We start from the raw sequence: 144,179 nt of genomic DNA, 5'->3' as shown, positions 1-144,179 counted from the left end.
AAAATGCATATATTTGTCTATATCAATAATAAATATATTTGCTTCTCACCTCCAGTAGTTCAGAAATTGAGTTAATACTTCACTGTGTTCTCAGTTTTCAAGGTGCTTGAGGAGACAACTAAGTGGCAGACTTTTTACATTCATACATGCAAGACCAACAGCAGGAGAGACACCATGCCTTTGCCGTGCTGTTTGCCAAAGCAGCTGACACCATAGGTGGGGGGACAAGTTGGGAAGAGAGGAATTTAACACTAATAGTGCATTTTATGGATGGCTTATCTGGTTGACCTTTGGAAGGCAGAGTGATGTATTAAAATGCAACTTGTCAGGAGTGCAGCCAGCAGGTTAGGATCTAAATCCATCCCGACGTCAGGGAGTGAGGCTAAAACAATGCCTGCATGCCAGTCCTGCTTAGTCCTTTCTGCAGGACTTCTCCAGTGTGTGAGCCCCAGAGTGGTGATTTCATGCCCCCACAAAAGGGAACCTCCTCAAGGGATGTGCACAGACATTATGAGACATGAATATCATTGCACATAGCAATAAATATTTTGTGTGACAAATGCTGGCGCAACCATATATGCCTCCCATTTCCCAATTCTGGCAGCTCAGAAAGTCTCAGGCCCTGTGAACCACTTTTGCTGGCTGACAAACACAGGGGACAGACCTTACAAAATGAACAAGTTTAGTGCTAGTTCTTTGCACACGCTGAATTTCCCTCCATGCCATTAAAAGTAGAAATAGTGACTTTTGGCCACTAATAACCATTTTAGTTACCACTCCTTAACTGTTTTCAAACAAATCCTTACTGCTTGTAAATGAATATCAAATTTTTTCAAATATTTTTCCATCTCTATATTTTTTTCAAAACTGTTTGCTTGCTCTGGAAGGATGACATTTCTTTTTAGTACTTTGAAGTTCATTTCTTTCTTTCTCTCTTTCTCTCTCTCTCTCTCTCTTTCTCTCTTTCTTTCTTTCTTTCTTTCTTTCTTTCTTTTTCTTTCTTTCTTTCTTTCTTTCTTTCTTTCTTTCTTTCTTTCTTTCTTTCTTTCTTTCTTTCTTTCTTTCTCTTTCTTTCTTTCTTTCTTTCTTTCTTTCTTTCTTTCTTTCTTTCTTTCTTTCTTTCTTTCTTTCTTTCTTTCTTTCTTTCTTTCTTTCTTTCTTTCCTTCTTTCCTTCTTTCCTTCTTTCCTTCCTTCTTTCCTTCTTTCCTTCTTTCTCCCCTTCTTTCTTTCCTTCTTTCTTTCTCTTTGCATCTTTTCAGTTTTAACAATTTCACTTCTTACCAAAGTCCAAGGCCTGTAGGGAAATGCTTTCCCTTCAGCTGGGCCTCTTCCTATCTTATCAAATAATATTAATTTGCACTCCATTTATACCACATAGAGCCTTAGAAACTCTCATAGCTTTTAACCTGTCATGCAGATTAAGACCTCATTAAATTTCTTACTACCTTCAGCATGATCATGTTACCTAATGCTAAAGATTTTGGGGCAACATAATGAGTACTGATACAGAATAAAAGCAGAGGGATCTTTCATCATGCAGCTTCATTTGCTAGAAAGAGAATTTACTGTCTGGTAAATTCAGTTCAGTTTAGTCTGTGTTCCTGCATGTGTTCTGTCTGGGCAAAACATGCCTTGAATTTCCCCTCACAAACATGGCATGACCTGTGCTTCTGACTTTGAGCGGCTGTGTCCATGTTGATAGGTAAAACATGGGTATTTCAGAATTAATAAGGTGTATGTGTGCATGTACGTATGCAGACATGCATACCCATGCACATATTTACTTGATAAATAGGTACCAGACAAATGAGCATACATGGAGACAGGAATAACATTCACCAACATTTTTTTCTGTCTCTTCTCACACATTTGCAAAAAAAAAATAGTTTAGAGAGAAATAACTGGAATCAAAAAGAGGAATAGGCTCTTCTCCTGCATGTTTGCAGCACAGTAGCAGTCATGGGTGACTATTTCCCGACTGGCCATTTTTTGGTGTGAGCACTGCATACACAGTGTAAAAGACAAGCCCTGTCACAAGAACTCTACAGTTGAAGCAGGTTAAACAACATAAAATGCTGTTATTCTAGTTGCATTAGTGAGAATAAGAAATACCAAATGTCTTGTTCTCAGTCTCATAGAAAAAGTGACAAACTCCTGCCACAGCTAATACATCTGCTACTAGTTCTGTCCTTGAAGTCGTCTGTCCTGGCAATGTTTGTAGTCCCCTTTCAGAGACAGATGCAGTCCCTTTTACAGATAGAGAAAATCCTGAGAAAAAGAGAAAAAAGGAGGCCTCAAACTTACACAACACATGTCCCTCATAAACATGAGCATCTCACAACGGTTCTGTGTTTGTTATAATAACAAGCCCCTTAACTGAGATGTAAGGCGTGGCTGACATAAAGGGCAGCAGAGGCAGAGACCAAGGGCAGGAGCAGCCCATGGCAGTTGAGGAAATGCAGAAGTTGAATGCAGGTTTTCCCCAGGTTTGACCTGGAGCTCAGGCATTTGGTTCAGCCTTTCTCACTGGGTGCTTATCAAATTATCTAGGAATCCTTATCAGGGCTTTACGAGACCTCCCTATAGGACAGCATTAACTAACAATCACTTTGATGAATTTTTCCATGTATTTCCTTTTATCTTTAAAATTACTTTTTCTGTTCCAAAGGGTTTGGCCACATAATGGCGTAACACAATTTTCCTCTTGGACCTACACTTTGTTGGGTTGAGGGACTTGTTTAGGGAGGCGAGCAATGCCAGCTTTCTCCCAGCACATGGAACAGCCCCCTTGCTGGTGGAGGTGTTGGGGATTGCCCCTCTTGACGTGCCCCCTCCTAGCCCCATTTCCTTCCCTGCTGCCTGCCTGCCCAACAGCAGCAGCCCTTGGACTGGGCTGGCCAAGGCTCTCCCTCTGCCAAGCCCCGATAGCCACTCAAGGACTTCCCTGTGTCATGTCTGCCGTAAACTCCACCATGCTTTTCCTGTGTCTGCACAACATCTCAGCTCATTAGGGAGACAGAGATAGCAGAGGACCCGATAGGGAACGTTTTGGATCCCCCCAGCCCGGTAGATCCTCCTTCCCGTACCATGCATGGGACCCTTAACTTTAACCCAGCCGTGCCTTTTGTCTGAAAGGGAGAGACTATTTATGAGGAGTCATACAAAATAAACACAGAGAGTTCACCATAAAATATGACAACCACTTTAAATAATGTTGACTTAATTAAACTTTAAACTTTATTTATATATTTTATGGCCGTAGTGTGAGCTCTTCTCGGATGTTTACTTCAGTGAAAAATCCATCATGTGAGGGCCTTGAAAGGAATTAATCCCCTTACCCCTGGCACAGAACTCAGCTCCAACAATTCAGATCTAAATATTTAGTGATGGATGATACATGTTTATAGAACAGAGGGCAGCATGACATTTAAATGGGATCTGGGGTTGCTATAGTGAGCGGACATTGTTGAAAAGAAACTGGAAGCTGAAGCCATGCCAGTTATCGGAAGCCAATAAGTCAGCCCCTTGTTGCCTGATTTTTCCCTCCCGTCTATTCTTTCTGGGCTTTCGAAGGCTTCTTCACAGAAAGTTACAAGCAATTTTCAGAAGGAAAAGTTCTGCTGACTCTTGTACATTTGGTAGTGCATCCCATGGTTAAACTAATAGCCTCGTTGGGTGTCAGCCAAAGGTTACAGGCCTCTCAAAATATTCTTGGAAAAAAAAAAGAGTTTATCACTGAACTGAAGTTTCTCATTAGTAACCCTGTGTTGTCTAATCTGTGAAATTACATGATTAACTCTTTTGCAGAGACAGCTTCAGCCAGAGTTTGCAATCCCACAGGAAGTTATTAAAAGTATCACCGAGATAATTTCCCTGCTTTGTACTTGGCCCTTAGGGTAAAGGAAATACATCATTAGATGAGTACTTTATAATAAAGCTATAGATCACTAAAAATTATTAAATGGCTGTCAAGAATGATTATTATTTTAAAAGTTGAGCACTGTGCAATTTGAAAAAAACAAATAAAAAACCTTGAAAGAAATTACTTCCTTTGTTTTTGTACAGAAATTAGAAACATGCCTTTCCCCCCTCCTTCTCTTTGAAGTGATTATTGGAATATAATCTTACTCTGTACACAGCCATCTTACCTTCAACACTACTTTCTGAAACTAAAATTATGGAAAGCCATTTTTTGAGAGAATATTGCTCAGTGATGCAGAGGACAGAAAGGTCTTTTTGCATAAACTGAGAACACCTCAGTCCATGAGCCCTGAACCCCTGATGCCTCCAGTTACTCAAGTGGAGGTGGTGGTTCTCACCCAGGAGAAATCCTTGCTTTTTGGTGAAAGTTGAACTCAGGGCTATCTGGGACACAGAAAACCCCCCCCCATCATGTTTTATAGCTGAAGTCACTTGCAGATGTTTTACATGATGTGCAAACACTTGGTTTTGGCTTTCTAATGAGTTCCTCCCAGATCGATGGGTGGTTTAGTTTGCATCTTTTGGGAGGAGAGGTAAGAGGTCATATCTTGATTATCTTCCCCAGCTACCCAGCTAGTCACCAAGACCTTTTTTTTTTCTTAACCATTAGTGAAAGAGTGAAGAGGTGACAAGCAGGAGATGCTGACAATCTGACAATGCCCATGCAGTCAGTCAGGCTGTGAGCCCCAGCTGGTGGCACAGGTGCCCTGCAGGGATGGCCATGCAGCACCTGGCTGGACTGCACAGAAGACAAATAGTCTTGAGAGGTTTGACAGAGGTAAAGTGTGTGGAAGCAAGAGCCAACAAGCACTCTGCTGGAGCTCAAATCATATCAGCCAAACAATTCTACGGGGTTCAGCTGTAAGCCAGTTGAAAACTAAGGTGGAATTAGGCTTGGATGCCATTTGGGCATCCAAGAAAGGACAACTGAGACCAGACACCTCCGAGAAAGCTTATTTGCACTTGTGTGAAAAAGCCAGATCTTTAAAAAAAGTTATGTTTAGGATTTAATATGCAACCCTAAAGGCCCTGACCTGAAGTGCACAGCAGGACCAAGCTCACAGGGCAGGTTTTGTAATTGCATCACATTATGGTGCCTCACTGTGACCAATGCAAGCACTAGTTTCAACCTAGGGGTTAGAAACAGTGCTTTGAATCAGAAGAGATGAAAACTAATTTCAACTGCATAAGTGCAGATGGAGAAAATTGCTGCTTCTAGGTTGCGTTTTTTATTTTCCCTAATAACTTTTTCCTGACCTTAAAGAAGCCATGATCTCCTAGGAGAGAAGTTGGTTGACTTGCATATATTATAAACAAAATACATGTTTATACATTTTCAGTATAAGTGCAGCTTCAGAAGAAGGAAGAACTTAGAGACCATCTTCATTCTGTATCACTTGAAGTGGTTACAGCTTGTACCCTCTTTAGGAGTTTAGAATACAATTCATACCAATGCGCTCATTCTCTTTTGTTGGTAATGTGGCCAGAGAATGGCTTGGATTAATCCCTAATGTTTTTAATGGTCAGCCTAAGATCTACATGTCTAACTCTTTTCAAAAACCTTGAATCGGTGCAGGAAGTTTTTCTAAATTGTTGCCTACACGTGAAAATACTCTTCTTATTCTAATTCTAGCTTCTAAAAATAAGATGACTGGAAGCAATTCAGAAATGCAGGGTAGGATAACCCAGTCTCTGCAACCTTTCACGACCTTCAAGTGACAGAGAAATACTTTTTACTGCATTTTGTAGTAAAGAAAAAGAAGGCTGATGCAATTTCCCTTAATGTTTCTTAACCAATTAATAAGAGACAACCTATTTTTTCCTCAAGAACTTTTGACACAAAAGGTTCTGGTATATATTCAAACTCAAACAAATGCAATCTGAATCCTTTGAGGTCTTTTTATTACCAGTGTAAGGCTGGGTTTTTACATGAAATGAGAAAATTCTTGAAGAATTGTAGGGAAGAAAGTTACTGTAGATATGAAAACCAAACCTACAGCCAAACAGGAGCAACTTAAGCTGTCTATGCAAGCATCCATATTTCCATGAGAGAATTTTCTGGGATCCAGAAATTGGACCTCAGTTTGAAAATATTGATGTACATTCTTGGTGAATACTTTCAGAATGGAAAAACATCACAAAACAAAAGTGACAAATATTAATCAAAAACCTCTCACTCCAGTCTCTTGCTTTGAACTGGAATGTTATGTAGATGTCAGAATTTGTAGAAAATAACCAAGCACACACTCCAGAGCTGATCAGAAAAGCAATATAAACAAAATTGTGACTTGGGAAATTAATGAAGGGTGTAATTTTCTTCATAGATACACATTCTCAGGAGATGTGTTCTGGCTGTTATTAATGGTAATGATGGATATGCAATTAAAGAGATTCACAACAGCATATGACAGTAAATGCAATTTGTCATCAATAAAATTCCCATTCTTGCAGAGACAAGTTTGCCATCTTCACATGGCATGGCAAGATCTAATTTTACCATTCATTTCTGATAGGCATGGGGTATCTCTACAGGAGATACACGAATTTTCCTTTGGTTTTACTGTGAAATATGCCTTTATGGCTCTGGGACCAGTTTTTGTTTGGATTTCATTTGAAAACCAGTTTTTCACAGATAAGAACTGAGCATTATGTTCCTTTCTGCAGTACTGACTTATTTTTCCTTCCTGCACTACTGATTTTTCTTATTTCTGTCATCCAAAAAAGAGATAACTCTTTACACACAGAAAATATGACTCCAATATCTAATTAAATTTTTATTTTAAATCAGTACTGTTCCTTTTTCAGAAGTCTTGTACAACTACCCTTTCACTAATTAATGGGTATGGCCCTATTAATTTTAAATTGCCTTTCTGGGTCCCCATTCTAATGATTTTGAGCTGTTTGGTCTGGCTACTCTTGTCCTAAACACAATTTTATGAGAGGATGAAAGCTCATGCTCCATATGTATCCACGGCATTTGAAGAAAATGTTTCTTCTGCTGAACAAGGAGGAGGACAGTTCTCCTCAGGCAGGGGTGGATGTTTCCAAATGCATCTCTTTTACCTGTCACCAAGTGGGTGCTCTGCATTGCTGAAGGCAGCAGGAATGCAGCAGTTCCCAGCTCAGGGTCACACCTCCCGTCTTCTAATCATACCAATTCAAGTAAAGAGGAAAATATTCTAATCATACCACAGGCTCATTCCCTAAAGTGTTAGCACCCTTTTTGCCACAGAAACATGAGAGAATGGCTTTCTTCTCTGCTAGCAGGGACTTGGCACCTTTGAATGTCATAATTTGAGTGAGGCTTTGAAGATTAAGAACAGTGGGAGAGGAAGACTTTAAAAAATAACAGCTAGAACAGATGTCCAAAAAAAAAAAAACCCAATTCCCAAACTTTCAGTGAGTATTTTCTTTACACTTTTTGACTTTGCAGGCTACCCATTTTCCAGAGCAGAGGTATCAGTTCATTTATGCCCTTTTTTGCCAGAGCAGAAAAGAGAATCACGCAAAGCATGATCACTGCCCGTATTCATATTTGCAATTACTCTTACACTTCAGATGTGGGGAAAATCCATTATTCATAATACTGTGTTTTAGTTGGTAGAGCACCAGGTTCACAGATGATTAGTGATAGTTGACGAAATGAACTTTTTCTGAAGTTCAGGGGTCTTGCGTTATATAAAATCAAATTTCTGAAATCAGTGCCTTTGATGTCTTCCCAGTACAAACATTTTACTCACAATTAAGTACTTGGGACAAAAGTCTGGGAGAAGGGGGAGACAGAAAGGGGAGGGTAGATGTGGTTAAAGGCAATCCTCAGCAGGACAACTTAAAAATATGACTATGATTTCTCAATAACTACTACTGACTTTCCGGTTTTCGTGAATTTGCCAAATGTGGTTCTTTGGGTCAGATCTTACTTATCTTGTTCACAGAAGTTTTCCTATCAGCTACCCCGCAGAATAAAGAAACCCAAATTTTGCTTGCTCTTTTTCTTTTGCTAATTCTCTTAGGATCAGTTCAAATAAACTGGGGGTCTATGTTGCTGGATCAGTCAACAGACTATGAAACTATACTAGTGCTCACATTAGCTAAATTTTTTAGGGGAAATACATGTGTTAATTTCCTTGGTTCTCAGAACAAAACAAAGCAAAACCAAACAAAATAAAACAACATCATCAACAACAACCAAACAAAAACAACAAGAAAAGAAGAAAAAGCTTTGCCTGCATTTAGAGTGGAAGGTCTGCTACCCACAGCTGAGGCTTATCCACATGCTGCATCTAGACCAGCCCTAAACAGATGCTGCCACTTTTGCTGCTACAATTTTGTTTGGAGTTTAATAGCTATTTTTCTCTCTTAGTTTAGTCTTTGGTCAAATTTTTCATTTTTAGTGCAAAATCCAAAGGTGGTCTATGTGAAGGCTAGCTCTGCATGTTGACAGTCCCAGAGCTGTAATAAATTGAGCTTTTGCACATCCCAGCAAAGATACAGCCTCACAATGTACCAAATATCTATCACTTGCATTTATACCTAAACCTATGTGCATACTGCATGTCTACCTGTATCCGTATTTTCAAAGCTCCTTTTGTACCTCTGTACTCTCTCTTTTGCACATAACACCAGTCTCAGATAGTACAGGCTGTCCTGCTGAATCTGTTTGGGCAAAAAAAAGAATTTGTAAGGACATAATGTATAGCCTTCATTGCAAAGTAAACTAGGAGCGAGCATGATGGATGAGTTAAGAGTGCAAGACTGCAGAAAGATGTGAGTCTGATCGGGGGGGAGCTGGGCTGAGATTCCTGGTACACGGGTGTTATTTCTAGTGCTTCTGGTAGGAAGACTGAAGATGTTGGCTAAGTGGCTTCCCACACTGTTTTAAATCTTGCTTTGCCTGGAGTTTGAACAATCTCTCACTCTGTAAGCCTGAGGTAATGTCATGAACACCCAATTTTCAGTGTATGTCTTAGGTGACATGATGCTTTTTTTTTTACCTACATACATTTTTTTTCCTTTATCACCATTCTCTTTCTAATGCACTGCATAGTATTTTAAGCCCCTGCTGATTCAAAACCTTTTAAATTTTTTTCTAAATTTTGCTCTTGCCTGTGTGTTATAAAATTTCATTAGGAGGGACTTTTGCTCCTTACATAGATACAATGCTGAACTGGTCAAGACATCAATTTATATTCAAGGATATTCATCACTACCTGAAATTAGATCAGACCAAGGACTTTGACCTTTACTTGAACATTCTGTCTTGCCCTTGCCTCCCTTGCCTCCTGAGAAGGTCTGCTGTAGACAAGTGCACATCTGGAAGAAGGCCTCTTTTTCTTGGGTGGTAGGAAGTTTCCTCCTAACATCACACAAAAGGCCACATGGATATTGTCAAAATCCCACAAAACTTGCCCTGCAGAAGAGATGAGTTCAGCTCCCAATCTTTTGCCTGGGGACCTGTTACTGAGCTTGGGGCAAAACAGTTTTCAGTCTGTAAACAAGAAGTTTGACCTGCTCATCTTAGCCAGCTTGTGTAAACAGATCAGTTCAGCAGAGAAGTGATGCAGGCTCCAGGAGGAAACAGGGCACTCTCTGCACGTCTGGGGCAGATTGCGCCTTGCTGCTCCCCACTGAGCAAGTGACAGAGCCCTTAAGATGTCTCATCCTCAAGGTGAGCCTCTGCATGGTGGGAGGGGGGAAAAGGGAATTCCCTGAAGGTATCTCTGGATTCCTAGGCACTGACTGCCAAAAGGCAGGGCGGGGTAATAGCCTCAGGGTACTTGGCTTTCAGCATTCTCAGAGGGAAATGGTCACAGAAGATGGAAGAGGGGGAGTACCTGTTGCCAAATGGCTGTGATTACAGCGGTGGCAAACTTCCAGGGAAAGGCAGCCTCAGGTCTGTCAGGATCCTTTGTAAATTGCTGTTAAGAAGTATTTTTCAGCAATCTCATTTTTATTAGCCGTTTGTGCCCATTATAGTTTTCTAGTTGCTAGTTTGTTATGGCTGTAACATAAATAAAGTTCTAAAAATGTCTCAATTGAGGAATTGCAGAGCTGGGCATGCCATTTAGACACAGATAAAAGCAGATGTAAAGGGTTTTCTTTGGTCTATTTTATATTTAATAGAACTGTCATATAAACCTAGACTACCATTTAAAATGCAGTTTCTAGGCTATAAAATAAACACCATTTCTAATATTGCTGTTGGCTTTCACCTATGTGATGCAGTTCATTAAAAGCTCTATAAGGCATTTACGTGGGGTTACCATACGATTTACAGTCTAGGAGGCACTCCAGGCAACAGATATGTTTCTCTCCCAGCTTAGGAAACAGTTCTTTAGAAATATTAATGATACCTGCAGGATCACCCAGCCATGTGTGATTTGCATGAGCTGCAGTGCAGGGCTGGTGGAGACTGACAGAGCTTCTGTGGCAGCAGCTCTGCTCGGTGCAATTGCTTCCTTCAGGAAGAGTCAGCCTGAGAAACACTTTCACATTCATCTCTCTTTACTGTAGTTTCTAGGACAAGTGTTACCACAAAAATAAATGTACCTGGCTCAGGCTTCTATGCCTGGACTGCCTGTGCTGGGCTAGGGGATTAACTTGTTTGCTCGCCAGAGCTGGGATTAATGATCCCTGGAGGTGTCAACTTCTCTTCTTTGGCCATAGGAAAGGGCATCTGGGTGAGATGGTTAAAATAAGGTGAAGCACCTGAACATGAATTCTGCATTACTGATCTAATATGAAGTTCCAAGTTCATGGACATTGCCTGACATGGCTTCCAGTTTCATCCTGGGATTGAATCCATTTTTCGTAGACAATTACTTCTCCAAATGCCCAATGCTTTCCAGGAGGCACTCAGGCTTGGTAGGGAAGGGGTCCTTTGTGCTGATCAAGTGTGAACCATTTTCTAACAAGATTCTACTGCCTTGAAAAATCAGACTAAGTGTACTGAATATAGAGGTGGATTTTAGCAGCCAAAATTTTCTCAGAAATTCATTCTCACTAGCTATGTCTGGTTGAAGGTAGGACTTGATGATCTTGGGAGTCTCCTCCAACATAAGTGATTCTATGTTTCTGTGATTCTATGACCCCTTCACAGAAGAAATGGTCTGGTACAGAGCAGCTGGTCCCTGCACCTTACCCAGTAACATCAGGATCTTGCCCAGCAGTGCTGCTCCATGACTGGTATGGCCTGAGCAGCAGGCAGGATCCAGATTTGCAGGGTGGCACTCAGTCCCCTGGGCCCTCACTGTCACAGGAAGACTGGACATGGATCTTGGAAGGGTAGCCAGAGATTCAATGCACAGAAAATTGTCTAGGAATGTGGAAGGGAGTCAGGGGTTGGCACAGTGCACAAGGACTATTTAGGAAAAGAAACTGGGAAAATATAGGAATGTCTGAGGGTTCTTGATTGGGCAGATGTACAGGATAAAACTGAATGGTGGATGCAAGCTGTGCAAGAGAAAGAAAAGCACCTGGAGGAAGGAGAGCAGCAGAGAAGAGGTGAAGACTTCAGCAGGTGGAGTAGAATCTAAGCTTGCTGTCATAATGCCTTAGATCCCACCAGCAAAGCACTTGTCTTATCTTCTGCTAATTGTAGCCCACAAGGAAAATATAAAGCAATAAGTTCTGTCTATCTAACTGCTAACACAAATAAGTAAGTATACTCCATGAAAGAAGTCTTCAAAAATCAGATACACATCACACTACATTATGGCATTTCAGAGGTCTTGAAATCTGACGTAGGAACACTTCTGCAACTGAAGTCCCCACGTCCTTCATAAAAGGACTTTTAAAACTGTGCCTGTATCAAGCAGTCATAACGTAAAAAATGCTAGCGATACAATGGTCCAGGAAACTCCAAGTAGGGTACCCTGTGCTTGTAACAGGTTGCTAAATACATGATAGTGTCTTAGCAAGTCTTTCTGAGTAAATGAGACTGCTGGGCAAGTGCATGGGTGGGCACAGGTCCATACATGTGTACATGTGCATCTCTCTATCTTTATGCAAGTCACCAACCCCATCACCTGGCAAGCAGTCCCTTGGTTTATTTGAGCTGTATTTGACTGAGGGACTGCACCCCTGAGATACCAGCTTTACACAGTTGCTGGAAGTGTATGGCTTCTGCCCTAGCCTCTGGCACAGAGATGTTTGAGGAGACACTGCAGATCTAGCTACAGGTGCACTGAAAAATTTCAGTCAGAGGGGACTCTGCTGTGACAGAAAAGAGAAAAGAAAAAAATTGTAAGAAAAATTTGGACTCACTAATTTCACATTAGGCTCTGAAGGTGCATGGAAAGTTATGTTTCCACCCCTGGGGCCTCAGTTCCCTATCTGTCCATTAGATCCTGTCACTGAATATGAGTGTTGCAAGAGTAATTTAGTATTTGTGGGACAATACGCAATCAAGTCAATAAACTTTCAAGTTAGTTCACAAAGGAATTCATAGAGGGAAAATCATTATTATCTTTCCATAAGATTATTCATATGTGAAGATAAATAGTTTAAAAGCCTGTTCACTTAACCTTAGACACTTCACAGAAATCCATGTTGTTTTCAGCTCTCTTTAAAGTAGGTGACGATCTCAAGTGGCCAGACACCCTCTGGAGATGTGTTTCTCCTCTAATTACAGAGAGAGTCTATGGTGACCAGACGCCTCTCTGGAGTGCCTGAAGTGGGTGGGATCAGCTCAGAATGCAGCAGCAGCTCTCCAGGCTCTTCTTCAAACATCCCACAGATGGGAAAATCTGGGCAGTGGTGCTTGATGCCAAGTGAGAGGGAAACAAAATGCTTTCCAGAAATGATATCCATCTTGCCATAATTTTTAATCTTTTCATTTGGGAAGGACCTTCCAAAGTCTCCTCGTTCCAAGTGATTTTTGTATTATACAGAAGTTTCTGAAAGCCTTCAGGTCAATTGCCCCAGGTATTATACAAACCGAGCTGTGACTTATATTCCATCACCTGTATATAATTCTATATTTATTTGGATTAAGTATCTTCATCAAAAATAGCCATGCAGCTATTTTTGGTCACATACAAGCACCATGAAGGTTCAGAAAACTTACCTGTAAAGATCAAAGAATCAGATTAATTTTATTTACAACTGTGTATGCCAGGACCTAAAGCATGTGCCATGGATTTGGCATATCCATAAGTCACATTGAAATTAATGCACCATTAAGAGCCTCACTTGAGATATAACATAGGTCTGCCTGGCAAACAGGAGAAATGGTGCAGAGACCAGGAGTGCTCACAAAACTGGAGAGAGTTCTAATGACTTCCTTATGACCCATCTCCAAACTGTGCTGAGTGGAGCTCTGGCATAGGGGAGAGTCTGGCCCATAGTGTGTAAATAAATAACAATGAGCAAGTCAAAGCAAAGACAGAGATTAATTAAGTGATTCACACAGTGTGGCTGCAATTCTACATTGTCTCCAGGCTATGGAAGGGAACCCATTAGACTTTGGTTTAGGTTCTCAAAATCATTTTTAGTGCCAAAAAGGGTGAGTTTGTGTTTTGTTTTTTGGTTTTTTTTTGTAAATGAAAGCCCATATTCTGGAACTGTCTTCTGAAAATAAATAGAGCTAGGAGGTATAGCACTTTCAACAAAAGCATTAATAAGTGACTGTCACTACATGTACAAATGTAGTTTTGGACTGAAAGCAAAGTATAAATAATTTTAAATTAACACGTCAATCCTTAATTTGATTCATAAAATTTTAAAAACAGTCTGTACATTGAATTTTTTCTAAAACTTGCACAGAAGTCTACTTTCCAAATAGATCAGGAATATAAGTGCCAGCAGGACTAAAGGAAAATTTATAAAAGGGTAGGTTTTTAAGCAAATGCAAATCAAAATTGGCAGTTTGTTCTCATGGATTGTATGAATTGCATGTCATATTCAAAAACTGAGTTCTTAGACTACTGAAGTGGGAGCATTAAAATATTGCTTGCCAGCAATGAACAAACAATGAATTATGTCCAGACATCTTCTGTAATCGCACCAGCGTGTCCAAGGAGGGGTGACAATCAAGGAATGCACTTCAAAATCTTAGGAGGATGCTGTAAAAGACATCTGTGGACAGACACCCGACTGCTCAAGAGCAGATGCTTGGTGTCCCCCAGTGTGGAAAGAGGGAATATGTGTAAGAGTCAAGAAAGATGGGTGGTAGATTCCTCTGCATAGGGAAAAAGTTATTTTAAGTCTGTGTTAGCTCAGTAAAAATCTACTGAAAGAATCTCATGTCTTTTGGTTCTGGCTGAAAGAACTTAAGTGGAATACAATCATGGAATCATAGAACAGTTTGGCTTGGAAGGGACCTTAAAGATCATCTAATTCCAATCCCTCTGCCATGATCTAGAAGGGATTCCACCTGCTAGATCAGGTTGCTCAGGGCCTCATCCAACCCAGTCTTGACGGAATGAGGCACCCACAACTTCTCTGGACAACCTGCTCCAGCATCCTACCACCTTCATCTCCGAGAATTTCTTCTGAGGTTAAGGAAAGCTCCCTGTGCAATTTTTCATCCACTAGAACTCCAAATTCCTTCTCTACAGGGCTTCTCTCAGTGGTTTCTTTTCCCATTCTGTGCTCGCATCTGGGATAGCCCTGACTTAAGTGCTGCACCTTGCACTTGGATTTGCTGAACTACATGAGACACTCATGGGCCCACTTCTCAAGCTTGTCCAGGTCCCTCTGGATGCCATCCCATTCTTCTGCTATGTCAGCTGCACTGCTCAGCTTTGTGTCATCTGCAAACTTGCTGAGAGTGCACTCAGTCTCACCGTCTGTGTCATAGATATTAAACATATTAAAAAGCATCAGTTCCAATGCAGATCTCTGAGCAGCACTGCTTCTCACCAGCCGCCATCTGGAAATAGAGCCATTGACCACAACTAACTGGCTGCATCCATCTAGACAATTTCTTAGATGCTGAATCCTTCAGATCCTTGAGTTCATCCTTCAGACCCATGTCTCTCCAATTTGGATATAGTTGTTGACTGTTATTGTGTCAAAAGGCCTTATGGAAGACCAGGTAAATAACATCACTTGGTCTTCCCTTACCAAGTGACTCCCTTGCAGTCACTCCATGGGCATTGTTTACCACCAGTTAAGCCACGATGCTCTATAGATTATCTAGAAATTTCACCTATAGCTCTGGGGCTTTGTCAAGCTCTGGGTACTGGAATGTGCCACTGTAGGGGCAGGGATCTGCACTCCATCCCCTCACTGAGGAGTTCACTCAGGTGACCCTCTGGGTTGGCACCCCACATCTTCTTTGTGTAGGTGGCATGCAGATGGAAGACAGGACTGAAACTAACTGTCAGGTGCATGAACTCATTCCTTGGGATTAGAAATGACTCAATAACACACAAACAGCTGCATAGAACCACAGAAAGCAAAAATGTGCATCATCCACTAGACCAGATCCCAAATAACTGAGACCCCTAAAATGCCAGGAAGGTACTGGGTTTTGCTGCCTGGTAGCTGGACAAGGAATTAACTCAATAAGAAAAAGCTTTGAAGGTCAGCTGAGATACAGAACCAGCTTCTAAATATTCTCAGACTACAGTAAGGGCTGTCTCCTTCTAGAGGGAACACATGCAAACTGTTCTGTCCAGGGAATTCTGCAGACAGTCTGGACAAAAAGAAGAAAACACAGGCACCAGCTGGCATTAGGGCTCTGATGGCTGGACTGATAAAGTCAGGGTAAAATGGAATTGTCTTCTGGCTTAGCATGCTTACAAGCTCACCAGCACGTTTTTTTGTGTCTTTACAATCTCCATTCCCAGGCTGGATGGAAGGCAGAGACTATATTTTCACCTCATTGTTTTGGGGTTTTGTTGAGGAAGACTAAGGGAAATTAGGAAAAAAACCTAAAAAGAACCCTCCCTGTGAACTGAGGAATGGAGATGACTGAAAGGCTGGGCTGGGAGAAAATGTCTTCTTACCAGAAATAATGAAAAAAATTAAGCACTAATCTGACTTGTCTGTATGGATGGATTTCCAGCATAAGGGAGCAGTGAAATAGCACATTTCCCCAAGGAGAGCTCCTGAGCAGGGAAGCATAATTCTTGCCTGAGAGTTAAGTCTCGGCATGGCTCTTTGCTGTGAAATTACTGCACTTCTGAAAATACACATGCAGACACACACAGGCATACTGACACTGGAAGAAAAGCTGTGCTGGCATTTATAAGATTGTAAGGTCAAAGTTAATTTTGTCAGATTTACTAATTGTTTTCAAACTGTGTCTTTTGTTTAAGGTTATTTAAAAGTAAACTTTGACATACTGTGATTTGATTTTAAATACCTTTTGGTATCAGTCATTCTGAATTATAAATAGCTTCATCCTTCTTTCTTCTTATCACACTTTGACATATGCAAGATAATAAGAGGGATTTTAGAAATATTGATGCAAACCAGCCACCTCTGAATCATGTCAAGTCAATAGTCCCTAAGCATTAATGTTCAGATCATAGAGGGAATGTGTAGAAAGGGGTTGGAGAAGGGAGAGAAACTTCTATGGATTTTGAGCCCAAAATGATTAATTATTCACTCCATTTAAAATTGTTAAAGACATTTTTTTGTAATCATGCATCCATTTCCCATCTGCATAGAGAGTATGGCAGCATGACCACAAGTGAGCACAGTTAAATGAAGATAGACATGCCTTAGTGCGTGCTGTAAGTGGATTGCTGTCATCACTAAGACTAAACTAGGGGGACTAGGGGGAAGATGAGATTTCATATTAGCATTTTTCTACACTTGTTGTCCCTTAGGTATTTCTGAGTTTTGCTTTGTTCCTTGAGGTAATAATGTTGTCATTCTCTAAATAAAGATTTGCTAGGTTTGCTTTTCTGTGAGAAATCTTCCAAGAGCCGGATGAGGGCTATCCTGTCCTTAGAAATAATATGCCAGATTAACAGAAAAACAGCAGCACAAGAGGCAAGGGAAATCCAGACTCCCATTTGGAGTTTTCCATTGTGTTTTCTCTGAAATATCTTGGTCCCAATCCTTCAATCACTATCATGCAACCAAATTTTTTTATACATGACCATGGCCATTCATTTCAGTGGGAATACTCCCATCAGTAAAATAATTAATATAACTTAAGTCTTGGAAGGACTGAATCCTGTGTAAAATGGAGGTATTTCCCACAAATTCTGTCTTCTGAATGCTTCCAAGTCATGATCAGTCATTCTATTGCCATGTCAAGATTTTCCTTGGTGAACCAATGGAACTAGGAGACCACAAGTTTGTTCTTGTCTATTGAAAAATTATGTGATGTTTCTGAAGAAATGTAGTCTTCAAGACTTGTAAAATAACTCTCCTGTCACAGTTCAGCACTCTATTTCAGTTGGAGCCCATAATTATGGGCATCATGCTTCAAAAAGACTGCAAATCAAATAAAGAGAGAATCCAGAGATGAGCAAATCAAATAATCAGGAACCTAAAAGACATTACTGTGGATGCAAAGGGTGTGGCATTAAAGGAATTTGCTTAATCTAGAGAAAACAGAGGGAAACATGACAAAAGTCCATAAGCATGCAAGGGAATGTCATCAAGAGGAATGACTTAACCTGATTTCCATGCAGACATAGCAAAAACAGGTGAGGCTCACTTGCAGAATGGAAGATTGATACCCCCTCAGTATTTTTGTAATTTTCTCATTTTAGAAAGAGGATAGTGGTCAGCTTTTTTTGCCTGGAGAAGAAAGATGGAGATAGAGGAATCTTCTTCACAGAAGACCTTCAAACAAACATTGCCAGCTATGAATAGTCAATCCCAAGTACTGCAAGGGGATGGTTAGAAGACCTCAGAAGGTCCCATCCATCCCTATCTTCTGTTAAAATGATCAAAAAAATTCACAGCTACATACTAAAGGCAGGAGTCATATTACTGGGAGTAGAGAAAAGGAAGAAAGCATCAAAATATTGCTGTCAGACCTCAAATGGAGCTTGTAAAATGTCAGTAATATTCTGTTTTGATCAGGGAAAGACAAAGACATGACTTGAAAAGAATAAGCACAAAACTCTAATTTGACCTTCTGGGAAAATATTTTCTTCTTATTCCAGCACTCCTTGATCATTTTTCCTCCTGGCCTTTGGATTCTTATCTCAAGGTGGAAAACGCAAATGACACCCCCAGGATGACATAAAGGCAGCTTCATACTTCAAAGACTTTTGCCAAAGCTTTTACAAGCTATTATTTGTAACATTGATGATTATAATGATAAAACTTTTAGTCTTTGCTATGTCCAAAACACAAGTAGAAGACCTGAGAACAAGTAATACCCACTGTACTCACTAAGATACAATAATTCAGCAGGAATAAAACCTTGCAAATTTCTTTCCAAAAATGAGTGGAAATGGGATCTAATGACATTCAAGTAACCTTCTCAGGTTGTTAAGGTTGAGCAGAAGATACTTTTGATGAAAACTGCAAGTTGAGCGTACATTTAAAAATACAGGAATAAAAATCTATTTTTTCATTGTTATTGCATGAATCGGCATCTGCATAATGCTTAGGGAAGAAGAAGGCTGCAAAAAACTAGGGAGAGAAACTAATGCAAAAAGACTATAAAGAAATGGAGCTGCCTTGCTCCTAAAAAAAAAAAAAGGGGAAAAAAAAAGTTCAGCATGGATCCATATGGTGTGAGATTTCTCTTCTGTGACATTTTTATTAAGGTTATGTATATGACCGTTCATCTTCATTCTGCTGGTGCTAATTGCTGTCTATTGGGCCCTTCGCTACTGTGTACAGAGAACACATGCTTCCCCTCGACACTGCCATCCCTGCGAGCACACTGCTGCTCTGCTGTCCTCAGACAGGAACCTGCTGCTGCTGCCTGACCACAACAGCTGGGAATATTCTGCTTTTAAAAGCTTATCTTGTTGATACTTGAGTTGAGCTATTACACAGTGGAACAAGCAAACAGAATGAATGGACCCTCTGCGGGCAACTTATGGTAACAAAAAAAGCTTCCATGTGCTTTTGAATGTGTCTCTTGTCTCAGAATTGACAGTGATGTTTAGCATACATGTTTCCTGCAACAAAATCATGATGGTACAGAGCCAGGACAGGCTAAAAAGAAACATCCACAGAAGACTTGTTCAGCAGTTAAGCTTCTTTGCAACTCCAAGCAACATCTAGAGATCAATCCTGCAAAGGTTTACCCATGCAGACGGTCCCACTGAAATGCAAGGGACTGTTTTGTTCTCTAGAATGGCTAATTTGATTAAGAGTTACTTTGAGCACAAAATCAGTGGGTAAAGCACATTTCCTCAGTCTTCTATTGGGCTTTTAAGTAATCAGTCTGAGAATCAGGTTATTTATTTATTAGCATTAGGTCCATACACACACATATATATTGCATGTACAAGCAGATCAGAGCACAGAAACACAAATATTCCCATGTTATGGACAGACCACCCAGGGAAATACAGAAATCTATTAATTTCACTTATCACTTAGACTCCAATTTAACAAAACATCTTATAGTGTCATGAATTTTTCTGTCATGAAGGAAGTGTTGCAATCATCTAATCTGACTTCCTACATAATCTAGACTAATGTATGATTTCCCCAAGCAATTCTGACTTGCACATCCATACATTTTAGTTGAAACTGTAAAAGCAGTGGCAATAAAAATAATTATCAGACTTAGATTCATGAATTAGTGATTCTTAAACTGTTACCTTAACACATTGCCTTTTGTGAATGGTGCTGCACTTAGCCATGCCCTGAAGTGCACACCAGTCTGCCAACAGACTCCACATGACCTCTGGGCAGGAAAATCTCTCTTCTGAAGTCTTAATGGAGGTGTTGTCTGAGCAAGCACAGGCCCTGAGTGACATGTGCATTATTCTGTGCATGGATGAACATCTGAAAGTTTGGCCCTGAGACCACACTGGGCAATCTGTGAGAGTTGAACTTGACACCTAGCAGCCAGAGCAGTGGTAACTTTGGTCTCACAGTGATGGTGATTCTTGCTATCTGACCACTGGTTTAACCCATTAACATCAGTTAAGTGGCCAGTCGTAATTGACACGGGCGATCTGTAGGTGCATGGCCTTTTCCTGCTTTCTTGGTGGCAATTTTGACTAAAGGAAAAGCTATTCTCTTCCCCTTCCCTACCACTTTTGCCTTGTGCAACTTTCTCATTTGTGCTTATGCAAATGTTTATATGAAAAAACTGGATGTAGCTTAGAAGTAAATGCACATATTTCCCTATGCTATTAATAAGGTGAGAGATTTCCTTCTAAAGACATAGACAGATTTTTTTAAAAAGATAATTAAGAGTTAATGCAAATTAATTTCTGTTTTCTGATTTTATCACTCTAATGAAAAATTGAAAATTATATCCATCTAAAAATAATTTGAATGCATGTATCCACTACTTTCTGTTCCTGGTACTATTTCATCACTTTCTAATTATTATATTTAGTTCACATTTGAAATGAAACTCCAAAGAAAGTGCTGAGAAAGAAAATGGAACATCCCAAAGTCCTTCTATTTATTTTCTTAGCTAAAAAAAAAAATCAGTCTAATTCAATGAAAAATTATCAATTTGTTTTTTATACCTCTTCTGAAAATAACACCTTTCAAAAATTTATATTATTATTATAACTGCTATTTTCTAAATCTCATTAACGGTAAGTAGCACCTCAAGAGGCTAGTCAGCAGTAACAAACAAATATATTTTTGATACGTACACACATAAAAATACATACAGATAAATTTTCAAAGGATACCAGTGTTATTAACAACTCCAGAAATTATTACCAAAACAAAATCAAAGAAACAAACCTGAAACCAAATTCTCTCCCTCCCACTAAAAAAACCCCAAACAACTAGAAAAATAACAAACTATCCATTTTAACTGCCTGCCTGTAGTCAATAGCCTGCCTTATCCCTTTCTGCACACAGCTCTGTGGTCCTGGCCAAATTCTTGTGGCACATTTTGATTTTGGGGCTGTGATGTGCCCAGGTGGGTCTAGATGCATCATCCCACACTTTGTTTATAAAACTAGTGATTTTTGTGTGCTATCTAACTTCATGTCTGCCCAAGATTTGGCTGCATTTTAGATGATATGGGAAAGTAGTTTTTGTGTTCACATTTTTATTTAGTTGGACAAAATTATTTGCAGTACATCTAGGAAGATGTCAGGCAAACTTTTAAATTTTGTGGCTACAAATGCACCTAAAAGTTACTCTTGAGTAATATTTTGCTGTCCTTTCTTTCATCTTCTCTTTTTCTTTCTTCTCCCTATCATAATCCTGTCTTTGTTCTTGTTTAAACACTTCTTGTCCCACAAGCTTCAGACATGACAAGTCAATTTACTACCTCTCTTTGTTCCTATGTGCAAGAAAACAAGGATGTTGTCCTTACTTGGGGAAGGGAGGAAGAGACAACACATTCATAAAAGTGCCTTGCCAGCTTTGAAATATCTTGCAGAATTCTGTTAATGTTTCTCTGCCATGCATGAGGCTTGCATCAAGTGCCTTTTTCAACAGCATCACTGTAGACAACCATTTATCAGGTGTATATTGTATGGCAGTGTGGTGTTTGGAAATTCCATTTGCCATATGTTATTCATGATCCTTGCTCACAGCCTTCATTTGTCAGGGGATTTAGAACTCAGCTGTGTTTAGTTTTTGGGGCTTGAGAACAAGTTGACCCACAAGCAGACACCTAATGATATAATTTGTTCAGTGCAAAAGGTTTGACTGCCCTCTATCAACCTTTATGCAGACAACTCCTTTGAATACAGTAATGGATGACAATATCAAAAGCATAAATCTCGGCAAACTTCAAGGTTTCCTGGAAAACATGACTCTTAAACTTTAGGCACATAGACATTTGGCACGATGTCAGAAACTTTCTGGACTATTCATTTATCCAACTCTGGCCAAAAATAACCAAAGACTCTATGTGTCTGTTGATTTGTTTTGAAATCCATTCAAAACGGCAAAGAAGTTAAAAAGTAAGAGACCAGCAATTGAGAAACAAGACTTCTGAAGTATGAAAGATCCTTTTCTCTATCTTACAACATGTGGTGCTAACAAGCCAGGTCATGTCCCTCTTACAAAATGCTTTCTGTGAACTTAGTGTGGTTAAATTAGCGAGTAGAAATGACATAGTTCAGGTTCCTTATGGGTTTAGAAGGTAGTAAATAGAGGCCTTGCCAGAGGACCTGCTTCAGAGGAGTAGAAAATGCTGATGACTGTGGGCTCATGCCTGTGGGCATGAGAGAGCAGCCAGGGTAATGGTCTTCTTCAGCCTGATAGGCTTCCAGAGTCACAGTTTCCCTTTTTGTAAAATCTGTCCTGTTCTTAACTTTATGTCTCCTCTGTGACATTCCCTGGCCTGTTCTTCTTACTCTTCTACATCTGCCCCTTCTACTTTCCCCTGTTCTACCCCTACCAATGGGAGGCAGAAAATCTCATCTTCCTCTTCTCTACTCAGCCCCCCTTTGTCTTCTCCCTTGGCATGCATCCTCCTTTCCTAAGCAGAGTGGGTTGTCAGGGAGCACCACAATGCTACACTTTCTCCTTCTGCTTTGTCTTGTTGCTCATGCCTCTTGCCGCCCTGCCTGGGAGGACCTGCTGCTGTGCCAATGAACGTCCTCAAATCCAGAATGGAAATGTGCCCTTGATAGAACATGATGTCACTGTTGGGACTTCAACACTTCCATTAGGTTTCAGTTTAATCTATAAGGAAATGGGAGAAAATAAGTGTTGTTGTTGTTGGTGGTATTATTATTATTATTATTATTATTATTATTATTATTATTATTATTATTATTATTATTATTATTACTATTATCAACACAGTCTCTTTAAGCAACTTTAGTAGCACCAGAGACATATGAAGTTGGCTGCACTGTTCCTCACCTTTCCTGCCATATATCCAGCATCACTTTTAACAGCTTGAGGTTTTCTTCATTAAATCCTTTTGCACTCTCGCTCATGCCAGAGTGCTTACATATCCCAACAGGAGTGATCAGAAAAGAAGGGCGATTAATATAATTTATGAAAAACCTATTTGCTTTGTTACCGCTTCATGCTATTCCTCTTGTTATTGCGCAGACGAAGAGTTACAGTATTTTGCATTTTGATTTTTATCTATGCAGTGTCTACTGAAGAAAAAAAAACTCTTATTACTGTATTTCTGTTTGGGGCCCTTGGCTGCACTGTATAATACCTGTAATAGTGCCAATAGGAGTAATAATGCAACAAAAAATAGAGAAGTTTTCCAAAAAACACAGCACACAGAAGGCACATGGGCTTGTAAGGAGTGTGTGATAAACGGGTTGGCAAAAGGAATCAGACCGGCTGATACCATCTTCTACAGGTGCAGATCTGAAGGTGCTATGAGGTTTCTCTCTGAAAGCCAAGTTGCCTATGAAAGAGGAAGGAATCAAAACTACACTCTGCTCTTGGAAAGAAAATATTCTGTAGGCTTCAAACATTGGAGTATGGCTTTTAGGTACCTTAAGGGAAATCACACTTTTTTTAGGGTGACGGTTCTATGTACATGAAATGAAGGTGGCCTAGGAAGGACAGCTGGCTGTGAAGAATAGGAAGTGGAAAATATGTAAAGACAGAAGAAGAATGGAAGGAAGATATGGAGAGAAAAGGGAAAGAAGGCAGCAAGTTTTTAAGACAGGGCAGTAAATCCTGGCCAGTATATGGCTTGGAGATTTCTGTTTTTGCCTTTGAAATATACCTTCAGTGCTGCTGAAGATAATCTTCTTTTCTTCAGCTATAGGAGCTCCTTTTCTAACATCCAAATGAAAACCACTTATTACTACTTCCAGTAAAAGATGAATAAAAATGAACAAGAAAGATTACTTCAATATTCATATAATGGCAATACACATGCATGAGAGATGTCTACTCTTACTTTTCTTCTACAAGTGCTTATTGCAGCTATCCAGCTGTGTTAACAATACATGAACACAGCCAGGCTTATGAAGGAGTGTGACATCTTCACTAAAGAAATAGTCTGGGTCTTACGAGGAGGCCAGAAGCAACAGCATCCTGCTGCCAAACAAGAATATCTGTCTTGCTGAGTGGTCCTATCAGGTAATTTGCTTCTTTACCAAAAAGTCAGATTTTGAGGTGGAAAGATAATGAAAAGCATCATTACTGCATTCTGGTGTTTGCAAGTGGGAGATGTAGAGTTCCAGAATTTGGCTGATCTGAAACTGCTGAACATGTGCGTAGTTTGGCTCTGCTCAGAGCACAAGTTATCCCATCTTCTTCTGTGAATTATTTGGCAGGCCTTCTTCCCCCTGTCCCCACAAAACTGATAATTTTCAATAGTAAATCTCAGCTCTGAAAACTCCATCCTAATTATGCATCCAAGCTTGATATAAATCAATTCATTTCTTCCAGTGGACCTCGGCTAGTTTCTGCCAGCTCAGCATCCGGCTTTGAGTATTTCCTCATCCTCATTGTTCCTTCTGGTTTAACCAGTCCTTGCTCCCCTCTCTAATGAGGCATGGTGGTAAATTGTAGCAGACATGCCCTAATTTCCTTATCACAAATGAAACTCCTTTTCCTTCCAGATTCCCTGTACAGTTTGGCAAGACCTCCCTGCCCTTATTCATCTCTGTCTCATCCTGAAAGCACTACTAAGGACAGTATTGCCGGGCAGCTTTTATATTTATGGGGAAAGCCTGTCCCAGAAAACAGATAACTCCGTGGTAGTTGGTTTTGGGTAAAACATTTCTTCCCTTGGCTAATCCATGTCAGGGCAAACAGGAGGTGCACTGAGACGATCCACTGCAGAGCAGTAAGTGCGAGCCCAAACCCCTACAGAAGTCTCTGGTCCCCTCCAGAGAAAAGAGGAAAACTCTCTAAACCCCCCCCCCCCCCCATTTATCCTTGTAAAAGTGAATGGGAAAACTTTAAAGTGAATCAAGATGAGATTTGAAGGCTCTTGCAGTGTCTGGTTCATGAAAGACATTAGACGTCCACATTCATACAAGGCTTCAAACACGAAAGCTGGTAGAGCGACAGCTGGTGGCAAAAGAGATTTTATGGATTTTTTTTATCATGGTCACAGCAGAGCCTAGCACTGACAGTGCTTTCTTTGAGGCTTGACTACTGTCTTCAAAGGAAAATTATGACAGCTGCTACCTGCAACTAATAAGAATTCAAAAGTGAAAAGAGAATCTTCTCCTGAAACAACCTTCGGAGAACCCCAAAGTGAGAAGTGTGAACACAGTGCAAGTGGTGGGATGAGAAGAACGGTCCTACTGAACATTTCTGCTGTGGACTTAGTCTGCCTAATAGACCTAAAAAATACTTGTCTTGGGGCCTACTGGCAATTATAAACAAATATTTACTCAGTCTTGACAAGTTCATTAACTCTTCATGAGCATATCCTTATGCAGAGTACAGCCAAATCTTCAGAAGCTGTTGATTGATTTTTAACATATATTTATATGTCAGGAAAGTGCAAACTTTTAATTTCATTCAGCTTTTACTTAACTGATTTGGCATCTACAGACTATGGTCTGTGAATTGGCACAGGAGCACTGCAATCAATGGACTAAGAAGTTCTCAGTAATGCAGGCTTTAGTTCTTCACCTTTTGGCTGACAGTTACAACTTTCAACTCAAATACTTCAGATTGCAAAGATTGTTCCTTTGGCTAAGCATTGTAAGTTATGGCAAAAATAAAGAAAAAATACAGAAAATGTGCCATTATAATCTATAGAAAATCAAAGGAAAATATTTTAAAGGCGTCATAACCATGCAATTTTATCACATATTTTGGGTGAGAGTGCCTAGGAACAGACTGTTACATTGGTCTCCAATAAAGAAGTCCTGCAAAGAAAAGATCTCATAAACTAGGGCCTATCTTAATGAGTGAAGAAGTGTGCATCAAGAAGCTTTGCTGTGAGAATAACTCAGCACCTCACCCTGTGTAAGGATTCTCTAACAGAAGAATATGTATTTTTCTGTGTAATTACCTACACACAAATTCATTTGGGTGCTATTTTTGGGTGCTGTGGAGGGCTGAGTGTATTATGCAAGTACTCTGTACTGAGTCTGCTGCCTTAACAAGAATCTTTAAGTTCAGTCTTTCTCCAGATTCATGAAAAATCAAATAACTCTTTCCATCAGAGGTTTGGCACAGGAAGGAGGCATGGCAAGGCAAATCCTCAGGGCAGTGGCACACAGTTGTTTACAGCCATTTTCACTAAAGGAACGAACTATGGGCAACTTACATTTCACATCCTTCCAAGGACACTTTGAAGGATATTCCATGGGGTTGACTGATGTTTTCTCTGTGTCTCTTTTAACACAGAGATCTGAGCTAGATTTTTTATTATTATTATTATTATTATTCATCTTGTTTGAATTGGCTAATTGTGTTAGAAACAGCTAGGATCAAACATATATTTTTTTTCTAGAAGATGCTCTATGTCCTGCTGTCTCTGAAGCCAAGCAAGTAATAGGATATGCACAGAGGCAGCCAAAGTTTTTGGAGCAATGCCTTTAGTCACTTTAGAAATGATTTTAAGCTCCCTCATGAAGAAAACTTTCCGTGGGACATACAACAAACAACAGAGCTTTTCTGCCACAGCTCCTGTTTCTCTCTCTATGTCCAGTTGGTGCACCCTGCTCCTCCTTCCCTCACATTTTAGAGGTCAGCAAAAGCACTTTAGAGCCCAACTGAGTATGATGGAGGCAGTATTGCCATGCAATTAATTGGGTACGTGTCACATCTCAGGGTATCAGTGGCAGTTTAGAAGGAATTTTTGGGGCTGGTGACTAAAATTTATTTGCCCTCTTAATAAATCTGAGGCTGCACTATACCTACATGCATAGGCATTATGATCAAAAGCCCTCTGGAAGATTCCTAAGGCATTTACAGCATCTAGCTAAACCCATAATAGGAGTTCTGTGTGGAAATGGGGAGGATGTGTGGGTGATGTGACAAATGGCTCTGATTCTTGAAAAGGACAACTCCTCCACACAGGGAGAGGAAATGTAATCAGAACAAAAGTAAGTCACCATGTACATTTAATTTTTGGGCAAGGTGGATTTTTTTCCTCATGGCATTCCATGAGCCTCTGACTGCCCCTTGTATTTTCCCAATCATCCCACAGAAAGGCAGCCACCCTGCCTGTGAGCACCAAGGGCTCTGCCTCCTCAAGCCAGACTGAAGGGGAGAGAGAGGGGAAGATGACATGCTGATACAGGGGAAGCAAAGGAAAACAGAGGGAGAGAGATGTGAAACCTGATCCATCTAATAACATCAAGACAGATAGTGATTTTCCACTCTATCTAGTAGGTCAAATGATCTTATAATGCAGTGTTAGAAAGAAGATGGAAATATTTTCATTTTCTCTCAGAGTCAATATTTCCCTAGCTGGAAATTAATCACTGTAAAAGAAGTTTAAGGGGAGTCTGTCAAGGTTTATTTAGGCTTCAAAATAACTTTTTAAAACGCTGGCTTTTGTTGTTGTTGCAGGTTTAGAGGTCAGAGTTTCCCTCCACAGCATTCTTCTCTTGACAAATGATCTTTTCAGCAGTCAGCCAGGTATTTTTTTATTTTAAAGTGACTTCTTGTGTGTCCTGCCATAAGGAAAACTGTGCAGATACAGTGAAAAAGGTAGAACAATCACAGTCAGCTCTATCAGTGTCTCATGAATCAAACAAGATGTCTTACCCTTTTTTTTCTGATTTTCTTTTTTTTTTTTTTTTAAATATAATTGCAGTGAAGCCTCACTTACCTGTCATCTGATTCTGAGGCAATTAGATTTTGAATTTAGGTAATGCTTTATGAAGTGACTATTGCTAAGTTATGGAAACTTTCAGTAAAATGCCTGGATTAATGGCAGCTGGCCATTACTTGTGGGTGTTCAAGTTCTCTTTAAACTAGCTGTAAATTGCAAGATGAGCCAGAAAGACTTTATCTGAAGAAAGGGTGAGAATAACTTTTCTGTCTACAAAATAGTACTAATCTGTCTTTTCGCTTGACTCTCTGTCCCTTTGGGAAATTCAAGATGAAAAGATACCAAAACAATGATTCTCTGCCCATCAGTGATGTCTAAACTGGGTTACTCAGGCAAAATTTGGGCTCTGTGATAAGGCTGCTTTCAGAAGCAGCCTGGATCTGAGAATGAAGGGACTGCTTCAAGGAAGCAGCAAACAGCACAGCTTTCCTTTTGTCACTTCATTTGTGAAGCTGAATCAGATTCTGTCCCATACACCAGAAATAACACTCAAAAATCTGAACAATTCACCAGGAGGTCTGTTGAGACCCACAGCGGGAGCAAAGCTGGCTGCACCTCCCTGTGACTTAACCACACTGGAAGGCAGGAGCCTCACTGAGGGCCTGTGACTCCAAAATGTTATTTCTTCTTATCATACATCAGAACACATCTGTAGATGCTTTCTGGCAAAGATGCCAGATGTTTTGATTCCCTTTATCATCATGCATTGATTATTTCTTGTTTGTTCAAGGCTTGTTTATGGTTTTACATTTTGTTTCTTCAGTGACAACTTTAATTATTCAGTGATAGGTACTTGTTATCTTGCTAGACACGTTTAATGCTCTGCTATTATACTCCAGGGGAGCTTTGCAAGTTAGTAATAATAAAAATATTAATGAGCAAATAATGTTTTAACTCTATTTACTCTTGCTGCAATTTTTTCAGCACTCCTTATTTAAGGAATAGCTTCCCTTAAGAATTTACCTAAGAACTCCAGATTTTGGATAGTATAGATTTGGTTCACTGTAAACAGAATGGTCTCTCTTTGTCCTTTATTCACGGGAAGATAGCAGATCTTTCCCTGGGAGGTAACTCAAGCAAATCACTATGACATCCCTTATCTGGAGGCTCAGAACCAAGCTGGGACACAAAGCGCCTCCCAGACTGCCAGGGCCTCTCTTGACCACAGCACAACTTCAGACAGGTTGGTATAAAATCTGTTTGCTGCAACCGGCAGACACTGCTTTACCCTGAGGGATTAAAGTCTAACCTGCCAAAAACCAGCTATGCAAAAGATGATTGTATGTGCTTCTGTGTGTGTGTGTGTCTTGCTTGGTAAATAGTTGACCACCAGTGGATTACTGCCACCAGGAAAGGAGGGCTCTCGGTTTGGTAGGCCTCAGCAGAGCGGTGCTCCTGGCTGCTGAACACGCTCAGTGGGTGGAGCTCTGGGCGAGCTGTTTGCCACAAATCCCTGTTAACTCTGCAAGGAATTGTGCGTGTGCCTCTCTGCAGCTGGGTGTGGGCAGGGAAGGGTGAAACGGGGAGCAGGGGAAGGGTTGAAATGGAGGACCAGACTGAGTTCTCTGGAAACTAGGGATCACAAGCCATGAATCATCCAGTAAATACAGAGCCAAACGTTTGGATGAACAGAGCCCTTAACAATTAATTAATTGTTGACTTTAACTGCCTGTTCTGCAGATGTGCTATCATTTTTACAGAGCAGTCCCTCACCAATCTCTTTAAGCTGTTTACAAAGTAATTGGTAGATGCAAAAAAGAAAAAAATAGTTCTTGTATGAAAGTTGCTTTCACAAATGCACGGATGCGTAGGCGTGCACACAATGAAAATAGGAGAAAGGTTGCAGTCTGCATGATGTTTGATTTTATGAGAGTTTATGAATGTCCCTTGGAAAAGACTTTATGTCTTATGCTCCCATGCTTCCTGGATTTTGATGTTTCCCATAAAAAAGCAGAATATCCCTTCATTTACAAAATGAGTTGGATTTAACTCCGTAATTTGTAAATATTTATACATATTTCCAAAGAATACATGGGCTGAACTGCATTTTTTCCTGATTACTTATATGCCTCAATATATCATCTTAGCTCCCACATCTTGTACTTGCAAAAATGAACTTTCAGATGAAAAGTCTGTACAAGATTACAACAAATTGGCAGACTGTCGCAAGAGGAGTAATCTAAGTGGCGTGAAATTCAGACCTGAGCAAATGCAATAAATATGATCTGATCTTCCCTTAGACTTTTTCAGGTTTGTTGGTGCAGAAGAAGTTTCTGATATTAGACCCAAGCCCTACAATCATTTGCTCACGTGCTAAACATTTTACACTATTTTCAGAGACTAAGTTGTCCCACTGCTCTCAGCAGAATTAATTTTATGCAAAGTTCTTCAAGGTTAAAGCTCAGTGGTTTGAAGCTTTTGCGCAAGATGGACTACAGAACATTTTTAGAATATATTTCTTTTGCTGCTACAGCACTGAGCCATAACTGGTTTTTTTAAACTTGTAACACGCTTATGCAAATGAAAAATGTTACAAAGAATAGCAAGAGAAAGTTGAACCACCCAAAGCTCTTTGAAGGGAAGCTGAAGCAGGTGTTCAGAATCAAAGATGTCACGTATGCTCAATCCAGGATTTGCACATAAACTCTTACTCGAGAGGATGTCGGCTTACACCACTGGATAGCCTCACTGTAAGATCTTAACGCACTTAATTCCTTTTTCACTGAGACACTCTGCAAATCCTTCTGAATGGGATAGGACATGGTAATTAAAGCATGTACTGAAGAGCAAAATCCTTTCACTTTGTCTTTTTACTATGACCCTTCTTTTACTCCAGGTTTTTCTGTTTCTTTGAATTCCTGTGTTTTCCCCTCACTCCTAACCATAAAAAGGGTATCAATGTACATGTGCATTTCTGCCAGATTACCAAGACATGTGTAGAAATTTCAGTGCTGATTATTCATCTTGAGAGGCATTCATCAGCCTGACTTAGCAGAGGCATGACTTAAAGAGAGTGCTCTCAACATTTGGAAAGTCAGATCCTATTTGCTGGTCAGTTTGGAGGCATTTAAAAATAGATTAGAAACCTATACTTCTAATCCCTTCAGAGGGCACCCATCACTATCTCCTTCTTTGTCCCCCTGGGCACACGTGTCCCGAGCAGGAGACATCTCATGACTCACCACACTTGCTGCTGGAGCTCTGGACTGCAGAAAAGTTCACTGATGTTTATAGGATGTTTGTGGTGACCCCCGGGATACACTCTCGTAATGAATTTCAGACTGTCTACCCAAGTTTTTCTACTATCTATCCAATCTCCCTGAATTCTTAACCTCACACTTCCTCCTACTGCACGTCCTTCTGGGAGACACTGGATACTTGGGATGAAACATTTTAAAGCCAGTGCCTGCAACCTTGTCAGTACATCCAACACAAGACCCGACTTTGTTGTTTATTTTAGTGCAAATCTCCTCCCCCTTCACTTGCTCACAGGAAAGGGTTTTTCTTACAGAACACAGCCCTTCGCTTGAGAGAAAACCTTCTTCCTTTCTTTTTGTGGGTCTTCTATTTTTCTCACCAACAGAGAGAAAATACTCTGTAAGAACAGATTCAGATCCTGTTTTACTGGAACACAAGTTAAAATACACTTTTTTTTCTACTGCTTTATGCAACCCCAGGGTTAATTATTAGAACTCAGAAAAAAAATAACTCCTTACTTCTTCAGAAAGCCAGCCCTGAGTAAGCTGACCTAATAGAAACTGGAAGCCCTAACTAACCCCTTGGCTGATTCATGATTTATCTATGCCAGGGTGAAGTGTTCCACATATTAGCTGGAGGAAATGCACTTCTAGTTTGTAATCTTGATAAATAGTTACTGAACTTATTTATTTTTTAATGCTCATTTTAACCATCCATCATTATTTTGAAGATCTTTTACAAATACTGTCTTGAAACTTCCGACAAGTGACTGTTTGTAAAAGGAAAGCTGCACAAACGAGCCAAGTAAGAAGGAACTCCCTCAAATGAAAGAGGGGTGCCAACTCACCAGACAAATGAACATTAGCACTGGATGAAACAAACTGCACATAAAATATATAAACACTGCAGGTGGTTTGCTCTGACCATACTTAATGTTCCGTGCTTCTTTTATGAATGTCTTATGAAGGGCTAATGGACTACTGGAACAGCAAATCAGTTTTTTTTAATTCCCCCTCAAACTCCCAACCTAGGGGACAGGATTGGAGTGTAGGAAAAGGGAAGATAGGCGACTGGCTTTATGGAGAATAACTCATGTGGAAATGATTAAATGATTTCTATAGCCAGGACTATTTTTTTTCCTTAATGGCTTGTTAATAAACATTTGTAGAGTATGTTTATCAGCATCACCTGATTTCAGGAGAGTACTTATAAGCATGAGTCATCTGTGTGATTGATTAGCAGGTTTTCTGAACCTTTTAAGATGTGTTGTCCCACAAAACAAAATTATTTTTTATGCAGAGATCACAGATTTGAATTTGCTCTACTAACCTATTGCTTTTACAGCAAATGGTGCAATAGAGATGATGGAAAGTCTGAATGATCCAGCACAATATTCAAAACTCTGTCCAAAAATCACATTTAACCTATTTCTGGATATGAAAGATTGAGTTTCTAAGCAGAAAGCAGTGGAGGGATTCTCAAGCAACTATTTTCAGGGAATACTTTGCTACCTGATATTTAAAAGGTGGTCATAAAAAACTCTAAATCATTCTCTTGTAATTAACTCTGCAATAATAGGGAGAGAAGCTTAGACATTAAGAAGGACTTTTTTTCCTCCTCCAACAAGAATAATGAATTGGTAAAATGACCTCAGGGGCAAAGTTGTTGGGACAAGGCATAAGGTCAATCAAGGAGCAATTAAATGCTGTCCTGTGGGAAAATGGTAAGTGCAGTCCCAAAGAGTGAGCTAGAAAAGGGCTGAGAGTAACAGAGGTAGAGGAGGAGAACATCACCCTGACAGCAACATTATGTAGACTCATATCTTCCAGGAAGAAGCCACGGAACAGGAGGTCTGTTAGGACTGTAATAAATACTGAGTTATCAGAGTAAGAGGGAATTTGGATATAAACTCCAGATGGATTTAAAGTGTAGGCTCATTACTCTCACCTCTCACACACTGTGCAATAAGCCAATGTGTGTGAGTCCAGGACTTCAGTCAGCTGTAACTGCTCATGTTGGCCTGCCACAAGCAGGTAGTTGCCTGCAGATGCTTGGTCTGTCTCAGTCCCTCCAATCTCGGTGACCTTGCCAAAGGCAGCATCCATAAATCCAGAATTTTAAAGTATAAAGCAATGGCAGATGCTGTTTCTGCTGCAAGGAAGAGGCTAAGGCAAGCCAGTCTCATTTACACTGAATTTGCTTGCCCCAAGTTACACCCCTGTGCAGGGTATGGAATACCAGAGCTATACAGACAAAGGGCATGAGGGCTCTGCGTCTGTGTCCCCTCTTTTGTGGCCAGATCTGAGTCAGTAAATCAATGCCAGGCACCCTTCCTGCAGACACAGTCTGGTCTGTTGTCTGTCCCTGGCCATTTGCAGGGCCCTGACACAGATGCTACCACTTTTCTCTCATTTTGGGTATTGCTTGGAAGCCATTATGTTGGAGAGCACTCCCAGCCACCCTGGAGGGGATGGTGGTGGTGATGGATGAAGTTCAACTCCTTGTAGGGCCCATTCCCAAGGACTGGATTTTCACACTTACTATCTACCTGCTCATGCACAGTCAGAAAGTCTCTAGGAGATAAGGCATTATGAATCCAGGTCTGAAAGTGATGTTAACCTCAGGACGAATGGAGACATTATTCCTCTTTGTGATGAAAGACATAGGGCAAGAGAAAAAATTCCACCTGAGCTTGAGGGTTCAGTGTGGTTTCTTTGTTTTGTTGAGGATGCTGAAACATCTGCAAATTTTTCATGCTGATAAATCTGATACAGAACTATCTTTGCAAAAACAAAAACAGCCAGCAACACAGCATTACTTTAAATCTTAGGAATAGCAGGATGGGCAAGAACACCATAATCAGGCACCACTTTCAGGTGGACAGCAAGTCTGGCTTCCTCCAGCCAGTAAAGTGTAGTTAGATCCACAAACAAATGAGCTGCAAAGCTGAGTAGAAGCATGTACACAGAAGCTTTGGCTATTCCCCTTGTGAGCAGCATACAGGGCCTGAGCTAGCCTGGATCAAAATAGCTTAAGAGCATCTCCATTCCACTGTAGTACTGATATGCTTCAACAGCTCTGGGTTTCTTCAAACCAGTTGATACCTGTAAGAATGATTATAGGCACACTTTGGATGAGCAGACTCCTGAGGTAATGTTTATGTATCCACATGTTAGCTTTCTCCCCATTTCTCCCCCCATCCAAACAAAAACTGAATTCACTTAAGAGTTGGACCCAATGATCCTTCTGGGTCCCTTCCAACTCAGACAATTCTGTGATTATGTGACTCTGTAAACTAACAAAGAGACATGTTCCCATCAGGCTTCTACTTTCCCATGGAAAGGGACAACATGATGCAGAGATTCTTTGATTCAACTCCTTGCTGAGTTTTCCCCATGGAAGTTCAAGGGCAGATCAGCATCTCAGAAGGTAGGTAGTTACCCACATGCTGCTAAAACCCTGCCATGTACAAGAAAGCACACAGAAAAAAGAGAGCAAGAGCTTGAACCTCCTACAAGCATAATTCTACTCTTGATATCTTCCATTTTCTTTCTCCATCATTTTTCTGGTGAAAGATACGTCAACCCCAGGCTAGTATAATACTCCATCAAAACTAACCCAGGACACCCTACATACAAAGATGCATCTTCATATTTAAACACTTCAGTACCCATTTGTCAATAAACTTTCACAATTCTATCTCTTACAGTCTTCTGGAATTTAAAAATATTTGAAAAAAAATAAGCACAGGGGGCAGCCAACAAACAAATGCAAACTCCCTTTACTATCTGAGGTTCATAAAAAAGCCTAAACAAGAGTCCTTGCCCCTAAACAAAAATCCAGACTCTCCCTGCCAGCACTCAATGCAGTTTCATCTATTTCCTTTTTCTAATCCTCCTTTATGCCCATTAGCTGGTCCTTTTAGTGTAACATGGTCCAGCTGCATTTGCACCACTGTTATTTAACCCCTCATTGTCTAGTTCTGTACCTCAGTATGTACAGCAAAGAGGAGAAAGGTAAAGATTTATGGATTGCCATGAATAGTCTTAGCCGAATTATAGTCTTTTTTAAACACCCTGAACATATGGGCTCTTTTTTTCTCAATTTTTAGTATTTATAGAAAGAAAAAACAACCAGCATATTTTCGGATAAAAAAACCAACTTCAATCTGAATCAAGAGCATGAGAACTGGGTGCTAAATTAGCCAGTGTTTACTCACAGACTGGTGATGCTCTCAATACCAGGGGGACTTAACCACAGATTTGACTACTTGAGATTATCATTAATTCAATTTCTTAGTCTCCATATGCTGCTTACATGCTTTAAAATTTCTTCCCTTCTTTCTCTTAGCTACAGATTTGCTGAGCAGAAAATAAACAGTCATTAGAACATTGATATCTTTTGAGGATTCACTAGGCAATTTAGGTCCAGTTAGACTCTTTCCTGGGAGGAACCATTTGAATGGTTCTTTGAGGCAACCTGGGATTTAACAACTTTTAATTGCCCATACTAACAGTGAAGCAAACATTTCATGCATGGCTATAAAGCATTGATTTCTTCTCACATCATTCTTGCTTTATTCTAAGGATTTTATTAGTAACTCAGAGACTACAGCGAACACACACTGGTAGTTTATTAACATAGCATTTATCTAATTAGATGAGGTGAGGGGTGAGGATTCCTGGGGTATGCTAGTCATGTAATTTGGAAATCTTTACCATCATGTCATACCATACCTGAAAGAGATTAATTTTTGGGTGCAGTGTTTATGTTATCCCAATTCAGGGAGCAAATTTTCTGCATCTTATTATCTCAGATTGTATGTTGATTTTTGATAGTGCTAGGATTCCATAGCACAGATTAAGAAACCTTGAACAAATCCAGAAATACAGAGCTAGCCCCAGAGAGGGTAGCTTTTGCTCCTCATTTTATAAAGACACACATTTGCCTAATGTGTGTGGGTTATGAGGAGTTATTTTTGCTCACCACAATAGACCTCCTAATTTGCAGGGTAAATCCATGCATGAATATAAGCAGAACTTTAATAAGATAGCCAGAGCTACTGGCTAGACTGAGTTCTAACCAATGATTGCTGTTTGGTGACTTGCACATTTTTAACCATCAGGGTACCTAAAGACCAGTGGTAGTTTCATGAGACTCCAGTGCTGCTCTAAACAATGTAAAATGAACCTTCATGAGCTATTCTGAAAGGTAGTCAATGCCAAATGTTTCTCACATATAGGTCATCACTTGATTTTTTAGGCATGTGGGTGTGATTATATTCTTCCACATTATTTTTCCCTCTCTGAAATGTAAAAAACCTCATATAAACAGGTGAGGTTTGATCATCATAACATGCATAATAGTGAAAACTCCATGCAAAGAATGCTCAAGAAAGAAAGAAAGAAAGAAAGAAATTTCTTAACTATCTAATTTATATTTATCAGCATTTTTATTTGTAAGATAAATGTTAGGTCTGTTATGTTTATCTTGTGTTCTAGATAACTATGGACTTATTCTAAAACTTTTAAATAAACTGAATTCAATCCCAAACAAAAAATCACACTTTGAGTCAGATGTGATGTCAACTTTGAAATAACAGTGTTTCATGATGAGGTATTGTTTATGTTTTGTAGAGTTCATAGGATCTTTGTCAAAGCAAAAACCATGAAAGCTTGTTTCTGAAAGCATTGATGTGTATTGTATTTATTTTAGAGCTATGCTTTTAGTTGCTTTCCACTGCTATTTTCATCAAAAAGAATAGCATATTCTGATTTGAACAGCAAAAATATCACACTGTCTGAAAGGAAGGATCCAGCTTCCAATTTGTAATGAGTGGGACAAAGTCTGTTGCAAATATACTTGTGCAGATTTAATCAGCTCTTTTCTAGTAAGTTATGAAAAAAGCTATTCTCATCAAAGCTGAGATCGAGTGTGATCCACCCACTCACAGCTGTCTTTTAAGCCATGTTTTCTGTTCAGAAGCTACTGTTCCACTGAGGAACCACGACTTGATGTGGACTCCCTTTTGTTTCTTGCCTTTCCTGATTTGTTCTGCATTAGAAAGGAAGTGGAGATAGTGGGAGTCAGTGGAAACCATCCCGAAGCATTCAAGGTCGCGGTACTGCCACTGCCCACATGTTAATAAGAACTCAATATATAAGGCAGGACTGTAACAGAGCTAATGTTTGCCTGAGTTTCTGAAACAACTATCTCTTTAGAAAAAGCTGAGTGTTAATCTATAGAGACAGAAATGGCCAAAGGGTTGTGCAATCTGAATGAGAAGAATTTCCAAAAAGTAAAATTTGAAACGAAAGTTTTCCAGAGGTTTATATATATATATATATATATATATATATATATATATATCCCACAAGATAGGTGTATTTTAAGCTTTGTTTTCCTTCTCTTTAATTTTTTTTCCTTCCAGGAGCAGGAGGCTAACCACCAAGCAGTGGTATTCTTACTTCTCTGTTAAGAAACACCCTGGCGAGGAGCACAGAAACAAGCAGTAGTTCTGAAGATTTAAAAAAAAATAGGTGAAATCACTTTAGATATTTAGAGAAGGTTTTGGTTGACTGGGACTTCACTGGTGTAATTCATCCTCCTCAAGTGGGACAAAAAAACTATTTGTTTGTTATACTCCCTCTAACTACCATTTCCAGGAAAATGAAAATAAAAAGAGGCAACAGCATCCTCAAAGGGAGGACTGTAACAGATTTTTGGCACTAATCTTCTTCCAGATCACATCTATTTTTTAAGCATCTATTTTCAAGGTCCAAGAGTATGGGGACTCCCAGATCCCACATTAGTTCAAAGAGTTAAAATGTTCAGCAAGCTAAACTCCTTGCTTTGGCATGTCTATCAAAGGCTTTGAGCCTTTAATGTAATTGAAAACAATTGTCCCAGTGGGGAGGTCTAACACTCTGACCAGTTGCAGTTAAATACTTGAACTGCCTGAGAAAACTAGAGGGGTTATAAGAATTCAAGGGTAAACTGCATGACACGGCTCTGGTGATAATAATGTTCCAGAATTTATATTTATTAATATTGCCTTCTTTTGGTCAGACTCCCACAGGAAATCCTGAGGACTACATGTCTCTGGCATGTTTTATCTCAGATAGTCCCATCCTTGTGGTATTGCGTGCTGATAGCAAGACAGAAGAGTACCTTTGAAAATCTCTGGTCTTTATAGAAGCTGCGGATGACAACAAACAGGACCTTCAACACTCCGGGAAGACAATCCATCTACTTTCCGTAGTTATCATTAAAATGTCTTTCAGACATAGGTCATAACTGGAAACCTATAAAGGATGCCTGTGTATTAGGCACTTCCCACAAAGCCTGGTCCCTAGCGATTAAAATTTATCACATTGTTCTTCTGGTTACAAATACTGCTGATATGTGTCATTAGTGCAGAGCACTGCTCATAATATTTTGACTTTACTCCAAATATTTTTTTTTAATTCCAAGTTTCCCCACAAAGAACCCACTCCTGAAGTTTTTAAAGACACGCATTACTTTAACATACTTAAGCCTCTTTTAAAGGCTGTTAACTATCTTATTTTCCTGTTAAATGTACACTTACTTACACAAAATTATTTGATGAGAAGCTCCACATCCCCCACTCTGGTAATTGTGATACAGCATAGAGCAGTTATTGTGCATGAAATCATACAGCTTTATCAGTATATAGGACAGTTTATAAATACTTCATCTTCTTAAAAGCCCCTCTCCTGACTAAGGCATTGCTTAGTTGGTGTTCTCTTTGAAATATTTTCTGGTTTGTGCACATAAAATTTTTGTACAATTTTTAAATTTGCATGTTTACTGAAGAAGAAACACAGCATAATTTTTGTCTGAATCTACCCTTCTTGCTAGAGTGAAGTTATTTGATGTAAGCTGTACTAGATCTCTCGCTGTGGGAAAAAAAAAGTCTTTTTTGCCAGTTTTTCTAATAAAAATGCTTATGACGTCACACCACATATTGCTTTTCTGTGAATCACAGGATCATAGAACGGTTTGGTTTGGAAGGGACCTTAAAAATTATGCAGTTCCAACCCTTCTGCCATGGATAAGGACTCCTTCTACCAGCCTGGGTTGCTCAAAGCTCTGTCCAGCCTGGCCTTAAGCATCTCTGGAGATGCACGTGAGTGTCTCTGCCCATGCCCTTAGCTGCTGAACCCCTTAACCAACTGTAACAAACACAGAACAAGCAGCAGCCTCACACACAAATTCATCTTTCATGGAAATAGTTGATTGGGTTGAGAAAATAAATTGTATTATGCAGTTTCTGAGGAGGAGGCTGATGCCTTATCTTTGTGGGACATCAAAGAACCTGCTTCATAGCACAACTCTTCCTGCTGTGAGCCATTCCTGGGACAACTGACACCCTGCTACCTGGAACCTTGTCCCACAAGGCATTCTGTAGGGCAGAGCTAAGTCTGGCACTGAAAAGACAGAGGACAAAATAAGGGCTGACAATGGAAGGTAAATTTTTGTTTTAAGAAGAATCAGTTTGCAGGCATAAAAAAATGCTACATGCATGAATATCTTGTATAGAAAATATAAGAAAAAATATTTTGCATGCTGCCCTCATAATCTTCTGAGAAGCACTACAGTGAATTTATTCCTTAGAAAGCTAACTTCTTTGCTTGTCACTCACCTTCTCATATCTGCAATTTCCTGTCTCATCCATCTTTTATGTTTCTCCTTCCTTTAATCTAAAGAAGTCACCGTTCCCATCAGACAGACATTTTGTTTTCTGCAAGCCAGGGAGTACTGCACTGAAAAAAAAATCCAAACAACTGAAAATGACAGAGATCTCTACCCCATCTCTTTGATTCTTCTCACTAAATGATATATTTGAGAAATATGGGAAAAATGAAAAACAAAAGATAAAAGTTTAAAACTTAAGCTGTGGTTTCAGTTATCTGTGCAGAGAGAAAATTGGTTCTTCTTGCATCTTTGGATTTCACTGCACCTTAAGATAAACATGCAAAAAAAGTTCCTGTACCTATGCTCAGGAAATGAAAACATTTCTTCTGCTTGTACCCAGATGGCACCACAGCAGTTTCTGTAACTGCTGTGGCAACATGAAAAAAAGTTTTGCTGATGTGTGAATAGGCTGAAGCCTGATGCAAGCAGTATTAAAGTCTCCCTGGCAGGCCTGCCAATGCAGTGGGGCTTGGATCAGGCTCCATGGGATACTCAAAAGCACTCCAAAGGAAATTATTTTCCCCTGTTATGCCCTCATTGCAGCCATTCCCACAGAAAGCACAGCTCACTGACCATTTTCACAGAAGCCCTGGAAACAGCATACATAGTATTAGAAAGCCAGATGATAGAAAGTGCTGAATTTTGTCCTTTGATACATTTCCAGTTGAAGTGTGTTGGTTCCCTTCCCCTGAATGTTTTCAGATCAATTTTTTTTAAGATTTGTGGGCCTTTACAGGGACAAGCATCCCCTCTCCCTTAACACCAAAGGTGCTCCAGCACAATGGCTCTGCTGAGCTCTGCTGAAAAACAGTGGATGGTGCCTGAAGGACAAGGGCTGCATCATGGTAGGGCCAGGAGATCCAAATTTCAGCTCCACCCACAAACTCTGAGGACTTGCAGTGAATCAGACTGGAACAGGACTGCTTCACAGGGAGAGGAAAAGAAGGTGGATATAAAGAAGAGAGGGTAACTCAGATCCAGGCTGGGTTGCATGGGGGCCCCCAGCATATGAATGCATGAATTCCACTAGCCTTGTGATGTTTTGAAAAGTAAACTATGGAAGAAAGACCAGAAACTTCAAAGAAATTCCTGATTTGGAAATTGTCTGATGTAAAAGGTGTTAGCGTAGAGGAGGGTAGAGAAATAGCCTGTTCTCAAAGGCACTCTACAAGAGGTCAAATGTTGGTCTGGCTCATATGGCCACTTTTTCCAGTTGTACAGTATATTGTGTAAACTAAATATAATGTAAAGATGCAAAAGCTTCCAGAAATGTCATCTTACAGACATTTGCTTGGATGCAATCCATGATTATGTGAAAACATTTACTTTGAGATCTAAAAGCCATGGGTTACGTGGGTGTTCTGTACATTTTGCATTGGAACTTATACTATAGAGCCAGAAAAGGCTAAGAGACTTAATTTGAAATTAGTTGTGTTAGTATACTGGCCTGTGCTGTACCCAAATGTAAATGTGGCTGAGTATATGTCAGAAAAAAAGGATAGCTCATGGCATATTGGAGAGAACTGCCAGAAAACTTTACAAGTGGGACCTCAGTCAAATCTCTGCTACCAATCTCATGCTTACTATTGCCCCCAAAAAACCAGGTTACTAGAAAATCTCTAGACCAAAATAGAGGTAATTTTTTTCAAAAAGAATGACCCATATTATCTGAATTTTGAACTGAGTTCACCAGTATGCTCTCACATGACAGGGCATGCATGACATTAGGCTCAGGTGTGGTCGTGCCCTTCAAGGGACAGAGGATAAGAAATGGCCTTTTAGAGGCCACAAATGAATATCAGTTATTGTATTGAATCATTATCTTGCAACTCCTGTAACAGGCACAAAAACAATATGCAAACTTCACAGTTTCTCATTGTTAAGCACATGTTTGTGGTGGGCTGGATCAAGCAGCTGTGCTGCAGGAGCAGCAGATTGCAGGCAGTGATGTACATTTGTATCAGGACTCAGTGACTCTTGAGACTATTGAGTTTCTCACTTATGAAAGTACCTCAATATCCCTTTACTGTTTATAATTTGCTTTATACTTATTAAAATTAAAAAGTTAAGGGTCTCTACTCCTCACACAGTCAATACAGAGATACCCTAGAGTTTACTTGTACTAATTCCAGAACTGCACGCTGTACAGCTGCATCTTTTAGGCTCTAAACAGATTGTGCCATTGGAGTTGAACATACTCTTCATGGACCTCACCTGGTGTGGTTACTGCACAGCACCTGAACTGCTGTGGGTAATGTAACAGTTCTTTTGTAGCCAGATGGAGGGTCTACAGCACCTGGTGTAAAAAGGTGCTCTGAAGAGTACTCAGTAGTCTTCAGCAATGGCCAAAAGCTTGACCTTGGCTATTGCAGTGGGTTTGGACCGCAGATGTTCTCAACCCAAGACAGATTATCTGTGCAAATCCTGAGAATTGTCCTCCAATGACTGAGAATAAAACAAGTTTGAAGCCATTTTGCATCCATCTGTCATCTGGAATGAATGCCAGAGGTACTGGGGAAAGAGAGGTTAACTCCTAGCAAAATGTCTGTCAGCATTACACTCCCAGCCTGGAAACTGGCTGGATTGCCATGATGTCACAGCACACAGCTGTGGCATGGGGGAACTTGGACTTAGGGTTCTGGCAGTTTTTTGAAAGACTTAAAAAGCTCTGCAAGGGTTCAAAAAACACAATTCCCAGAAGACAGATTTTAAGAGTGAAATGAGCACAAACATAATAATTTCAATTTGGAAACAATGAAAGAAATGGGAGGATCAAATTAGTTAATGCCCATAAAATATCCAGAAATCTCATTTGGATTAGGTTTTGGAACTCTTACTGCTGTGTCAGTGCAGCTGTGTGTGGGATAACCTGCCATACAGATTGAACCCAGGGGCTGGGTCCTGGCTGTTTGCTATCTGCATGCCATGAAATTTTAACAGGATTCAGACTCAGAAATCTGGACACAAAGCAGACTCAAAAACTGCAGTATCAATATCCTGATAATTAAAACACTTTAAAGGTCACATTTCATCTGCTCATAGGAATAATAATTTAAGAACATCAGGAATAAGTTCTATATCTCTTCTAGTCAAAAGATTCCTTCCATTTCTGTAAGTGGATAGGGATTCACATAAGGAACTTCAATTTAAGAAAGCCACACATGGCTTGCCCAGTATATTTATATTATATTGTGTTATATAATACTTTTTATTACTAATGTTTATGCCAAAACCAGAATCAGACAATTATGAACTGATAATTATGTACTTTGTTTTTTTCAACATCAGAAAACCATATTTTGTAAACCAAAACCTGAGCAGTGTAAGAAATATAAAATCAATGAGCCAATATCTTTCCTTCTATCACAGCCTGAATTTAGCTTAGGGATATGAATTTAGCCAAATAGCTTTTCTTAAGCTGATCAATATCCCTGGTTTCTCTCTCAAGCTGATAAATTTCTCTTTGATAAACCTCAAGCTGATATACCTGGAGTACTGTATACAGTTCTGATGTCCCCAGCATAAGAAGGTCATGGAACTTTTGGAGCAAGTCCAGAGAAGGGACATAAAGTTGGTAAAAGGACTGGAGCACCTCTTCTAGAAAGACAGGCTGAGAAAGTTGGGGCTGTTCAGCCTGAAGGAGAAGAGGCAGCCTGGAAACCTGATAGCAGTCTTGCAGTATCCGAAGGGTCCCACAGGAAGGCCAGAGAGGCACTCTTCATTGGAACTGGAGCGATAGGACAAGGAGTGACAGGTACAAATTGAAAGAGGGAAAGTTTAGGTTAGGTATTAGGAAGAAATTCTTTATTTGAGGGTGGTGAGACACTGGAACAGGCTGTCTGGGGAGGTTGTGGATGCCCCAAGCCTGGCAGGGTTCAAAGCCAGATTGGATAAAGCTTTGAGCAAATTGGTCTAGTGGAAGGTGTCCCTGCCCATGATAGGGGGAGTGGGACTAGATGACCTTTAAGGTCCCTTACAACCCTTAACATTCTATGATTCTATGATTCTATGATTCTATAAAATAAATGAAATAGCACTGAAATAGTTGCCATGTTGCTTGTCAATAATTCCTATTATTTTATTTTTTTTCCCCTTAAAAATTGCTATGACATCACAGAACTCATCAAAGGCTTCTGTACACTTAGTGGCAGTGCCTCCGCTGTATTACAGATATCTGTTTGTGAAGAAGGTGAGAATTAATTCAAGCCCCAAAGTCATTGCTCAAATGCATTAACCACTTAGCTTTGCAACACACTGAGGCAAACATTGTTTACTGCACGTCCATGGAGATGGGTCGTGGATTTCCACTGGAAGCTGCGTGAAAATTGAATCATAACTGTGAAAACTGGCAGCAAAAGCATGCCCTTTCATTTAGAAAATGTTTTTGTGATAAGGAAGGAGGAAAAAACAGGGTCAAGCTGCCTCAAGTGAATGTTTTAAACTTCCATATACTCAGGCAGATAGGGATTTAGTTTCTAACAGAGCAAGCTAAAAACACAGCCTTTATTTTATATTCACTTAAACATTTTGAGCCAACATTAGCTGATGTTACAGCTGAAAATGAAACAGGAAGTCCTGTTCTACTCTTTCATGCCCCAGGAATATCTCCACCTTTTGTTCCAAAGATGCAACAGAAAACTAATAAAAAAAAATTTAATCAAGCAGCAGGGACAGGACAATTCAGGACTGATTGTTTCTGTGATAGTTCTGGCTTGGTGCACATACAGTTAGAAACTCTGTTACACCAACCTGAAATCTCCTGATGTCACAGTGGAGGAGAGGAGAGGAGAGGAGAGGAGAGGAGAGGAGAGGAGAGGAGAGGAGAGGAGAGGAGAGGAGAGGAGAGGAGAGGAGAGGAGAGGAGAGGAGAGGAGAGGAGAGGAGAGGAGAGGAGAGGAGAGGAGAGGAGAGGAGAGGAGAGGAGAGGAGAGGAGAGGAGAGGAGAGGAGAGGAGAGGAGAGGAGAGGAGAGGAGAGGAGAGGAGAGGAGAGGAGAGGAGAGGAGAGGAGAGGAGAGGAGAGGAGAGGAGAGGAGAGGAGAGGAGAGGAGAGGAGAGGAGAGGAGAGGAGAGGAGAGGAGAGGAGAGGAGAGGAGAGGAGAGGAGAGGAGAGGAGAGGAGAGGAGAGGAGAGGAGAGGAGAGGAGAGGAGGTTTTGGGGTGACCTAATTGCAGCCTTTCCGTACCTACAAGAAAGATGAAGAAAGACTTTTTACAAAGACATATGGTGACAGTACAAGAGAGGATGACTTTGAACTGTAAGAGAGTTTAGAGGTTTAGATTAGATATTGGGAAGAAATCCTTTATTGTGAGGCTAGTGAGACACTGGCATAGGTTGACTAGAGAAGCTGTGGGTACTCCATTCAAGGCCAGGTTGGATGGGGCTTTGAACAACCTGGTCTAGTGGAAAGTGTTCCTGTCCATGGCAAGAGGGTTGGATGATCTGTTAGGTCCTTTCCAACCCAAATTAATCTATGACTCTATGTCTGCTTTTCAAAAATTATACTTTCTAAGGAAGAAGTTCTACTTAGAGCAGAAAAGAAATTGACTCTAGAGATTAAGAAATTCATTAATACATTAAAGGCTCACTAGATCTCTGGATGGAAAGTGGGAAACAGAAATAAAATTTTGTCATGTGGACTGACACTGGCAATACTGCTGAAGGACATGAATTTCAGAGGAAAGTCACTGCACCCCTACCTCTAGTCAGCACCACTGGTAGAAACATAGAAAAAAGCAGGGGGAGCTGTCTGTAATTAAAACTTTGATTAGATGAGGGGTTCTTTTAGTACAGCCATGCTTGGTTTTGAAATTGCATCTGGATCTCAGTTCTGTGTAATTTTGTTGCTTCTTAATGGTGCCAAGCATCTGTTTTCACTACCTGTATTGTGAAGTTTGGCATTATTATCAAAATCCCAGTTCTAGAGGTAGCTTGTAATAAGGACAGCTTTCATTAATGCTAACCAAAATGATTCTTACAGTGACAAAGATTAATTTGTAAGCCAAATGTATTTTTGAGGCTCAGAGGCCTCAAAGCATATAAGGCAATGCCATCTAGTTACCACAGCTGATAATTCCCTATGAAGTACAGCAATTCTAACCACCACTAATGATTCCAAGATGGATTTTCTTCCTAACTTAAATGCAAAGCAGGAAAATTACTCTTCCTTTTGCAGTTGATAATTTTAAATCCTATAATTAGCCACTTTTATGTTCATTTTATCGTTATATATAAACAGTATCATTTTGTGCTTTTAATGATCTCTTTGCAGCTCCTACATTTTCATGCATTTTACAATTACAAGCTTTCTTTCTTGGCATTTACATCTGCTTCCAGACATACACTTCTATAACAAATGCTAATAAATTTTCCATCTTGCATTGGCATCATGGAGAGATACTGAACTTCTTTTAAGAGCTCCTGCCCAAGACTTTTGAACCCACTCTCTTCCTTTATTTTAAGAGGGCAGTCCTGCCCTCTGCCTTGACCATCTTCCTAACATTCAGATCCATACCTAATATTCCATGCAAAAACGCTGTATTCCCGTTGATCCCAGGGCAGTCCCACTCATGCACACACTGGCTGATAAATGCAAACGTTCCCCCTTCTGTGGTGGCAGAGTTACTCTATAGAAACAAAACCCTTCTTGGCTTCTTTCTTGGTCAGAGGTCTAAACTACAGCTTATTGCAGGCCACTCAGGTATGAGAGGTCTCTGAATGACCGGTTTATGAACTAGCAACAGCTGGACACAAGGCCAAGACGGGCCCTTGATCATACATGCTGACTAATTGTCTTCTCATTCCTCATTTTGGTTTTAAACTGCCCCAGGGGTCTTTCTCCTGGGCTGTGCACTGGTACATATTGCCATCTCTTCACTCTACCCCCAAACACCTCAGGTTACATCATACTTGCCTTCCATTTCACACTCTAAAGCAGTAGCTATGTGTCCATGACAATATTTTGGACACCCAAATGAAAAAGCATTTAGAAAGGGACATTTGTATTTTAGGGCTTAGGGGATTCACAGAACTGTTGCACTGTGTGCCCATCACCCCACAGCAAGCGAGCCCCCGAGCAGGGCAGACACAAGTCTGTACATAATGCTTGGATTCCTGACCCTCTTTTACTTATCAACAAAGATATGGCCAGCAAACTATACAGTTCAGTGCTGAAGCTCTCACCTTGGATATTTGCAGCATTAAGAACTAAGACGTTTTTCCTGTTCCTTTTTTTGCCCTTTCATTATCTTTTCCAAACAGCAATGTTCCCTATCTATATACTTAGACTTATATACTTCTACTCCAAACCCTTGATTTCCATGACTCTGATGGATCATGTTTTTCTCAGCTCTTTCCTGAGCTTCTGTCTTATCAGACTTCAGCACAGGTCACTAGTCACTAATGAATTTTATGAGTAATCTGGAGAATGTTTCTAATATGTTACAAAGATTCTGATAAGCTCTTTATTCATTATCCATCCTAGAGCGTGACTCTCTGGGGGTGAAACCACTTCTTGGGGTTGTTAGGCTGTTTAATGCTCACATATATATTTCCAAAAGGTCAATAAGATCATGCTGGCTGGCTTGTAAAGAAGTAACATAATTGCACCCACTACCAAAACCTTATGCAAGACTGATTATAGTCAATAGAAAGATGGGAAATGCCAGCCCTTTTTCAGTGAAGATATTCTGACAAAAATCATGAGTGCGTGGAACTTCACATAAAATAGTGACTGCTCTCTGTTCCAAGAGATTTTCATTTTCTTGTGGTAAATGCTTTACAGAATGGACTGAAACAATCAAACAATGCAAATAATAATAGGTAGGTTTTCCCTCTGTATATTTTTTTCAGAACAAACTACACAGAGGAGGACCAGTGTCACATATTTGTGATGCTATTCAAGAAGCTCTCTCTCTGACATTTTTAATATGTTCTGAAGCTTTAAGATGTAAATTGAGGGGAGAATACAGTTAATAACAAAGAGAGTCTAGTCGATCTTGGTTGGGAAAGGAAAAGTTTGTTCTAGTGAGACATCTAGCTGCCCTTGCATGCTAGTATCAGTATAAAGCAGAAAGAAAATGGTTGCATACAAAGCTGAAAGTTTCAGATGCAAATAGGAAAAAATATATTTTTATTCATCAGTGAGAGTAAGCTGACAAATCACATCATTGCTGAGGTCCCTTTAAATCTAATACTTGCCTAAATTCAAACATGAAGGTTCCAGCACAAATAATCAGATTGTTCTTGCCCGAAGAGTTAAGTGCTTTTCTGGAGTAAGATCTGTGTAAGAGAAAAAGGGCCAAGTCTGCCCAGCTGTAATCCCAGTGAGCTCACACCAGGTTTGAATCTACTCCAGGAAAGATAAATGGCTGCATATCCATAATTTACAAGACTATAAATATCAAGAACGCTGCTGAAGTCAGACTGGAGTGTACAGTCCTCCCTCAGGTGACATTGCCCTTGGCTATGAGATGAGTGGCTTTTAGAAAAGGACTACAGTACTGAGCCGCCACAGCTCATTTTAAAAAATTTCTCCTTAAAACCCTCTATGTCCCAGTTCCTGTGCTCTCCCATTGAGGGTTTTTAGCTTGTTTTAGCAGAGCTTTCCTATGACATGATGTGACTGTAACAGCTTCAGCATTTGAAAGACTGAATGCTGGCTGTCATGCTATTCACATGGGTCTTGGGACTTGCCCTTTTACTGAGACTGCTGAGGGCTAAATTTTGCCCTGACCCATTCAGTTTTTGGGCTCACAACAGAAGTGTGGCACCTGGAGGGGAAGACAGACACAGGAGGTGTCTGTTCTGAGTTCATTCATGGACTGTAGTTAATAAATCTTAATTAGTTAATGGCTGTTTTGGTTCCAGTTCTTGGCATGTTCAAACTGTGCCTCCAAAAGGGAACAGAAGAGGTCAAAAACTTGGATATTACTTCTTCATTGTAGCAATGAAGTTTTAAAAAGTCCAGGGCTTTTATTCTGAAATTTATTATGCATTCTTTATTTTGGCAGGTCTGAGATAAACCAGCAAACATACTAATGAAGACAAGAACTGTCCTGAGGAAATACCTCCTATTAGTTAATAAGCAGACACAGTGGCCTGGATTAGGAAGAAACATGACAACATTGTTGAAAATGAAAACATGTATCCTAAGTGAAGCCAATGGGTTCACAGAAGCTAGGGCTGTGTAACCTGCTGCTGCACATCAGGGTTCCAGGAGAGGAAATGAACATTACACATGGTGAGAGCAATGATACACTAGGGTGAGATAAATTTACTGCTTAACTGCATTTCATCTCAGAAATTTTAAAGTAGCATTTCTGCACTGAGACAGATTCCGGAAGAACGGCTGTCCAGTGCAATGTGCCTTCCAAATGGAAAGATGATTGTCAGCTCTCTGGTTCGTTAATTTTTATCTCTGCTGATAAATGAACACTAAGTGGTCAGTTGTTGACAAAAGCCCTCTTTTTAATTGGATATGTGAACTGAACCTTACATAACCTGGCAGCATACTATCATCCCTGGACCTCGTCACTCAGATAAAGCCATCTTGGCTTCTACAGGAACGCGAGTGTTCTGTGTCGACATTTCTGCTGTTTGGAGGAGAAGATCCCAGACATATATGCTCCAATGCAAAAAATAAACCAAAAGATATCTTCCAAAGTTTTGGTTGAGTAGAAATTTGCCCAAAATAGGCAATAACCAAGGGAACCACATTTGAAGCCAACTAGAGAAAGTTGCAAAGCGTGCACATTGTTCATAGGCCTGGAGGCAGATATGACCAAGCACACTGAGAGCTCTTTGCAAGAGATTAAGGAGAGACCAAGGACCCCTTTAGTCAGGAGTTTTGCTGTCCCTCTATCTCTCCATGAGCCTCCTGAGGAAAAGTTCAAGATGTCACTAAAGAGACTGTGCCTACATCTAGCAAAGCTTTCTTAGCTTGTGGTGGGTCCACTAGAAGAAAGAATTTGCCAGCACTGTCTCTTTTTTTGAATAGAATTCCAAGATATATTCTAAGAGAATTTCAATGGCTGTGAAAGCTGGAGTTCATGAACTGCATATTTTTCCTTCTTTTTTGTTTTGTCTTCTGGATTTCTTTTTAGCCGTTGATTTATCTCTAGCTGGGAAATCTCCCAGTCTTTTGAAATACTTACATTTTTGTTTTGGAATTGCTACAGGTCTGTATGAGGGTCAGTCAAATTCCCCATCACAACAGATAATACTGCAGACACTCCTACTTCAGCTTCAGAACAGCTTCAGCTGTTCCCTACAGAGATGACTGTTCCAGCCTAGTCCCAAAACCTGGCCATCACCCCGCTGCTACCAGTGCTCAGTCCTACACAAGGAATGGCAAACAGTCCAGGGCCCTCTCCTCACCCAGAACTACTTTGGACAGCCAAAACAAAATGGGTAGCTTCACATCTGTGTGATTGCTTATTTAGCCCATTTCATGGCAAGTGCTCACAACAATGAGGCACCAGAACACCTGAAAGAAGCCTACCTACCAGCAGAAGAATGGTGACCAGCAGCTGGGGAACAGCAAGGGCAGATCCCACCTGTCTTAACTGGAAAGGACCTATGACCACAGCCAAAACATCCCCCTGTTTGAAATAATCCTAAACATTCACTAGAGAGCGAGAGGTCAGCCTGTCCCTCACAATGTGCTGCTGCCTTCTCGTGCCTCATCTCTGGGCCTTCGTGGTCCTTTCTCTTCGGTAAGATACACGTAACAAATTAAGAAGTGCTGAAATAGGACCAGTTTTGTGGTTTGAATTAGTAGTCCATGGAGCTCTGAAAAGACTGCTTCTGCAGAAGGAAGTTACCACAACTGGCTTGTCAAGGGTACTCTCCTGGTGTTTCTTGTGTGATCCCACTGCTTGATGCAGTTCCAGGAGGCAAAATCATCATAACCAAAAGGGAGTTCAAAGAAGGGAGACTGATAATAGCCCTGGTCTTAATTTGATAGCTGCGTTGCTTAATTCCTAATTTATCTTGATGTTAGTTTTAATGACCCAGACCGAGTGATAGTCTGGGGCTTCTTTGCTGGGTGTTGATGGATTTAAGTTGTTGTGGTTTTCTTTTTGCTCTTTTTATCTATTTCCTTATGTTTCAGTTTGTTTAACTAACATAATAAAGTTATTAATAAAGTTAAATAATTTCTGTCATTGAACAAAACAGTTCAGAATCTTTAAAGAACTGAGTAGAGCTCATCCAGCCAACTTAAAAGCCTGTATTTAAATCTTACTTCGTAAACTCATTTAAATCACATGTTCTTACATGTTCTGTCACTTGAAAGTTGTTTCCTTTGAAACTTTCCCCTTTATGCTTTCATACAGGAAATACGATAAACTTGTTTATTTCATTTGTCAGTTTTGCGTTTCTGAATTTCTTCATCAAATCTGTTATCTTCCTTAAGTATCCAGTCCTTGCCCAAGTTATGTGCAGAGAGGGGAATGGTTTTACTGCTGTAATTCCAGTGTTGGAAAGACAAGAAAAGAGAAAGAGGAGGTGCTGACTTCTGAGAACTACAGGAAAAAAAAAGACATTGAATGGGCATTTTACTTTGGAGGCAATCTTGCAGGATTAGAAAGTCCAATATTTTTAGGATCATGGGATAAACTCATGTTGGAAAAGTCCTCCAGAGGTTAAGTGGCTCAACTTTTCCAGTCTAATGATGCATCACAGTCAAATATTTGCTCACCTCTTTACTCTTTTTCCTGGCCTTGTATTCTACCTTCTATTGCTTTTTATTTTGAATTTCCCTTATCAAGTCATTAGCATATGCATAACAGGAGTATGTTTTATTTATTAGTGAATTGGGAAGAGCTAATTAGAAACAAATTATCTGTAGGCTTGAGATCTGCTAAAATCAGCAATAAAGGCAATTTTTAAAATACACTTGTAAAGAGGACCCTGATACATGTGGAAGCCTCTCTCTTTCCTTGTGTAGTGTGGAGTTTTTCGAATTCTTCAGCTTTCATGAAGGGGAAGAGGGTGATAGGCCTCAGACACTAACAAACCCAGGGGAAGGAGAGAAACAACAGCTCTTCACAGCTCCATTTTGAAGGGGAAGGAAGGCTGGGAATCCCCAGGGTCTCTTTAGGCAGGAAGAGTTAGTCTAAGAAGAAAAATATGATAACTGTTGAGAAATAAGCAATATCCAATTTTTTTTTTTATCATTGCATCATTCATTCTCCCACAAGAAATTTCTCCACTTAATGCCCTGAAGAAGAAAGACACTTTTTACTGTGGAAATGTTGGTAGGGTTATCCAAACTTTTTTGTGCTTTGGAAAAGACAAGAAATGCTATGTCTACATGTAAAAATACACCAGCCTTATTTGCCACTCCCTGATTTTCTCCAAGTATAGATGTCTTTTCTTGTCCAAAGTCTATTTTACTGGTATAATTTCTCCTGTTGTAATGCCTCTAGTGAATTTTCAGAGAGGAATATCAAAGTTTTCTCTGTTTTTATGGAAGTAGCAAGGAGTGGTTACAATCGCAGTGTAAAGGAAGTTACTGAGCTTGCTATGGACCACTGCTAGGAAGAAAACTCCTGGCAAGTCTGTGCTCAAGCAGCCTGTGAGCAGATGAAAGGTAACAGAAGTGTTCAACAACATGCACTGACCCTCAGCTAGTTAGTGAAGTGAGGCTGTCAAACAAAACTGGGCAAACTGCACCCCCCATGGTTTTATTTTGTATTGTGTATGCCAGCCTTGGTGTGTCTGTTTATGTGGCTGGTAGCCAAAAATTATTTAAAAGGCCTTTTCAGACTGTAGCAAGGAAAAAATTTCCTTCCCCATTTTGAACCTGGGGGTCTAACAGACTTACCCTTTCTGTCCAGACGGCAGAAATTTGGGATTAGGACTGCCTCTTTCTTTGGTGCTTGCACAGTGTACATCACAAATTCATACTGATTAAGACCTAGAACTTTCCACACAGAATGAGCCCAAATTTAATAATGATTGTAGCAGGATTTTAACAGTCATTAACCATGAATATTTACTTCTATAAGTTTTCTTTCCCATGCAAAATCCACATGCATGTGGATGCATTTTTAAGGAGTTGGGAACTATTCAAAACAAAAGTTATTTTGAGGGTTAGGAAATAGCTTGTCTTACAGCTGCCAAGTGATTTTGGAATAACTCTTTACATGATGGAGTGGAGGGAAAAATGGAGATAAAAACACCAGTCCTTCAGTTCAAGGAGCCTAGATGTTTAAAAAAGGGAAGGGGAATAAGGAAAGGAGGAAAGGGAAAAAAGCTTTTTACCTTCTTCTACTTCTCCCTCTAGCTCTGCCTTAATTTTCTGTCCTGAAAGTGGGAGGAGGAGCTGCATCTACATTCTCCTGTCTGCGCCCCTTGGCAGGCTAGATGAAAAAGGCAGGCAGTCCTTCTCCTGGATTTGTGTCTCTCACTTTAAGCAGGTTTGAAAAAGAGAGGGAAAACATGCATTGATGGGCATGTGGAAATGTCATTAGTCACATTTAGATAAGTTTATAAATGTACAAAGTAGCTCTCAGGGCCAAACACAGGGTTGAGGTGAAACATCTGAGCCTCATCCAAAACTAGGGACCTTCAGCTGGTGTAAATCAGGTACTGTGATACATTCCAGCTGAGGCAGCAGTATGAGGATTCATCTCCACAGCTTGTAAGTTCCTGACTTATATTTAGGATATTTTAAAACATTAATAAATAGTTGCAATATGTAAGCTCTGAAAAACAGTGAAATGCAACTGTCCCTTTGGTTCATTTTGTGCTTGTTCTGTATTTTAAAGCAGGAAAAGAGGATCCTTTCCTTTACCTACAGCATACTTTGTTCCAATTTCTTTAGGATGGGCATAGCCATTATAATAAACACTGTTTCCAGCCTTGCACAACCTATGAAGTTTGCATACAGATACCAACATTTCTATAAGCATGATACTGCTGTACTGTAATATTGTAGACTAAGACGAGGGTAAAACAACAGAAGCAAACCATCACTCTTCCTTTCTTTTCCTTCTTCCTCTTAGAACCAGGCATTTTTGAGAGGAGAGAGGCTAAAACCTGCACTATAGTGGTGCTTACCTGAGGCCAGGACAACACTCTGAAACTTCCACAAAACAATATTTTCATCTTAAAGCACCTAAAAATATCCAAAAAAAGAGTACATTGAAAGTTATAAGTATTATTATATAAAATGGTTAAAATTCAAAGTCATGCCATTAGTAAGTCTTTTGCTTAATAGATAATATTCAAACTGAAAACACACACACACACACACACACACACACACACTCCCCTCAAAATCTTGGTGACTTTTTGTCTTGTCTCCCAAAATTATCCTTTTCGCCAAAACACAAGAGTATTCTCTCTGGAGGTGGAGAGCACACAATATATTTAGGATGGTTAATCTGATCAATCCTGCAGACAGGTAAGTTTTTAAATCTGTATTTAGGCAGTTAGAGAAATTAGTTTTGGAAATACTATCTTCTCCTCCCCCAAAGTTATCAGGAGAACTAAGCTCTGAGATAAAGTTTATCAATGTAAAGTTTACAAAGGAACAAGGGAAGAGGAGGAATGAGAAAGAGTATGGTACTGAAAGAAAAACAAGCACTAAGCCTTTAAAACTTCTTGAGTGTAAGCTGAATGGCCACTACTTCTTGGTATCAGGGCAAATTGCAGTGACATTAACTCTTTTGATTTGCCATTAATAGGAAATTGCTTGCTTGGATGTTGCTGTAGAGTCAAATATCAGGGAGAAGATTCATATTTTGCAAGCACAGAGGAAGAACAGGCACATACACTTTGTCTTCAGAAGAAATCGGAGTCCTGCACCTGGCACTGTCAGGCCAGAAGGAGATGCCACGCTGTGGGAAGCCTGCTGTGTGGCATTTCATTTTATCAAACCACTCCCCACTTGTGAAATCTGACGTGTGGCAGACAGAGCATTGTCAGAAACCATGAGGACAGTCAGTGTGGCCTCTCACTAAGTCCCAGAGTGCTGCTTACACCGGGAAGCACTCCTAGCCCTGGCAGCTGCAACCTATTTTCACAAATATCTGACAAGTTTTTTTGGCTTCCTGCCAGTTTGAGCTGTAACAAACACTTCTCTCCTTCCCCTAGCTCCACAGTCCTTTGTAACTGCTGCTCAAAACTTGGAGCATGTACCAAATGACGCTCCTTTCCTCCCTGCAATGTGCCAGCATCCCACCCCAATTAATTAACTCAACAGTGGCTTTGTCTCTGGAAAGCTGTGACTTGCCACACTTTATCCCCCTCATTCAGCTTAAGGACATCAGCACATTCCTGACTTCATCACTTGTTAACTCCCTTCTGCTAATAGCCAGTGCATCCTCTCTCGATGGCTCCTCTGATTTGATATGACTTGAACTCTCACACAAAAAATGCTGAAGGCTGTTTACGTGCTGTTATGGCATATAAAATTCCCTAAAGCTGTGTTTTAGTGCAGCTTCTGTATCCAAAATTGAGTGGCTTTCGGACCTTCTCAGACTGTGTTGCAACACTGTTCATCTTGCAAGCACCTGGTGAGGTGCAGCAAAGCCTGAGGGACAGCAAGTTTTGTGTTTGATTACCATTGGTTAATCCTTTGGAGAAGTGCCAGAGGACTTCATGAATGTGGCAACAGGGTCATTATATAAAACATCAAGTGAAAAGTTTTCAGCAGCTATTCCAAAAAGTCAAAAACCACATCCAATATACCACCATGATGTGTGTCCAAACAGATTTTTAGCTATGCTACCAAACCCTAGAATTTATGATACTTTAAAAAAACCTACAATTTAATTCTCCATTTATATTCTAGAATGATAAAAATTATTTAAAGAACCAAAGGGCTATCCAGAGATCATCTGCAATACTCCCTAAGTACAGGTTAATTTTCATCTTTTTCATTCTACACTTGCTTGTTCAACAAGGTCCTTAAAAACCATCACTGATGAGGATCCACTGATGGAATTCTCTCCTTTTCTTGAAATAGATTGCAGTGTTTAGCTTTGCATTTGATAGAGAGATTTTAACTTGTTTGCTCCTAGAATTTTGTGTTGAAGTAGACAGCAGCAATAGTTGCTTAGAAAAGTCTGAAGGAAGTTAGGAAACTGTAAAACCACTAAATATTAAAAAGAAAATCAATATAATATTATTCCACAAAATATCAGGCATACTCAACTTGAAAAGTCAGAGGAAGCACATGAATTTTTAGCTGTTCATTTGACTCCAGACTGTTTGGGCTAAAAGTACTTAGATGGTTAAACAATAATAAGAATTCCCATAAGATTTCTTTCAGCAATCTTCACATTCAACTATAATAAAATAAACTTCACCTGAAGTAACCAAGACAAAAGATCCAGAAGTCAGGAATGATTTAAAGTGAAAAAAAAAAGTTCTTTGTCCTTTTCACATTACACAAAATATATTCCAATAATTTCTAGCTGGTTTTTTTCACCTGTTCAGAGGAAAATCTAAATATGTATTCGTCCCTAAACCAATAACCTTGAGTTAGCAGAGGTATCCAGCCTCAGTCACTGAAGGCTGTACTTCAGCATAATGTTTCTTTGCATCATTTTTTCTTCTTAATGAACTAATTATACTCACCCTTGAAAGTCACTACAAAATCATTGAATAGCTGGCATTTTAAAACTGTTGCTAGAGCTTATGTGTAGTAGATTCTTTAGTACATGATTTGTTCCTCTCCAAACAAAATGGCCCACGGTCTCCTGTGCTTCCATCACTCTCTATGTCCAAAGGATTCCTTATTTTGCACAACATCAGCACTATATTTCTTGGCTCTTGGTATTTACTGCAATTTTGCAGGTATCTATCACACCAATGTCACCAGACCAAGTTGTTACTGTTATTAGCCTTCCTTTCTGCTTTGAGCTTTCTAGGCTGGCGTGAGGGGAAGTAAACGGACTCTGAACAGGATCGCTCCAAGCCATTCCCTTTCTTTCCTTTAAGCCTTTGTTTCTGCCAAGGCCTGGACTGCAAAGAGGAAGAAAAACATATGGGAAAGCTAGCAGTCCTGCCTGGTGGTTGCTAAGAAGTGTGCAGAGAGCTGTAAATTAGAGCAGCCTCTGTTACATTTTACAGAAATATTCCTCTGAGCAAGCCAAAAGTGCAGCTCACTTTGGGCTGAGCAGAATGGCATCGCAGACCTTAAACCCAAAGATCCTCAGCAATGATTTTTTCCCTTCATTCTACACGAAAAATGCCAGGACAAAGCTGTGAGGAGCAAATCAATGAATATACACATTTCACCTGGTAATTCCCTCTATTTCTAGCATCTGCTGTGACATTTTCCAGAAAATCTTGCAATCATAATGTCACCAGTTGTGGCAGGACCTGGAACTGCAGGAACAGGTCAGCAGCTGACATGTAATTTGGGAAAGGTGCTGAAATGGAGAAGGTGTGTCCAGACTGAGGTCCACATCTCACCTTCTAAACACTAGTTTTCAGGGGTTGACCATGGTTCAAATTTGCTTTACAAAGCAGGCAGCCAAGGCATTTACATCTCCAGCCATCTCCCTTTGGAACTGCTGTAACGTTGAATTTTGTGTGTAGAAAGAACAATGGCTAAGACCATTTTTTTTTCATAGTATATTGCAGAGAGTATCAGTCAGAAAGTATATTTACTGACAGGCCTTTCACATCTATTGAGTGAAAATGAAGTCCATGCCTGCAGAATATCTTCTCACAATCTACGTAGATTTTGCCCTATGAACAGTCCTTTACATTTGCATTTCTTCCTGCCTCCTTTGAAACCAGCATCAAAACTTCTAACTAAATGAGGGTTGAAATCTGTTTGCAGTTTGTGTGTGTTCTGTCAGAAACAATTTGGCGCAACAGCAAGAAAAGTTTTCAACATACCTGTAACTTAAACATTTGTTAGGAAGCAAACAAAGAGTTTGACTTCTGATAATCAGTATGTTTGCCTCTTCATTGTAAAATATAAGTAACAATAACATAAACCAGCCCTGTTTAAACTCTTGTTTATAGAATTCAAGTAGTATTACATTTTTTTGAATAGCCGGACGAGAATAAGCATTAAAGTGGCTTTCATGCAACTCATAATGCCAAAAAATAAATGCAATTCTGCACATTCTTTCCTGAGAGCATCCACAAATGACGTGCAAGGCATACACATTGGCCAGAGGCCATGAGCAAAAGCATTGTGTTAAAACTTTGTATGACATCAAGCCAAAAAACTACTTAGCATTTGTATCTCAGATCTCAACTGAATTATGAATTAAATAACCAAATCAAAACAAAAAGCATACATCACACTACATCGTGTATCTTGGTTATACACACACATATACACATGCATGAAAGTGGCATGGATCTATTGTGAATGGATACAACCGTGGTGTTCTTGTGTGTGTGTGTGTGTACTCAAATGCAAGTCAGGGACAAAAAAAAATATTTGGAGCTACATTCAGAAAAGAACACACTCCCTATGCCAATAAATAGATTATATCCCAGGTGGGCTCCCTCTGGTGTTGAGAAAATAATTCAACCCTATTTCTTTATGTCCATCAACGAGGGTCTTAAAAAGCGCTAAATGTAATCATGGCTTTATTATGGCAGAGTTCCTTATTCACATAGACCCTTGTGGATGGTATAGAATAGAATAGCTTCTCCACTATCTCTCATCCAGTGTTCATGAATAACATAGGAGGCATATAAACATATGTATCTAGATATCTGCGCACTTTCCTACACTCCAACAGCTTTCCATGCATGTACAGACCACTTCTCACCTGAGAGACACTGCGATGCCGTACTGTGAGACTCTCTGCCTGTAAGCAGTGTAACTCTCCACAGCTAAACAGCAGAATCTGAATGCCCAGAGAACTGCAGGCCCCACAACAGCCAGGATCTGATTCTCCAATGTGTGCAGCGTTTTTGCAATGCCTCTTAAGCTCAAATCATGTCTACTGATAACATCTGTGCACTTTGGAAAGTCCAGCCCAGGAACCATGCGAGGCACCCCGGCTAATGGTAGAATACATAATTATCTATTTAACTGTTAGATTCTTAATTTTGGAAACCCAGGACTCAGCATTGTTAAGGAGCATTGTGGCATAGACAATGGGTAGAATAATTTTAGCCACGAACATTAACTAGGCACCTTAACCCCAATCTTCTTCCACTTTATTTACCATCCATTTACCACCTTTCACTACACCTGAGGAAGATTATTTCCCCCTTGTGCTATAAAACTACCCTTGGGTGAGAGAGTACAAATACTAGCCTTGCCCTTATTTCCCAGATGGTAAATGCTTAACTGTTTGTTTTGTGATGCAATCCTTTCCTTGGAAAAACACCACCTTCCTTTTTGTACTGAGATGGTGGTGGAATCAAGGTGACTCCAGCCTAGCTGGCTGGAAGAGTGTGACATCCCTGCAGCCACACCACACCTCTCCCCTGCTGAAATTCACAGCAGAGCTGGGTCACTTCCTGCAAAATGACACAGAAAGGAGAAGGAGACAATAAACACACATATCCAGCATTTGTTCACAGATGTTCACTGACAGGAGAGAAGTAAGGAGACCAGGCACAGCTCCCAGGCCCAGGGAGAGCATGTCCTCATGATCCCAGACCTCTGCTCCTGCTCCCAGCACGCCCAACTTTCCCCTCGCTCCTCCTCAGCTCCTGCAAGCCCTCACTCTCCATCTCATTCTTGCCATCCAGCCCGTGGCTCATTCATTGCCACCCACTCCCTGGCTGCCGCCTCCTCTGTCCTCACACCCTGTGCGCTGATACACGCTGGCAACACAGAGCTTGGGCCAGATCCCAGGCTCGGTAAAAGCAGGGGGAAAACCCAGCATTCGCTCTAGTGGCCCTCTTGGCCTGAGTCCTGAGCACATAAAAGCAAAACTGGTGTTAATTTCCCTTTCCCTCGGACAGTGCTGTTAGAGTTGGCACGCTCTCCATCCACCGGTGAAATAAGAAGCGGGGGGGTGGCAGCTGGGGGAGCGGGAGCAGAGGAAGAACAGAAGGCATACGTAAAAGGAGGAATGATTGCACACATGTGCTATGAATTCTTCAGCTCAGATTAATGTTTTCCTGTGAATTTAATTGGCTGCCTTCTGGTTTCAGCCAGATGACCAGTTACATTTCAGGACAGCTATAAAGTGGAACCTAAATGAAGTATTTGGACAATGGGTGCCAACGTCTGTGAGCTATTCCAGAAAATTATTAAATAAACAAAAAACACTGGAACTTCTAACTGCAGAGCATAATTATTATTCTTGTTCATTCACATGCAGTATTAATTCCTACTACTGACAAAAAGCCCCACAAACCAACCAACTGCTGCTTCAAAAGGTAAGCTGTTCCTGCATACTCATCACATGTATGGCATTGAGACCTTCTCTTAATGAACAATCTAGCATCATTTATTGGAACAACTAGAGGGTTTCACTGCAAATTAACTAAATTTCAATTTTCTTGTTATCCAAATATGCTCCTTCCCAGTACCAGACTGTTGTCAAATCATATTGAAAGAAAAAAAAGTGATAGCAGTTAGAGTGGGAGGACCACACCTGAGTAGCAAAAGTGACAACAGACTTTTACTGCTGTCCTCTCTTAAATGTGGATTTAGTTCTTTTTACCAGCCTGTCTGCTGATCTGGGCTGGTGAGTTGGATCTGGTGCAGCCAGTTCAGCCTCATGGAAGCGTCAGCATGATCTACCTGTGGGCCAGGTTCCCCCCTTACTGCCCGCTGTGTGGGCTAACCTTAAACAGCTCCCGAGAGTCCTCATCTGCAAAGGAAAACTCCCAGCTGGCATCAACCCACCACAGCCTTATGCTAGTCCAGCTACTCTCCTTCCTCTCTGTGAGTGTGGGCACATGGCACAGGGCATTTCCTCATGCCTTTGCCAGTTCCTCACTGGCTGGTGGCATAATTCCCTGGGGAAAACACCCCTGATGCAATTCGCAGTCTGTCCTGGCCTAATGAGCTTGTAGAACTAACGAGAGAGCAAAGAGGCAGAAAAGGCAGCTGCTCCTGCCTGGGGAAAATGATGCACAGAATTAAAGAGGTCCTAATGCCTACTCTTGCTTTTATTAGGAAACATCCACTCTGCCCTGCACCCCAGGACCACCAGAGTCCAGCGCTCGGGGTGAGGCAACTGATCCCTGACAGCTCTCAGGAAAATGCTGCATGTAACCAGATCAGGAGGCATCGTCTGAAGTAAATGTGGGTCAGTGGATGTTGCCCTAAAAAGGGTGGAGTTACATAATACTGTCAGAAAGAACAATTAAAAAGGCAAATTGTAAGGCCTTGGCTGTGTCTTATCATTCCAGTCTAGCTCTGCCACCTTGGACAGCATTTGTCAGAGCATCCTCAGGGAAGGGAAGGGGTCATCACATAGTAGAAAAAATTGAATAACATGACAGCACCTTTCAGAAACAGATCTCAAGTCCATTTATCAGTTCTAAGTCATAAGTGTGCAGCATCAAAACTATATCTGACTTCACTTTGACCTCTTATGTGTGCTGAATTAGCTTTGCAAATAGACTGCATTGATTTGATTCAGCTGACAACGGTGACAAAAGTGGATCCTCTGCAATTCTGGGTAAGAGGCCATTTCTCTATTGAAAGCATGTAGTGGAATCATCCACAGGTACTGGAGTTACATTTCCACAGGTACTGGAAAATCATATGCCACAAATATAAATATTTAGAATGATAACAAATTTTAATCTGTTTCTCAGAAAACCTCCTGACTCAGTTCAGACTCCATTTCTGCTCAGGAGGCAATAATGACTCAACATATCTCTAAGTGACATATATATATATATATGTATGTGTGTGTGTGTGTGTGTGTGTGTGTGTGTGTGTGTGTGTGTGTATGTGCCTAATTACCATTCCTTTCTCTGAGCTGACTCTGGATGGAAAACTAGGGTTACAGAGACACAGCAAGGAGAAGAGCCAATGTCTGGGAATCGAAGCTCAGCAAATCTAAACTGAAGTAAGATGGAAATTTTTTAACAGATGGGGTAATTGACCATAAGAACAGTTTGTGGAGAGTTGTGATGAATTCTCTCCACCACTTGCAATTCCTAAATCAGGACTGGATGTTTTTCCAGTAGATAGACCAAACAAGAATTAAGTCAAAGAAAGCTAATGGCCTCAGTTGTAGCAGAGGTCAGACAAGAGGATACCAAAGGCCTCTCTCGGCCTTATAGTCTTTGAATCTCCTAAATAAAAAGTTCAGGGTTTGCAGATTGTAGCATAAATCCTATTCTATTTCAGGCTGCTTTCAAACTTGGGCAATGAAAGGAGAAGAAAAACAAACAGATGCTGCAAGACAAAGTCATGTGAGTGATGAACAAAAATCCCTATCCATGCATCAAGCGTGGCAGAGCATCTTCCCAGGGGTCTGTCTTATCAGTGACCTGCTTTACTTTGGCCTATTTGTCAGTGGCAGAAAAAGAAAACAGCCCCAGAACCTGATAACTATATAGGACTGATTGTATCATGTAGTGATAATGAATTTGAATAGCTCTATTAGAAGAGCAGTGTGGCCTGAAATATCCCTCCCCTTTTCATGGATGGGGACTTTTCTGCCTTGCCTCTTATCTAACAACAGGGTGTTTTTCCAGGGCACAAATTCTTTAAAAGCAGAGAAGTGTTAAGAGATTCCTTCCTTGCTTGATAGGAGATACCTCCTCTTGGATGTGACAATTTGATGGCTGAACTACAAACCAGACGTGGGGAATGGTCCGGTTTTAAAAGAAAAAGGAAGAAAATAGATATCTGTTTCGAAAGCAGGCACTGTGACAAATCTGCTTGGGAGCAGAGCCAGCCAAACAGTTGACTCATCACAGCAGAGCAGACTGTGAACTCCAGCACCACTGGGAGGAGGACAGGAAGCAGCAGCAAAGGCAAAGAGGGTGGTGAGAACCTCTTCAAGTGGGTCTGCGACCACAGGATTTGGCCTGTAGAAAAACCATGTCTAAGACTGCAAAATGCACTGCTTTATAAGGGTTCCCTCAGATTTGGGCTCATTTTGGACTTTCATGGACCCCTAAAAGCTGATTACCTGTGGCCCATTTCATGTGTTGGTGTTTTCCTATCATAAATTTCTCAATATGCATTTTCTGAATGAAAGGGAGTTTCTCAAAAATAATAAAAAGTCTGGGGGAAGACATGCAAAATTTCACCCAGCTCCCTGACAACTCCTGTTATTCTGCTCCGTATCACCAGCATGCACTGCAAGGATCTGTAACATTCACAGGGATGTTTGGGAAGGGAATTTCTTGGAAGTCAGATTTCTGAAAGTCTGCTAGGAGGTAAGAAGAAGGCAGAAAGAGATGCAATTTTATGCCACTTGGAACTCCATTTTCAGGATCCTTTTCATTATTTCAATCCCAAAAGAGAGTCTACTCCTCAAGCAATGGCAAAGTTTAATACACTGTTGTCACAAACAGGCTGAGTGTACCTCTGAAAGTTTTGTAAAGATCAAAATTAAATCTATATTTAATTGGATTAAACAGATGATTTTGCCTCAGTAAACCCCATTCAGGATGCAAATTGTATCTTTGTGTCAGATACTGCATAAAATTGATGTAAGAGTCCTCATCTAGATGACCTAAGATAGAACAGATGAGACAGAAATACACTGAATGAAAGAAAATCACTTATTTGAGGTGGATAAGCTAATGTGTAATGCAGCTATGCATGATACACTCGTGTTCATATTGCAAATGTTTGAGCATAGTGTGAACCTATATTCCCTAAATGCCAACATTGTTCCAGAACCACAACACTCACATTCAGAAAACTTTCCAGGAATGGTAGAATGGCCTCATTAAATTTTCATCTCAATGAAGAACTACAGCCCACTATTGGCACCAAACTTTCAGACACCTCTACATGAAGTTTGAGTTCACAGCAAACACTTGAAATATTGCCACAGTCTTTGGTGGGGGTAGACACAAGCAAGTAATCTGGTACCCTGTGCCTAATGGTGCTCCGTCTCTTAGGTGTCAGAATAAGGATTAAAACAGCCTATTGGATAAACAGTCAATTATCCAGTCTTTCCTATGTCCCCAGGGGAGTTTATTTTATGGTGTAAAATATGAGTTTGGACTGCCATTATCATGATCTTCACTTGCATAGTTACAGATATTGCTGATGGTGATAAACTTATCTAGCTCTTTCAGAGTCCAGCCCCAATATATTATCTTGATGACTATTTATGGCAGTGGGAACTCCACAGATTAGCTAAATGTTGGGAAAATTGGGAATTTCTTTTTATAGAGACAAAATTTCCTACTTTTTAATATTACTGAGCAGAAGTTGTAAATACAATATGATATTTATCAGATGAAAAACTGCACTCATTTGCCAAAGTGCAAACTGGGATGAGGTTTGCAGCTCCTCACATGCTGGTGGTCTCCTGTAATGGGTTTGCATATACGACAGCACAGCCCCCCTTCCCTCTCCCCCTCACCACTGCGTTCCTCCCAGCCTCCAACCTTTGGCTTGTCAGCACTAAGGTCTGTCCAATTATTCACCTTTTCAAAAGTGATTTATTTCCAGGATAACCTAATAATGTCAAAACCAGCACTGTTATGCTCTATCACCCACCAGGATGGGCCAGAGAAGGAAGGGGGTAACCGTATTGATCCATTTTGCCTTGCAGCATTTACCTGAGGACAGATGAATTTTACAGCCAATGACTTAGGAATCATTTGGTCAGTTTATTGTAAACAACTCCCTACTCCTCCTTCACACTTCCTAATAACATTACTCTGTAACATTTCCAGCACTCTTCTCTACCTCCTGTTTCAGAGGGAATTGTTTTTTTCATGCAGCTCCATCTTTGCTGATAAGGCATTACACGAGCTGACCAGTGATTTGTGCCACTGAAGAAATTAGGTAGAGTTTGTCAGACTGTTTGTCTTCCAAAGATTTTGTTAACAAAAATGAGAGCACTCTTGACAAATAGATCTTTTTCATCTTACAAGGGACTGGTTGAGTTAAAGGTGTGCAAACTGGCAGTTTTAGATCCCAAATAAGTGTTTCAGGAAAATTGAGACTAGCAGAGTGATTTCCTTGTTCCTGTTTCCTTTCTTGTAAGGAATAACTTCCACCACTGGCATAATCTCCCTTCATTTGTACCATATGTCACCTGGCTGATGTTGGCAGAACACAACTTAAGGTTGGTTTTACTTCTCCCTCCTTTTTTTGGCCACTGCCCACGCAGTTGCTGCAGCACCAGTGATGCAGTTTGTGCTCCCTCTGCTCTGCTCAAACGTGGCACATGGAGGAACAACTTACTCTCTCCCTGTTCATGGCTGTTCATGGCTGTACAAAAACCAGGCAAGACTCTGCACAAAGATGTGTGATGCTTTAAAAAAAAATTGCAACTGCAGCTGAAAGAGGGCAGGGAGAATTTATTAATGTTACATTCTTTTATGTATACGAGCAAGATCTCATGAACTCTTGCTCCATGACTGTGTTCATTCCATTTTTGATGCAGCAGCCAATTCACACAGTGGCAGGAGTGTCTTCAAGGCTGCATAGATAATCGGGTTTGCAGCTCCTGGAGAACGTGGAGAGATCCCTGCACTCTGTTTTAAGTAGGAGTCAGCAGATGACTAAGGATAATCTAATTTATGCAAGGAATATATTTCATTTACATTTTGCTCTCAGAAAAAGCAAAAGCACAGTAAACAACATCTTATCTACACCCATATATTCAGCTCAATTCCATGGAGTTTTGCCACTGACTCAAATTGGAACAAGATCAGTCCTTAATCTTTAAAAAAACACACTTTTACTCTTGTTCTTCTGCACTTTATGCAATATATTATATCAGAATGGAAGAGACTTCTTTTAAGGAATGAACAAGCATTCTGGTATATTCCACACAATTCTGGGCAACAAATTTCTAGTGTAATAAATTGCCCACTCCATGGCAAATTCTTACATGCATCCACTTTGCAAAATTTATTTTATGGATTCTGGTTTTTCATGCATGGGCAAAAGAATGTTTGTTTCCTGACATTCTCTCTATATTATTGTTAATTTAAAAGTTGGAAATTAGAAAAAAAAAGTAATGTATTATGCTTGTTTCCTTCATGAGAAAAAATTAAAAATACAAAGTTTTTTAAACAAAATTCATTTGCAATCCAATTATACGGCCTGAAATGAATCCTTGTTATTGTGTCCTTGTACTTTTGCTTCATTAAAGCTACATAAAAAGTAGGATTATCTATTTTATATAACTAAATAACTTTAAATGTTTTCTTCAATTATAATCCTGGAGGTATTAAATCCATATTATTTATTATAAGACTAAATGAGGAAATAAGCACCTGAAATGTCACTTTAAAAGTGCTTGTTTATGGTCCCTTCTGCAGAACTCCTTCTCAGTATCCCATATGACTATTAACAAAGTTCATTATATTGATACACATAAGAATAAAGCAATTTGATGATTATCATGTAAATCTGTAAAAATCCAGAGAGCACAAATAAAAACCACAAGTAGAATGGGATAGTGTCAAACCAAGAAGTTCCTAACTAAATGTGAAATTCCACTGATCCACTTCTTCTTGCTGGCCTGATTCCTTAAACAGGAGATGGGGAACCATTACAAATGAAACATTCCTGCTTTTTTGTTTGCATACAAATGACACTGGAAAATGGTTTTTGTTTAACTGTTTTACCTGGCACTGGATCCTGATGCACCCACTCAAATCCAAACACTGAAGGATGACTCTAATTAGGCCTCTGTATTATGAACAAGCCTGTCTGAATAGGTGTTACCATTCTGATCATCACGAGCGCTTTGAGTCTGGTTAATTCCTCTCTTTGTCTCTCTTTGCTGAACTGTGAGCAGAGGTATCTGCCCAGCAGACTGTTAACCTGACATAAATTATCAGACAAGGCTACCACAACAGGAGGAGGAAGCTGAGGAAATGTGTGGGTTAGCAATCACCAAGCCTATTAAACTGCTTCGAAACCCCACCCTTTGGATTTGCAATTTCTCATGTTTTGGCTTGACCAAGAGGCAGGTTGGTGAAGCAAGAGGATCTGTGAGAGTGTGAAAGGGATGACCCTGGAAACAAAATATTGGTTTTACATCGCAGGGTATCCATTACAGGAGAATTTCCTCTGGCGCCAGCAGGTATTTGAGCAGGCATCTGGATGGATCCCAAAGGGGGGAAGGAAATGGAGATGGAAGTTTTTAGAGGGGATCAAAATGTTAAGCCTTCAAACTGTTTGAATGACCCACAACAACTAACCTGCAAGGTTCTGACTTTCGGTGATATGAGGGGTTGTGGTTGATTTCTTTTTTCTTTTTTTTTTTTCCCTAATTTCTTCTTCTTGCTGGTGGGGAATTCCAGCCAGGACTGCCGAAGGGAACCAGTAAAAGAATGCAAAGTCCACCCTCAATCAGTGATAAGGAAAATAATCTGATCCATCGCAGCCTCCTTTTCTCTGCACAGGACACACTGATCAAAAAACTGATCCTGAGAGCTCTTTGCTGCACTCCCAGTGCAGCACTCCCAGTAACTTTTCAAAACACTGTTAGCAGTATTGCTAACTGCAATCACAAAATGTTACTAAATGGACTGATAGAATTTTATCCTGCCGGCAAATTTTGTCAAATATTTGTTCTGCTTGGGCTTGAGAAAGAAAATCTTCCTTGGGGGTCTGAAGGCTGATTCATTAAATCTGAGCTGTCTGCTGAAGTGCTCAGTAAAAGTGACTCTGATTTATTTGGATTTGTCACTATAAAGGTCTCTGGAGACAGATATTTATCCTGTGGGATTCTTGACAAATTGGCCAAGTGGTCTTGGCAGTCCAGAAGGAGAGTGGTCTTCTTTGACCCCTCACATGGCCAGAGAACAGGTAATTACTCCCCCAATCACAAACATGCACCAAAATCATGTCGTTACCAAGACTTCTCTCCCCACCCAGAATCTGGTGATCTGAGCTTAGACAAGGACTCAGCTCTATACTTGATCTCACTGGAAGACATGTCTGAGATGAAAGTATGGTCTGTAGCTGTAGGGATAGGCAGATAATGGGATGGATTTATGCTGTTGAGGGTACATCCTGCTGAACTGGACCATAGGAAGGGTGTTTGTCCTGCTGCGGTCAGAATTTATAAAACACTTGATTGTAATGCTGAAAGATCAACTTGGACCCCAACTTTGCCACTATATTTTAGCATCCTCCCACCAGGGTGGACTAAGCCAGGCATCCTTCTAACTGCAAAAAGAAGAGATTGAGCTTGTCAAAAAGAAGGGAATTTGCTGCTGTTTTTTTACAGTCCCACCTGTGTGACTTTCCCCGCACCATAGTGTATAAGGTGGAGTAGTGTCTAGTGTCAGTCCTTCCCTTTAATTATCTGCTAGCCTGGCTGAGAGCTGTATAAACACATTATGGTCTCTTGCAAGAAACAGATACTGCAAGTGCAACCATCTTTCCCTTTTAACTCTTTCTGTCTGTCCTGCCTTTTGTGCTCCTCTGCATATCATTAAAGTGTTCGATAAAGTGCATATTGGCCCAGTTTCTTTTTGGTTCACTTAAACTACTGATTTATTTATAGTTGGCACAGGGAATTATGCACCTTCAGGACATGACTTAGGCCACTTAAGACCTGTGTTCCCTCTCAGATGTGGGCAAAATAAATTCAGGATGTCACATCCAGAATTATTGTTCCAAATTACTAGAAAGCAGTTGGTAAGAAAAGCATAACTAAAGGGAAACATAGGGAAAATCTGTGACAATGACAGACTGTCTTGGAGCTAGCTTGCCATTACTTGGGGATTTTCACCTCCCAGGAAATAGGTCTCCTCCCCATTCACACGCATGAGTTCAAAGTGAGGTTTGGCTGATATCAGTGCAGTAGCACAGGCCTGAAACATCCAAACTTGAGCTAAACAAGTTCAGTGGCAGCTGAAATAAAGTATGGGGGGGGATTAAACACAGTGTGATGGGGAATTCTGCACCAGGGACTGTCATTTGCAAGGGATACACACAGATGAGTTAGTTTAGCCTGTATAAAACAGTGGAGTATCTGGGCCCCAAATAAACCATTCCATAACCATTCTGTTCAGCATAAAAAATGGTGTCAAAGTAGCTAAAGTTCATATTAGAACCTCAGAAAGAAACACCATTTTTAAAGGCACTGAGGGTGGGGGTCAGTCTTGTAAAGGTAACAGCAATGGTCTCTTTACTCTACTTGGTGGTTGGATGACTTCAACCCAGAGGTTTTGCCTGGCAATCTGTCTTGCTAAAAGTCAGGGTAAGATAAACTGTACTCTGTCTCTGATTTCTGCAAGAAAGAAAACAATTGAACGACTGGTCATTCATCACTGAGCCACCCTGCCCCCTCTCCAACACCTTGTATAAAGTTGTATATTCTGGAGCTGTTTGGCTTTCCTCATCCATTTCTTCAAAAGGAAACAAAAAATTAAGTAACAAGAAATGTATTTTACAACTTTCCTATAATAACAATAGTTCAGAATTGAAAAGGACAGATCAATAAAGAAATTACTTGATATTATAATTGCTTGCACATCATGTCACTTGCATCATTACATGCCATATGTACAAGTAAGTTTAGTATCAAAGGGCCTCATGATATATTACAGGGCCTAGCCTCTACAACTGTGCTCATAAACACATTTACCTATTCATAAAAATTTGCATTTATTTTTGTATACTGAGGAGCTCAAACTCACCTCAGATGTAGCTTATGGGGTTACAAATGTGTGTTTTGACCATCCAAATGGGGAAATTGGAGAATATTATTTGAGAAGTTTCTTTAGCAGCCTTAGTTAGATGAGTGATTTAAGTTGCTGAGAAACAAACCTGGACAGAACAAGCTGCAAAATTTATAAATTTGCTCTGACACAAGCAGTCTGAAAAGGGGAAGGGTGGCATACAATGATGGGAAACAAAAGTAGTCGAGATATATTATTGTAGGAAAAAGCAGTAACTTGGGTGAGAAGAAACATGTAGGCTTGGTCTGATGGGCTGAGTGTATGCTCAGCTGTCAGGGAAGAAAAGGAAACTCTACTCCTCCTTGTAACAAAGCCAGCTTCATTCTGCTTGTGGCACAGAGTGCCCTGCTTTGGGTGCCATGCCTGCCTGGCTGCTTTCCACAGGCCTGCAAAGAGATTCTTCAGAGCACATCATCCTGCACACGACATGGCCACTGCACAGGTAAGTACCAGGAAAGTCTTAGCAAGCTGAGGTGAAGTGAGGAAACTAAAAAAATCACTCAGGAAGAAGATGGGCATGAAAGCTGAGTTCTCTAGAGCCTCACTGCACCCCAAGAGTCTGCATTAGCTCATGGTTCAAGGAAGTAAGACCCTTCATGGAAGAGACAATTAGTTACAAAAAGGCATAAAGAAGCCTAGTAATGGATTTTAACTCTCCTAAGGGAATCCTGTGTTTTTACTGGGGAAGGATTACAGGAAACCGAAGTAACACTTTATTTTTCTTCACAGAGAGCTTGGGGACTGTGGAGTAATTTAGTCAATGGTGATTTGCTACTTGTGCTATAGTGTTACCAATGATGGTACTCCTGGTCTGTTTATTAAACTTCTGACTTGTCACTCATCACTAGCAGGATCAAAACTCATTGTTTTTCTTCCTATGAAAGCAACTTTTCTATCTTTCAGAATTACTATGAGGTTGAGAGATGAGTGCTTTCATCTAAAATCAAAGTCAGGCAAGTATCCATTTTGTAAGACATGTGAGCATAAAAATGTGCCAATGTAAACACCAGGTATCTGAGTGAAAAATGTTAATTGGCATTTCAAGAAATGAGAAGACATCACAAAGATATTTTAGGCTTTCAACATATTTGTAGTATTCTAACATCAATCATTTTCTTGCATCTATCAGGTTATTTATCTTAGCTACCCTCTGTATCCATTACCATAGTGCCTAAGCCCCTTGTAATGTTTCTGTAGGGCAAGGAAGTGTTCTCATCCCTGTTTTACCACCGAGAGACTGGAGCAGAAAGGATCCCACTTTTGTGGACACTTAGAAAGTCTGTAACATAGGAGAAAATCAATGCACATATGCCAGCTCTCTGGCCAGAGTCTTAATCAAAGAAGAGTTTGTCTCTTTTAAATTAGCCTGAGTTTGCACCTGGTTAATTTGCACCATAAATTGTAGAAGCGAGGTTGTGTTAGACATGTCCCTGAGCCATTAGCTATAAGACTAATTCCACCAACACTCAGAAATGCAGGAACAATCCAGGGCTTGCACCTTAAGAAGGGCTCTGGCTACACACTGCCAAAGAAAGATGAAAGACAGCAGTGAGTCAGGGCATGGGAGGAAGAGAAAGAGAAAGATGATGTATTGTATTGCTGTGGGTGCTGCACCAGGCACTTCACAGGAGCTTTCTCTGGAACTGCCAGTTCTTCAGGACAAAACACAGCTCTCACCCTGGAGAGCCCAAGCTGGCCCCAGACATCCAGAGTGCACTGGCATCCCATGGAAGGTTGCACTGACTCCCATTAAAGGCCCTGTGCTCAGACTGGCTGAGCAGCTCCCCAGTGAGGGTTTTGCATACATGGAAAACCCTTTAGAAGAATTCATTCTCAGTGTTAAGAGAAAACTTGTGGGTGCAATGTTACACATCTTCTCCACTCTCTGGAAATTTCAGTCAATCCAGCTCCTAGTGATGTACAACTTTGTTCAGGCCTTACAGAATGCATATCAAGATATTTGCCAACAAATTTTGGTATATGTTAAATGGGATTATATGTGATATCTGGTAAATTTGCTATGTCATCCAAACATAAATTTGCTATGTAATCTTGCATGAGAATGAGAGAACTGCCTTTATTATTTGATGCAAAATTTGGCAGAGGTCTATTGTTGAAATAGACCTAATTGAAATGACACAGACATTGAAATAAGGTATCAAAATCCTTCCTTACTGATTAAAATCAGGAGATTCTGGCTGACATACCTCTCCACACTAGCCTCAGCCATCACCCCATCTGATTTTTAAAAATTTGCAAATACATATCTGAGTCCCATTCTGTTCTTTCTGAAAAAAAAAAAAAAAAAAAACAAAAAAAAAAAAACAGGGCCATGTTAATCCCTTGGAGCAGATGCCTTAACTTCCTAGCAGTTTTAAAAAATTTGCATTTTCTGCTTTGGATAGACGCAGAGAAGCTCATAGACATTGTTTTGTATTTCCCCTTACTGAACTGCACAAGAGTACTGGACCTGGCTAGCAGAAGGTCTGATGACTCATCTCTCTGTTTTCCTCCTTTAACCAGCTTTCCTTCTGGGTTAGTCACACCCCAGTTAAGAACTTCATACTAGGGAGTCTGAGCATCACCCTAGATCTTGTACACACAAAAGAAAAATAGAAAAGCAGGGAGGAGAATGAGAGCCAGCCTACATTCACAATCTGTACTTGAAGGTTTTTCCTCCCTCACTTCTCTGCTTTCAGTTCTCTGGTCCCTTCTCAGCCTTGTGGGACTCCACTGCAACACATGTTTATGGTCTTCTTTGTATGCTGTCCCTGGTTCATTGTCAAAATTATTTTTTCCCCTCCAAGTTACTTAAATAGACTTTTATGATGTGCTTTTGCAATACCGCTTTCTAAAACAACACCATTTTCTATATGTATTATGAACTACGATACGCACCATAAAATCAGAGGACTGCACTGTGGCAAAGTGCCATGACCCCACTTTGGGGATGTTCCAGGAGCTCCAAGAGTCACAGTTTGTGAGGCATGTATAAGGCCTGTCAGAGTAAGAAGAAATGCACAGTGACTGTGGTCTTTCTGTGTCACTTGAGTAGGGTGTGTAATCTGCTTTCTCCTTTGTCTTTCCAGCTAACACTCCTGTTCCACACTCATCCACAATGCACACACTCTTCAGCTGACTGCTGAGTTGGTTGAACCCCTGTGTATGATCCCACACGTGGACAGCTGAGTATCACCAGTCTGCTGGTTTGTTATATCGGTATTTTTAGCCAAAATAGTTTTGCAGCTATGTCACTGCAGTCCAGAATGTGTTTTTAAAGGCATAATGCGGCCACCTATGGTAAAATGCAAAGCCCCTGTGACAAATGGAGCTCAAGGGAGTCCAGCCCCACAAATTGTGGCCAACTCAATCTCTAATAGAGTAAAGCAGCCCACAAAGAGTGGGCTCCAGAATGTGATGTTTCACTTGGATGGGAACAGAGAACATAGCCCAGCCTACTGTGTTTAATGATGGATGCTGTGGGAATCCGACTTTCAGAAATTGTGAGCACTTTAAGTGAATAGGAATTTCAGAAAATCTGCGTCTGTGCACACACATCATGCCATAAACCATGCGAGTAATAAAATCTTACCAGAATAGCTGACATTCTTCCTGCCACTCCTCTACAAAGTGTTCTTCTTTTCCAAACTTCCCTCTGAAAAAGGTCTTTTGTTTTCCAAAACTTGATCCAATGTGCTAATAACTGGGAGGCATAGAGAACTTACTTCTTATCAACAAGTTTCATGTTCTAAAGTCACAAAAATGCAAAGGATTAGGCAATAAAGAAACATCACAGAAAGATATATTCAAAACAAAACAGTTATGCCTGCATTTTAATCCTTCCATGACTATTTTACATAAGATATATTGGCTTTTTTGCATATTTCTCTTTTGACCACTTCATAAAAGAGTCTGCAGTTTACAATGTAAAAATATTTCAGAGATGCATTCTGAAAGCAATATCTAGTAATGGTCTCTGCAGTAGAGATGGAAGAGGATACGTCTCCTCACTGTCTGTGAAGAACGATAATATAGGAATAAATTTGTAGAGGAATAAATAATAAAGCAACCATGACACAGCCACTTAGGTTTCACAAAATATTCTGAGTTGGAAGGGACCCCCAAGGATCATCAAGTCCAGCTCTTCAGTGAATGGCCCATACAGGGATCAAACCCAAAAGACCTTGGCATTATTAGTCCCATCCTCTGACCAGCTGAGCTACTTTCTCCTAGGTTTGCTTCATACAAGCATGCTGCCAAAGGAGATTCACTAGCACATCCGTGAATCGTTCATTGAAAGCCTGGGCTGAGCTCTCATGTCAAGGATTAGCTGTCTTGTTTCTGCTTCTGTAACTTCTTTATCTTCTATATCTTATATATTTCTGGTGTACACAGGTTCTAAATCACAGCAAGACATTGCTTCACACAGCAGCAGACCCAAATCTCTCACCACAGATCTGGAATAGGAGGGAGATGTGAGTCACACCAGGATTTGATGAATTGATGATTAAGATTTGTCTTAACTCCTGATTAAGACACTGACCTTGTTGTAGGTATCTCTCTTAGACATTAGGATATTTAATCATGGCTTTGCTTCTGTAGAGGCAGTTTTTGCTGTTCTTGCTCAGAGATGCTGGTTTACCCTGTGAGGAGTCCTGCTGATTTTTGTGGAGCCACTCAAGGGAAAGATACTGGGTGGCATAAGGCTGGGAGGCAAAAGTCATCCAGTTATTACATGTACAGGTACTCCCTGTGGTAAACAAAAGCACTGCTTACATTTGTCACAGATTTTGTCATCAATGTGACAAAAAAGATTTTAACATTAAATCTGGAATTAGGTATTTTGAGTTTCGCAAGGTGTTTTTTCAATATCCACTGAAGAAATTTTTCTTAAACTCCACTTCCCAGAGTTTCAATGGGTTTGTGATATTTCAAGGTTTAAAAAAAAATCACATTAAATGGAATTATGGCTCCAGCATAATTTTTCTCCATAAATTTTCTTGGAACTAAAGCTTTTTCCCTTTTAAATTTTCTAATCAATAAGACTGAAACTTTTCCACTCTAGGTATTCACAACATCTTCTGTTTAAAATGAACATAGAAGGAAATATTTTTGGGTTGGGTTTTTTTCCTCACAATGAACTATTCTAGAAAAGGCTTTCTCAAGAAGCTCTGAGACTGGGATTTCTTGGGGAGGGACAGTGATGCTGATGTTGCATACAAATATATGACATCACCTTGGGCCAGTTCTTCTGGACATCCTTTTTACTCTCTTGGCAACAACATTACTTTTTTCCTTGTGTATTGCTTTATGTTATTTTTCACAATGTCTTTTACTTTTCAAATTAAATTGTGACCAGAAACATATACATAGCCTTGAAAATGAAATGTGAAAGGATTTCAGACCCTTCTCACAAGCTATTCCACTGTTACAAACAATTTTGATCAATTTCCCTAGCACAGTCCATACTCTATAATATCTTATATTGTTAATACTAGTAGTGTTAGTTATTTGTATATATTATATTATGGCATTATTTCACTTAACGTATGTTAAAGTATGCTTCTAAAATCCTTTTACCATTTCACTTGGTTTCTGGGTGACACCAAGAGTAACCAGGAGAAATCTCAGTGCAACCAGGTTTTCTTTTTAGAGCAGCAACTTAAAAACACTAATGCAATTGTACTTTTCTAACTGATTATTCTCAAACCTGACTGAACACAATTCATGATCAGCTGGCTGCTTGTGGGTGACTTCCTTGGTTATTCTCCAAATAATACATCTGTATTGTACTTGGGCAAATAATTTCAAAACCAGCAACTGATTATGTTTTCCTCAGCTCCGGGTGAACCGAGTTTGTTCTTGGGTGACTGCTTAATAGGTAGTGAAATTATGCTGCCTTGATAAATGACACAGAAAATCAGAAAATAAACCAAGCTGTGTCATGCAAAACCATTAAATAATTGCAGAAAGCTTGGCCTCGAGTCCCAAAGCTGTTCTTTAATTACCATGTTACTCCTGCACAAGAAAGGGAAGACTGGAGGCATAAAAAGTGGGACTTCCTTTCTAGAGGGAAATTTGTAACCTGCCATAGACCACAAAAGCCTGTGTGAGATGTGTCCCTCATCTGACACCCATCAGACCAGGCATCCTGAATCTTTGTCCCCAGCACCCCCAGCATGTTCTAAATGGCCTGTCTGAGTGGGTCTAGTACTTAGGAGTAAGAGGGATGCATGGTCCTGCATAACCAGAGCGCTGCAGAGGATAAAGTAATCTACAGGGGAAATCCTGTAGATTACAGATTTGCACTGATGTTCCTCATGCCAGCACATCAACTTCCTTCTTAAAACATGAATGAAGACACAAATGCACTGGGAAGGCCAAAAGGACTTTAGCTCCATCTGTCTTTCCCAGCCAGTTACTAACCCAGTGGCCAGTCTGCAGTCGCAGCCATCTAACTGGAGCAGCAAGGGATTCCACCATTATCGGGGTGGCTGCAGCCCCCCCAGTTCTACCCTTCCCACAGGGCTGGGTTGGTTTCCACCCTGCCAGCCCCTATTCCAGATCAGGTGATATCCAGGAAGTCAGGAGAACTGGGCTAAAGGTGAGGGAAAAGGATTGAAGTGGAGTCAGATTAGGGGTACAAGGCCCAGGCTTGCCAGGTGAGACATAAGAAGCAGGAGGGCTGGAAAAGCACAGGTTCAACTCATGTAACAAACAAATAAGGAATCAGATTAGAAGATACGTTGTTTTTTTAAGCCTGCCCATGCTGCCCCCCCTTGGAGAGGGAATAATGGGTAAATGTGTTAAGAGTATATAATAGTTTGTATGCATAAAGAACTCAAAGTATATTATACTATATGTATAACATACACATATATATATAACATGTATGTGAGTATACATCACATACATGCAGTAATCTCTACAAAATTAACACAAAAAATCCGCCCTGTGTCTCTTCAAATGTGTGTGGCCTTTATTAGGTCAATTTTAATGACCCTGAGTATTTAAAAATATTAAGAAGTAAAATCTACAAATGTGTGGAAATTCTAAAGGCTCATGGCACACATGTATGCATATCTTGATATTCAGAATGCATATGTAGCAGCATACTAAAGGCATTTTTAAAGAGCCAGTTCATTTCTTCTGCTTTTTACAACAAAAGTTGAGAAAGTACTAAAATAAAAATGGAAAGGCTATAAGTATATATTGTTTTAGTTGTTTTGTCTTCTGGGAATTTCTGATGCTGGAAATTTTCCCTCTCTGGTCACTCATGCTTAGATACACAAGCAACTTCAACTTGGTTTTCTGTCATCCTTGCTCCAGTAAGAGTCTTAGCTCAATTGTGACATCAATCACTTGGACTATAAATCTCTGCAATGGATATGGCCATTTAAATCTCCACCTGCACAAACAACAATCAGGCCTAGAAAATAAGGAGACTCATAAATCTCCACACTGGTGATTATTGATATTTTGGATTTGCAACAGCAATGTTATTTAAAAAAAATTCATTAATTAGGACTGATATGCTGACAATCTATTTAATTTAGTTTATATACAGAGAAAACACAAACAAGGCACAGTTAACACAACATGAATTTAGAAATTACTGAATTCCCAAGAGCCCAGGGCTTGGAGATATGATATCTTAATGTACTTATCCTATTGTGAGGGGGAAGGTGTTATCTTCCAGACAAATGATAAAAAGGTGTTTTTTCTTCTGGCTTTCATGAGCCAAGGAAGAAAGATGGATCAAGAGATAGGCAAGACTTCCTTGCTGGCTATCAAAAATGACACTCGGCCTCCTACTGAAAATGTAATCTGCAGACAGTACACAGCACTGGGCAGACATACCAGCTTGGCCCTCCACAGTTTTTGTTGGGTTTTTTAGTGCGTTCAGAAAACCCTATGTGATGCTTACACAGATCAGCAAGAAACTTTTCCTGTGGCTCCAGTGACTTTGGATTAACTGTGAAGCCACTGGTGACATCTGAGGCTGCACATTTTTTCCTGGAGCTATGTGAATCCTCAGATAAGCAGCTGAATAAGTGGAATTTCTCCTGCAATAAAAGCAGTCCCTGTGTGCAGTTCTTTAGTCCCTTGTCTTCAAAGCCCAGACTGCAGGGCAACCTGTGGGGTTTCAGAAAGTGTGTGAGCAGGGAAGAAGCAACAGGAGCAAGTTCCTGATTCATTGGCCTCTTTGGGCTCCAAATGTGGATTTAGGAGACTAATTTACATGGAGGGGAAAAAGTGATAGCACAAAGTTAACTGCTTTCAAAAGCCTGTTCTGCTGAGGCTAAACACACAATGCATAAGTTTGTAATGGCAGCATAAGTGTATTAGTTCAAACTACACAGCAACCCACTCACTCACATGTGTGGCAAAATCACTGGGAATGTTTGGCTTCAGGGGTTGCAGAGCCCGGCCTAATGCCCTCAGTCCCACAGGAGGGACCTTATCCCTTATCTTGCTTCTTCATTCAGGCAACACCCCTGACTTTTGAGCATGCATGAATCAGCAGACAAAACACTCCCCGGGTAAGGAGGAATGAACCGCTGACATTGCTCTGCACGCCAAGTAAAGGTTTCTGTTCTGTGGGAACTCTACCATCCAATAAATCCCCCCTCGACCCGTTTCCTTCATTTCATGCACACCCTTGCCACCCTAGCCACAGCCACAAAGACCCTCCCCAGCAGAACAACACACTGCCTTGGCTCAGTGGGGCTCACACAGTGCTGGGATCTTGGCCACTTGGCACACCTGTGGGCCAGGAAGCCTCCGCAACATTCACAGCTGGGAGGACTCACAGACCGACAGGGACCGGGACTTGTCGGACGTCACCCCGGAAGGCTGGAAGAAGTCAGATCCTCCTGCCTCCAGCCCCTGGGCTGTGACGGCAAGGTCCACGCTGCTGGCCAGGCAGCGGAGCACTCCCTTCCTGGAATATGCAACTAGCTGGACAGGATGCGTTCGCAAATATAATCATCCACAAATCTCCCCCAGATTAGGTTACAGGACAGCATTTCGACGGCACGCATTACAAAGGAAGGCTTGGCTGGTGGATCTGCTGCTCTCTCTGCTCATGACCCATTTTGGCTTTCATCAAGAATCATGACACCAGCTGCCTGGGTCATCTGGGAGGCAGAGAGGGGGAGAGCAACCCTGGGCTGTAAAGGGAAGTGGGGAAGGAAAAGGGAAGGAGGAGAAGGAGAAGGAGGAGGAGGAAGGGGGAGGATAGAAAGACAGAGCACGGGGAGAGAGAGTAAGTTGTTTTAGTCCAGTTGTGAAGATTTGAATCCCAGTTCCGAGCTCTCGGCAAAGGCTTGCTGGGATACTTCATTCCCTGTCCTGTGCAAAGGTCTGTGATTGGGGATGTGGTGTGCTCAGTGGGCAGGGCCCCTCCCCTGGGCTGGATCCGCCTCTCCTATCCCCCAGATAAATTACTAGTGTCCTCACTAAATTCCTCGGCTTTCTCTCTCCCTCTCTCTCTCCCTCTCTCACACAAACTCACTCCCTCCCTCAAACACAGGCAAAGCAGGGTTGGGGGGCGGGAGGGCGGGGATCCTCTCTGGACTGGTATTGTGCCTTAGTCTTGGGCGGGGAGGGAAGGGGAGGAAAATACTGGAGCCCCTTCTCTCCTACGCCGCCTTGAAATAGATTTGAGGAGCTGCCCTTCTTCCCCCCCTCCCCCCTTTCCTGCTGGCCGTTTGGCATCTTCCAGACCATGTCCACTGGGTCCCTCAGTGATGTGGAAGATCTGCAGGAGGTGGAGATGCTGGAGTGCGATGGCCTGAAAATGGATACTAACAAAGAGTTTGGGGCGTCCACCGAGAGCAACGAGGAGGGATCCAATGGCGAGAATGGCTCCCCTCAGAAGGGTAGAGGGGCCTCGGGCAAGAGGAAAAAAGCTCCCCCCAAGAAGAGCCCTTTAAATGGAGTGAGCCAGGAGGGAAAGCAGGTACAGAGAAATGCTGCCAACGCCAGGGAGAGGGCGAGGATGAGGGTCCTTAGCAAAGCCTTCTCCAGGCTTAAGACCACCCTACCCTGGGTGCCCCCAGACACCAAACTTTCCAAACTGGACACCTTGAGGCTGGCCTCCAGCTACATTGCTCACCTGAGGCAGATCCTGGCCAATGACAAGTATGAGAACGGCTACATCCACCCAGTCAACTTGGTAAGTCAGAGTCCGCCGAGGACGGGCACTCGGTGCGCGTGCATGGGGAGAGGTGGGCGAGCAGCTGGCATGGGGCATGTGCGGGGACAAAACTTTGCTGCGCTTCTCACAGAGAGCCTGGTGCCGCTGGGGTGGAAAGCGGTACTGTACAGGGGGACAGGCTCCCTGCTCCCCTACGCCCTGAGCACCAAGCTTCCCAGGCCCCCTCTGCTGCTCCTAGCAATCCCTTCCCAGAGACAGGCAGCCACGCTGACCACAAATAAGCAGGGGCAGGCTTTACACTTTGCTGCCCCAGAAATGATTGAGAAACCACAGAGGCTTTCTACCTGCAAGTGGGCAGGTACAGGAATTTGGGTAGAAAAGGGTGTGCTTGAGGAAGGACCCAGGATTTATTCATATCCTGTGTCTCTACGCCAGTGTTTCCTGACACAATACTGTCCCCAAGCCCTAGCTTTTTAAAGACAGGACTCTTGGGGTTCTGTGCTCAACCGCTCAGGTTTGCTGCATTCAGGAAATTTCTCCTATACCTGTAAACTGCCATAGGAGAAATAAATACCAAGGCAGACTCCCCAGAGGAGGTGTCTGCCCCAGGCACACTCCACAATGCCTCTCCCTGGGCTGTGTGGTGTCCCCCCTGCTGCTCCCACCACATAAAGTTTTCCTGAGCAGCCCTGGATCTCCCGACCGTACCCGGCCGCCAGAAATATCCAGTGTCCAGCTCTAAAAATATATACAAATTGTGTAAACCAGGGGTAAGCAAGATCTGCCTGGGCTCTTTTTAGACATACAGCCTTTACACTTCCCACATGTGCAGACCCTGACCCATAAATGGATCACAGAGGGGAGCTGGGGGACGTTTCACTGAGGTCAGGCTCTGCCTTTTGAGCTCTGGACTCTGGGGGAAATTACATTACCCGCTGTGTCAGCTGCTAAGGGCCTGGGAGATAATTTTTGATTAAAAACAAAATCCTCAGCACGACAACATAGGAAAAAAAAATCAAACCAAACCAGCACCCAGTATAGATATAACCTCCCTCCTCTTCCGCACCCCACAGAGGCACACCAAAACATGCTCCCCGAGACGTGGGAGGCCAGGGAGAGCGGCCGGGGCCCCAAGAGCTCCTGTGCCCGGGGTAGCGCGGCGGGGCGTGAGGAGGCTCCTGCGGGCCGGAGCCCCCACGCCGCTCTCGACCAAAGGCGAGGGTGCCCGCGGCGATTATGCCGGGGTCATGCCAATGTGCGGGAGCCAGGCTGCTCCTTTCTCCCTCCTTTCTGCCGCGGATCAGACGGGCTTCGCCGCCCCGAGGACGCCCGGTGGGGACCGCCGGGGCTGTGAGGCAAGCGGCATCAGCCGCCGGGGAAAGGCAAAAGGGTCCTTGCCGGAGCCAGCGGCTACTGCCCCGGCCTGAGCCCTGCTGAGCGCTGCCCGAAGTGGACTCAGGTGGGGAACGCCGGGCTCGGTTCCCCCGGACGCTCCCGAGCCGGACCCGCTGGCGATATGAGCGTTGAAATGTGCATTTCTCCATGAGTAACCCCCTTCCCACTCGTGTCTTTTCCTGGCTACAGACTTGGCCTTTTATGGTAGCCGGCAAACCCGAGAGTGACCTGAAAGAAGTGGTGAACACAAACCGCTTGTGCGGCCCGACGGCATCCTGAGCCCCGCGGCCGGGCCAGCAGCGTCCGTCCCGGAGCGGCCGAGCAGCGGGCGGCGGGGCGGGCAGGGACCCGCCGCTGTCCCGGGCCCCGGGCCGAGCCACGGGGAGAGCCGCTCTCCCAGCGCAGAGGAGACCAAACATGCCCTAGCAAAGACTCCATCCACCCCGAGAGATCCTGACTCTATTTAACTTTATTAAATGCGTGTACAGTCGAGTGTCCTGCAACCACAGCCTTGCTGGTTCAAGAGCTACTAGAGAAAAGACAGAGATCAAACAAAACCTACCCCGCGTGTATCTTTTGTCTGAGACCTGTGAAATATGTAGATGCCTAGAAAAACTGACTTTGACAGTCATCTCTATGAACTAATTCACCCTAAAGATATATAGATATATTTTCTTCAAGCAGATTCTGCTCTATTTCTGTGAATAAACCTTCCTTTCTACTGAACACGGAGCGGTGTTAAGTGTTCGTTTGAGACTCTCGGGCTCGGCGGGGGAAGGACTGAGCCTCCGCCGGCTCCGCCGCTCCACGAAGCGGCCGCGCTGCGGGGATCCCGCCTCTCCGCCGCGGCCACAGGAGGTCTGCTTCCCCGGAGATAAGGACCTGGAGCACACGCTGGGGGAGGGGGAGACTGGGTCCGCAGCTCGCCGCGGGAGCCCGGCCCGGCTCCGCAGCCCGGCGCCCGGGCGCTGCGGGAGCCGCCCCCGCCGCTGCGGCCGCTCCGCTCCGCGGGGACAGGAACGGGGAGCTATTGATGAAGTACAGTCGGTCCTCAGCGCCGGGAATTTTTAACTTAAACATCTCCTCTCTATCGATCAGCGCACCCGTGGGAGATGAGGCTGAGATAAACAGGAGTGCGGGGCGCTCCCCCTGCACCGGCAGCGGCCGCCGGCAGCTGATGCGCCAGATCCCACCGCGCTGTTTAATGTTTCAGGGTTATGACCGCACTGTTTACAAGATGTCTTCGGTTATTTATACTGTTATTATTAGCACAGGGGCTTTAAATTTCCGCCTCACTTGCTCTTTCAATACCAACCCTCGGCTCCGTTTGATACCTGGGTACTTTCTCGCCGAAAGCAGTAGAGGGGCGGCAGGGGCTGCAGGGCCGTCCCCCGGACCAAGCCCTCCGTCCCCGCTGGTTGCGGGGGGCGGCAGGGCCCGGGGAGCGGTCACAGGCAGCGAGGGGGCCACAGACCCTCCCGGGGGCTCCCTCCCCTGGGTATCCCCCGCAGGCCGGTGTTGAGCTGCCTCGGGCGTCCGTGCAGCCTGGATTGTGTTAATTCTCATCCCCCACTTTCCCCCGAGATAACTGGACGAGGTGGCGCGTCCTCCAGGCGACCCAAATTCACCAGTCGGGTTCATGCGTGGGCTAGGTTAGCTTTAATTAAAGCAACTCGCTGTGAACCGAGGGCTGTGCAAACATCTCAGCCCTCATTATGAAAAGGGCCAGGACATGCTGTATCATCCTAATGGTTGTGGAAGGGAGAGCTGTTTAATTTCACTTTTGTGCAGCTTTATCCCCTTGCCACACAATTAAGAGCAGACCTCTCTTAGTGCCAGGCCTAACCGTGCACAACCTCACTGATGTGGACAGGACTGAGCCAGGTGAGATGAGCACTTACACACAGGGCCTTGACCGACTTTGTGGCCACACACAGACCCTGAACAGCCGCAGCTTCTGCTCAAGAGATGAGCAACGTTGGTAACCATGGCTGAACAGGCTGATTTGCTGATTTCTTTGCCACAGGCACTGGGAAATTCAGTGGGAATTGCTGGTTTATTAAAGGGAGACAGAATAGAGCCCCCAGCCTCATGCTGAGTGCAGGTGACTGATACAACAAACGCACATTTTAACCTCTAAATTGACTCACCGAACCATTGGATTTAACCACTCAAAATTTCAATTTAAGTCCATGCTAACTAATGCCTGGTCAAGACTCATAGCAAGGTGCTGATTTCCTTCTAAAAAGCGGAAATTGATATGCATGTGAGCTATGCATAAAATTGAATTAAATTCTGAATATTCTAACACACGCTTCTTTACCACCCTGTCTTGCAATTCTTGCTAACTGCACTCAGCACCTTCCCAGCTAATTAACCATGCGCAGTGTTCATTCGCCACCTGAAATACAACACTGAAGAAAGGGAAGGGAGGAATATAATGGCACCCCGTGAAAAGTGAGGAACACAGCTGCAACCATATGCCAAAAGCTGCAGGAACAGTAAGTGCTGAAGATGCTTACTGTATACACTATACCAGCAGCAGACACCGCTGCTTCTCGTACTGCTATTCGCTTTATCTAGCAGTCTACACTGCAACTGTCTTGGGGACTAAACTATTCCTCGAGCATCCTGCACCTTCCTCAGCCCTTGCCTCTGAGCAACAGTTCAGCAACAAGGAAACAAAAAGCAACAAGAAATGAACAAAAGCAACCAGCGGTACAAAGAAAGGTAAATAATGACTTTGCTCTGACTGTAAAATAATTAGTGGCTTTATCTCTATCTCTTTATCTTTATTTTGAAGACAATGAACATATTTTCCAGAGGCATTTAGGTGGCTGGGAACTCCTGGTCTGCTGACCTCTTGTGTTAAGGGCACAGACACAACAGTAATGGCACAGTGCTGGCAGCTGGCTTCAACAGCCCAAGTTTCTTAGATGAATTAAGAGTTCTACTATGCACTTCAAGAGAACAATGAATGAAATTATTCTACCCTGCTGCTGAGTGCAATTTTACCGCAAAATATTTGCAAACAGAAAATGTATGTTTAGTCTGACTGAAGCAATTTACACTTTTGAAAGGAACTCGCAAATGTGCTAAGGAAAAGAGGGAACTGGTTTAAATATTGATGTCAATGACTTTAAAGAAAATATTTTGTTTGCTTTCTTGCTTTTCTGTACAAAGTGATGCATTTTATTATTTACTGAAATATACTTATACCCCTTTTTCATGTGGAAAAAAAGTTGACTTGGTTTATCTTTTTGTATCTACAGGGATGTAGATGCAGCTGTGTGAGTGTCTGTATACATTCCCTCCTAGTAATGTTTGAACTCATTGCCTGATTTCAGCTAGATTTGACAGAGGTCTCAAAGATAACTAAGTTACTATAATTTTTAATATTTCTGTGTGTGTGTGAAAACAGACAGCTGAGTAAAGAAAAAGTCTATAAATTTTGCAACTGCAGGAAGGGTTTCAATATGAGCTCAGCCTTTACTGGATACAAGAGCATAAATAGAGCAGAGTATCAGCTGTAGAAGAAGCTCCAAATGCTGCTTCAGTCACAGGATACAAGTTCATAGAAAACTTGCTTATGGACTTAAATGTTTTAAGATAAGAACTCTATAAAAGCCACTTAGTTCCATTTGATTTTAATACTAGTATTTGTTTGTTTGTTTGTTTCTTTGTAAAGAAACCAGTTTCAACCCAGCTACATTTTTCAATTCAGCTAGAGACTAGCAAATCCTTTATTTGTAGTGCTGGCTCAGTGCTCAGGATCCTGGGTTTGGTACTGACGTTGTGCTCCTTTGCAGAAACTTTCACCAGTCTGTAAAGTCTTACAGAAAATACCTTTTAGGCTTATCTTACTCTCTCACTGGGATGGAAATCTGCCAGCCTGAAGCATCGGCATAGCGAGAAACCCACTCTGCAGACACCTGCAAAACGCCGTGCTGCTCTGGGCTCTGACGGGGCAGCGAGGCCACAGTGCTGGTCGTGCCCTCAAACGTCAAGGTGCACAAGGAGAACATGTGTGAGATAGCCTATTCTTTAAAGGGACTCCAAGGTCAAAATTCCCAGCCCGCCTCAGAAAATAAAAGGCACAGAAAATCTTTGTAGTTTCTTCTGTAGGGAAGCTGGTTTGAATCCTGGACATAATGATAAGGTCACAAGCACAGTTTTGCTTGACATATTTGTAACCCCTCAGTTGCGTCTGCCTGAAAAAAACTTGCCCCCTTTTAAAAAATCACATATATTTTTCAAAACGCAATTTTTGCCAAAACCCTCTTGTCATTTATTTTCATTATAATTTGTAGTAAAAAAAAATTTAAATATTCAAAAAATATTTGCTAATTGCAGGTTATAAACTTTCTAAAAGAGAACAAAACTTACACATATCTGGTGTACAAGTGGGGTACAATCTGATAAAATTGATGGATATTTTAATTTTTGTCTGAATATCTGAATGCAAATTAGCACTCACAGTCTCCCAAAAGGGACAGGATTACAAAGAAAATTCAATTACATTGACACAAATTTTTATTTCAATGAAATTGAAATTTGTAGCAGCAAACAAGCAAGCATTCTGTAATTGCCATGTATATATACACCTGGAAAATCCTCCATACATAGAATTTCTCCCAACAGTCAGATTCAAATTGTTTGTGTTCATTTCTGGCCCATGTAGTGCTGACTATTCCCATATTAAGGCTGCACTACCAAATGCAGGCCCATAGGGTAAATACCATCTTGTGCTCACTATTCAGCCACAGATTGTTCCATGCTCTTCAGCCCAGCATAGCTCAATGGAGGGGAAGTGGCACAACCAGTAATAATGGCACTTTTCTGTCACTAGTGCTGCAGAGCTACTGATGGCTTGGGGAATTTCTACAATTCTGAGATGCCATAGGTCTGACTAAAAGTTATGCTCCAAGAAGGATGGGGAAAATCCATGTGTTACCTTTGGGAGGACTGTTGCCAGCAGACTGCGAAACCAGCAAAGCTCTGCAAGTAACCGGTTTCACTTCAGACACTGGTGTCTCCGAGTGTAAAACTGACTGTGAGTAGGTCCAGGCAGCAAAGTCGTCCCATTTCCCAAGTGCGGCGCGGACATAGCCTAGGGTCACAACAGTCCAGGGATGACGCATTTTCTTGCCTTAGGGTTTTGCCCTTAAACTGAAACTCGTAAACAGATGAAATGCGTTTTTAAGCCAACGCGCATGCGTGCACTCAGTTACACCATCCTCAAAGCCTCCTTGCGAGGAAAAAAAAAGATCATAACAAAAGCAAGAAAATAAAAACCAGTGCAAATCCTTCCTTCACTTTAAATTTTAAGAGGTCCTTCTCTTTGAGCAAAGAAAAAACCCCAATCCTTATTTAGACCTCAGGCTGTTGTGTAAACTATTAGACCATAACCAACTGTAAATATAGATTATCTACAGTCTTGAGTTTTCTCTTGGCTGTTTACAAATTGTTTAAGAAACAAGGATCAGAAACACTAGGGAAAGAAAGCAAGGGTATAGCTACACAGCCAGGAAACACGAAGAAAGGGAGAAAAATGCATAGAATAATTCCTCTTCCTCTGATCACTACAGCTCAGTCCTTGCAGCACGATGGGTTCAGGAAGGGAGGAACTATCAGCAGCTCCATCACAGACGGGTGGAGCCAGACCACCGGGGAGATGGAAACCAGGAGGCTGAGAGCTGCAGCTGCCTTTTCTTGGGAGGAACATCTGTGAAAGCCTGCACAGCAGCAGCAGGGGAGGAGGAGTGGGCACAGGCAGAGAGCGTTCCCAGGGATGTGCTCACACAGATAACTGTCCCTGGATGGTTTCCCAGGCTGCTGCAGCAGCGCTTCCCTCCCCTGTCAGGGAAGAGGCAAAGACCATGGTGTGGGACAAGCAATCGAAGTGTCAGCACGGCCTCTTGCTGCAGCATCCTGTTTCCTGTGATGCTTTTTGACGGCCGAGGTGACCAGAATGGGAACAGTTCTTCCTCGCTGATAACAGGTTTTTTTCTTACATAGGGACTTTTACACTCCTGGCATCTCAGAGTGCATACACAAAGTACACAGAAGACAAGAGTCATCTTGCAACATTTGGCTGTCCCCTTATGACCAGGAGGCTGCTGCTATCGTTATAGAGATGGGAAGAAAAAGAGATGACAAATGACTGGCTGAAGGCTCACACTGAAGTTTGGAATAGACTTGCACCAGCTTTTCCGGTGCACAAACCTGTGGGCTGTTCTCCTAGGCACACTGAAATCAGCAGGAATGTTTGCACTTTGAACTCAGTACAAAGATAGGAATCAGTAAGGTGTGGGGAGTGAACTTCTCAGGCTGGATATCTACATCTGTATCACTTACTAGAATAGATAAACCAGGCAATGGACCATGCTCTGCCTCCAACAGTCAGTGCTGTGCTTGGGGACGCATTCACGCAGACCTGAGTTTTATTCTACTCACCAAAGGTTAAGAACAGTCTCTGGCATATGCTACCCTAATACCATGCTTGGATACTTTCTGGGAAAAAGTCAGATAGGCCAAAGGTATAGCAAGGACCTTGCTAAAACCCAAGCACAAAGTAAGATAAGCCTCAGCCTTGTTTTATTTATCAGTGTCACTGCAGCCTTAGAAACTACAGTAATTGAGATACTTGATGCCTTTGTCTCACCTCAGTCTCATGCTCTTCTCACTTGTTTTCTAGATCAAACTGCTTTCTTCTTTTATGGGCCAAAAATTCTTTGTGGGGACCCTCTTTGCTATTTGTATCTCAAAACTAATATATATATGAAGACTAAAGGTCACTGGAGGCCAAGTTCAAGAACAAACATAACATGAGATTTAAACAATATTATACCCTAAATTAAGTCATTGAAAACTTCTGTTCATTAGTTACCTAACTGCAGTACCTTTTCTACCTGAGTTGGGAGTTGTCTGACATCAACGTTTGAATATATGCCCTCATAGTATCTCTTTCTCACCATTCCCAATTAGTATCAAGTTAACCTCATTCCAAGATCGGGAATTGAGATATTCCTTTACTTAAATCCATGGGAAGAATTCAGACAGCAGTAGGTGCTGTCTGCACATGCTTAACACCATTCTGCTGGGGTAGGAAGCAAGCTGGACAGGGGGAGCAGAGGCCAGCACCCTCAGTTTGGCTACAGACAGACACAGCACTGCAGGGAAGCTGCTGAGGAACCAATGCTACTATCTTCCCACACATTTTTCTTCCTCATTTCCCTCACACTCAGTCTTCTGATTCTGCTTTGGCCATGCTTCTCTCTTACTGCCAACAGAAGTCAGCATGCATAATCTGTAAATACCACTCAGTCACAGAGGCTGAAACTACAGATATGCTTTAAATTATTGCAAAGTTTACTAAAGAGAAGTCTCATTCTGAAAGTTTGACTTTTATATTGAGGTACTTTACTGCCATTTTCTTAATATGCTTATTTTATATTTAAAAGCATACCTAGCAATAGGCAATTATGCAATATACAGATATACTCACTATGCAATATATATATACACTATATAAAAATGTGACATAAATATTTACATACTATATAGTAATTATATTTATCTCTTCTATAAACAAACATATAAAATAATACATGTTGTAAAATTAAACAATATTTGAATATTGTAGAGCTGGTATAAGTGCCACTTAGAGCAGGGAGGTAGCTGTTCAACAGAACTGGCATGAGTTATCATCATACTGTACATCATCAGAGAGTATGAGAAGTCACAGCTGAGTTTACTGTTTCACTTGATTAACTAAGCCCTGGAGCAAAGGATTCCCTCCCTGACTGACTTCTTGCTCATTCCCTGATGGCTGCCAGCCTGGGAGATGTCTCATAGTTAACCTGCAGCATTATGTTGGCAGCTGAGGACCATTTCACACAAAGTCATTTCCACGGAACATCCACGACACTGGTTGCTCCTGGTTACTTCCTCTTCAAACACGGATACTTTAATGCAGTCTTCCACTCAGACACCACAGTATTTCCAACACAGCTGCATAAAACTCCCTAGGGCTGCCTCAGGGAGCCATCCAGCTTTCTTCTCTCCTCCCTACACTTTCCCATAGTCTACCTTGCACAGGATCTTATCTGATTGAAAGTTAATCCTGTAAAAACAGAAAAATTCAGATAACAAAGTATTTGCTTCAGTCTGAAGAGTGATTTCCTTTTACAGAAACCTGAAGCTACAGCTGAATAACAACATAATGAAATTGCATCTTCATTCAGTCTCACTGCTGTAATTACTGAACAAAAAACATGTGCAGTGTCCTGAAGTTCAGTTACCTTGTTTTTACTGCATGCTTACTGATAGTCCCAAGCAGCCCACGATTGCATGCTGCAGAATGTCCAAGCACAGGAAAACACTCTCCCCACATCTCCATCTCCTCTTCATTTCCCAAACAAGGCATTGCAAAATAAAGGCATAGGGGAATGAAATCATGTAGTAAGGAAGTGACAGTATCAGAAATGGCCTCTGTGCCTTCTCTGTCTGATGTCATACAGCTTCTGGTAAGTTAGAGCCTCATGAAGATCCAGATCCTTGGCATCTCAGTCATGCTAGTGGAGGAAGCCATGCAGCCAAGTTAGAGTTGCATGGAGGAATGGAGACCAGGAAGAGGAGAAGGCAAGGAGAGGACAACCAGTTTTGTAAACTATATAGGTATAGAATAAAATTGCAGCACAACTGATAAACTTGACTAAAAAGTCAAATTAGGTAGGTGCCAAATCACCTTTATTTGCATTCCACATTTATGTGATCATAGCTACTTGCTTATATTTGCACATTTTCCAAATATATATCTAAAGATGCAATCTTCAAAACATGTCCTAGTCTAAACAGGAAAAGCTCAGGCTGACAAAGCAGTCAAAACTATTAAATGATGAGGGTTCATCTCTTCATCAGCAAAAATAATATTCCTAACATCCAGGAACGACTGCACTATTCTGAGGAATATGTGCTAGAAAAAGTTATACCCTGAAGAGAGCAAGCATGTGGAGACAGACAGTGGTAGTGTGTGCTTGCAGACACTTTGTTTTGAATTTCTGTAGACCTTTAAGGTTATGCTGAAAAAAGCATATGCTTAATCAAAATTCAAGCAAAATAAGGGTTTATAAAGATTTTCTTCAGAACTTGCCAATGTGATCAGCTATTCAGAAAAAAATAAATCAGCATCTGTTGTGATACAGCCATCCAGAACCTGCAAGAACTGTCAGAATGAAGACATCACAGCACTCTACCCCACTTTGGCTGGGTAATTGCAATGACTCAGAGCCTGAAGCCCATAAAGAACAAAACCAGCCTTAAGGCACTCTCTAAAAATTCTGGAGATACCGTGCAGAGTTACTGAACTATGGTAAATTCAGAGCCCTGGTTCCCAAAACCAGGCCTCGCTTGCCTGCGCTCACCGCAGGCGGGGGATCCGTGTCTGTGGGAAGCCACAGGGTGGCAGCGCTGCCCCACGCCGGAGTGCGACCAGCCTGGGAACACGAGAGCCAAACCAGGTCCTCACAGCTCATTTGAAGAGAGAATTTGAAAGACTTATTTTTGGCAAGCGAACCTAGTCATGCATTTCAAGGATTAAACTGAATCTAGCAGAAGAAAACACGCCAACTCTAAAGAATTCAAAATTTAAATTTCATACATAAATTTCCTTCTATCCTAATTAAAGCTATTTTGCTACCGCATCACATAACCAAAGTACATAATTACAGAACCTCAGTTTCAGAAAATTTCCAATTCAGTGAATACTCTGCAGTACACCCATATAAATATACAATTATATAATTTTCCTATAGAGACCAATATTCTTTCTAAATTTGAAAGTCAGCTTGACATCTGTTTCATTCAGTCTGGGTGGTGAGTCCTTAATGGGCCACATGGCAGGCACATTCCTGGGCTCCCATGTGAAGCACAACAGCTTTTCCAGGAGAAAATATAAGTGTAGCTGAAAGGTAGTTCATGACACGCTCTACTCCCTACAGACAGCTCAGTGACAGATTTAGAGGACCATCCCGCACGTGGAGAGCCAGTGCCATGCAGGCACCCACACTGTGTCCGCATGTCCCATTCTGCCTGCCCTCTAAGCGTGCCCCATGCAGTGACCAGAGCGCTGCTGCAGTGCTACATGCACGTGTGGAGCAGCAACACTGGCAGCGGGCTGTTGCAGGAGCCCTGCTGCCTGCTGCCTCCTGTCAGAGCAGGGCTGACCGCCCGGAGGGTGTGTGCCGCGGCCAGGCCAGAGAGCAAGGGGGCTGCAGCAAGCTGCAGGGTGCCAATGCCAGCGCCCCACAGAAAGGCCGGGTGCGTGCCACGAGCGCTCACAGCGTGTGAGCTGGAATGTGCATCTGCTCTCCGGCGGCTCCGCCGGCAAAGGCGCTGCCTCGGACTGGCCGAGCCGAAGCCTGTTATCAGTTCTGCAAGCTTTAGGACACGAGACAATGGCAGAAAGTGATGCACAGGAAGTTCCAGCTGAACATGAGGAAAACTTCTTTACTGTGCGGCTGATCGCGCACTGGAACAGATTGACCAGAGACGTTGTGGAGTCTCCCTCACCGGAGATACTCAAGAACCGTGCGGACCCAATTCTGTGCCACGTGCTCTGGACGATCCTGCTTGAGCAGGGAGTTCGGACCAGAAGACCCGCTGTGGTCCCGTCAGTCGTGTCCCGCTCTGCGGTTCCGTGCGGAGCGCGCACGGCGGGCCCGTCCCGGGGCGCACGGCGGCTCCGGGGGCGGCGGACGACAGCGGAAGCGCTTCAAGCGCGGCCCCCTCCGTCCCCTCCTCCCTCCCTCCCTCCCGCCGCCGCCACTTCCGGCGGCCGCTCTAGCCGCGCCGCGTCTATGCCCGCGGCGCTGGGGGATGTTTATTGTCGCGGGGAGTCGGCCCAGCACCCGGAACGCCGCCGGGCGACCGGCACCCACTGACCGGCACCGCGCTGCGCCCTGCCCTGCCCCGCCCCGCCCCGACCGCCGCCCGCCCGCACGGTAACGGCCGCCGCCCGCCGACGGGCCGCGCTCCTCCTCCTCCCCCTCGCCGCCGTCTCGGGTCCGCGGGCCCGGCCGCAGCCGCCGCCGTTGAGCCCCGCGTCCCGTCCCGTCCCTCTCCGCCGCCGCCCCTGCCCGGCCGAGGTGAGGGAGGCGGCGCGGGGCCTCCCCCGCCTCGCCGCGGCCCTGCCGGTGCCTCCCGCCGCGGTGCCGATCGCGCCCGGGGCAGCGGGGCGTGCGTGGCCGGGGCCGCCGGGGCAGGGAGAGGAGGAAGGGGCAGGGCATCCTGCGGGGGAACGGCCCGTTCCCGGCCGGCCCGCCCGGCCCCGAGGGCTTTGTGGCGGCCCCGTGCCCTGCGGCGGCCGATGCCCGCACAGCCGGCGCTGCCGAGCGGCGGAGCTCGGCGCGGCCAGGCCGCCCTGCTGCCTGCGCTTTGTTTGTGCCGTGCTGGCCGCAGAAGTTTCGGGCTGGGGTTGACGGGGGAGAAGGAATAGTTGTTGACCAGAGCGTTGTGACGCTGGCGCATGTAGGGCTTTGAGTGGGATTCGCAGCAGCGGGAATAGGAAGGGTACTCGTGCTTCTTCAGCTGGGACGCGCAAATGGTAAAAATGTTTGACTGTGAGGCTTACCCGTTGCCTTAAAATATTTTGTTACTGCTAAACATTTTTACTTTTCTTACGACGTTTAATCGTGTTGGAAGGGCCACCGAACTTGTTGGTTCGGACTTTTGTCGTACTTAGGATGATTTTCCACATACTATAAAGACCAAAAGGATTCTTCTTGATGTTTAGCAGTCAAGTACGCCTGGATGTTTTAAGGGAAAGGTGGCACAAACTTGAGTTCAAATGCATTTTGGTTTGAATATGAATGGACCTTTTGATGAAAGATTTGAGGAAAATGGCGTGTAATGAGATATTCTTTCTTGCCTTGCTCTATATACTCTTTGGTTTTATTCTTGCAAATGGATTTCTGTTGGACAGCCCTACGGAAATGCAGTGGGCTTATCCGAGAGCAGGATTGATGTCCTACTTGCTTTTGATATAGCTGGTATTATCACTCTGTGCATGGATCTAATTGAACAAATCCTTTCTTAGATACTGGCTTTGCACGTATTTGAAAATTTTCTCCTTCAAAATATAAATAGTCATGACTCTGTAGATCCTGAAAGTTGAGAACAGTAGCTTCAAGATGGCCTTTTGCTTTAGGCACATTTTAACTTGCCATTGTAGCAGAAAGTAAAAGCATGCACCACTAGCTCAGTGGCTGGAGCTAAGAAAGTTGTTTGGAGCAGAGGATGTTCTGCACAGACAAAGTAACTATGTTGCTCTTGTTTTCAGGGAGTCATTCACCAGCCACTGTGATCTTAGTGTGCCTAAGAATTCCAGCCGATTTCAGAGTTGTGTCACCTCCAGCATTCCATATGGACCTGTTTCCTGAGGGGCTGAACACAAATCTTTAAAAGTACATCCTCAGTGGAAGGATGTAATCATCTCTCTCCATTCCTGGCAGACTTTATTTATTCTCCATTCTCATATGGAAATCTCCTGTAGAGGTTCATGTTAGCTTCTTCAAAGATGCCTTCCAGGCATGAGTTTGACAAATGTCTACTGACACGGTAGTGACCAATGTCCCTTCAGCTGGGCTGTTGGAATTCTTTGTGGAGTTGGTCAGTTTGTGAACTGCTTTGGAGAAAGGTTAAAAATAACCAGTAAAAGTTGCTTATACTTAGGCTGATGGTGGAAAAGGTGTTTATTAAACTGTTCTGACATTAACATAACCATTGTTAGATATCCCCCATCTACCTTTACAGCTCTGAGTTTCTTGGATCAAAGGTAGTCAAGAGCTTAAAATAATACTTTGTTTATATACCCCATCCCAAGTGCCTTTCCTTTTTCTTTGATGATGGTGCTGTGGTTGGTTTGGAACTTTCTGAAGACAGACTGCTGGCTTTTTTAAGATTGTAAGATTTCCGTGCAAGGTGTTTTGTCTTCACATGTGTTTATAGAGTATCTAAATAGTATGTCTGTGATTCTAACAGTGGATGTAGAGGTAATGCTTTAAGAACTTGAGTGTTCATTCCTCCCTCCAAAGTATTTCTTATTCTGTGGAGTTTCTCTAGTTTCAGAGTAGGATACATTACAGTGTCAAATATCCTTGCATTAGCTTCTGTTGTTGTTTTTATTTATGTGTTATCATTATTAATCTAGCTGCTTTTTTTTTTCCTTCTTTTTTTTTTTCATCTTAAGGTAATTTTTCAGATATATCCCTGAAATCTATGTTGAAAAGAAAGAACAATCCTCTAAAATTTCTCTGATAAAACAAAATAATGCAAACTTCTGCAGAGAGGTATTTCAGCTTGTTTCCTCTGTCGGGATAATTGTGTTAAAACTCGTACAAAACAATTTGAAATCAAAGTCAGCTAGTTTCTTGTGTTGGAGAAAGTCAAATGAAGTACATAATCTAAAAGAAATGCTGTACATGTAGACAAATTATTTTCAAATTTAGCCCGTTATTAAATTAGCATTAGCTGGCAAAACATAATTTTAGAAATGAGATTTAGACTGCCAAAATTCTACAGTTCAGATGAGAGAACCTTCAAAGGGCAAAATTAATCAACAAAATCTAAGCTGAGCTCAACTTAAGCACTTACAAATCCAGAACTGGAAAGAACCTGATGTTTGGTTTCTACTCAGCCTCTCTGTTCTGCAAGTGTAACTGCATAAGTATGGGATATAAATAGGCTTATAAGTAAGGAACACTATTTTCCCCATTTTGCAAAAAAGAAATGGAAATGCAGAAATTCGGGTTTTGGGAAATAACAGTCAGTGCTACGGTGGTGTGTATGAATAGCAGAGAATACAAGAGACAGCTGGGAAAGAGAAGGATCAGAATGTTCCAGCTGGTCATGCTTGCTGGAGATATGTGTAATAAGAGCAAGATATTTCTTTCTTGGATGTTGTTAGACCTTTTTAGCAAATATGTTCTTCAGTTGTTTGTTTTTTTTAATGTAGTCCATGTATTTGTATTTTTTAGGAAAGTTTAAGTTGCTTTTGTTCTCATGGTTCCTCTGAATTTAAAGTTATTTAAGGCTTCTGAAAGAAAGGTAACAGATCTTCTCTGTAGATTTCTTTTCCCTTTTTGTAAGTAAGGTGTGAGGCATTAAAAAGAATGCTTAAATCAAAGTCTGTGATATGTTAATGCTTACTTACTGCTTGATCCCAAGTATCCAAGCCTAGAAACATTTTGATTTACCAATATTTCCAAACCATGCCTTGGAAGAGTTTTAACATTGTATTTGTATGCTTACTAGGAATGGGTGTGTTCAAAATCATTAACATAATATATAGAAGTTGAAATTAAAAAACCCTTCCCCTAGTATCTGTTGTCTCGAGCTTTCAGAACATGGCTAATTAAAATGGAGGCACACCACTGTAATCTGTGTATTTTTTCTCATCTTAATATCTATGCAAGTAGATTGTACTTCTAACCAAGATACATTGTAATTGCTGAAAACATCCTTACTGACAGCTCCACAGCCACCTTTTTGCCTTAATAATAGATCTTTTCCTTTTAAATTGTAATTTTCCTCTCTTTGCAACCACTTTCTCCTTTGTTCTGAATGAGCATGTGACTTTTCTCTCTGGATCTTTTTAAGACAAGCCATGTTTTATGGGGACATTATCATACAATACTATGGTTTGCTTAGATGTTAGCAACCTTTTGGTGGTGTTATGCACAACTCTGATGTTCTTTCAGAATGTAGATGGAGGCTGAGTGTGCCAGCAGATCCTTGCTGATAATTGGGAGATGCTGCTGATTGGAGGTATCTTGTTGACAATCTTTCCTGGGTTCCAGTAAGAGCCAGGAGTTGGAGCCAGGGTGGAAAACAAATGCCGCTCTGAAGATGCCACGGGTTCCAGCTCCGTGCTGGCCCTGCCTGCATGCCATTCAAAATCTGCACATGTGCTATCTTTGGATCTGGTGCTGTAAATTACTTTCCCAATCTGTAGTCGTCCATCAAAACCAGATGGGATAAGTAATTTCTAACTTTGAGGATTCATGTAATTTTTGGTTCAATAAAAGAAGATTAATAAAGGGATCTGGGAGTACTAATTAGTTACTGTTTGTTCTCTTCTTTGCCTGCATTCCCTCCACCCCCACACATAACCTTTGGTTTTTATGTTTTCCTCTTGCTGTTTCTTCATCTCTTTTCTGTATTATCATCCATCTTGCCTTTTCTTATATTGGCCAAGCCAACAATTACAGAATAATTCTTTCAGCAGGGAACAAGCTGCAGAGTGTAAGCAGGAACCACCAGAGCAGTTGATGCAGTTCGTTGTGCACATCTGCTGTGTAGTTTGTTACTTCTGTGTTGTCAGTGAGTGCTAGTTGAAGGTGCACCTTGAGTTCTCCATTACAGACTATGTCATGATGTTTAGGAAGGCAAATTCAGATTAAAATACTGATAATAGCATTAATGTTGTATCTTGAAGATTTTTAATATAGAACATAAGGCCAAAACATTTAAAGTGATATAAATACATCACAGTCTGTTAGGTATGTTATTGTTCTTGATGCACAGTGTCCTGCTTCTTCCATGGCAGTGACCATGTGGAGCATTGCACATATGTGACAGATTTTTGGGCTTTTTTTCTTTGCTTTCCTTTTTATTTATTTTGGATTAAATACTGCTAAAATATTTATGTAGGTCCTTTTCACTGTATACCAATGATCTTGCTCTTGTTCCCTCTCATTTCTTCACCTGAAATCTATTTGAGATGCTTGCTGTCTTGACTTTGTATGGTTCCAGAAGAGATGTCGTGTGTTCTTGGGCTGGGATGAGTGGTAGCCCAGCTGCTGGAATTAGGATTCTCTTTCCCAGCAAGGTTTGTGTGTGAGGAGTGTTGTCTTTGAGCATGGATGCTTCCTGGGTGCCTTAGGTTTGCAGTGCATGCTCTGGGTGGCCATCCCATGCCTTCACAGTTACCTGTGCTTTTCCTCAGGAGCATTCCATCTCACTCTGCCTGTACAGTGCCTTCCTGTGGGCAGTGCAGACAGTCAGCCCAGGCTGCTGCTGCCACCAGGACATTTGGTGCAATTTGCTTTGAGCTATTATTGGGAGAGATAGGCCAGGAGTGCTGGGTGAAGATGGGAAAGCTGTGGTAGCAGGCTGTCTGCAGACTGCAGTTTGTGTAACCGGTATTACTTCAAAGTTATTCATAGGCTCATCCATTCCAACACAAATGTCAAACTGTTCAGAATTATCAACTTCAGCAGTCAGAGAAGTGTATTTTCCTGAGGTGTCTAATGACATCCTCAAATGAGCTGAGGAAAGATTATCCACTGGAGCTATGGAAGAAGTTTCAGTAATCTTTACAGTGTCTTAATATACTTAGTAAGAATTGTAACATATTTAAGTGGCAGTTGAAAATACTCTTTTATATATATGTGTCTATGCACTTCATTTCTGTTAAGTCTGGCAACATGGCTTTGAACAAGTTACCTCCTATTTTCGAGCACAAAGGATGCAGACCTTCCCCTCCCCTCACATTGTTAAATGGGTCAGAATGTCGTGTCTTCTGCTTCTTGTCTCTTTTAAGGGGCAAATGTATACAAAGGCATTAACAGGCAATTTTCTATTGGTATGTTTAATTTTATCATTTTTCCTTCTCAGGATGTGATCTTCGTGGTGAGCTGGTGGGAAAATTGAGTTGTAAATCACCCCAATGGATGCAGACAGTGATGTTGCACTGGACATTTTAATCACAAATGTAGTGTGTGTTTTTAGAACAAGATGTCATTTAAACTTGAGGAAGATTGCATTAGAGGGAGCAAATGTGATATACAAGCGTGATGTTGGGGTAAGAGATTCAGCATACCTTAATTTTCTGTTTTTAGAAATGTTTCTTAAGCTAAGCATTCTTCTGCCTAATACCTGTGTATGGTGGATAGAGAAAAGCAGAATTTTCTGTCTCTATTTTGCTTGCTGTAGGTATTTAGTTACTTGTACAGAATTGGGGGTTATCAAATGCTGTCTCAGGAGACAGCACTTGGTGAGGTGAATATTGGGTACAAGGTATGTGATGAGACCTCTTAGACATCAGGATCCATTTTGCCTCCCAAAATTTGATGGCTGTGTCAAGAAAATATATCTTGATACAGAGTCAGCAATGTCAAATCATTGTAATTAGAAAAAGATCAGCATGGTGCTTGTAGTTTTCAGCTTTTTATTCAGTAAAAAATGCCTTCATTTAATCTATTCTGTGTACACTGAATCATTGGCTATTTCATGCTTATTTTGCTCTTCTCAGTAGCTAGGCTTTTTAAGTACTGAAAGAGATGAAGGAGAAGTTCAAGCCTATCAAAACTAAAGGGAGTTTTAGTGTAACTTTAGGTGATTTGGGTAACAGGTTTTTTTTTTTCTGGTATGAAATTTAATTGCTGCTAATTTCCAATTTTTCTACTTTTCTTTTTTAGAAGGTTTTAATGAAGCTTAGGAAACCTAGGATTACGGCCACAATATGGTCCTCAGGAAAAGTTATTTGCACAGGAGCCACAAGGTGAGTTCATGAAGATTCTTTCCCTACCTCTAAATCCTAGTGTATTTTAAAATACAACATTATAAATGAAGAAGAGGTGGTACTGGCTGCTGCTTAAATTGGCTCACACTGCATCACATGTAGGTCCTAGATTTGGGAGGAAGTTTTCTATGAGAAGTGTTTGTGTCAGATAGTGTTGAAATCTTAAACAACATCAGTTTAGCCGCCTTGGGAGAACAGCAGGGAAAACTGCCTTGTTAAGAAAATCCTAAGGAGATTTGAGAAGCCTTTAAGAATTCTGTGTGTTTAGCTAGAAGTTGAGACTTGGGAAGGGATGACCTTTCCCGAGGATATCTCTTTATTTTTTTTTTTAAACCCACCTGAATTTAATCAAGTTTTACTATGTTGAGGGACTGAAAAGAAGCAAAAGTAGATTCTCAGTTCAGAGACATCTGACACTCACTAAACTCTTAAGAGCTGAATTCCTTTACTATATGTCTGCATTTCAAAGTAAGGATTAGTTAAGGTAAAAGAGTAAATTTGCATACTTTCTGTGTATGATCTCTGTTCCAAAATTAAAGAGGATTGTTCTGGCTGTTAACTCCAGACTACCCATGATCTTATTTATCTGTTAAGAGTACTTAAAACCATGTGTGATTAAAACATGTCTCTCACTTCAGCTTGAGCCAAGTGCCAAGATACTCTGCAAATAGGGCATGAAGGACTCCATTGGAATGTCTATCTAGTTAAAATGTAATACTTACAGTAGGATGAAGTGAAGGCTGTCCATGAGATCACAGTTGATGTGCTACATTATATAATGGTTCATCTTGTAATCTGAGTAGCTATTGTGGTGTGTGTGTGTGTGTGCACAACTATATACTCTATTTCTGCTAATGCTAGATCCTTTTCTTTCTCCTTTATAGTGAAGAAGAAGCTAAATTTGGTGCCAGACGACTAGCTCGTAGTCTACAGAAACTAGGTTTTCAGGTAATTCTGATGAAAAAGGACTTGCATGACTCAAGCAATGCTGGTAGTTTTTTTTTTTAGAAAGAAACAAAGAAGAGGGAGCATAATGATTTAGCAATTAACGTGTTTTAACTCAAATGGCCCTTTTGTGTAGGAATACATTTTCCAGATGGTGCTTAAAGAGAAGCTGTTTTGTTTTGTGGATTTGAGTTTTGTTTGGCAGCTCAGAGCGGTGCTTCTTCACTGGATAATGAACGATAAAATTTGTTTAATATATGAACAGATGTGTCTTAGATAGAATTTACAATGTCTCAAAAGATTTATTTGGAAAATGCTGAAACTTTACTGTAATTTGAACATAATTTTCACTCATTTCTAATGGAATAGCAGATACATTCCCATCTAAATAAGGGCAAGTTTGAGCTTCTTAAATTAAAGAGGAAGGCAGAAAAGCGCTCCTGCACTGTCATGTTGCGCAGCTGGAAATATGCCAAATAAAATACTTAGGACAGGAAACACTCTCTTTTATCTGGGTTTGGATTAACATTGCCAGTCAGAAACACCACTTGCATTTCATAGTAAGGTTTGAAAAACAGCAACATGAACCACTTAAAATTACACGACTTGGTGCTCTAAAACTTCCTGAAAGTCTGTTGTGCTGTTTAAACACAGATTCAGTTTAGGGACAGACAATTAAATAGGCACAGCAGCTGTCATTTTCAGGGAAAGACTGCTTTTGATTATAGTAGATAAAGGCAGTGGTGGCAGCCTATGCTGGTAATGCTATATCAGACCCCAGCAAAAGTGTGACATTCCTACTGTCACAAATGTGTACTTTGAACCCAACCCTTTAAAGTTGGAATGGAATGTTAAGTCAGTGAGGTGCACAGTAAGTACTTCCAGGGTGGATACACCAAGTTTTGTCATAAAGTGAGCAGTTTGTATTTTGAAGATTAAGTTGATTTAAGGCTAAGTTGCTTCTTTCTAACTATCTTTCCAACTATATTTCTAAGTGTAGATTGAAGAAGAATGGCCATTTAATGTTTAGGCAACCTCAGAAAATGAGCAAAAGTTTCCCCAGTGACATTGCCAACACTGACCTGTCAGCAGTGCAGTTTTTTGTATAGCAGTTGTCTGTTGGCTATTTTGTTGTCATCTAAAGGGTCTGTGGTAGAGAATAACTGAAAGTTATTCAAATAGTTTGGGTTGGGTTTCAGAAAGTTACAGAATAGAAAACCAGTTTGCTCTACTCGCCACTGGACATTAAAGCAAAAGTTGCCACCTTTTTTCTTATTCTTAGGTTTAATACAAATGGCATATAGCAACAAGGCAATAAAGAAGTTTGCAATAATATTTAAGCTTTTCCTCTGCTTACTTTGATGTTCCATGAGCTGTTAAATTTAGTTTATTTTCAGTGGGGAGGTGTTTAGTACATCAGTTTGAGTTTTTTCTGTGTCTCATCCTTAAACTGTTCTAACCATACTGCTGTAGTGACCATGATACAAGTGTGAGGTATCTAGTTCAGCAGTTACTCCACCACAGAAGGATAATGTAAATGTTCTGAGTCCATTAAATGCTCTTTAGATGCATATTAGAAAAGCATCAGTCTGGAGATTCTAATTTTGACCCATCAAAATATTCTCAGTAGTAGCCTTGTCTTTTTTTTTTTTTTGCGACCCATGCATCTGACTTGCTGTACATTCTAATGTCTTTTTTTCCTGTCTCTTTTGAAAAGGTAATTTTCACAGATTTTAAAGTTGTGAATGTTTTAGCAGTGTGCAACATGCCCTTTGAGATAAGATTGCCAGAATTTACGAAGAATAACAGACCTCATGCGAGGTAGGTAGGATTTTAAAGAATTTTAGTCCTGGACTACTTCTTAATCTTTTATTTTTCAGTTCTAGATCTCTCTTTTTTACTTTTCATTTTGTTTTCTAGTTATGAACCAGAACTTCATCCTGCCGTGTGTTACAGAATAAAATCTCTCAGAGCTACCTTACAGATTTTTTCCACAGGCAGTATCACAGTTACAGGTATTTTAATGTCAAAAAATAAATATTTAACTTGTTGGGAATATTTAACTTTAGAGCCAGTAGGTTTGGGAAAACAAGATTTTTGAAACAGTCAAACAATTATGTTGAAAGAATTTAGTTTCCCTGTGCTAGCACCTTGTTTGTTTTTGAGTGAAAGTGCCAGTAGAGAAAGTATTATTATTGGTAGGTTCAAAAAATTAGTTAGACTGAATTTTTTTAATGAAACCAAAAGTAAGGTAGCACTTAAGAATGCAGGTAATTATTGTTTATTTAAATATTTGAATTTTCTTCCTTTTTTCTTCCATTTGTAGAGATGTTAACTACACTGCATTTAGCATTAACATCCCTTTCATAAATACATATTTCCAAACTGCAGATTTATGGAAACTCACAGGATAGTATAACACTTTGTATAGCATAGCATAAATGAGGCTGACCAATAATTTACAGTTCTTCAGACTTGTACTCTCTTCTTTTAAAGCTCAGCTAAGAGAACAACCACTGAATCACAGGAATCAGTGATTTTTCCCATGTAATCGAGACATGGTTGTTCTGGGTCTTGGAGAGGCTAGCAATTTTTTCTTCTCTCTTCATCATTTTCATTTTTCATTCTCTTTTCTGTTTGCTTGTGAGATATCCACCACCAGTGTCCAGGTACAAGAAGTCATTTTTTCAGACAATACGTGTTAAAATGATCCAAAACAAAAAAAACCATCACGTTTGCAGGAATTATGTCTTGCAGTTGTTAGAGCTCAGCTGCTGGTTCAGAAGCTGAGTAAGGATTTCTTTTATTTTCACATCTTAATTCAAATGCCTATGTCTATGCAGAATGTTTCCCACAAGATATTGGAAGCAGTGTTTTCTAATGAAGACAAACTTCCATCAGATTCAGTAATCTAAAAATGAAGGACTAAAAAGTACTTCAAGATTGCAGTATATGTTGGGAACAGTGCAATTGGTCTAGCCAAAACTAGAAACTAAATTTAAAATAAATAAGAAGCATTATCACTGCAGTAATAAAAAGCTCTCAGCATGTCTTGTCAGCCTCCTAATGAGATTCGGCTTCTCTATAAGATTCTTATTACTTCATTGCTTACAGAATCACTTCCATATTTTGAGAAAATTTTCCTTTCAAATAGGAAGGTAAATATGGTAAACATAGAAGTTTAGCATCCTTCTAGTTTAGTTGTTGCAGTGAGTTTGAAAAATTAACTCAGACCTCTGTTGTTTTTCTAGGCTTCTGCTTTGCCTCTTCTAGAGGAAAAAAATGTTCTGAGTCTTATGTTTCTTATTTTAAAAATGATTTAAATTACTTTTCAGCCATAGTACACTCTTTCTCAAGTGTGCTCAGATGAAGTTTCCTCTAAAGATTCATGTTTCTGTAGTACTAGTACTTGTAATACCTCTGCCTCAGAGAATTTTGAGATACATAATTAGAAATGTTACAAAAAACCCGGGCAGGTGAGTTCTTTTCCTGAGACAAGAATTAAAAAGATTTTGTTACTTTCATGAAAGATAGTAAAAATCACTAGCATGTGATTTTTACTATCTTTCATGAAAGTAACAAAAAGAAGTATTGTTTCTTTGACTCCAAAATGATAAATGAGGGGTTGTTTATGGGGATTGTGTTGTTTTGGTTTGTTCTTTCCTTCTCTTATATGCCCTAGAATGATGATCCAGTTTTTATACCTCTTCAGCCTTAGAGAGAGTAGTATTTTTTTTGCTTGAACTATTTACCTACTCATATTCTCACTATTTGAAGGCTTCTCCTTTCCTGAGAACTCTCTTTCCTAATAGCAGACAAATTTAAGGAGGGTGCAGTATCTACCCAGAAGACAGGTGTCTTTCACTAGGCTTGTTTTATCTGGGTGCTTCACTCAACCAGTTTGAAAATATAGGAAGAATCCTATTCTTGTCCATTTGCTTTCTGACTAAGCATGTAAAACAATAATTACTTAAGTAACTTATGCTTAAGCTGTTGTTTTTGGGAGTAATTTTGAACAGTTCTCTATACTTGGAAGAAACTTTTGAAGTCTAAAGTGGGGTGACAAAAACCCTGCATTCCTACTCATCAAAGCATATGAGAAGTCGCTGTTCTCCTTTACCTGCATCACTAAGCTTCTATTCAGAATTAATATCTTCCATGATGTTACTGCTCACTTATTTGAAATCTTAGTTTTTCATTGGCTAAAGTGGTCTGGTACTACTAGCAAGCATTGCTAGGTCATTTTTCATTTACTTTGCCTGGATACTCACAGATCATGTTAGATAACCTTCATATGCTTCATCCTGAGATGATAAAACCATTCCCTGGCTTGCAGGTTTTGTCGTGAGATCAGTGATGAAGCTATTTGCAAAACCTGGGATAGAAAGTAATAGTTTATAATTTTCAAACCTATAATAACCTTGCTTGAAATGTACTTCAGTTAAATCCAGCATTATTTAACAGTAGCTCTTGTTGGTAGGTTTTTAAAGCAAGAGCGAAGAGTGGCTAGGCTTGAAGAAATACAAATTCTTAGAAGATTGATATAAGTAAAAGAACTAATTTACCTCTGCCACTCAGCCTCTTCTCTGGGCTGTTTAAGCCAGTAAATTGAAAATCAGCCAAGTTGTTATGAAATTAAATGACAGTATTATTTAATTGTAATTATCCATTGACAAATGTAGAACATCTTGCAGATTTACAAGAAAAGACTTTCACATGAAAACCGATCAGAGAAAATCTGTTAAGTTAGGAGAAATGGGGGAGAACTTGTTATTGTCTGTGGTATGATGTTGTGATTGCTAATAAGATTAAGGTTTTTTTAAAGGTACTGTTGTTACTTTAATTTCTGATTCCCTGTATTTTCTCTTCCTACTGCCTTTTTTCTTTTTTTTTAAACTGTGTCTTAGGGCCAAACGTAAAGGCTGTTGCCAGTGCTGTGGAACAGATTTATCCATTCGTGTTTGAAAGCAGGAAATAAATTTTGTAATTCACCACTTGATGGTTAGGTTCCCTAACCGAGCACCTTCAAAGACTGCTGCACATTGGACTAAAAGCAAAAAGGAAAACTGGACCAACCATAGCAGAGGAATACAGACTCTTTTACTTGCTCATGGCCACAGTATAGACTCCAGTTCTTTTGGATTTTACTCTTAACAGTGCTGTATTGTAAAAACGGAAGTTTACAAGATATGAAATTGCTGCTTTTAAAAAGACATTCTATTTATTTTTGCAGTAATTTCTGTGTATTCATAAGCAAAGCTGTCACGATGTGCACTACCTTTAAGACATTTTTTTTTTAGCTTGAGCTTGTGTTTTATTTGTGAATAGTCTTTTACATTTTTGTATGCTGAATATTGGGCACCAAAGAAGCTGTAAAAGTTATCTTTTTCACCTGATGAATGTGCACAAATAAAAGTTTGGAAAATATTTCTCTTCATACCTGTTCTGTTATATTCCTTCTCTTTTTATATTACAATTAAAATTGTATAGTTGCAAATTAATTTGAAACAATGTAAGAATAGTCTTTTGCTGATACCTTCTGTTTCTGTTTGTAGTATGTGTAAAACTTTGTGCTTGGGCTAGATTGAAATCTATAGTAGTGACGTATGTTTATCTGAGGATGAAATTTGGTTTGTTCCCAGTTCTCTTAACTACATGCCAGACTTTAAGTATTTTCTTGTTGTTACATGAAGAGAAGACATTTCTAAATATAAAGGTCTACAGCAAGTGTTTTCCTGTAGATGAACCACAGAATATGCTGAGTTGGAAGGGAGCCATCAGGATCACCGAGTCCAACTCCTGGCCCTGTGCATGACACCCCAAGAGTCACACCCTGTGCCTGAGAGCAGTGTCCAAATGCTTCTTGAACTCTGTCAGGCTGGTGCTGTCACCACTTCCCTGGGGAGCCTGTTCCAGTGCCCAACCACCCTCTGGGTGAAAAACTTTTTCCTGATACCTGTCCTAACCCTCCTCTGACTCAGCTTCACGCTGTTTCCTCAAGTCCTCTCACTGGCCACGAGAGCGAAGAGATCTGTACCTGCCCTTCTGCTTCCCCTCGTGAGGATGCTCAAGACCACAATGAGGTCTCTCCTCAGTCTCCTCTTCTCCAAGCTGAACAAACCAAGTGACCTCAGCCCCTCATAAGGCTTCCCCTCCAGACCCTTCACCATCCTTGTGGCCCGCCCTTGGACGCTGTCTGATAGCTTAATTACGTTATCAACTTATGAAGCTACTGTAGAAAAAACAACTGCCTTGTCCACCTACTCAATGCAAAAGAAAAATTTTAAATGTGAACTTCAGGAAAATTGTTGTGCTTCAACTGGAGAAGATGTTGTGGTCACTCTAATCCAGCCCCAGCCTATTGCTGAATGATTAACACAGACCTTTTCTACACTCTTCTTACTGTATACTGTTTTGATGACAGGAGCTGCCAACAAGCAGTGAAGCTTGATTCTGGCATGTATTATTATTAGTATTAATCTTGGACTTGAAAGCCAGTAAGTAGATGTTTCTCTCAGTAAGTGCACATTTTAAGCAGAAGAGAGGTGAATGCTTAAAAGTAACTGCAAATGCTACTTTTAAAAAGATACAATAAATATGTATAAATGTACTTATGTCTTTTTTCCCTATCTCACCGAAGAGAAATGTAACACTGCTCTTGCATGCTGCAGGTAATGTTCCATCCTAGGGGGTGCTAAAAATAGTAAACTGAGCTGTTACTGTACCAGAAATCACAGCTTCCGAAGAAAAGGTGGAAGAACAGCTGGAGGAAGCAAATGCCTGGCATGACGGATTTCATCTGCCTGATGGGGTGATGTAGAACTTGGGGCTGTCCATAGTGACTTCTTGCAGAAAGTATGTAAAGGAAGGAGTAGTATGGGAGATGCTTCACCAAATCCCCTCAGAGCAAAAAGAAACCAAACTTTGCCATAAATTGTAAGTAGTATGGTCATAAAGGCCTTCTGGAACTCTGTGTAGGTGTCAGAGAATAGTTTGGGTTAGAAGGCACCTTCAATATCATCTTGTTCCAGCCCCCTGCCATGGGGCAGGGACTTCTTCCACTAGACCAGGTTGCTCAAAGCCCCATCCCACCTGGCCTTGAACACATCCAAGGATGGGGCATCCACAACTCCGGGCAATCTGTTCCAGTGCCTCACCATCCTCACAGTAAAGAATTTCTTCCTTATACCTAATGTAAACTTACCCTCTTTTGGTTTAAAGCTGCTCCTCCTTGTCCTGTCACCACATGGCCTTGTAAAAAGTCCCTCTCCATCTTTCTTAGAGGTTACCTTTGGGTAGTGGCAGGTTCCAGTTAGGTCTTCTCTTTTCCAGATGAACAATTCCAATTCTCTCAGCCTTTTCTCATAGGACCTATATTCTATCCCTCTCATCATCTTGGTGGCCTCCTCTGGACTCATTCCAGCAGGTCCATGTCCTTCCTGTGCTGGGACCCCAGAGCTGGATGCAGCACTGCAGGTGGGCTCTCAGCAGAGCAGAGGCACAGAATCCCCTCTCTGGCCCTGCTGCCCACACTGCTTTGGATGCAGCCCAGGATACAATTGGCTCTCTGGGATCCAAGTGCACATTGCTGGGTCATGTCCAGCCTCTCACCCACCAGAGCCCCCCAAGTCCCTCTGGGCAGGGCTGCTCCCGGTCTGTGCTGATCCCAGGGGTTGCCTGGACCCAGGTGCAGCACCTTGTTAAACCCCTTGCTAAACCACATGAGATTTGCATGGGCCCACTTCTTGAGCTTCTCAGAGGGCTTATAACCATGAAATTATGAGGTTGAGTTCAACAGTCAGGGAATTCAATCTAGCATGCTATGTGTAGCAAAGCTTGCTACACATAAGTTTTCCAGTTTGTATCAAATAATGTGGACCTTGGCACTCCTGACATAAATAAGGATTTTGTGCATAGTCAAAGAGCAATGAACAAACCACCATTAGGGAATACTAGTTATTATTATTACAATTTTTAAAAGGAAAAAGCAGAAGATATTTGAACAATGAACAAAATTGTAATGGGTTTTGAGGGACAAAGTGTAGTCCCAAACTGATGAATGAAGATTTGGCCATTACAACTACAATAGCTGTTGTAGATTAGGCTTGCCTCTTCGAATCAAATTACAAAGCTCTTGAGTGCTACCAGTGAATATCTGGAGCTTTTATGAAGCATATGTGTCTCCTAAATTTATCTGTGGAGAAAGAGGAACATTTTGCTTTGTTAGTACTGTCACGTAGTGTGAAATCTGTCTCTTAGAACAAAAATGAAAGCTAATAATGAGCTGCAATGTATTAAAATGGGCACAGGTTCTTTTGAAGTGCTGCCTAGATCCATGCTAGCAGTTTGAAGCCTTTGTAACAATTCATAACAGAGCCAAAAAGCACACTACCAAACTTGCAGGGTAGTATTGAAGAGAATAATAGGAAATAAAAGATCCCTTGAAATGTGTGCCCACCTGTCCTTCTAGTTCTAAGGGAGCCTCCAACTGTGAAAACTACATTTTAAAACCTCTGATGATGAAGGACATCTGCTGGTGAATGCTTATTTTCAGGGATATCACTCCTTTTCCTACTGCTCTGAATAGGTAGGTCCCCACCTCAGTTTGGAACAGGCCTTGCTGCTGATGCTTTCTCCTGTGTGTGCACACAGCCCCTCTTCCCCATCAGCACCAGTTGGCATTTGCTCCCTTGCTGTGTCGTGGTGCCTCCACCCAGGCTCTGGCTACCATGCTCAATAGGAGATCCAGGCCAGGCAGTGTGTCCCAGTGGGATGGCTCTCACCTCCAGTGTGGGGAGCAGTGCTTTGGATATACTTACCTCTCAATCAACCACCTCTTCCTCAGTGACCATGTTTCCTAGAGCACTGCTCATCTGTCCCTGGTTTCTCCATGTGGATCCCACACAAAACTCCCCACAGTGCTCAGCTGTAGCACTGGCAGTGCCATAAAAAGTTCATTTCACATCCTTCAGAGAGAAGGGTTGGTTCTATTTATACACCCCACTAAGGGCAGTAGATTGATAACTCTGACTCATTGCTGGTTTGTGGGTTGTCACAGCTACTGGCACTTTTCCTGCCATTTCTAGCACCATTTTCTCATTCTCTGACTTGCAGTTAGCATTACCAGAGAAATTTGTGCTTTCATTTTCAGAATTGTATGCTGCTTTTTTCACGGATTTGCAAAATTTTGAATTCCAACCCAGTCTTTCCCAGCCTAGTGTTGCCTGCATATTTAATAAGCATATTCTGTTCTGTAACCCAGTCTATTGGTGAAGATACTGAATAATTTTAGATCTGGGACAAATTTCTTTGTGGAGTGCTTCAGAGATCCAGGGATGTGATTTTTGAAATGTATCCTTTTTTTCCCCTTGTATTTTCATAGTTGATGAGATGGTGAGTGCCAGCTCTGTGTCATCAGATGTGCAGGCTTTGTTATAAAAGACTGTACAATTATGGCTTCATTTATAGGTTATATAAGGCTAGGTCTGTAGGACTACAATTGAGACTGTAGCTATAATGATTTTAAAAACCCTCGACTACAGCATCATCACTTGTAGGAGTTATCTGAAGGTCTATCACTGTCTCATCAGTAAAAGCAGTATTGAAACTATCCCTTCTTCAGAAATATGGCATTTTTACTTATTTGTTTCTGCACTAACTAGATGTGGATAGGAAAAGTTTAGAAGAGTTTGCAACGATCCCAAAACCTGTAAAATGGGGAGACAATTTCTATGGTATGTTCTGAGTTAAATTTTGTTTTGTAAGAACACTCAGAAAATTTATAGTTATATACAGCAGAGGTTTGTTTGGGAAGCTGCAATGCTGAGAAAGATTTTGCAGAAGCCCCTTTCACTAAATACAATGTAATAGAATTTAAAGCCAGTACAGGCTTGGACTGTGTGTGCAAACATCTGCTATCTGGAGGCAGCTATCAGAAAACAGTACCAGCCAGAGCAAATGGGGATGCAAAAGGAAATGCAAATAGTCCACTACCTGGTAAAGTCCAGGATCAGGAGATAGATTAATTTCCTGCAATATAGTCTTAAAATACAGTAATATTAAATATTACTGGATTTAATCCCAGGTAGTTGTTAGGATAAGTATTATGTTGGCAGCGTATCTGGAAGACTACCCAGAGTCACCTTAATATTTCTCATTCTGAAGCTGACTCATTAGAATGCATGATACTGATAACCATCCCCCAGCATAAACATGAAGCAGGTAAAGAGATTTTCATAGACATCAGTGCTATAAAGTTAAGGCTCTCATCCTGAGGTAGCTAGATTTTCAGTGACTTCAGGCAAATAATGGCCTTGGCTTCAATAGTTTTTTTCAGGTTTTGAACATGAGCTCACTGTCTTGACTAGACTTGTGCATATAAATTTGTGATTTCAGTATCTAGAAGTGTGACCATGTGAGAATCTGATCAGAACTGACCTGCTTTGCTCAGAAGTAAAACTTTATTTGTGTTAGTAAGTCACTTTTCCCTCAATGCAGAACACAGTCAGGTGGTTTTAATGCTATGAGACAGCAAATAAAGTGGGATCATGTGCTTAGTTCAAACTAGTACCTGCACTCCAGCTGACTCTGTCAGTCTCCCAGCTGCCTCAATGAAGTGCTGGAAGAAATGCCACTTAGTGGCCACAGAGACAGCCAGCATGCTTTTAAAGCATGTTTTGGGTTTTTTTTTTTCTTTAAGCAAAGAATCATTTATTTACCTGCTAATATATATTTATCTACTGATCAATCTAACAACATCTATTAACTCACTAAATAAAAAATACCAATGTTCTTTTATGGGAGCCATCTGGACGACCCTTTGTAGAGATTTGTTGAGTACTTCAGGATACACTTGCTAAGCAGTAACCAAGAATTGGACGTAATTTATGATCTGCAGTGATTATGGTTCCTTCCTGAACTCCCTGTGAGCTGCCATGTACCATACAATTCTCACTTTCTGAGTCCAAAAGCCAAAGTGTGACCTGTGTTAAGAAATAAAATTATTTTGACATCAACTCTGGTACCTTCAGTTTCCAACTTTCCTGGAAATGAGGCCATAGAAATCCTCTATCCTCTTCTGTAAGGTTATTGTCAGTTTAGATTAATTTATTATGCAAATCATAGAATCAACAAGGGTAGAAATGAGCTCCAATATCATCAAGTTCAGTCTTTGACTAAACCACAGCACTAAGTGCCACATCCAGCCATTTCTTGAACACTTCCAGAGATGATGACTCCACCACTTCCCTGGGCAGACCATTCCAATGCTTAACCGCGCTTTCAGTGAAAAAATTCTTCCAGATAGCCAGCCTGAGCCTTCCCTGGTGCAACTTGAGGCCGATTCCTCTCAACCTGTCACTGATTGCCTGGGAGAACAAGCCTACCCCCACCTGGCTACAATGTCTTTTCAGATAGTTGTGGAGAGTGACGCATTTAATGTCCCACATTAAACAATCTGACAATGTTTGCTGAGGAGTATTTCCTAGGTCACTGAATCCTGGCCCTACTGAGAAAATGTATGCAAAATTCCTCTTGCAAGGTGACTGTACTCTGCTTTGCAAATAATTAAGTTCAGTTGAACAAGATCATTTTTCAAATCTTGTTAAGCTGAATCCTAAATTAATTTATAAGAAGTTTATACCAGTAGTTCTGCATGAATGTCACCCTTTGGATTCCATAGTTGTTCATTTTTTTGACATAGTATTTTTTCCATAGCATTGTTTTCCCTGACTTACCGACAGAGAATTGTTCACTCTTTTCAGATCCATTTTTGCTAGCCTAAACCAACCTGTCTTTGGTAGGCTCCTCCTGTTGAGACTCTTTCTTCTCCCTGGCACTCTGATTCTTCTTTGCACTTCTTCCAGACTGAGCTGTCATTGAATATGAATAGGAGAATTGTGTGCAATATTCCAATTTCCATTCACCTCCTGTATGCAAGACATAATCTCAGGGGATCTGAGGGGTCCTGGTTTGAAACAGAGTCCAGATTTCCAGTTACTTGTAAACTATAACAACCTTTAATGTTGGCTGTAAACTGCCACTGAAAGAAGTTCTACCAAGAAATAAAAGAGAGAATATCTTGTATATAATAACAATACCACATGTTCCATAAGAGTGTGAGCATCACAGAGCATTTTTCTTTTATTTAATCAATCTTTTGGTGGAGGCTGCTTTGTTTGCCCCGTGTCTAGTAGAGCTGCTCCTTCTCTCTCTTGGCAAGTTCCACGGGCACCAGTTTCTCTCTGCGCTGGCTCACCCCGCACAAGGGCGTCCTCACGTATTTCCTGCAGAAGGACAAAACCCCGCGTGCGTTGGACACTGCGGGCAGCCGATGGCAGAGCGCACCCCAGAGAGCCACCCCAGTGCCCAGGGTGCCCCGGGATGGATGCCTGGGATGGATACCCCGGCATGGATGCCCCAGGATGCTCCAGGATGGATGCTCTGGGATGGAAACCCCGGGATGGATACCCTGGGATGGATGCCTGGGATACCCTGGGATGGATACCCCGGGATGGAAACCCCGGGATGGATGCCCCGGGATGGATATCCTGGGATGGATACCCCGGGATGGATATCCCGGGATGGATACCCCGGGATGGATACCCCGGGATGGATACCCCGGGATGGATGCCCCGGGATGGATACCCCGGGATGGATGCCCCGGGATGGATACCCCGGGATGGATGCCCCGGGATGGATATCCAGGGATGGATACCCCGGGATGGATGCCCCGGGATGGATGCCCCGGGATGCCCTGGGATGGATGCCCCGGGATGGATGCCCCGGGATGGATATCCAGGGATGGATACCCCGGGATGGATGCCCCGGGATGGATGCCCCGGGATGGATACCCCGGGATGGATGCCCCGGGATGGATGCCCCGGGATGGATACCCCGGGATGGAAACCCCGGGATGGATGCCCCGGGATGGATATCCAGGGATGGATACCCCGGGATGGATGCCCCGGGATGGATGCCCCGGGATGCCCTGGGATGGATGCCCCGGGATGGATGCCCCGGGATGGATATCCAGGGATGGATACCCCGGGATGGATGCCCCGGGATAGATGCCCGGGATGGATGCCCCGGGATGGATGCCCCGGGATGCTCCAGGATGGATGCTCTGGGATGGAAACCACGGGATGGATACCCTGGGATGGATGCCTGGGATATCCCGGGATGGATACCCCAGGATGGATACCCCGGGATGGATGCCCTGGGATGGATGCCCCGGGATGCCCTGGGATGGATACCCCGGGATGGATGCCCCGGGATGGATGCCCGGGATGGATATCCTGGGATGGATATCCTGGGATGGATGCCCCGGGATGCCCTGGGATGGATGCCCGGGACGGATGCCCCGGGATGGATATGCCAGGATGGATGCCCGGAATGGATATCCTGGCATGGATGGCCTGGGATGGATGCCCCGGAATGCCCTGGGATGGATGCCCCGGGGTGGATGCCCCGGGATGGATATCCTGGGATGGATGCCCGGGATGGATGCCCCGGGATGCTGCGGCGCTGCCCTGGCTGCCCGCGCGGGGGCGGCCCCGCCGCACGCTCTCCCCGCAGCGCCCGCTCCCGCTCCCGCTCCCGCTCCCGCTCCCGCTCCGGCAGGGATGGGGGCCTTTCCCTAAGGGGAGGGGAAGGGACAGCCCGAGCGCCAGCGGCAGCACAGTGGTTGGTCCGTCAGCTAATTAGTCTATAAACAAGCTCCTTCATGCCTGGCTGAGCTGCAAATATCCTCCCGTAAGCGAAAAAGTACAAATACAGTATGATACTAAGTTGTTAACATATAATGAAGTATCTAGACTCGTTGGTTACTTTAGGTCAAAAAAAGGCCTCTGAAATCATCAAGTCCAGCTGTTAACTGAACACTGCTATCTTCACCATGGCACCATGTCCCCAGATACCAGTCTAGATAATTTTTGAACATCTCCAGGGGTGGTGATTCCACCACTTCCCAGGGAAGCCTCTTCCAACACCTTACCCACCCTTTCAGTAAAGAGTTTTTTCCTAACATCCAATTTAAGCCTCCCTTGATGCAATTTGAAAGTGTTTCTTCTTGTTCTGTCACTTGTTGCTTGGGAGAAGAGACTGACCCTCACCTGTCTACGGAATTTAGTAAAGACACAAGAAAAGCTCATCTACAACAGCTATCAAAATCCACGTGGAGCCTTGAAGCAACATCAGAACAAGCCAATCTGAAATACAGGACCTCTCCCTCCCATTTTCTGCAAACATTTTATACAACCCAAAACACACAGTCCAAAATGCAAGATCAGAGTCACCCTCCCAACCAGGAATGCCAGACAGCAAAAGTGCTGGCGAGCCAGGTTTGGCTGCAGGTCCTCAAAGGGGTGCCCAAAACCCACCTTGCCTTTAGGGCCAGTCCTTCAGCACCAACAAAATGTTTGATTGGCAGCTGAGATCAACATGTGCGAGCTCAAGCCTTGAGAGAATCAGAATTTTACTTTAGTTTCAATTTTTTCCCCAATAGTTTCCTTTCTTTCAATAGTTTAATTTTTTTTCAATATGTGGCGCTGAAAGGCTTTGTCCCTCTGATACTTGGGGGATGCAGTCACATGCTTGGTACTTACTGTTTAGCTAGTTCCATGGATATTTGCTCCAAAGAGCATCCTTTTGTCTCTGGTATAAACATGATAACAAAAGCCAGTGATGCTAGACTCATTATTGTGTAAATGAAGCACACCCAGGACAAGCCAATGAGCTCTACAAAGGAAGAAAACATATCTTTTTTAATTTTCAAATACTGCAATTTTTCTTCCTGTTGCTGTGTTTTATAGGATACAGGCCCTAATACACAAGAGAAGTTAGAAAGAAGCCAGACTGCTATTCTCAGCTCAGATATATTGAGAAAGAAGTGTGGCTTTGCTTTTTCTAATACTCCTTATGAAAGAAAATTAACGCGTTCATATTGGTCGACTTAGCATGAACCTATAGGTTTATTTTATTTGCAATCTGGATGAAAACAGTGAGTAGCCATTGTTGCTGGTTTGTGGGAAGGCAGTGAGGATCATGAGTGCCTTGGAGTTTTGCCTGGGTCTGGTTTTGGTGCACATTCTTTCTTGGAGTAATTCCAAGCATTTTTCACACTATTACAGTTGTCTCCAGCTAATCCTCCCCACCTGCCAGTGTCCAGCAGTTCCACTGAGAGTCACGGGTGCTGTGCCAGAAAGTGATCCAAGAGTGAACTCTTGGTGGGGCCATCCAAGAACTGGTGGTTTTCTGAGCCTACAGTCCAGGGCCAGGTAGATCCTCGGGCCTAGGGATGCACTCTGCAGCTCCTGGAAAGTAAAGTGTGTACAAACCCAACAGTGTGCTGCAGCCCCCTGGGCAGCTGAGACATCTGTCAGTTGTGTCATGAGCTGAAAATTGCAGCTGAAGCTTCTGATCCAGCTGGTACCTCTGCATCAGCAGCCATGTGCAGATGCTGCTGGCCACTGTGACCTCCATGTGTGTTCATCTGACAATAGAATTCCCAATCCTGCCTTTCTGCCATAGACGAGGAATTCATGTTTTCCTGTACTTACAGTTTCACAAATCCAGATTAGACCCAGTTAAGCCAAGGGAGTTACTGAGGCTTTACAGTCTGTGAAACTGAGACCAGGATAACAGGGAGATGTACATTAACAAGTAATGCTGCATGACAAGAGGGAACGTCCAGGTGAAACAGCTGACACTGAGCACCTGAGGTCTACCAGGTGGTTTTGGAGACATTTCCTTAAAATTAAATCAGGTCTGGTCCAAGGACTGAGCAAGTGCTGGCAGCTGGACTGCCTACAATATGCATTTTCTTGTTTGGTTTTGTCCAAAGGCTTGTGCAGTTCAGGATTGCAGTTCTGTGATGCAAACTGATGGGCAGTGAGTGGGAGTAACTGGATGGTTTCCTTTTGAAGAAGACCCTTGATCCAATTAAAGTGAGAGTGTGAATGCAGTGAACTTTACCTGTCACATTTTTCCTAGTTTTGCTAGTTTTAATCAAGATAGTACTCAGGATGGAGGATGTGGGTTTTTTCTTTCTCTCTCTCTTGCTTTTTTTTTTTTTTTTGGAAAGAAAATCCAAACGTGAAACTCAGTATAGTAACAGATCACACTCATTTTCAAATCTGTCCTGAAAAACATCTAACAGGGTGAAAACTACCTTGATTTCTTGTGAGTTGATTGCCTCTGGCGGAGAGCAATGTAGACTTAAGGGAAACCTGGAATTTCTACTCTCTTATATATTTTGATTTTCAGCATGCATTTTTGTCACAACAAGACTGAAAACTAAAATTTGCAACGCCTCATATAATATCAAATTAGAAAAATAAATTTGCTTATCAATAAATTTCAGCATTTAACCTTCCCATTTGATTATTATCAAATTAGAAGTCATACATGGTAGTCTTCCACATTCTTACATTCAATTTTTAACCTCACAAAGACATTTTTTTTTTTAAAGACAATTTTCTGAAAGCTGAAACATTCCTGTGAAAAGGAATTAAGTAAGGATTGTGTTTAAAAATGTCTGATCAGAAAAGCTTAGTCTGATCTAGAACAGAACTTGCATTGATTTCAGAAGATGCAGGACTTAATCCTAAACATTATGTATTTTCAGCCCACCAAGGCAATGGTGTTTTTAAGACCTGAGTTTCCCAGCCCGTGGAGTGGATGTGCAAGGTCTGACAGCAGCACTGTGGGGCTGAAGTTACTGGCACAAACAAAGATGTGGTGGGAATGCTGAAGTTACACTAAAGAGAGACCTAAAGAGAGACCTTGTCTCCTGGGCTTTCACAGCTGCAATTTTGGCAATGCTTTTGCATAAGAGAGATTTATTTTGCCCACTAGGAGAATATCAACTTAGAAGGACACAGAGAAATCTTACCAGTTACAGTCAAAAACGTCAAGGAGATGAGCAGGTTTATACCCCAGTTCATGCTGGATGTCAAAGCCATGGCCCGTCCTCTGATCCCACCAGGGAAAATTTCACTCAGGACCAACCAGGACACTGAAATACAAGGAAAAAAAAATGTTTCTTTGGAAGGATGACTCTCCTTGCTATAAGTCTAGGTAGTCCATGGATTCAGGCGAGGCCATCTGAAAGAATAAGTTGATTTTCAGGGGTTTAGGTTTGTGAGGACCCACGCTCTGCAGGCAGCATGTGCAGCAATCAGCATCACCTGGGGTCCCCATCCCTTCATCCCTGCCCAGTGGGAGCCTGAGGCAGTGACAGGTGGCACTGCACTGGGGAGGTGAGCTCTGACTGCACATCTGGGTATGAAAGCAAGTTCTGACTAAATAACTCTCGAGTGACACAACACTAATGGAAGTGGGGCAGCAAACCAAAGCAATCTTCAGCCTCAGAGGGGCACTGTGTGTTTATGCCACCTTATAAATCAACCTGCCACACTGAACTATGCTTGCTATTCCAGCTCTCTGCTGCACATAAATGAGATTGCTGAGGTACAAATGAAGAGAGAGGGACTGATTTTTGACTCCTTCATATCACGTCACACCACACCACAGGTGATCTAAATGCTGGTGCTGCTAGCTCCCAAAGCAAATTCAGACATGAAGAGCTGGCTGTGTAATCACCTTGATAGCAAGAGAAAAAAAAAAAAAAAAGACACATTTTTGTACTGTTCCTGATTATCAGAAAACAAATGAACAAGAACCCATACACAAACAAACCCAGCCAAAAACCTGCTCTACCCTCTCCTTTTGATGACAAGCAAGATGCATTAGCAAGAGGTTGCTGCAAGGAGAGGCTGTGGGTTAGCAGGTGACTGGCACAAGAGCAGCAAGTGTACATGGCTGAGCTGTGTCTTCAGGCCCTTGGCCATTATAAATCACTCATCTGTGCTGTTATTTCTGCAAAATGACAGATAGGAGCTTACCCAGAACACTTGCACCAGGCAGTCTAAAAGATACATTCTAAAACCAAACTCCTGTATGTCCAAGTGTGTTTCACTGGTAAAGGTTGCAAAAAAAAGGTTCTCCAGGAGGAAACTAAAAGCTGAAATGGGGAAAAAAAACCCCTGAGTTTAGAGTCAACAGAGCAGATTTGAGCAAATTCTAGATTTCTTAGTACCATAGATTTGAATTAATTTTTTTTTTTTTGTGGACTTGGCCCAGATTTTTATATTTTTGAAGAAAAATTAAAAAAGCTTCACTCCCACCATGGGAGTGACCCAGAAGAGTGATAATGTTTTTACAGAGACTCAAGACCACACTTCATAATGGCCTAACCCTGTTGGGCATAGTCAAGTGGCCCACTTGAGGATGTGAAAAGCAAAGCAGCAAGTATGCAAAAGGCAATGGAGCCGTTCTGAGGTATGCATTCCCAGCCCCTGCAGTTCATCTCCACAGCATGGCCTGCCAGCCAGCACACAAGCTCGGCTGCAAAAAGAGTTACACATCAAAAACTGGCAAAAGGCATATTTCCTGTCACATTAGAATTAAAATAAAGAATGAAGGAATCCAAATCCACTTTCTGCTGGGCATGAACTACCCTCCAGGAACAAAGCAGTGCTCTGGGCACTGGAGGACAGCTCATGCTGCAGCTGAAATGTGTGGCACTGCAGCAACTCCAATACCATGCAGTTTTCCAATGACAGACTGGCCCTTTCAGCCTAACTCATAATTTGTCTGGAGGTTTGAATTGTGCTGTTTTCCTGTTAAGAAACCAAAACACTTGAGGATCTGCATCAGCTGTAATAGTGGTTAGCTGCTTTTATTGCAACCACTTATTTAGTTTAGACAGATGCCACCAAAACACCAGGACTGTTCTTCGAGTGTGCTGATGGTAGTAGCTACACCCTCTGGCATGGCCCTGACCTCTGCTCAGCTGGCAAGGAGCAGATAGGTTCATTCCCCAGGGAGAAAGAGCAGTTGTAGAAATCTGACACTGCAGTCTGTTTACTCCTTTCCCCAAGCTGAAGCAGCAATAGCCATCGATTCTTTGCTTTTAGCACCTCTCTGGGATTGTGTTTACTATTTGTACCTTTGCCAAAAAGCAGCAGCTGCTGTAGGTATGGCAGGGATGTGACTTGCTCTGGGGAAGCCAGCAGCCAGGCTCAGGCTCCCATTCATAATGACTGCTGCTGCCTTCTGTGCTGTGCACATAACACTGCAGACATTTAACCTTCACGCTCCCAAAGTCACTCCAAGCCACCCCTGTGCTCTGCCTTCACCAGCCTGAACAGCAGCATTCTACAGGGGAAATCAGCCTGTCCTTCAAAAGAGGATCCAAATTCCACCCTCCACCCTCCAGCCCTCCATCTGCTGTGCAATCCAGCAGTATTCCCAAAGGATGCTGCAACAGCAATCATGCTGCACACACTCTGGAGGCTTCAGCGTCCACTCCGGGCACCCCCAGCTGCTGGGAATGGATGGGAAAAGAGCTGGTGATCCCCAGGTGAGATGTTGGTAAGAGATGAGGCCAAGGGCTGGGCAGCATGATTCTCTGTGCTCGATTCAACAACTGCAGGGTTTGTTGCTGCAGGCAGTAACTCACCTTTGCTGACCTGCAGTGTGTTGTGTGTTGACAGCAGTTAAGAAAAATTGTTCAGTTTAATGGTCCTTTATTATGGTACAACATAGAGGAAAGAACACACACTGCAAATGCAGACAGAAATACTGCATTGGCTCAGAAAGCTTAACTGTTTCATTAAATATCACAGAAACTAGATGGCCTGATATTCCTTGCCCAAGTGGAAAAAGAAGATTCAGATATATTATACAGCCCCATGACCAGGATGGTGACATCCACCTCTAAACAAAGTCACAGGGGCTGTGCAAGCAGGAGGCAGAATAGTAATGGAAGATTTCAGCTAGTCCCATTAAGACTGAATAAATCATGCATAATTGAGCACAGTGCTGGGAGTACATTTTACATACCAGAGATGATGGTTCCTTTAAGCACTTTGTTGGATATTTAATGAGAGAATAAAAGGCAAATTGTGCTTCAGTGCTGAGCCTGGGTAGTTCAAGATGCAACCATGAGCAAGATGCTCTGTTACACTGGTTATAACATTTAACATTCAATATTCTTGTAGAAAGGCAAAAGCCAAGAGCCTACCACATTTTGTTTTGAAAGGAGACAAATATTAACATAAGCTTCCTTTCTATAAAGATCAGGGTAAGGGCTTCAGTGGTGCTCTGGAGGATGTTTAAACTACATGGTTGAAGACTTAAAATATACATACATCCAAATGAATGAGAAATAGCTCAGAACAGATAAACTAGTGAATGAAGAAAACTGTTAGAAATAGGAAAGTACCTTTGTATGACACAGTATGACTGCTGAAATGTTACTTGCAGTATCATCATCAGGCAGCCAAGTGTTTTGAGTGTGCTGGATGAGAGGATGAGAGGCCAGGGATGGAGGCAGTGACATCCCAGGATTAAAGAAGCACTCCCCTGGGATGCAGGAAGGGATCACCCTGCTAGACCGTACCGAGCTCCGAGCTGGACTAGGATAAAGCTGACTAATATCAGCTGGAAAGGGCATGGGTACAGTGTCTTGTAAAAAGAGTCCTAAGGAAAACCATGTCATTTAGAAAGAGTTAAGGAACATGGGGTTAGACACAAATGAGACACTGTGCTTTTCAGTCTCAAAGAGCTTTGGTGAAGTGTTTGGGATAGAAGAGCAGTGAGCTTAGTCACATCCTAAAAGATACAAACTGAGAGAATCCAAGTGAAATTACAAGATACAGCAGTTAGGTGAGGAAGAAGGATATGCTTTTTCACACAATGTGTATTTCAGCCCTGGAACTCACTATCACAAGATACTTCCAATGTGAAAAGTATTGGTCAGTTAAATCATTAAATGCTGGGTGTCAAACATTATTTCTCCATACGTGTGAAAAAATAATCCATCCAGAACTATTGTTCACAATAGTAAAAAGAATTCTTCAATATTTTTCTTGAAGTTTTCTAAACTACAGATAGGCAGAAGACCAACTGTGCATGCTGCATGGGCCTCTTCTTCTGCATTGTCTCTCAGCACTTGTTATTGGCTGGAGGTTTTATGGTTGGAGGCAGGGTTACACACTGATTAAGTGGACTTTTTGTTTGAGCCAACATGGCCAAACTAATGAACTTTATACCTGGGCTGTAAGCAAAGAAACGTCTCAAACTTCATGTGATGTCCTCCTTCCTTATTCCTTATTTCCTTACTTTACTGCTATGAAGTAAATAAATTTTTAAAAGAAAAATTAACATACATCAGAGAAGCAGAAAAATCTGAGAATAACTGAGAAATACTGTGAGCTTGAGGGTACTCAAAATTCAAGTGAGGTACATGAATGAAAAACGTCCTTGTTTTGACCTTTTCCTGCCAGGAGGTAGAAGTAAATTGGAAGCTGCTCAGCACTCTTATTAGTGAAATATTAGATTCCCTTGGTATTCATTCGTTGCTTGGCATTTTTTTTTTCCTGTACTTGCATTGTGTGAGATCAAATTCTTTATGGTGAGATTCAGAAAATGGCCATTGCAATACCTGAAAGAATTTAGGTTTCTGAGGTATAAACTGTGGAAAGTGATTAATTGGACTTACAGCTTAGGAGGGAAGTGGGCAGAAGTACTTTAGATTTTGAAAAGGAGGACTGGGTTGTTAACAAAACGAGGTCCAAGCAAAGATAAGGAAGATATGAGATAACACAGACAGACCATCCAAGAGTGTGTAACAAATGATCAGAGCTAGGGAAGGATGCAAACAAGTCACTCCAAAGCTGCCATGAGATGGCATGGCTTGGCTAATGACTGACTTTGCCTAGACCAGATTTTTATTGCAGGCTTAAACCCAACAGGTTTTTCATTTTCCTGGCTTCTGGCTTTGCTGGCTATTACCAGAAAGAGCCAGGTGGCCAACCACTTCCCACTGAAGCCCAGGTTCAGCTGATCTTGATTTCAAAGGGCACGTTGTGCCATCAAAGGGGATGGCAGGAGCCTTCAGAGTGGGTGCTGGTGATGAGGTGTGGGACAGAGTGATGAGGACACTGGCACAGAGCTGGGCCTGGGGGACACACGTGCTGCTGTCACACACCAGCACTGTCCCAGCACGGCTCCAAGCACCCACAGAATGTAACTCTGGCAAAGGCTTTCACAGAAGATCCAGTGAATGTCATCTGGGGGGCTGGCAAAAGTGAGGGATGCTTAACCTGGAAAAAGAAGAGTGTGGGAGGGAGTTGGTCCTTTTCCAAAGCAGATAAAGGAGATATGACACACAAAAAGTGGACTTACACTCTGCCCCACAGTTTTGTGCAAGAGGACAAAGTAAACGAATTGTGACTGGCGTTAAAAATCTCTGACTTTGCTTAACAGGAGACATCTTTCTCTCTGGCTCTGCCCCATAATATGAAACTGAAATGGCTGCTCAAAATGAATAACTGGCAAACAGAGCAAATGTGCAGCTGTATTGCTTTGGAGAGCATGTAAGCTGCCAGCAGAGAGCCAGTCTGACTAGGTCAAGTCCTGCCCTGTGTGTGCCCATCAAAAGAAGTGGAATTACTGTATTGCTGGGAGATGGGGGAGTCAGGAGAAGCCTCAGCTAATCTTACACCTCTGGTTGCACCCTGATCTCTGCAGATGAAGGCTATAAATATAAATATGTACTTTAATTCTATGGCTGCCAAGGTTCTTCTCTCCCAGCAGCAGACTATTGGTTGCAAGATACCCAATGCCACTGATGATCCAGAAGGATGTGGTGCAGCAAATCTAAGTTCTTTTTCTTTTCTTCTGGTACACCACAATTCTGTTTCTCATGGTTAACCCTTTAGGCTGACTCCCTGGAGTAACATTATTAGGACTTAATCCTTTTTTGCCCTGTATCAGAGTACATAAAAACTGTTGCCCACTGTCTGTGCTATTTGCATCACTGTCTAATAGACAGGCTGAGCACTCCCATGTGGTTTTTTAAGGAGCCTTGTGGTGGACCACTGAAATCACTCATGCCTCCTCCAGTTTATGATAGAGCAGCAGGAAGGGTTTGAGGGAAGATAGTGATTCCAAAGCATTAACTCCATCATCTGTGCTCTGGCCACTCAAGAAGGAGGGCAGTGAGATGCAATTCACCTCTGGTTTTCCTAGCAATCCTTCCTCCCTTAGCCTTCTCAACAGTGGGGCTGCATTTTAATGATTTTTTTTTTTGTTTGATTTGCTATTCAAATTTTCATCTCCATGAACTTGAAAGAAATGCTATGGATCATATGGGCTTTCCTTTTAAATGCAAGGTTTTCAATATATTCTTAAATCTGTTTTCAGTGGTCCTCAATTACTGTCCATTGTTATCTGGAAAAAATAGTCACAAATGAGATTTCTTAGAGGTGATTACTGGGCAAGAAGTGATAGATACATAAGGATCTAGAAATGGTAGAATTCTCTTAGTTAATGTGATTTGTAGACTACCCTGCCCAAGAAAACTGCTCAGCAGAAAATCTATCAGTAGAATTGTCCTGCTTCAGCTGGTAGAGAGTTCATTTTCTTCTGAGTAGCTGGTACAGTGCTGTGTTTTGGATTTAGTATGAGAACAATGCTGATAACACACTGATGTTTAGTTGCAGCTAAGTAGTGCTTACCCTAAATCAAAGACTTTTCCATTTCCTATGCCCAGTTTTCCATTCCCAGTGAGCAGGCACCCAACAATGTGCAAGGGAGCATGGCCAGGACAGTTGAAAGGAACTGGCCAAAGGAATATTCTACACTATATATAGAATATATTTTCTATTCTAGAGCATCATGCCCAGACTATAAACTGGGAAGAGTTGGCTGGGAACCACTGATCACTGCTCAGGAAAAGTCTGGCCATGAGTCAGTGGGAAGTGAGCAATTGTGTTGTGCATCACTTGTTTCTCTTGGTTTTCATTCCTCTCCCTCTCTGCCTCTTCCCTTTTCATCACAGTTATTGATATTATAGTTATAATCATTATTATAATTATAATTATTCCTTTTTTTGTTTATTTCAATTCTTAAACTGCTCTTAACTCATGAGGTTTAACCTTTTTTTCTCCAATTCTCCTCCCTAGTGGGCAAGGGGCAGGGGAAAGATTGAGCCACCAGCTGTGAGATACTTAGTTACCAGCTGGAGTTAAAAAAGAAGAATTCATCATAGCCTTGCTATTGACAGACACGGTAATAGTGTGTACCTCTTTTCAGGTACCCTAAGAAAAGTTGTTTTGAACAGATGTGTGAGATGACAATTCTCTTTGCAACTGGGTACCACAGTCACTGTTCCTCTCATCCTTTGTTATGCAGACACTCAAATTCTCCCATCAAGACAGAATATGCAGACTGGCAGAAAAGAAAAATAAAAAGAGAAAAAGGAAAAATTTTAAAAAGCTTTCAAGGGAGAATATGCTTACTATAATAAAACACATACTGCCATCCAAAAAAGCCCTTTTAATTAAAACCTGAAATATGTATTCCTGTTTGTGGGTGTTTATTTGTTCAGAATATTGAATCCAGTATAATCCTTTGAGGCATTTGCAGAGGAATGACTGCAGAAGCCAGAAGCCCTAATTCATGAGGAAGTTCTGTGTGAATTAGTTCAGCTTATCACATATTTCTCCTCTACAAGGTATGCAGAAGAGAAATTACCCAGTTGGGTGGGATAAGTGAACCTGTTTTTCCAGTACCTAAGGGCTGCTGGTGGTCCTTGAGGGGTTGCGCAGCAGAAAAAACCTGTTGTGATACAGCAACTGGAGGCAATTTAGGCCTTTGCTCTTGAAAAACAGAGATTTTATTTATGCATATGCCTCACAAAACATCTAGTAGAAAGGATAAGCAACACTTTTCAACAGTGACTTATTTAGCAAGCAGCCTGCAGTGATCCAGCTGTCTTTAAGTTCCTCACTGGAAATGGCTGCCCATGCTTTGCTTTGGTTGCTGCTGGAGGAAGGCAGTGAGGAGGAAGGTGCGAAGGCTCTGGGTTTAACCACCACAGTGTCTTTTAGTTCTGTTTCTTCCATAAGAGTTTTCTGCACTTAGGGTTGATTTTCCAAGGCAGCAGAAGCTGGGTGCTCTCCTGCATGACCTTTCCCTTTGAGAAAATCTTCCTGGCTTTCCTCCCAGAGCTCAGTGTGGCACAGGAACTTGGATGCCATGGGAGAAACAGTCTCTGGCCTCCATGCACTGACTTACCCTGCTCTCTGTGCTTTGGCTGACAGCCTCACCTTCCTCAGCAGAGCCACTAAGCCATGTCATTGATTACACATTTCTACTTTTTGGCATAACTATTTTCTCATACCTGTTTCAGTTTCACGAGCTTTACAGGTGAAATAAAATACCGACTTTGCACACAAAGTCCTACTGACAGTTTTAGTTTCTGCATAAAGCTGGCCCAAGATTAGCTTGCCTCTAAAAAATTCTTCCCAGCCCTCTTTCCTAAAGGAAACTGGATTTTATGAAGCTTGACAGATGACCTGCAAACATTTTACAGATTTCAGTATCACAATGATCTTGTCTCCTAGAACATGGTTAAGGAAACCAATATGACCTAAACTTTAAAACTGTGCATAATTTTAAGCACAGGCTCCATTTCTGTTATACAATGCCTTTGTGTCAATGGGTTTACTAACAGAACTATTAAAGAGGTATTTACACTATGCAGAGCACCAAGCTCAGGATGCTAACTCAAATCCCTCTTTAAGTGGAGCATAATATTCCAAACCACAGGAAGCCACCTACCTTTCCAACAGCAGATTGAACCACTGTCACTGCAGACACAGGAAGAGTGGCAGGGCCATGGTGTGTTCTCTCCCTCTTTTCACAGTAGCCAGGGCTCTGTCTCTCAGAAGGCAAAGCCTTTGGCCTGATCCACCAAGACTTTCCCTCATTAACATATTAGAGTTACAAACAGGAACATAAATGTCAGTGAAAATCATGTTTCTGATTTCAGATGCATTTCAGTACAGTTTAAATTCAGTCTTGGGGTTGAAATATAATAACATAATAAAACAATTTAGAAGCTCCCACTGACATTCCCGTGCCTCATTATCATAAAAGTAATTTTTCCTTCTTGTGACCTTTTTGACACTTACAAAAGCCCCCCAAATTTGTAGGTTTTATCAAATGAGATAAGACAAACCTATTCATCTTATATTTCAGAAAGCACTCTCTGCAATTTGAAATCCTAGAATTAATATCCAGCTATTCAAAAATATCTTAAATTGGCTTGCACTTCACTACTACTAATCAGCCTTTGAAAAGGCAAACCTATTCAAGCTCTTCATGGGATAGCTTGATGTGTTAACAAGAGGTTTCAGATAAACTTTATCTGGGGCAGGGAAATAGGGAGAAGTGGGCAATTTACAACCCTTGCTTTATTTTCCATTTTGGTATGCCTTGTCTTTCTACTGCAGCTTGGTAGTACAGACACAATGTGAAATAGAGGCCATGTGAGGCAGCATTTGAATAGCACAGGAACGATGAACTAGATAAGCACGTGGAGTGTCATATTCAAACCACATGGATGCATGCATTAAAAGACTATTCAGTACAAAAAAACAGTGCTAGGAATCTTGTCATAAAACAAAGAATCCAAGATAATTTTTTTTTATTATCTGAAATAGGACTTTCTGTACTGTTTCTCAGCGAAACATGCATATTCCCAAGGTTTATTATCTTCATTAAATTCCAACATAGCATTTAAGCACTGGATTGGTTTTGAATACTCAATTTAGTCCCCGCCACTCTCCCATTTTCCAGAGTAAACCACAAAAAATCATAAAATTTATGCTTCTAATTTCTGTGAATTTTAAGGTCAGGCCACAGCTGCTGGGAAAATATAGAAACTCAAAAATAAAACATTGTAAACAAATGTCAGGCAAGGCAATGTTGAGCATGAATGTCTGTTAAGATCAGATTCCTGTGCACTACAAATTAATATGACATGCTTTTAGAAGCCTAAAATACTGCTTTAATATAGGAGATAGTGAGGTGAATTCTAGGTTTTGATCTGACTTTTTTACCGGTGTTTTCCAAGACAGTGCAAAACCATTAAGCTCACAGTATTTCAAAACACAGGAACAGCCAACTAAATCCATAGAAGGTTCAGAATTTCCACACTGACAGTTCTCATTCCCACAAGATTTTCCAGTTTCAGGTCAAGCATTTGGTGGCCAAGATGAAGCCCAAGAGCATTAAGGGGCAGGGGAAAAGCATCCTGAGCAATCTGGATTGTCAGGATGGCTGCAGGTCTGACCTCTGTCATCGAGTCCCTGGGCTGTGCAGTGTCATGTGTCAAACCAGCTGTTCTGGGCTTTGTTACAATGCATTTAGTGACTCAGGTGAAAGACACATAAAAGGTTCAGACTTTAACTGTGTTAGTGAATCTACTCAGGTAGCCAGTTAACCTAACAATCACAGGACCAAAGTCAAAGGGACTATATAGTTCTCTGGGCTTTATGGCAGTGTTCCAGCTCTGGGTCTTGCCTTGATTAACCCAATAAAACACATAGAGAGACACCACCACAAACCACTGAAGATTGTATAAGAAAGACAGTGATGGATTGACGATGGATTTACTTACTTCCTCACCTCTACAGATTTCACTTTTCTTGTGAACTCTTCAGCTTTCTTCCAACCTCTTTCATCTTTCTTGCCTGATCCTTCTTCCCAATTTTCTCCAATACTGGTTTAAAGCTGCATTTAAATTACTCCAACAGCTCACAATAAGACGTAGAGAAAACAAGTGGGTTTTTACATGGGAATAGAATAGAATAGAATAGAATAGAATAGAATAGAATAGAATAGAATAGAATAGAATAGAATAGAATAGAATAGAATAGAATAGTTCCATACAAAGGGATATACAATGGTCACCTAGTCCAACTGCATGACCACTTCAGGGCTTACCAAAAGTTAAAGCATACTACATGTGGAATGCTGTCTAATTTGGTTTCCCAGTCATCCTGAAGTTCCTTTAACAGCCAGTAAAGAAGGGAGCATTGTGCCAAAGGAAAGGTCACAGATTTCACAGGTTTCACAGAATATGCTGAGTTGGAAGGACCCACAAGGATGATTGAGTCCAACTTTTAAGTGAGTTGCCTGTACAGGGATTGAACAAGGGTTGAACCCACAACCTTGGTTTCATTCACATCATGCCCTGAGTAAGAGAGCAGGGATCTGAAAGTCCCACATTGGTGGAGAAAATATCAGCTTTTGTTGATAATCTGAGGAATCTGGCTCCTGCATCAGTTGGATTCCCAAACACATTGAAACATCTGTTCCATTTTAGGTACAAATTATCTCAGTTTTAAAGTATTCATTCAAGCTGATATAAATTTAACTCAGATATACTCAATATGGCAAATCTGCCGAGGTTTAAACTAGAAATGGACATCTATCATCCTAAATGCACTTTCATCAGTAAAAATTTGCTCTTAAGGTGTGCCCTCTCTAGGGGCTTGTCTTTACCAACTTCTCTGCACAGGTTTTGCTCCTCCCAGGGCTGATGATCCACAGAGAGAGCTCCCACAGCAGCAAGATGGTGCATCACAGTAAGGCTTGCTGGAGACCACAGTTCCTGCACCTTCTTGGGGGAACTCAGCCTGATGGGCACAAAGCCACAATCCTGGGTCTTTCATGTGGAGGAGTTTAACCAGTGTGATACTAGTAAAACATGAAGGCAGACTTGTTGGCCTGCCAGCCTTTCCTGCATTAGAATAAAGATAGTGACTGTAGTGACTACAAGCCCCTGTTTTGCTCACCTGTGTTTATCCTCTCTTGTGCCTGCTCCAACAACTTTGAATCTGCCTGCTCTGAGTGCCTCTGCACCCACACAAGGAGAGAAGGGAGATGTTAGGGATCCCCAAATGCAGGAGGAGCATTAGTCTGAGGTGGCTATGAGTGGCTGAGACTGCATCAGAGAGCCATGCTGGGGGGGAAGTGCTGTCCCCAAAACTGCAATGTCCTAATTTTGTGGGTACTGTGCTCGCCCTCCCCTCATACAAGGTCTGCAGACACGCTTTGTATCCACTGAGAGCCTGGACCTCACAGCCCTGGGCACTGGTGTGCTGCTCCCAGCAGTCAGCTGGGTCTCCTGTTTTGTAGGTAATGTGGTTACTTCAGGAGCTAAGAAGAAAGACTGATGAGCATGTGATTTTTTTCCAGTTTTCCAATCAGAAATATTCACCCGATGGCTGAGGCTAGCAGATGGCTGCAGAGGCCATTATATCCCAGCCTGAGAAGGCTTCGTGTGGATATTTAATTTCACTCTTTAACAGGTATTTAGCAATACCAAAGTACTACCAACCCTACAAGCACCCATTCATGGGAGCTATGATTCAATGGGACTGCAACAGCGACATGGAAAATCAGGGTTTGCAGTAAATTCTAAACCCCTCTTCCAAGATCTGGTTATACACTTGTTGACCATAAGTATGTTAAAAATACATGGATAGATAACTGTATTTCTTGGTGCCAAATCCTGAAATCCAGGAAACACTTCTCCAGCTGCAGACACTGACTTGCCTTGGGTGTGTTGTGGCCACAGCAACCTGAGTGTAAAGAGGGCTCTAAGTGCTTAGGTCTGTAGCTCCAAATTGTTGCCTGAAAGAGGAGTTTGTCTCCAAGAGAAGAGCTCCAGAGTTTATCCCTTGGCTCTGAAGAGCCACACAAAACTGGCAGCTGCTCTAGGACGTGAAGTAATAGAACATCTTTGTCCCAGGTTGGCAGAGACATAAGTACCTTTGGACTTTTCACAGCTAAGTGTTGGAGTTTTGAGGATGATTCATGTCATGAAATTGCCCCTCAGTCTCACTTGTAGGTGTTTTTGTGGATTTTCATCTGCATGCTCAGCATGAAATGCCATGAAGCCAGCAGAGCTGATGTGATTTGCTCCACCAGATTATCCCAAAGTTCACTGGCCAAGTGCCTAAATGCTTTTGCAGTTACACAGAAATGTGTTTAAAGGACTCACAGAGGAAGAGCTCTTTTGCAAGGCACCAATGCCATACATGCAGTCCAAAGGCATACATTTGACATCCCTCTCTCATTAAAGGTGTTCCTCATTCCACAACAAAAAATCCTTGAGATGTTAATGGATTCCCTTGAACTTCACTCCCACAATATGAGCAAAGAGGTACTGCCCCAGTCCTGTTTTACTCACTTGCCTTTAATTTGCAAGAACAAATTCAGACTGGGAAAAGAGACTCTGTTTGGTCCAGAATCAGTCTGCATTACTTGCTTCTCAGCCTAGGACTTCTTGGAGCCACTCTGACTTCTTTTTGATAAAGAGCATTGCCTCTAGACCCCATTGCATCCAGCATACCTGTGTGTGGTGCTACTACATTTCTTCCAGCTATTTACTGATGAGATCATCTCACTCAGGGGATATGCAGGAAATATAGGGGGAAGTTGTCCCTAGTTAGTACTTGATCATAAATGGTGCAAAAGGAGATGGTCAAGGCAGAAAAGCAGATCTTTGATAATGGGTGCAATCTGATATCTGAATTTTGTTTACTGGGTCTGTGAGGAGGGCAGCAGAGCTCTGGGCACCCACTCTGTTTCAGAGAGGCTGTAGCTGCCCTACAGTTGCTAACCAAGAGAACTCTCTTGCACATACTCTATCCAAGCACAGGAATGCCACACTTACAGCCTTATCTTGGAAAATAAGTCTGACCTCCCAGGAGCATGGCTTTCCTTGTTCTGGCATCCCAACATGTTGCACCACACACAGTGGTGAATGAAGGAAGTGGTGAATGACACCTCTTTATGAGAAAGGACCTCTAGTTTTTGCCCCTCAAATGGTTTTTACAGAGCAATTGGCAAATTAGATGCCCTGAAACTATTTCAGTTAATTCTGTGCAATTTAGTAAGTGTTCATGCATGGTCATAGCCCTGACTAACTTATTTCTGTGTGTTCTTTACGTTAAATTAATTTCCAAGGACCCATTAAGTGATCACATTTCAGCTTGGGTGATGAACTGGTGATCTACCTCCACACCACACTCGTCTCATCAGCCGGCACTCGCTGGCCCCTGTGAAAGGCACAGCAGTGCTTCTGCCAGGCTCAGACCTCTCCTGTCCCTCCCCTGCCCACATACAGCAGGTTCCAACGCTTCTCTTCACAAACATGTGCTGCAAACAACCAGGAGCCCTCTCACACCCCTCATCCTCCACATGGGAGCCGGGAGTGGTTTCTTTAGGGCTCTGCAGGCATCATTCCCTCCTGAGAACGGCTGATCCTTGTTTGTCCTTTCTGACACACAGACAAAGGGTAACCCAAGACAAACAAGGGTGTCAAGCAAGCCCCCTTAGCTAATAACTGAATGCCTTGAAACATCTCTGCAAACACCCCTAGAGAAATGGCATGTGCTGTTCTGTGGTGTGATGCGACACTGATTTGTTGCATCTACAAAACGTCCTCATAATTGTGTGAAATTGAGTGTGAACAAGCACTTGAATTGCAGTTCATCAAACATAATTAAACTGAAACACAGCAGCAGAAATACCCCTTTTATCTTGTGTAAGGGCTGATAACATAAATACAGAGCACCCCAGAATCAAAAAAATGACTAAGCAGATGCTTGCTAGTCTGTGAATTCTTTTGTAATGCAAAAATGACTTTTATCTCTCACTGTCTATTTTTGAATGCTCATCACTGTGATGCCTGGGTGTTTTGATAAAGGGCAATAAATATTATTTAGCATATGCTTAGTTCATTTAAAAAATCAATCTACTTTATGCAATTTGGCAACAAAAGAGAAATAATTTATAAATGTCTGCTACACTAATATGGATTGTAACTCTCTTTGATGAGCATAAAAAAAATAAAAAGAGGGGAAAAAGTACAAAGCACTTAAAAAGAAGATTATAGAGCTCAGATTGTGTGATCTGTCCTGTGAAGAGTGTGGCATCTCCTAATGGTCATACATAAAGTCTCCTTTATCCCCACCGAACATAGAAGCATGGAATCAAAATAAAGTGGGTGAATTTATTCCAGAAATGGCCTTGTGGTGTGGAAAGAAAGGAGCAAGATCTTCTCTGCTCTTCATCCAAAAGATGTCAATTTGATCTACAAAGAGAGGCATTCTCAACACCACCTTCACCTTAGCCAGCCATTGCGTGGGGGCAGGCACTGCATGGAGCATGAGAGCTCCCCACTGGAAACACAGTGGGGCACAGTGTCACAGTGCTTTTGTCCCCAGGAGCCCCAGGCACAGCCTGGACACGGCAGCCAGCCAGTGCAGCCTCAATGCCTCCTTCCCACTGACCAGCAGGCAATGGAGAACAGTGCGGTCCAGAGCACAGGCCAGATTTAGAGATGAGTAACATAAACATGTTAAAACTATTTACTTTACATAAGCAGAGGGCCTCATTTATTTTCTTTACACTAAGAAAGGTTCACTGGGGCTAAGAAAGCTAGGCTTTGCAAACACATTCAGGGATTAGGGCTCCAAACAGAGATGTTGTAGGCTGTACATGAGACACAAATTATAACCTTGCATCCCAATCCAGACTATTCAAGCATGATAGATCCTTTGAAGATTCCAGTAATCTCTTGGTTCTCTAACTCTTGCATTTTCTATACTTTTTAACTGAACAGTGTGCTTTCAAAGACCGGAAAATGCCTTGAAATGACTTAGCTGCAATTTGAAATGCCTGTATCTCTGATAGATCTGGCCTTCACTTGCTAGGAAAACACACCTGTCAGTACAAATTGCCTCACAGTGGCTTTATACATGATTTCTCCATGATGGAGCTGGGAGGGTGTTTGTAATTTCCCATTTTCTGTTTGAAAGCATTTGAGCTCTCAAGTCAAGAAAGAGGTCAAAAAACAAGCACTGGCCTCAGAGACTTCTCAGATCAGCCTGGAAAACACATCAGTTTTTGTAGCCCTCAAGAAAATAGACACTGTTCTCATTAACTGTACATTAGGCCAACTCAAATGACTAAGAACCCGTTTACAGCCAGGTCATCAGGAAAGCAGATTTCAGCAGGAGGCCAAGACTGAACATGTGACCCCACTCTGAGGGTCATTAAATATATGTTTGAAATAAATAAAAGTTCAAGTAACATTTTCTTTTCAGGGCTTCATCCCTGTTTTTGAACCTATGTCACAGAAAGCAGAATCCAGCCCCAAGACAATCTTCAAGGGAAGGAATAATGCTGTAATAACACAGTCAAGCTTGCAACCCTGGCAATGAATGCTTATCTCACACTGCTCTCCCTGTGAGCAATGTTTAAAATAAATAAATACTGCAGGGGAGTTGTTGTTAGCACAATTGTTGGGTTGTATCCTTGTGGCAAGCTTTTTATCATAATAGTACAGGAGAGTACAGTTTGTTTGCAATGCAAGTTTGAGCCAGAGTGCAAGAGCACATAAATTCTGTTAATAAATAACGGGCTAGGCATGTGGGTTTTGCAGAGTGACTTAAAAAGTCAACACCTCCAAAGTAGAACATTATGCAAGTGCTATTGAAACAAAACAAAGAAAACAGAGAGATTTAATTTCTAGTCCCTTGGAATGACAGACATGCTCTCCCTCAGGAGAGAGTGAGACCCGTGCAAGTGTGATGGCAGGTGCAGCAGTACAGTGTCAGCTGTACAGGAGCACACCTTTGTGTCCTCCCACTTGTGCTGTTCCACCCAAACAGTGGCAATGGTACTACAGCTTGCCCATGAATTATGGTATCTTGAGTGTGTTTTCCATATCTGAAGACTATTACACAGTCAGAGGGACAGATCCTCAGCAGGACTCAGGTTGGTATTTTGTGGATTTGACAATGTCATACCATACAGAGGTCCAGAGCTTATCATTATCTTGGGTTTAGGAGCTAGCAGCAGCAAATGCCTACATCCTAACCTTCCCATTGTAAGGACACAATAGACTAGAAAGAGGAAAGATAGCCGGGGGCTCCATAATTTTGCTGTACAAAGCTAACAGCAGTTCTTGACTGAAGAGGGAACAGTTAATTACAGTGAACAGAAGGGAGATCAGGTCATTGGCCTTTAGGGGCAGGACCTCTTGCTATAAAGTACATGACAGGCCTACCAGGCAATACCAGTGCATATTGGCAGACAGTACTGCTTTGCCCAACTTAGGAACTGCCTCATCCCAGCACTTAATAATGTAAGTTACAAACAGTTAGAAAAATTAAACACTTACTTGGTCCAAGACCTATGGAAAATGCAGCAACATAGACAAGCAGGCTGGCCAGTGAAAGCCATTTCAGGACAACAGGGACCTCCCCACTTTCCACATGAGACCCTGTTGTGCTTTTGCCGCCTGCCAGGGCAGTCCTGTTCAGTTCTCCTGTCCTGGCAACATCTGGGCTCTGTACATCAAATGACAATCTTTCTGTTGAAGCCCTGCTAGCAAAGAGGTCCTTGAGACTCCCATTGGTGACAGTGAAGTTTCCTGGTCTCTGGAGAGAGAAATCCTCTGGAGAGTGGCTTCTGCAGACCTTGGTTAAATTCACATGTATGTTACGGTTCACTAAGCCCATAGTGACCAACGATATTGCCATAACAGAAGAGCCAATACACAGAAAAGTTTTACTTCCAACTTGATCCACAAAAAACGTGGCTGGGACTGTGCTGACCACTTTAACCACTCCAACTCCGGTGGAAGCCAAACTGGCAGCTTCATTGCTCTGGAACCCAACTGACTTCAAAACAGTCGATGCGTAAAATAAAATGTTGGGTTGCCCAGTTGTTTGCACAAAAAAAACTAGAGTGAGTCCTACCAGCATTCGGGCCCTCATGTTGTTTTTTGAACGAAACAGGTCCAAGAAACTATACTGATGTTCATCTTTCAGGGAAGACTTAATCGCAGTGAGCTCATTAGTAGCATCTGATGTTTCCCGTAGCCTCTCCAGTACTTTTCTCGCCGCTTCATCGTCATTTTTCATCACAAGAAACCGAGGGCTTGGAGGAAGGAAATACATGGCAACAGCCTGCAAAGCACCCAATGGAATCACCAGGCCAAACATGTACTTCCAGCCGTGAGATATGCTGGCAAATGCATAATTTGAAATATAGGCAAAGAGAATGCCTATCACAATCATGAGTTCATTTAATGACACAAGGAGGCCTCTTCTGTGCTGTGGGGCGATCTCAGCGATATACACACACGTGGCAATCGACGACAGTGAGATGGAAATACCTATGGCGATCCGGCCCACAATGAGTACCTCGTATGATTCACAGGGCAGCAGAATCAGACTCCCCAGCACAAGTAAAGATGATGCAATAATAATAGCAAGTCTCCTTCCAAATCTGTCTATAAGAAATCCACCAGTAAGGGATGCAAACAAGGCCCCAAAAAGCAGGGAACTTACAATGACTTCCTGCTCTTTGCAAGAGAGTGTTAAAATGCTGCTCATCTGAAGAAGAGCTCCGGAGATAAGGCCCAACTCATAGCCCATCAGAAGTCCACTTATGGCAGCAATGGCAGAAGACAGAAAAGTGAATGTTCCACAACCTGAAATAAGAGGATAAATCAAAAAACCTTGAAAGAGTGATTTTTGCAACATTCTGACAATTAATAAAAACTTTGTTTGATCTACCAGTTTAAAAAAAAATCTCTGTAACTTTTAGGCAAAGCAGTTGGGTACAATACACATCCAGCAGCAGTGGTGACATTAAAGCTATTTTCATAAAAAGCTATTTCTGAAAAGAAAAAAAAAGGTAATGAATATAAAATCTTTAGTTTTAATGCCTTTGTATCCCTTATCTTCCTGATAAAAAGTCAATAAGGTTTTGATCAGGTCCTAAATAATTAAACTTTTTGCTTCAGAATATTATTGCAAAAAGAAATGGTGAGAAAGCAATTTTTACCTTGAGATTTTTCAGTGTTTTTCCTAAACTGAGAAAGTCTCATCCACCCAACTAGAGTACCATGAGCAAGGAAAGCATAAATTTCTTAGCCAAATTGTTTCAACATTGACTCAAATAAGTAACAAGTTTTCCCTCACCACTTATTATTTCCTTTGTTTCTCCTGAGGACGGCATGAAGGCTGCTGGTACCATTGTTTTTATTTTGCCAAACTGGGGACTTAGTGAGCATCAGGCTGATGCAGGTATCTTGGATATTCTAGGGGAACTGATCTTTGAGGTAAACACATGAACTTGCTGGGCTTTGCTCACATCTAAACTCAGATTCTTTGGAATATCTTGATCAAATATTTTGCATCGCTTTTGATGGCCATAATGTCAGGAACAAGAAACAGATGATGAAAACAATGCAGATCATAAGCCTTTGAATCTCCACTTTAAAACAAACTCATCTTATACAATTGTGATTCATTGTTTATTGTTACAAGATAGATTTGACTGATCATATTCTGCTAACTGTGAAGCCTTTTGCACCCTAAACCTTGAGGAATATATCAATTTGTTATTGTTGGTCTCGTTCTTCCTCCCAGCATGATTTTCCTCGCATCATGATGTTGGCTGCCACACAACTAGGAAAAGAGTAAATCAACTTCTGATTTTGCAATTAGTTAGAGAGATGGGCCGTGTCAGAAGAGAGATGGCTTTTGCAGCATAACAGAGTCCGTATTTAGTTAATTCTCCTGGAATGAGTGGTATATGGTCTAATTGGAAATGATACACAGAGTTTGTTTATTTTTAGTTCATTTTTCCAAGGCATTAAGGCTCTTTGATCACACTGACTGCTCAGAGTTCGTTGCCAATAATTTTGAGCACATTGGTGAGGATCAGCCCTATTTGATAGAGGATATTACATTTCAAAAGCAAATCTTGAATAGAGAGAAGGAGAGCAGCGCTAGCAGTACATCTGCACTGCTAAAGTAAACAGTTCCAGAGCCCAGGCCCAGACCCTGGCATGTGGCCACATACCCTACCAAATTGCTGGCAGGATCCCGGGCACATTTGCAGCCCAAGCCACCTTGTGTTCTCCTAACAACTCCCAGAAGCAAACAATTCCACTACCCCACCCTGCAGCTGCTCTATAGGCAGATGGGTTATTATGGAGGGTAGCACAGCACAACTGTGAATATAAGCAATGCCTGGGGGTCAGGGGAGGTGTGTAAGCCCATTAAGGTTATTAAGATAAGTATCACCTATTAGCTCTCCTAACTTTGAGCCAAACAGCAGCAGCCCTGAGATACTGCGTGCACCAAATGCACCTCAACTCAGCTGCTGAGCTGGTGTGGCTGGCACACCAGACATAGATAAGAGATAGGGGAGAAGCACATGGTGTTGTCTTGATGGGCTACAAGGACACAGGGGGAATGGGATTGCTGTGAAAAGTCTTTCAGAAGTGGGAGGTGGGTGGTAGATTTATTGGGAATGGAGAATGAAGAAAATAACAGAAACAAATATGCAAAATGCTCCAGGGATAGAACAATCTTTTTTATATTGCTGTTGTCCAGATCTGTTAATATTTCTAAAGCTTTTTCTTCTTTTATATCTGCAGTATCTGAGACCATTTCACTGATTTTAAATAGAAGCATGGGTTAGGTCCTGCTGTACTTCCTTCACCCATTGAACAGTACTTCAGTGGAAATACTACTGACTACAGCTAAGCTGCTTTGGGCTGCATCCTGCAATGTACACATGCAGTATTGGTTTTATCATTGCAAAACATAATTTTGCCTTCCCATTTATACTTTAGAGTTGCTTGCTTGCTGCATATTATTGTATCTGGAGAATATACCCTTCCAGTGAATCCTGGCTGGAAATCTGGGCTGATAACAGCACAGTGAGTGTTGTGCTGAAGGAATGAGCATATCAGAAACTAAACTGCTAATCTAATCACAGTGCTCTGCCCAAACTACTGTTCAGTGCTGATGTTTGTGCTTTCTTGAATATCTCTTGAATATTTTACATCATTAAGCCAAATATATTTTATGTAGGATTTTACCTCAATTTATATATCATGGACTAGTGAGCATTGTGCTCATCCACTCTGACACTCACAAACAGCACAACATGATCCTTCAGACACACTTCAATTATGTTTTATCTGAACCAGGTGTTTTCAAACATTCAGCTTTGATTTAAAAATGGCTAGTGTTTGAAAACCAAGGACTTTAAGTCATAGGTCATCCCAATGGTTAATTGCTTTTGCTGTAAGCTATCTGTAAATTATTTATAGACCAAATTTCTGCAACTTCAGCTTCCAGCCATCAGATCCCATTCTCCATGTCCCCACAGTTAACTGTGTTCACTGAGTACAAACTTCTAGCCTGCCACTGGGTCATCTCACAGACATCTCCTTTTTTAGCTGCTTTCCCTGTGAGGCTTTACAAGTTCACCAAATCCTTAAATATTCAAACCTCTGTTCTCTGAACTTTTTCAGACCACCAACTTCTTCAGTAAATTGTGATCTGGACCCAGTGTTCCTGCAGTGATTATACAGTGCCAAAGAGAAACTTGACATAATTTTTCCAGTCCTGGTGGACACTTCACTCTCTGCTTGTCCAAGGATTCTCACAGACACATACAGAAGCTTATCTTCTGGTTATCATTCAGGAAAACCTACTTCTTTTCTGACTGGATTCTTTCCAAGGCACTGCCTTGTCTTTAAATATGGCCTGCCTTGTTTTAGCTAATGAGGAATGCAAATCACTTTACATTTGTCTGTATTAGGGTTCAACTTACCTAACTGTGAAATATCTATATCATCTCTAGATTTCTCTTGTAACCACCTGAGAAAAATAGGCACTTCTAGACATCTGAATTACGGCGGATGCCTACTTCCCTCCATTGCCTATAAAAGGAAACTGTGTGGCTTGCTCAGATGCAGATGTCTAAAGTTAGCAGAAAGGCAGCCCAGACAGCACATTCACTTGCAGTCAGCAGGCCAAAGCATCCAAATTACATTCAGCCGGTGACATGTCCCATTTATTGATCACCCATCACCTTTATCACCTTGTTAAATAACCTGTTATTATTTTCTTCCAAAAAACTAACAACAGTAAGTAACAGAGGGGCAAAGACTGAGTTTAAGGCTCTCCTGCCAAAACACAGCAGCACGGACAGTGTACTCTGTTGATACTTTGAAGTCTGTGTCCTGCACAGTTCTTAATTCTTAAAATGTTGGGAGTGTCATTTTTGTATGGTTTCAGTTTCTGAATGAGAGTGTCATGTCAAATATCTTGATAAAGTCCACCACCAGCACTGTTCTTTACAATCCAAACTGTGCTCACATCAGCCTGTGGTCCTTAGATCAGAGAAATTGAGATGGTTATTTATTTTTTGTCTGAGAGTCTGTACAAGCTGGATGTAGAGCTTGGAAACCTGGGAATTGATAGGGAAGCATTCGAGCTCATATATTTACTGCTTCTCCAAGTAGAGCAACTTGATCAATGGCTTCATGTTTATTTTTTTTGTTTTTACTGGGTCAGCTGGTATCCTTCTTCATGTGTCCAGTGACACATAGCCACAGTTGTACAGAAATAGTGGAAGGCTGTAACTAGAGCACCCCCGAATGAGAAGCAGATCCTGACGTGATGCACAGGGAGACACATTGTCCTCCTGCATTAGCAGCAACAAAGTCAGTAGTTAACTTGGTGTCTCTTGTCCCTCACAGGCACTATTCCACTGAAAAACATTGTTATACCACCATGAGCTTTTGTTTTAACTGGTGTACCCGAAACTTGCCTGCTCACCACTGCCTGCTGAGTTAAACCTTGAAATCTCTGCTCAGTTTCCCTTCATGACCTTCCTCTAGGCAAAATTCCCTCTGACTTCAGCATATGTTTTGCTTTAACATTTCCAGATAAAAAATGTTGCAGTAGTTGTACTCACAATCCTTTTAAGTGTCACTTTGAATGATGCTGCTGGCAGTTCTTAGGCATTCCTTTTTTTTTTTCAAAAAGCTTCTTTATATATTTATACATATATTTGTCTTATTTTTATGGGATGCCAACAGAGCATATGGCAGTGTACACCCCAGGGGAATAAAATATTTTAACGATAGCTACCAGAGAATTTTCTCCTTCTGTCTGCCACTAACACCATGGCTAATGAGTGTGTGGCTGGTATGTGACAAGTGATTGGAAAGTCTATTCTCTAGTTTCCCATGTAAACAAAGTGGTTTCTCACAACTGTTGTTCAAGTCAAAAAGCAGCCCAACTTGGCAAACAAACCTATCTTTAAGAACATTTGTTGGAAGTGTTTATGCTTGGTTCCTGAAAAGGAGACCAACTGCAGTTGTACAGCAGCACAGTGTACCGGCCATGAGGCTGGACGGGGCCAAGTACAAAGGGTGTGCCCCTTTACTCACTTTCAAGCACATATTTGGAAAAATACATTCCTTCCAAAGGCACAGGATTTGGTCTGTGCATGTATCTTATGGGCATTATGGATAAATGATCAGTGCCAGGGAAGATCTGCAAGCAGGCTGATTTGGGAAACAGCACTCCTCACCTACCTAATGGGAGGGAGAGATATGGGAAAGGAGCCCTCTCCCGCTCGGTTTGGCAGTACCAAGCCCCACGTTAGTCCAGACTCCGAGATTTCTGTGATGTAGTTTTCTTTGCTGTCTCCCAAGAGATCATTCAGGGTGCATATAGAAAACTACTGGGTGGATAGGGAGAATACTTTATGTAACCTGTGCAAATATATCTATTTTGATAGGAGGAGAGTAGACAATCTCTTCCACCATGGTACTTTCTTCTGTTTACTTTGATTTAATCTGAGATGAGAAACATCTCCGTTCAGAAGGGAAGGAAAGTATTTTCCTGTCAGGAAAGTTCTTTAAGCCTTGCAATTTCTTTGATCTATTTAGACCTTTGGGAAGTGAATTCAAGTTCTGTCAACCATTGGTTATTAAGCACAGGTTAGAAAACCCTAATGAGTTGAATGCATTGCCTAGATATAAATCCACAGCATGGAGTATCTTTTTTTTTTTCAATAGAATGATATTTACTTTTATCTACAATAAATTTTAAAACTACAGCACCTATATTTGAAAATAAGCTGTCTCTAATAACAGATTTGTTTTCCACCTGAGTGCTGTCTGACATACAAAATTTCAAGGGATATAGTATTTAAATTTCCCAAATTGTATTAAAAAATATTTTGCTGAAGTGTATAACATGAGAATCTTTTTTTTTTTTTTTTAGGATCAATGTTTGATGGCATATATTGGGAATTGCTGCATAATTAAATCATGGTTTTGCTTCTCATAAAAGGTAATTTTCCCATTTTCATGTTATCATGATCTTTGCTGCCACAGTCACTTTATCTCATCCAGTTGCTGGGTATAAAGAGATTTATGTTACTCTGTTGCTCTATTCCAACACCTGAGGTTTCTTTAGATCCAGTAGCTGCTCAGTAGGTGCATTTCTCCTATTACCTAGGATACATCTGACCTATCAAAAATAATGTCAGGGCCATGTGGGATCACAATCATTTGACAAATGGGAATCCTCCCACCCAAGTGTGAAAGGCAAACCCAAAACAATCACTTTGTAAATTGAACTAAAAGAGAAGGTCGAAGGAAACAAATGTTCCACTAATCTAAACTCCTCCAGTGGTGGGAAGCACTGAATACTTTGTACACTATAAGCCATAACGTACTTCGTAAACAATATTCAAATTTCATGAAAAAAAGCTTCCTGACAATGATGGAAAGACAGGAAATGCAGATCCCAGACAGACCCACCATGGCCAAGTCCTCTCTTACTGCTCTGCTATGTAATTTCATTATGTCAACAGGCAGCCTATGCCCTCATTACATGAAATGGCATTTGGGTTTTGTTTTGTACATTTCTAGTAAGAATCACCAAGTTCTTTTAATTTCTAACTATGTAATTACATATTCCTCAGGTTACTGCTTCAATTTTTGAGGGTAAGGACAGATATGCAATTTACACATACTCTTCTAACCTTAACCCATGTGCTGCAGAAACTTTGCTATCTGTTTGTTGTTATCCTATAACCATCTGCACTGCTCTCCTCAGTCCCAAAGGCAAAGTTAAATGTGTCTGCACACCTACTGACTTTCTGTTCTTGGCTAACCTCTGATTCCAGTATCAGGAGACTTTGCTTGACAGATCACTATTACACTCCAACAAAGCATTTGTGCCTATGGTTTCTGATTATTCCTGCGTTAATCAGTTCATTCAGCTCGAAGTGAACAAAATCTCCTTGAGACATTGTCATTTCTGGCTTATGACCATGCTGTCCTGTTTGGGTACAGCTTATAATAAGGCATAATAAGCCTTGTGGCTGAGAAATATCATGATTGTGGGGCAGTATTCCCTTCATCTTATCATCTAGGAAAGTGTTTGAAAATGCAAAACCACACTGCAACTGAGAAAAACTGCCTGGGTAGGACAGCAAAGATGAAGAGCTATGAAATGCAGTTTCTGCACTTAAAAACTTACTGCAGAATAAATGTTACAGCTGATTTTTGAGGGTGTCAGCACAGAAACCCTGTTTCTTCCTGAAATGCTAGGGAAGTAAAAACAGGAGGGAGACCCTGTCCCCCCACCCTGAGCTGTTCCTCTCATGGACAGGTGCAGTGCTTGCCTCACTCCCTCCACTCACTCCGGTGAAAGGGCTGAACTGCCCCGAGTGTGCAAGGACCAGATCACTGTTGTTAGAGCGCAGCAGCTTCTCCTATCTTTCATTTGGCTGAGCTTCATGAAGGAAAATGATTTACACAACAGACAGCACCTACACGAGCAGTAGGACCGAGGCCTTTTAGGGAAAGTATCACACATTCAAAATTCATTCAAAATTCATTCAAAAGTCAAGCTGGCAGTCCCCGTCCTAGCTCACATGTTCCCCTCTTGCACTTTCAGAAGCTGGCACGGCCCGTCCCGGAGTGCCTGCGCTTGGTGGGGCCGAGCATTAGCGATGCGGGCAGCAGCCCCCGCCGGCGCTCAGCTCGGGCCCCCTTACCTGCGGCAGCCGGCAGCCGGCAGCGCCTGCAGCCCCGGCCGCGCTCCTCATCCTGCCCCGCGCCCACGGCCCGGCTCTGCTGCCTCAGCTCCTCCGGGCTCTGCCCAGGTGCCATCGCTGCCCCTCGGCACCTCGCTGGGGCGGGAGCGCTTCACAGCGCCGCGCTCCTTGCCCGGCCGGCCAGCAAAGGGCAGCTTGTTTTCCTCATGGCAACAAGTTCCCGAAGCCGGCTGAAACCAAATGCAAACCACAAAGTGGTTCGTGAACAACTTTGTTGCTATTTCAGAAGGCTTTGCCCTTTGCGGTGACACGGGCTGTTGCTATTCTGGGGAGCCTATTGCAGGCGAGGGGAGGGCCGTCTGTCGGAAGTATCGCTTTTGCCTTTTACAAATAGTTGGGACATCAGACATCTATCCATGCACAGCTCCATGCACATTCCTTACCCATTCACTTACAGGGTCTCTCTCTTTTTCCCTCTTTTCCTCCTCTCCCTATGTTCATACGCTCAGGTTTTTAGCAGAGAAGGCACACTGAAGGGGAGGGTTTGAAGTGCTTGCTCTGTCTGCTAAAGTTAAGGCATGGAGCACACACACACGGCATTGCTGCATTCTTGTAACTTCTGAGCAAATTTTAGTGAGAAGTAGTGAAGAGGAAAACAACCATGACAGCTCTTTGCAGCCTGTGAGAGTAGGAACCAGGACTTTACATGGCAAAGATGCGTGTGGTATTTTACAAGCAAATGCAGAGCAAGCCACCCTCTTTTCCATGACAATTATTTGTAGAAAAACTGAGACTGTCTCAGCTATATTGAGTCAAAGACTTGATTTTGATTGCTGCTGGGAGTCACTCCATCCTTACTTGCTTCTGTGGCAGCAGTGGCCAAGGGCTGGATGGCAGCAGGAGGGAAAGTTTGTGCATGGGTGCAGGTGAGCTGCCTAAAGAGGCTCCCTGTCCTGCTCTCTCCCAGCCCTGGGAGAGCCTCCAAGTGCTCTCAGCAGACCCACTGCCTCCATCAGGCAAGTTGTCCAAGTTACCCCCAGTGGGAATCACTGTTGTATAATCTGGCAGCGCTGCAGGCTTCTTGTTTGTTTTCAACAAGCTCTCTGATTGCTTGCTTGCTTGTTTGTTTTTCTTGTAATACATTAATGCCTGCAGATAGCATGGGAGGGAAAGGTAGACATAGAAACTCAGTAGCTTTGCAGTATTTCCAGACAGGAGAATTCCTAAACACTTTTTTCCTTATGTAGAGCAGGCATAATAAGCCCTTTATCGATGTTTGCTTAACAAGTAAAATGTGACAAAAGACATTTTAACTGCTCCATCTGACAGCTGCCTCACTGTCAGTTTCAGAAACTGGACTGCCAGGGATGCCACAGGGGCATTGCTTCCATTAGGAGTTTGGGCTTTGGCAGTGCCTTTTACATGTAGTTACACGGGTCAGCCTAACTCTGCTCTCACGTGTTACATACTTTCCTTGTGAAATGTCCACCTGTCAGTCCTTACAGGACGCTGGTGGTGCTGTTAACATTTCTTAACACATCCACAGAGGTGTTGTTTCTTCATGGTTTATGTGCGAAAAGTAATGTTAACTTTTAAAGAAATTATTTGTATGTTTTGGAAAAAAAATTAAAAAAAAAAAGAAGCTGTTTAGGCTGGGGAAGGAAATGAAATGTTTTCACAGATCAAACTCAGCTGTGATAAGATTCCTCTGTGATAATGTGGTGTGTAATCGACCTCCTGTAACAACCCACACCTCATATAACCCACAGCTCAGGTCAGTGCAAGCTCTCTGGAAACTCAGCTGACTCCACAGGTGCCCAGCTGTTCCCACATCCCAAG

General features: G+C 41.7%; 3 protein-coding genes across 5 annotated transcripts; 2 read left to right on the top strand and 1 right to left on the bottom strand.

Moving 5' to 3' along the window:
• The first annotated feature begins 79,150 nt into the window (after window positions 1–79,150).
• Window positions 79,151–81,256, top strand: TCF21 (transcription factor 21). Its single transcript, XM_058021309.1, has 2 exons — window positions 79,151–79,600; window positions 81,167–81,256. The coding sequence occupies exons 1-2, from the start codon at window positions 79,151–79,153 to the stop codon at window positions 81,254–81,256; spliced, it is 540 nt and encodes a 179-aa protein (XP_057877292.1).
• Window positions 81,257–91,819: 10,563 nt separating this feature from the next.
• Window positions 91,820–106,116, top strand: TBPL1 (TATA-box binding protein like 1). 2 transcript variants are annotated; one of them, XM_058020754.1, is made up of 7 exons: window positions 91,820–91,980; window positions 97,655–97,841; window positions 98,458–98,540; window positions 99,446–99,509; window positions 101,224–101,327; window positions 101,427–101,521; window positions 104,414–106,116. In XM_058020754.1, the coding sequence occupies exons 2-7, from the start codon at window positions 97,707–97,709 to the stop codon at window positions 104,482–104,484; spliced, it is 552 nt and encodes a 183-aa protein (XP_057876737.1). In that variant the 5' UTR covers window positions 91,820–91,980; window positions 97,655–97,706; the 3' UTR covers window positions 104,485–106,116. The 2 variants fall into 2 exon arrangements, with proteins under 2 accessions (XP_057876737.1, XP_057876738.1); XM_058020755.1 differs by lacking the exon at window positions 91,820–91,980 and adding an exon at window positions 92,047–92,124.
• Window positions 106,117–107,476: 1,360 nt separating this feature from the next.
• On the bottom strand, window positions 107,477–142,570 carry SLC2A12 (solute carrier family 2 member 12). Of its 2 annotated transcripts, XM_058020653.1 has the most exons (6): window positions 142,341–142,570; window positions 133,624–134,940; window positions 116,398–116,520; window positions 114,110–114,242; window positions 111,295–111,376; window positions 107,477–107,700 (listed from the first exon to the last, which is right to left on the bottom strand). In XM_058020653.1, the coding sequence occupies exons 1-6, from the start codon at window positions 142,453–142,455 to the stop codon at window positions 107,671–107,673; spliced, it is 1,800 nt and encodes a 599-aa protein (XP_057876636.1). In that variant the 5' UTR covers window positions 142,456–142,570; the 3' UTR covers window positions 107,477–107,670. The 2 variants fall into 2 exon arrangements, with proteins under 2 accessions (XP_057876636.1, XP_057876637.1); XM_058020654.1 differs by lacking the exons at window positions 107,477–107,700; window positions 111,295–111,376 and adding an exon at window positions 111,543–111,790.
• Window positions 142,571–144,179: the final 1,609 nt, after the last annotated feature.

Source organism: Melospiza georgiana, chromosome 3 (genome assembly GCF_028018845.1).
Source record: "Melospiza georgiana isolate bMelGeo1 chromosome 3, bMelGeo1.pri, whole genome shotgun sequence".
NCBI lineage: Eukaryota > Metazoa > Chordata > Aves > Passeriformes > Passerellidae > Melospiza > Melospiza georgiana.
The sequence above is the reverse complement of the archived record's forward strand: the minus strand, read 5'-3'. Positions and strand labels throughout refer to the sequence as shown.

Excerpts from the sequence above, each read along its gene's own strand:
- TCF21 (XM_058021309.1), top strand. The coding sequence starts at position 79,151 with ATGTCCACTGGGTCCCTCAGTGATGTGGAAGATCTGCAGGAGGTGGAG. Across the intron at positions 79,601-81,166 it reads ACATCCACCCAGTCAACTTG|ACTTGGCCTTTTATGGTAGC; the intron begins GTAAGTCAGAGT and ends TCCTGGCTACAG.
- TBPL1 (XM_058020754.1), top strand. The coding sequence starts at position 97,707 with ATGGATGCAGACAGTGATGTTGCACTGGACATTTTAATCACAAATGTA. Across the intron at positions 99,510-101,223 it reads TACAGAAACTAGGTTTTCAG|GTAATTTTCACAGATTTTAA; the intron begins GTAATTCTGATG and ends TCTTTTGAAAAG. Across the intron at positions 101,522-104,413 it reads AGGCAGTATCACAGTTACAG|GGCCAAACGTAAAGGCTGTT; the intron begins GTATTTTAATGT and ends ACTGTGTCTTAG.
- SLC2A12 (XM_058020653.1), bottom strand. The coding sequence starts at position 142,455 with ATGGCACCTGGGCAGAGCCCGGAGGAGCTGAGGCAGCAGAGCCGGGCC. Across the intron at positions 114,243-116,397 it reads GACGTTTTTGACTGTAACTG|AGCTCATTGGCTTGTCCTGG; the intron begins GTAAGATTTCTC and ends CTTCCTTTGTAG. Across the intron at positions 111,377-114,109 it reads TCCATGGAACTAGCTAAACA|CTCAGTCTGGAAGAAGTGCA; the intron begins GTAAGTACCAAG and ends ATTCAATGACAG.